General features: G+C 40.3%; 2 protein-coding genes across 2 annotated transcripts in view; one reads left to right on the top strand and one right to left on the bottom strand.

Annotated features, from left to right (window-relative positions):
- Nucleotides 1-42,239: 42,239 nt before the first annotated feature.
- On the bottom strand, nucleotides 42,240-104,069 carry LOC306888471 (neprilysin-like). Its single transcript, XM_079446802.1, has 23 exons — nucleotides 103,750-104,069; nucleotides 90,478-90,648; nucleotides 88,613-88,648; nucleotides 88,290-88,451; nucleotides 77,678-77,758; nucleotides 77,332-77,427; nucleotides 77,118-77,236; nucleotides 76,669-76,734; nucleotides 65,100-65,234; nucleotides 57,153-57,254; nucleotides 56,905-57,041; nucleotides 54,484-54,577; nucleotides 54,245-54,373; nucleotides 52,086-52,184; nucleotides 51,785-51,862; nucleotides 51,566-51,669; nucleotides 51,373-51,431; nucleotides 51,145-51,264; nucleotides 50,923-51,056; nucleotides 50,445-50,510; nucleotides 49,806-49,901; nucleotides 44,051-44,127; nucleotides 42,240-43,929 (listed from the first exon to the last, which is right to left on the bottom strand). The coding sequence occupies exons 1-23, from the start codon at nucleotides 103,808-103,810 to the stop codon at nucleotides 43,830-43,832; spliced, it is 2,322 nt and encodes a 773-aa protein (XP_079302928.1). The 5' UTR covers nucleotides 103,811-104,069; the 3' UTR covers nucleotides 42,240-43,829.
- A 23,792-nt stretch (nucleotides 104,070-127,861) lies between these two features.
- LOC306888166 (putative G-protein coupled receptor 149) overlaps nucleotides 127,862-144,179 on the top strand; it is a gene marked incomplete at both ends in the record, with an annotated part of 26,649 nt that continues 10,331 nt past the window's right edge. The window contains 3 exons of the mRNA XM_079446329.1: nucleotides 127,862-128,806; nucleotides 129,606-129,789; nucleotides 130,035-130,474. Of these exons, the coding sequence (XP_079302455.1) occupies nucleotides 127,862-128,806; nucleotides 129,606-129,789; nucleotides 130,035-130,474 (1,569 nt within the window). The remainder of the gene's footprint in view (nucleotides 128,807-129,605; nucleotides 129,790-130,034; nucleotides 130,475-144,179) is intronic.

Raw genomic sequence — 144,179 nt, 5'->3', positions numbered from 1 at the left:
CTAAGTACGAACAGAAAAATCTGTCAACTCTGTTATAGACAAACAGGGTCAAATATATACAGTTAACAAATGTAACAAAATTTAAAACACTCTCTACACTAAGAGAACTTCTGTCTTTTCATCAATTAATTCAACTTTAAGCCTGATAAATTTTTGACTTTTTATTTTAGAGTAAAAAATATCAACACCTTTAACTGAAACGTTGCCAAGATATTGTGCATTTTCTCTAAAAATAGCTTTAAAAATGACTGAAATTCTACAACATTTCATGTAGTAAGAAAACTATTTAGGCTAATCAGCTTCTAATAATTTTTTTTTAACAATAAAACGCATATAATGATATTTTTAAAGCAAAATCTTAAACAAACAGAGCTGACACTGATGGTAACAGAGTTGATATCAATAACAGAGTTGACCACCCATAGTTATAAGTCCAAAAACAACAACGTTTTCTGTCACACTCTGAAATTTTTGAAACCATTTTAAAATGTAAAAACAACTATTTAATCTTAACAAATACAAATTACAGATCTTTCATGAACTTGAAAATTAACTGCATGTGTCTGGAAAATAAAATTCAACAGCTGCTCTCAATCTGGGCATGCACATCAATTATTGGCAATTTCTGCCCATATGTCTTTGTTTCCCTTTCAGTCGCTCACGTTCGACGTAACGTCGACGTGACGACGTAATTGGGATCACTTCAGAGAGCCCTATCAACTTCGAGTATCTACAGAACAAGCCAATGAACGTTGGCGTGCGTGAACGCGTCACGCGCCCCTGCCCCGCCGCGCGGGTATAAAACGGAAGCGGGCGCACGCACACATTGTCTTTCGCTTCGGAGCCGAGCTTTCACTTCCGAACTCTACAGTAAGACTGCCTTGAGAACAAGAAGAGGACTCTCCTTGTGTTGGTGTGACGGCGCGATCAGCGGTGGCCGCGAGCATTGCAGCTCACAACTGCTGTTTTCACAGCACTATTGTGCTGTGTGTGTGTGTCGGTCCGGTGGGCGTTTCCCCGTGTGTTCATTCACACCGCGGCTACCCCTGGGTGCCTCAGCACTAGAGAGTTATTTTCTATTTTTTGTTTTCACTAAAAGAGCAACACAAGCGTGACGCTGCGTCTTTTTCAAGATGTCATTCCGCTTGTGCGTTTCTGGATGCCATCGTTCCCTGGCGCCAGCAGATGGCCACAGTAGTTGCCTCTCGTGTTTGGGCCTTCAACACGCTGAGGCAGCTTTTGTGGATAGTTCGTGTTCCCATTGCGGGAATATGACTATCTCAGCGCTTAGATCGAGACTCGCTTACCTCAAGGGAGGTGCAGTCCCCTCGCCTATGCCCCGATCTAGTGTTTATTCTGCCCCGCAGTATAGACCTACTTCGGTGCATGACCAGGGTGATCTGAGGATTACCGTGAGGGCTTCCCCGTCGAGTCAACCTCCGCGGGCCCCTCATGCCTCACAAGCGCTGCTGCCAGTGGAGTCCCTTAGCGAACGTCTTGGTCCTTCTCCGGAACGACCAGCCGTTTCCTTTGGGGCTCCTCCTGACGACCAGATGTCGATCGCAGCATCGCAGGGGGAGCTTCAGTCCTCTGGAGATGACGACTCGGCTGCGTTACCCCCTTCGGGGCGTGTGGCGTCCGAGACTGATCCAGAATGGGCGGCTATGCTTTCCCGGGCCGCCGAGAAGGTTGGGCTTGTGTGGAACCCTCCACCACGTCCCGAACCTTCTCGGTTGGACGATTGGTTTCTCGGGGCGGGCCGTGCTGGTTCTCAGTGCGCCGCCCCGGTACCTTTCTTTCCGGAAGTGCATAAGGAGCTTTCTAGGACGTGGAAGGCACCGTATAGTGCCCGAAGCCGTCCTAGTGGCTCCTCCCCCCTCGCCACCCTCGACGGCGGGGCAGCTGAGGGGTATGTGGATATTCCCCCAGTGGAGCGGGCCGTCGCGATGCAACTGTGTCCGGCGTCCGCTTCCTCTTGGCGGGGTAATCCACGCCTCCCGTCCAGAGCCTGTAGGTTCTCGTCCGGTCTAACGGCGAGGGCTTACAAGGCCTGTGGACAGGCTGGTTCTGCCCTCCATGCCATGGCGCTCTTGCAGGTCCACCAGGCCCAGGCGCTCATGGACATGAACGAGGGTGGTTCTGACCCAGAGCTCCTTCGGGAGCTCCGTGTGGCAACCGACCTCGCCCTCCGGGCGACGAAGGAAACCGCACGTTCAGTCGGTCAGGCGATGTCCACCTTGGTGGTCCAGGAGCGTCACCTTTGGCTCAACCTGGCGGATATGAGGGACGCCGATAAATATCGGTTCCTGGATGCCCCTCTTTCCCAGGTTGGGTTGTTCGGCGACGCGGTCGAGAGCTTTGCCCAGCAGTTCTCGGCCGCACAGAAGCAGACGGAGGCCATCCGGCACATCCTGCCCCGGCGGACCGCTGCTGCTTCCTCCTGTCCGCCGGCCGCAGATCCTCCGTCTACTCGTCGCCGAGGTCGGCCTTCTGCGGCGTCCTCCGCTCCCGCTAAGCCCCAGCAGCAGCAACCATCCAGGCCTCAGCGCGGAGCAAGCCGTAGGAAGCTGACCCCGCCCGTCCAGGCCGCTGCCAAACCAGGGGGCAAGCGACGGTGCAAACGACCCTGAGACAGGCGGCCCAGAGGTGGATCAAGTTGCTCTTCAGGAGATGGCGAAGGCGCCACTCCTTCCCCCGGTGGAGGGCCGGGTGGAGAATCTTTTGTTTCCTTTCCTTTTGAACACTTTCCTTTTTGTTCCCACATTTTCAAAGAAAGAGCAATTTCTGAAACCTCTGGGCCCCAAGAGGGCGCGCTTGGCAGTCGACGACGCCACCATGCCTTGTCACTCCCGAGCCCCTCTTTCATCGCCAGCGGGCAGCAGTGGCCGTGTCCTGGACGCACTGACGCCTCCGCACACTCTCTCTGCCCTTCGACGGAAGCAGGTATGTGCTGCACCACACACTCAGACCCCACTTCGGGGCGCTGTGCCCTCCGAGTCGGGTCCCTGCATTCCGCCGCGCTGCCCCACCCCGGGTACGTCTGTGGTGCCCTTGGTCCCGCTTGCTCGGTCCCTGGGAGAGTGGGTAGCGCTTCCCAGCCCGTCTCGCTGGCTCATCCGTACCATCAGACTCGGCTATGCGATTCAGTTCGCCCGGCGCCCCCCTGCTTTCAGGGGCATTCTGTTCACCCGTGTTCTGGCAGACAGTGCCCCTGTGCTCAAGGCAGAGATCGCAGTCCTACTGGCGAAGGACGCGATCGAGCCGGTCCCTCCAGCCGATATGAAGACCGGCTTCTACAGCCCGTACTTCATTGTACCCAAGAAAGGTGGTGGGTTACGGCCAATCTTGGACCTGGGCGTCCTGAACCGGTCCCTGCACAGGCTACCGTTCAAGATGCTTACGCAGAAACGCATTTTCAAATGCATCCGTCCCCAGGATTGGTTTGCAGCGATCGACCTGAAGGAAGCGTACTTTCATGTCTCGATTCTCCCTCGACACAGACCGTTTCTTCGTTTTGCGTTCGAGGGACGGGCATATCCCTTGCCCTGTCGCCCCGCGTCTTCACGAAAGTCGCGGAGGCGGCCATTGCTCCCTTGTGCGAGTGGGGTGTTCGCGTTCTCAACTACCTCGACGACTGGCTTATTCTAGCCCAGTCGAGAGAGAAGTTGTGCGAACACAGGGACATGGTGCTCAGCCACCTCAGCCACCTAGGGCTTCGGGTCAACTGGGAAAAGAGCAAACTCACCCCCGGGCAGAGGATCTCTTTTCTCGGTATGGAGTTGGACTCGGTCAACATGACAGCGCGCCTCACCGAGGCCCGTGTCCAGTCAGTGTTGAGCTGCTTGAGCACGCTCAGACGCAGAACAGCGGCACCACTGAAACTCTTTCAGAGGCTCCTGGGGCATATGGCATCTGTAGCCGCGGTTACGCCGCTCGGATTGCTTCATATGAGGCCGCTCCAACACTGGCTCCACTATCGAGTCCCGAGATGGGCGTGGCAGAGCGGCTCGTGCCGGGTTCCGCACTGTCGCCAAACTCTCAGCTTGTGGTCGGACCCTTCATTCCTGCGGGTAGGTGTTCCCCTGGAACAAGTGTCCAGGCACTCTGTGGTCTCCACGGATGCCTCTGCCACCGGCTGGGGGGCCACGTTCGACGGGCATGCAGCTTCAGGTCTGTGGACGGGACCTCAACTGCATTGGCACATCAACTGCCTCGAGTTGTTAGCAGTACGTCTTGCGCTGAGCCGCTTCAAACCGCTGCTACTAGGCAAGCACGTACTAGTCCGTTCGGACAGCACTGCGACCGTTGCGTACATCAACCGCCAAGGTGGTCTACGCTCCCGCCGCATGTCACAACTCGCCCGCCATCTCCTCCTCTGGAGTCAGAAGCATCTGAGGTCGCTTCGTGCCGTTTTTATTCCGGGCCTGCTCAACCGTGCAGCCGACGAGCTCACGGCAGCAGGTGCTACCGGGAGAATGGCGACTCCATCCCCAGGTGGTCCAGCTGATGTTCAGGCGCTTCGGGACCGCACAGGTAGATCTGTTTGCCACCCCAGACACGTCTCATTGCCAGTTGTTCTATTCTCTGACCGAGGGGACCCTCGGCACGGATGCTCTGGCACACAGCTGGCCCCGGGGCCTACGCAAGTATGCGTTCCCCCCAGTGAGCCTTCTTGCACAGGCCTTGTGCAAAGTCAGGGAGGACGAGGAGCAGGTCTTGCTAGTTGCGCCGTATTGGCCCAACCGGACCTGGTTCCCGGAACTAGTGCTCCTCGCGACAGCCCCTCCCTGGCCCAAGACCTGCTCTCTCAGAGACGGGGCACCCTGTGGCACCCGCGCCCAGACCTCTGGAAACTCCATGTCTGGTCCCTGGACGGGACGCGGAGGTTCTAGATGACCTACCCCCTGCGGTAGTTGACACCATCACTTCCGCTAGAGCCCCCTCTACGAGGCGCCTCTATGCGTTGAAGTGGAACCTGTTCGTTGACTGGTGCTCCTCTCACGAGGAGAACCCCCGATCTTGCTCCATCAGAGCCGTGCTTTCCTTCCTGCAAGAGGGGCTGGAGCGAAGGCTGTCTCCCTCCACCCTTAAAGTGTATGTGGCCGCCATTGCTGCACATCACGATGCGGTTGATGGTAAGTCTCTTGGGAAGCACGACCGGATCGTCAGGTTCCTGAGGGGAGCGAGGAGACTGAATCCTCCTCGCCCACTCTCTATACCCTCTTGGGATTTGTCTCTGGTCCTTTCGGCACTTCAGAGACCACCCTTTGAGCCTCTGCAGTCAGCTGAGTTAAAAATTCTGTCCTGTAAGACAGTACTCCTGGTTGCATTGGCCTCTATCAAGAGGGTAGGGGACCTGCATGCATTTTCGGTCGACGAATCGTGCCTAGAATTCGGCCCGGGTAACTCTCACGTCATCCTGAGACCCCGGCCCGGATACGTGCCCAAGGTTCCTACCACTCCCTTCCGGGACCAGGTAGTGAACCTGCAAGCGCTGCCTTCGGAGGAGGCAGACCCAGCCCTGGCTTTTCTCTGTCCCGTTCGCGCTCTGCATCTGTACGTGGACAGAACGCAAAGCCTCAGGACCTCAGATCAGCTCTTCGTCTGTTACGGAGGCCAGCAGAAAGGGAAGGCTGTCTCCAAGCAGAGGATGGCCCACTGGATACTGGATGCCATCGCCTTGGCTTACGAAGTCCAAGGCGTGCCCTACCCGCCTGGGTTGAAAGCCCACTCCACTAGGGGTGTCGCTTCTTCCTGGGCGCTGGCACACGGCGCCTCGCTGACAGACATCTGTAGAGCTGCGGGCTGGGCGACACCTAACACGTTCGCTAGGTTTTATAGCTTACGTGTTGAGCCGGTTTCTTCCTGTGTACTCGCTTCTTCTAGCCGGTAACATCGAAGCTCCCGCCTTAGTGTCGGCTTGCTGCGCCACTCCCTTCCTAGGAACGGATACGTGCGCTTTGTACTCCAGTCGAGTTCCCCACTTGGCGAACCCTGTGAGTTCCTCCGCACCCCTTCGGCAGTCGGACGTTGCGGAGCGTCCGACGCCAGGCCTAGTGCTCGTATGCTTGTGTAACTTGTGCTAGGCTGGGTTCCATATGTGCGTTCCCTGCGGCGATCCCATATGTGTATTCTTCCACAACCAGCTCCCTGCGGTGAGCCCGTGTCTTCCCTTGGCAGAGTCTGCTCTGCCGTCACTGTCCGGTGTGTCTCCCCCCCCTTCGGGTGGAGCCACCCCAGTGACATTCCATATGTTGCACTGCCCCCTCGGCCAGTCCATATGTGTATTCTCCACATGTTACCTCCCTTCGGGCAGGATGTGGCTCCGCAGCGTCCTTTTCCCTGGAAAGGTACGCTTTCCCAGTGTTATTAAGAGTTCACTGTGTGGGGGGTAATGGAACAGCAGTTGAGCTCCCTCTACGCAGGTCTTCCGCCCCAGCAGTTGGGGGGCTGAGAGTCTTGCGTAGGGCGCTGGATGTGGCAGCAACCGTGGCGTTTTCCATGGGATCCCAATTACGTCGTCACGTCGACGTTACGTCGAACGTGAGCGACTGAAAGGGAACGTCTCGGTTACTGATGTAACCCTCGTTCCCTGAAGGAGGGAACGGGAGACGTAACGTCCCGTCGCCACTGTTGCTGACCATCGCTGCATGGCCGTCACAATCTCGGCTCCTCAGCGAAAAACAATGTGTGCGTGCGCCCGCTTCCGTTTTATACCCGCGCGGCGGGGCAGGGGCGCGTGACGCGTTCACGCACGCCAACGTTCATTGGCTTGTTCTGTAGATACTCGAAGTTGATAGGGCTCTCTGAAGTGATCCCAATTACGTCGTCACGTCGACGTTACGTCTCCCGTTCCCTCCTTCAGGGAACGAGGGTTACATCAGTAACCGAGACGTTATTTCTGCATTATGAAACGAGGGATTTTTGAATCTCTGCAGGGACTTTATGTCTTCCTAACCCCTTCCGTGTTTTTGATCGAGGGGATTCAGACACACACGTCAGTCTCTGGAGGCGTTTCTGGTATTTGCGGACAGTAGTTTTCTTTTTCAGCAAAATCTTACATTTTTCAATTTCTCTGTATAATTTGGAGTTTTCCCGTTTTATTTTTCTTCGTCCTGACTGCCTTTGTCTGAAAAATTTTTAATTCATTAATTAATAAAAATTTTAAGTAGACTATTTCAATTCATATTTTGGTATTTAGCATTTAAATCTGCACTGTTGAACCTAAGAAATAGCAGTTTGCTAGAATTTTAGATTTACTTGTAAGCCATATGTTTACATTTGTATTTATAAACATTAGAACAAAACAGGCTTGTCTTTAAAAGGGATACCCCACCCCAAAATGCAAATTGTGGCATTAATCACTTACCCCCATGTCGTTCCACACCCGTAAAAGCTTTGTTTGTCTTCTGAACACAATTTAAGATATTTTAGATGAAATCCAGGATAGAGTATTCTGACGATGTCTTTACTACTTTTCTGGACCTTGACAGTGTTATTTAACAATGATTTCATCTAAAATATCTTAAACTGTTTTCCGAGAAGCTCCAGCGGGTCTGGAACGACATAGGGGTAAGTGAATAATGACAACATTTTCATTTTGGGGTGGAGTAACCCTTTAAGTAATGGTGGGGTGAGAATTCCTATGCAGTTCCAAAGTTGCACAATTAATTAAAATGTGTAAACAGACCATGCGAAATTATGGCGTATACCTTTAAGACACAACATCTTGGAGGAAACGGTTCAGTTATTATGTTGACAGTCCTATCACAGAACTTAACTTTCCTCAATCTGCATGTGTCTACATAACCTAAATAAAATTCTACTCTTGGACCTAATGTTATCTGGATATCTGTGGTTCAGGGTCTGGTTCAGGACTTTGTGGTGGTGTCATCTCTACAAGTCTCTGCCTTTTTGCTCTGCACCTCTGCTGTGCCTCTCTCCAATACCTGCGCTTCTACCTTTTCTCCCTTTCACACAGATCAGACACTTCATTTGTCTGCCCTGCATTTTTCCTTTTGTGCCATCTTTTTCTGTCCTTTCTCAAATTTTCTGCCTGCCTTAAAGGGTCTTTAATTGCCTTGTATTGCCGCTGCCTTTCTGCTGCTGACAGCTTCATTTACCTATCTTTTTTTTTCCTTAACCTGGAATGATATACAACAACAAATGTATAATTTACAGTAAAATGAATCCATATTTGTAAAATAATACAAAACGCTTAAATGTGATAGGGAACATTTGACTCTGTTAATCATTGTCAACTCTGTTATCATTAAACTTTTTAGACCACTAACAGAGTTGACAATAATAGAGTTGACATTTTCCACCATTTTGTGCTTTAGCTCAAGATGCTAACCTCAAACCAGATACCACATGGCATGTCTAAAACAGAAATTTATGCATTTTCATCATATTATTGTTTTTAAAAAAGTGAATGAGAGATTCACTGAAATATCACAATAACAGATTTGACAAATATTTAATCTACTATTGGTGTATCCTAAACATTTTGTACAAATTAATGAGAGAGGAATAAGGACATACCTCAGTGCCTTTCAGATTTTCCCACGAGAGGAAGTGACATCACTTGGAGCAAGTCACATGCTTTTTCTATCAGTGCTTTAAAGATTGTTATGCCTTTTTATAACAGAGTTAACAGAGTTGACCAGAACGTAGGGACAGACACAAAATGTATTTTTTAATTACTAAAATTACAAATAATACAGAAAATAGATGTATTATGCAACTGTTTACATAAATTAGTAATCACACAAAAAAGAAAAAAATTAGACGTAAAATTAGACGTAATTATTTCATGATAATTGAAGCTGAATGTATGATTCAGGCGGCATAGACAGTCAAAAATAGGTATAGAGGGAATCTTTAATTTAATATTTTCAAGACAAAAAAATGTTCCTAAATACACATAAATATTATTTTTAGTGATAGCTTGATATAATTTGTGTAATTATTCAAAACTGTTTCAATACATTTTTTGTTTTTGAAAAATAATAAAAGGTTTATCTAGGAGACGCAAAATGTACCCCCAATTCTAGAATTGAAGTGAACAAATTAAACGTTTTGAACATTAAAGGCATTAACTTGGACGCTATAGCCCTAAGAGCCTATGGTCATTTTTTTTCTTTTTTGTTTTCTCATGATCTCGCCTGAATTTTCTTTAAGTCATTTAACATTTTCTTCAACATTAAATGAGGTGGAGAACAAGTTATTCTGATAAAACATTATTGGTTTCATATAGTTTATCTATTTAGGAAAACAACAGGTTACATAAAGTAGAAACAGTAAAAAGGTGATGGTAGAAAGGATTTTATTATTATTATTAAATTTGTTACAACAAAATAATACTAACATGTTAATGTCTGACCAAAAAGAGGAGCAATTATAATAGATGTATGAATTCCTGATGCTCAGGAGGAGAACAGCCAATTCTAAAACAGGGGTTGCCAACTATGGTCTTCAAGGTACACTTCATTGCAGAGTTTAGCTCCAACCCTAATCAGTTGAGAAGAACTCCTGGTTTAGAATTTGCTGTTCCCCTCCTGAACTATTATAATTGTATTTTTGGTATTGTAACCATGGCTCTAAACAATCAGTCATTTCAACTGCAACCTGAAGGCTTTGATATTAACCTTTTCCACTAGAGGGAGCCATAGGATAAGGAATAGTTTTAGACTAATATTATTGATTTGTTTTCTATCCCTTTGAATGGAAATAAATGCATTGATTGATCTCATTTATTTGTGTAACTGTTTTGTATTGACAGTATAGTTTTATATAATTCATTTACATGTAAGTTTGTAAAATGTGAATCACTAATATTTGATGATGGATTTTATTTATATATATATATATATATATATATATATATATATATCAAATAATGTTTAATGTTTACAATATATTATTTACATAATTTCTGCACTTTAAATGATTGCTGTTACTAGCTGCTAAGGTGGCTATATGATGCGATGTGTTAACTTACCTGCAGTATTTTTTATTATTTATATTTATTTATTTTTAATTTAGTAAAGTTTTATTTAACGATTCAATTAGTAATTATGATCAACTTAAGCGATTATAGACCACTCCCCACAACATAAAATAAAGCAATGCATATCTATCATTACCATTCACTGTTTTCCTAAAAGTGAGCAAGCAGAGTACGAACAGTGTCTTCAATTAAACAGCAAAATGCTGAGCAAACAAGAAAAAATAATAATAATTAGGAAAAACACAAGAAAACAGATAAATATGTATAGCGGAGCTGTACAGTAAATATTAATGGTTTCAAGTACCCTCTGGTACTGTTCTGTTCAACAGAGTTTGTGGCAAAACCATTTACGGCCCTTGTATTATTTTATTATATGCTTTTTTTTCCGCAATAACTTGCATTTGGCAATGTTGACGAAACTTGTGCTGTTGAAATTATTTGTAGCAACTTAAAAACATACCAACAACACATGAGAATGCATCAATATATTTATAAATATGCAAATAGATGTTTAAGGTTTCAGAAATAAAACTTTAAGCTGTTGGCTGTAGCATTTCTAAGAATAAATATGTGGCCAAACATTACAGATTAAATGCAATTAAACATTAGATAAACAAGTGATGTATAGTGTAAGAACAATCGTCAGGCCGCTGGCGCCCTCTGCTGGCATTTGTTATAATATATAAAATATGTAAGTTTATTGTTTATACATTGCTTAATGTATTTTAATAGTGTTGATCAGTAAAACAATATAACTACTTTCTTTTGATACTTTATTTCAACCAATTATCATTGCCTCATTATTACATGTATTTAATTCATACTAAAAGCTATTGTTCACTTATCTTAATTAGCAAAAATATATAAATAAATAAAATCTTTAGCAGATGATTAACAAAATAATCATTACTGACAGCCCTAGTTAAAACATTTGAAAATGCACCTGCATTGTTTTGAAATTTGTGATGAATACTATTTTCCTGTCATATTTTGTCTTTGATTTCATGAAAATAATAGGCTATTAAAAATGATTTCTTGTTGCCATCTCCTGAAGACAATATTGCCTTGTATAGTCAGCTTAAAATTATTACCACCATCAAAAATAAAAGCTCAGAATGACATATTCCAGAATATTATGTTTGTACTGTAGATTATAATTAATAAATTTGTGTTTATCTTTGAAGTTGTTGTTAATAATTGTGAAAATAACATAAAATTTAGACTTTGATGGTGTATAATTTACACATGGTCCTTAATCTCCAAGTAAAAGTTAATTTATTATTTTATTATTTTATTTGTATTATTATGTTTGTAAACGGTTATGTTTACAAACATAATAATACAAATAAAAATAAGAAAATAATTATGTTTGCTTCCAGAAGTCATAGATCCTCTTTTGGCTATTATTAATTCATCACTGTCATTAGGATATGTCCCCAAAACCTTCAAATTGGCTGTTTTAAGCCTCTCATTAAAAAAACACAACTTGACCCCAAAGATTTAGTTAATCTCAAATCTCCCTTTTCTGTCAAAGATACTAGAAAATGTAGTATCCTCGCAATTATATTCCTTCTTAGAGAAAAATAGTATTTGTGAGGAATTCCAGTCAGGATTTAGACCGTATCATAGTACTGAGACTGCTCTCATTAGAGTTACAAATGACCTGCTTCTATCATCTGATCATGGTTGTATCTCTTTATTAGTTCTACTAGATCTTAGCGCTGCGTTTGACACTATCGACCACAACATTCTTTTAAATAGACTAGAACACTTTGTTGGCATTAGTGGAAGTGCATTAGCATGGTTCAAATCGTACTTATCTGAATGCCATCAGTTCCCAACAATGAATGAAGAGGTATCATATCGATCACAAGTGCAGTACGGAGTACCTTAAGGTTCAGGACTAGGGCCACCAAATTGAGAAACTAACGGAATGCATAGTCTATATAAAAAACTGGATGACGAGTAACTAAATTCTGAAAAAACAGAGGTGTTAATTATCAGACCTAAAAACCCCACATGTAATAACCTAGAACACTATCTAACACTTGATGGCTGCTCTGTCAATTCTTCTTCATCAGTAAGGAACCTAGGTGTGCTGTTTGATAACAATCTCTCATTTGAAAGCCATGTTTCTAGCATCTGTAAAACTGCGTGTTTCCATCTCAAAAACATATCTAAATTGCGACCTATGCTCTCAACGTCAAATGCAGAAATACTAATTCGTTTATGACCTCCTATTGTAATGCTTTATTGGGTGGTTGTTCTGCACACTTGATCAACAAATTACAGTTGGTCCAAAATGCAGCAGCTAGAGTCCTTACTAGAACCAGGAAGTACAACCATATTAGCCCGGTTCTGTCAACACTGCATTGGCTCCCCATCAAACATCGTATAGATTTTAAAATCTTGTTAATTACTTATAAAGCCCTGAATGGCTTAGCTCCTCCGTATTTGAGCAAGCTCTTATCACATTATAGTACCCCACGTCTGCTGCATTCTCAAAACTCTGGCCATTTGATAATACCTAGAATATCAAAATCAACTGCGGGCGGCAGATCCTTTTTCTATTTAGCACCCAAAATCTGGAATAATCTATCTAATACTGTTCGGGAGGCAGACACACTCTGTCAGTTTAAATCTGTATTAAAGACACATTTCTTTAACCTGGCTTACACATAACACACTAATACACTTATATTATTCAAATCCATTAAAGGATTGTTAGGCTGCATTAATTAGATCAACCGGAACCGGGAACACTCCCCATAACACATGATGTACTCGTTACATCATAAGAAGAATGGCATCTACGCTAATATTTGTCTGTTTCTATTCTGTTTCTCAGTCCGTGTCCGGATAAGATGGTGGATCGGCCCTGATCGTCGGTGGAGGCCAGACACCTGGATGAGCCCCGAGGGCATATCCCCAGTCACCGTAGCCACCCGATCCGGTCCGTATCCAGCCCAGATGGTCACTGCAGTCACCAGATCCAGTCCGTATCCAGATCAGATGGTGGATCAGCACCCAGAGACGACCTCTACAGCCCTGAACGTCAGCGGAGACCAGAACACCGAGATGAGCGCCAGAGACAGATCCCCAGTGAGGACCCCACTACTTAGACAGCCATCGGGAAAGACCACTGGAACCAGTTGAGCCATTACAATCTGACTTTGCTGCTGTTGGAATTGAACTGCTGGTTTGTTTCGCCAGAGGAGAACTGGCCCCCGACTGAGCCTGGTTTCTCTCAAGGTTTTTTTTTCCATTCTGTCACAGATGGAGTTTTGGTTCCTTGCCGCTGTCGCCTCTGGCTTGCTTAGTTGGGGACACTTCATTTCCAGCGATATCGTCGACCTGATTGCAAAGACACTATTTAAACTGAACTGTGCTGGATGATGACATCACTGAATTCAATAATGAAATGCCTTTAACGGAAAATCTTTTTTTTTATCTTTTCATTTTACATTATTGACACACTATTTTCCTTTTTTTGATATTGTGCAGTTGCTTTGACACAATTTACATTGTTAAAAGCGCTATATAAATAAAGGTGACTTGACTTTAATGACATTAATGACATACAACTTTGTATGCAATACACAATTTGTATCTAGGATATATTCAGTGTCATCAGAACACAGGAAAGTAAAAGAAAAAAGTTAATGATTGATAATAAAGGTAACAAATTAAATATAAGAAACCTAGAAAAAAAACACATGAGGGTAAATATGAATTCATTGTGGTGGTGACGTACTTCTCTACGGCGTTGGTGTTACGTGTCTGTGTTGCGATGTACTTCTCTACGGCGTTGGTGTCATGCGTCTGTGTTGCGAAGTACCCCTTCTCACATGTAAAAGTACATGACTGTCTCCTTCGGTAGGTAATCCGTGGCACGATCCAATCGCCATACATGTAAACCCGAAGCGTGCAAATTTAAAAGCCTAACAGTGCCTGATTACTCAACTATGTTATCTTTTGAGCTAATACTGTCAAAACACACAAGGTTTACATATAGACATATAGTTGGTTATGTCTAAGATGAAAGTAAACAGTTGAGAGGAAAATGGATGCATGCCTGTATATTAGATGCGTGCAGGTCTTAAAGGGACAGAACGTCTAGGTTACGTATATGTAACCCTCATTCCCTGATGGAGGGAACGGAGACGTTATGTTGTGACGATATTAGGGGATTCACTTGGGAGCCCCAATCATCTCTGGCTTTAAGAGAAAACACCAATGAATATTGGCTAGTGGATTTTGCGTACATGGGTCACTCCCCGTGCATACGGGTATAAATAGGCGACAGGTGCATCCACTCATGAGGTTTTCCGCTGAGGATCTGAGAACTTGTCCTTGGCAAATTCACTGACCTTGGTACCCGCAGGGACCACAGGTGAGTACATCGCTGCTGGAGATAGCCAAGCCGCTGTTCCTTTCACCACAGAATTTAGAAGGGATTTCGACCTTAAACGAAAGATTGCTTCAAGTCTTTCCTATTTGTTGTTACAGCTTGGCAGTAACGAAGAAGGGCGCTATGGAGGCCACATCCTGCCCAAAGGGAGGTGACATGTGGAGATACTGATATGGACTGACCCAGGCCTGGGGCAGTACTACATACGGAATGGGACTCTGAGGCAGGTCCTACCTAGCAGTAGGGAGGAGAGCTGTCAGCAGAGCCTGACAGAGTACTCTGTCAAGGGGAGACACAGGTTTACAGAGAGGGAAACCTTACCATGGAAGAATACACATGTGGTATTGCCCAAAGGGAATCAAGCCACATGGACACCTAGCCCAGTACAGGGGCTGACCGGAGACCCGGGCGAGATAATGCCAGTACTGGGCCTGGCGTCAGACTGCTCCGCCCAGTCTGACTGCTGGGGGTGCTGGAGGAACTAAATCAAGGTTCACTGTCCGGGGAACTTACTGGAGGAGGAAAAAGGCACTTGCATCCCCGGGTGAGGGGGAATGGCGCAGCAAGCGTGACACCGGCCACCTCTTCCAGCCACTTAACTGTTATCCAACACACAACACTGTAAAATCTGTAAAATCTCACAAAGGTGTTCAGTGTCACCCAGCCCGCAGCTTTGCAAATGTCTGCCAGAGAGGCGCTGTGCACCACAGCATAGGAGGAAACACTCCAAGTGGAGTGAGCTCTCACCCCCAGGGGCCACGGCTCGCCTTAAGATTGGTACACCAAGTTCGTTGACATCCTTCCCTTTCTGCTGACCTCCGTGCCAGACAAAGAGCTGCTCAGAGCTTCTAAGCTCCGGGTGTGGTTCACGTATATGCGCAGCGCTGTTACGGGACACAGCAACGCCAAGGCTAGGCCTGCCTCCTCTGAGGGCAGTGCTTGCAGGTTCACCACCTGATCGCGGAAGGGCGTGGTGGGAACCTTGGGCATGTATCCAGGCCGGGGTCTCGGGACAACGTGAGAGTTGTCCGGCCCGAGCACAAGGCACTCTTCGCTCACCGAAAATGCTTGGAAGTGATGGAAGGGAGCGGAGTCAGGAGCGTTGTCCTAGCAGACAGGAACTTCAGCTCGACTCAAACTAACAGCTCAAAGGGACCCCTCTGAAGTCCAGCCAGGACAATAGAGAGATCCCAGGAGGGCACCAGTGGTGGGCCTAGGAGGATTTAGCCTTCTGGCACTCCTCAGGAACCTGACGATGAGATCGTGCTTTCTCAGGGACCGGCCATCCACTGCAACGTGATGTGCTGCGATAGCAGATACATACGTTTTCAAGGTGGAGGGTGACAGCCTATGCTACATCCTTTCCTGCAGGAAAGAAAGCACTACTCCAGTCGTGCATCTTCAGGGGTCTTCTCAGCGAGAAGAACACCAGATCGCGAACAGACTCAACTCTAAGGCAGTGAAAGTGTCTTCCACCGCCAGTGGACAAAACACCCGCGCCCCCGCGATTGGCTCGACGCGCCGGCCTAGGTGACGATTCAGTACGGGGCGGAGCAGGTCTGAAGGAAAGAAGAGGGCGCTCACGGCGACGAGCATACTGGGGCTTGCCCTGCGGCGGACCGGTGGCAGATGGTGCATCACGCCGGGTCAATATGTGTGGATGGACTCGGTCTGCTTCTGTACTGCCGAGAACTGCTGGGCACAGTCCTCGACAGTGTCGCCAAACAGCATTGAGAAAGTGCACTTTGTCGACATCGTTCCTCTCAGCAAGGCTGAGCCATAGATGGCGCTCTTGGACCACAAGTGCGGACATCGCCTTCCTGAGGGACTGCGCTGTGACTTCCGTCGCCCATAGGGCGAAGTCAGTTGCCAAGCGCAGTTCCTGCTTCAACCTTGGGTTGGTACTGCCCTCGTGCATTTTAATGCCTTGGCCTTGTGTACTCGCAGGATAGCCATGGCATGCAGAGCAGAGACGGCTTGGCCCGTGGTGCTGTAAGCTTTGGTCGCGAGAGCAGCCGTCAGCTTATAGGCTTTGGACGGGAGACGAGGACGATTCCTCCAAGTGGCAGCGTTTTGCAGGCACAGGTGCACCGCAACCACACTCTCCACCTGGGGAATGTCAACCTACCCCCTAGCCGCCCCGTCATTGAGAGTAGCGAGGATGGGGGAGGCAGACGATTCGCTTCTGCCTGTAAAAAGGGGCCATCCACGACTTAATCAGCTCTTCGTGCACTTCCGGGAAGAAAGGAACCAGGGCACGGCGTGGTCGCGAGCCACGGCCCGTGCCGAGGAGCCAATTATCTTGCCGAGAGGGCTCGGGACTGGGAGGTGTGCCCGCCTTCAGCCCCATGCTTGCGGCAGCCCGGGAAAGCACGGCCGTCAACTCTGGGTCCGATTCGGCAGCGTCCGCAGCAACCGAGGAGGGCAACCGTGCCGAATCTTCATCCTCAGAGGACGATTGCCCATCCCCCGATGCTGTGATCGACATCTAATCCACATCAGCACACCGAATGAAACACTGGGCACGCCGTAAGACGGCACAGCAGAATCACCGGGGAGCCGCACAGAACAGCTGCTGCGGGAGGAGTGAAAGGTCCGTGGAGACTAGCCTGGCGGAAAGCTCTCACTGTAACCCTCAGATCGCCCAGAGCACTAGCCGATGGTTCTCTGCTCCTGACAGAGGGAGCCGCTCCCATCCCCGTGAGGAGAGAGAGGCGTGATCGCAGCGCTGCCATGTTTACACACTCAAAAACGAATGCACAAACCATCCACGAACGCAGCTTCAGCATGCTGGATGCCCAGACACTGAAGACAACGATCGTGGCTGTCAACGGAGGATAGAAAACGACCGCAACCAAGAGGACACGGCCGGAACGGCGTCTTTAGAAAGACTCGAAAAGACCGTGAATTGCTCTTTTAGGAAATCTGCTCTTTTAGTTGAAGTGCCCAGGGAAATCACTGCATAAAGGGACACCGATGTTCGCACCGTGACGTCAACCACGGTGCTGATAAAAGAGCTGATAAAATGTAAAAATTGTAACTTGAATGCAATGTAAGTCGCTTTGGATAAAAGCGTATGCTAAATAAATAAATGTAAATGTATCCAGAACAGCTTCCACACAGATGATGAATGGCTTTGTGGAGATCAACACGTTCATCCACTCGGCTCTGAAGCAAAAATCTGATGAGTGGATGCACCTGTCGCCTATTTATACCTGTATGCACAAGGATTGGCTCAAGTATGCAAAATCCACTAGCCAATATTCATTGCCGTTTTCTCTTAAAGTCAGAGATGATTGAGGCTCCCAAGTGAATCCCCTAATGTCGTCACAACATAACTTGTAGTGACCGACAGATACACATGCAGCAGACTGTCATTAAAGGAATAGTTCACCCTAAAATTTAATTTCTGTCATTATTTACTCACTCACATGTTGTCGCAAACCTGTATTAATTTCTATCATGTGCTGAACACAAAAGAAGATATTTTGAAGAATGTGGGTAACCAAACACATTGACTTTGATAGTGTCACAGATCTGCCAGGCTCCCCCATCAGGCAATTACAACGATCTGCATCACCTGAATACGGATCACGAGCACCTGCACCTCATCACCACAGTCATCAAACCACCTATTTAAGCACACTCCACATTCACTCCAGCGTCCGATCTCGTACCGACTACGTGGACCCTACTCTGGCAAGACTCTAGCTGAGTATACTCAAGAATTCTACTTACCTGTTATCCTTACCTCCTGTTTCTGCTCCTTGTGTTCTCCTCCTCCTTCAGATCGTCCTTCTCTGTGGTCAGTGTGCTCCAGAAGATCTCTGTGTCTATTCCCGTATCTGTGAATTGAGGAAATAATATCAGTGATCATCATTATCATCCTTTGAATCTTCCATATACCATGAAACTCACCCGCTATCACTCCTGCACTGCACTCCCGATCCAACCTGTTCAATAAACTGTTATATGATTTTACTTACCTCAGTGTCCCGTCTGCATATATTACAGATAGCAGGGGAACAAAAATACTATGGAAGTCACTATGGACCGTCTACTGTTTGGTTTCCACATTCCTCAAAATAGCATTTATGTTCAGCAGAAGAAAGAAACTCATTCAGGTTTAAAACTAATATTGACTGAGTAAATGATGGTATAAATATAAAACACTATGACAGAATCAACAGACAGATAACAATTTTTATTCTTTAATGTTAAAACAACAAAACACAAAGAGAAAAACAAATAACTTGCTACTCTTGACTGAAAAAAATGATAGTCCACTTTAGACATTCTAACAGTAAGTAACTTTGCGACTTTGTCAACTAGCAGTCATTAGAGTATTAGTAGACTGTCTGCTTCATAACTTCTAACACTTTATTTTGATGGGTCCACAACACACAACATACTGACTATGAGAAACTTTTCAAGTATGTCAACTTATTCTACTAACCCTAAACCTAACCTAGTTGACATGTAGTTGACATGTAGTTACAAAGTTACTTATAGTTAGTGGAATGTCTAAAGTGGACTATCAAAATAAAGTAAACAATATGCCTATTGTACCTGAAAATTAAACACTGTTTGTTATATTTGTATATTATGTGTATTTGTAATGTGTATCTCTTCTGCCCTCAGCTATATGTAACTATTTAGCTTATGCAGTGAGCTAACATAAATGGCTTCAGTAAGCACTCAGGAGACGGAGCTCGATTCTTCAAAGCTTTACTAATGTACCATTTGTAGTTTCTTTTGTAAAACTGTAACAAAACAAAATAAAGGTATGTGCATTCAGTCTTGTATTTGTATAATCAACACATCAATAATAAGCATTATCACGTGCTAATTAGCTCCAAACGAGGTTGATAAGTAGCTAACTTAATTTAACCACAAAATCAGCTGCACGGTAACATAAAATAGTAATAATATCTTAACCTAAGACACCAATATGCATAAGATAAACATTCAACTTACAGATTGTGCCTTATCAAGAGCAATAAGCCGAGATATGAGCGGACACACCCGCAAGACCCGTCCACAACGAGTGCTTATACAAAATGGCTGTACACTGTTTTTGCTTTACAAGTCATTTTAACACTTTCACCAAATAACCGCTAGATGTCAGTATTTACAAGAGAACAAACCAAGACTTATCTTCCAAATTCAATGACATGCAAACAGAACACATTACTATCAATTTCCATTTACATGTATTTATAACACATGTTAAGGGACAGAATACTCCCCATCTGACATCTATAAGATGTCACACCTACTGCTTCAGAGGATATACAGCGTCTTACAAGTGTGGTCCCTTGAGACCAACAGAACGACTTCGCTGATAGGTCTCAGATACAGTCTCTGTTCACCTCCACGGATGACCTTGACTTCGATCTTCCTGACCTTGTCGTCTTTGCTTGGAAAAGTCTTCGTGATGAGACCAAGAAGCCAGTCATTTCTTTTCTCTTGTCCATCTTTGAGTAAGATAACATCCCCGACTTGTAGATTAGGTTTCGGTGTGCTCCACTTATGACGATACTGTAGTCCACTGAGATACTCTCTCTTCCATCGTGCCCAGAAGATATTTGCGAGGTACTGTACACGTCTCCATTGTGCTCTGAAAAGGTCATGGTTGTCAAACTGGCCTGGTGGTACTGGGGGGGTTCCCACCTTTTGCGTGAGCAACATGGCAGGAGTAAGAATCTGGGGATGTTCTGGATCAGTGGAAACTGTTGTAAGTGGCCGTGCATTTACCACTGCAGCTACTTCAGCCATAAACGTTACTAACACCTCATGTGTGAGCTTTGCGTTTCCATGCTGCAACAGAATTGTATCCAGAATCCGCCGGCTGACCCCAATCATCCTCTCCCATGAACCTCCCATATGTGAGGCATGCGGTGGATTAAACTGCCACTGACAGCCACTATCTTCCAGAAAGATTTAGTCATTCTGACACCCCCTTTTGTCTATTTGAAGTTCCCGGCAAGCACTCACGAAGTTTGTGCCAAAGTCAGATCTAAGCATCTTAACCGCACCTCGGATGGCGAAGAAGCGACGCAGGGCATTGATGAATGACGAAGTATCCATAGATTCCATGACCTCAATGTGGATGGCGCGAGAACTCATACATGTGAAGATGACTCCCCATTTGATTCTGCTTGACCTCCTCGCGTTCTTCTGACTGTGATGGGCAGGACAAAAGGAGAAAGGAGGATATGTGTGTGTTCTGTCTTCTGGCAGATCTGACATGATTTGTTCTTGCCATTTGCCTCTCAACCTACGGCATGTGACACAGTTAAAGATCACATTACTTACTGCTCTCTTCAAACCCACTATCCAGAAACCTGCAGCCCTAATTGAGCCTTCCATAAAGTGTCTGCCCTGATGGCATACTTGTGCATGATAGTGTCTAATTATGAGCTGATTTACATGATGCTTACTAGGAATAAGCATGGGATGAGTTTCATTTGTTGTCAGCTGAGCATTTGATATCCTGCCTCCAACCCTGAGAATAGTGTCACTGTCTATGAATGGACTTAATTTCGTAAGTGGGCTTTGTTTATGCAAGGACTCACCCTTTTCCATGCTCCTGATGTCATCTGCATACACCTCTCTTTGAACTTCGCGGATAATGGTGACTTTGGCTAGCTGGAGTTGTTCCTGAGATATGCGTTTATTACACTTGTGCCATCCATGACATAAGTCCTCAGATGTGTTCTTAAAGGACTTAACAATGTGTTGCAGTCTGGCAACGGCTTTCAGTAGACGACTCCAATTAGAGAATCTTTCAAACCTTGTAGTTCCGAGTCTGTCCCTTGACAAGGAGGTGACACAAGATTCAATCTCTGCCCGAATTTCACCGTCAACCTCAGGATTAATGAGGTCAAAGGACTTGGCTTGAATTGGACTGTGGTCTGAGTCCGCAAGGAAAGCGGGCCCGCTGAACCATGTGGAGAGGGGCAACTGCTCAGCAGACATTGCTCTTGTGCCATGATCCGCTGGCTTAAGGTGTGAGGGTACGTAATGCCACTGATAGGTCTGAGAAGAATGTCTAATACGCTCCACCCGATTATGGACATACACATAAAAGCATCTCTTTTCGTTGAAAATGTAGCCAAGCACTACTTTATAGTCTGTATAAAAGTTTAACTGATCTATTGAGGTGTCAAGCTCTTCCTGGATTAGATCCGCTACCTCTACAGCCAACACAGCTGCGCAGAGTTCTAGTCTAGGAATAGTGATATCTGGTTTTGGCGCAAGTCTGGCCTTGCGAAAGAGAAAACCCACTTCACTATGTCCATCAGCGGCTATGAGCTTTAGGTAGGCGACAGCCCCAACAGCTTCCTTGCAAATGTACTTCCTTTCTCTGTGCTTCCCCAACAGCTTCCTTGCAAATGTACTTCCTTTCTCTGTGCTTCAGACACTGCGATAGATGTATACACACGAGAAATTTTGAGGGTTTGTAGGTATTTTAGAGAGTCTTTCCATCGTTGCCATTTTTCTTGTTTCTTTTTTTGGCAGTGGAGCATCCCACTCACTGATGTCAGTCGAAATCTCTCTCAGAATGGAACGGCCTTCAATAGTGACTGGCGCAACGAAGCCAAGTGGGTCATACAAGCTGTTGACAACCGCTAACACTCCTCGTTTGGTGAATGGCTTGTTGTTGATCTCAACTTGGCATAACAACTGGTCCGTAGACAGATCCCAACCCAGACCAAGGCTACGTTGCATGGGTGGAAAATGTTGCCCAAGTTCAAGTCCCTGCAGGCCCATAGCTAGATCTTCCTGTGGGAAAGCACTAGTAACAATAGGACTGTTCGAAAAAATTGTGTGGAGACGAATGTTAGACTGCGCCAACATCTTCTGCGTTCCATCAAGCACATCAATGGCCTGAGTCTCTGAGGTGAATGACTTTAGTCCGTCATCAACATAAAAATGGCGCTCAATAAATTCCCTGATATCACTGCCATATTCTTGCTCTCCTTCTATGGCAGCTCTTTTGAGTCCATACATAGCAACTGACGGCGACGGGCAATTTCCAAACACGTGGACAGTCATTCGGAATTCTTCCACTTCTCCATCTAGATCGTGGTCACGGAACCACAGGAAGCGCAGGTAATTGCGATGATCCTCCCTGACTCTAAAGTTGTAGAACATTTGCTCCACATCAGCCATGACGCCATATGTGTCACCTCTGAAATGCAAAAGCACTCCTACAAGACTGCTATTAAGATCAGGGCCTTTGAGCAGCACCTGATTGAGGGACACATTTTGATACTGAGCACTTGAGTCAAAAACTATTCTAATTTTGCCGGGCTTTTGCGGGTGGTAAATGCCAAAATTTGGCAGATACCAGCATTCCTGATGGGGTCTGAGTGGGGGAGCTTTCTCTGCATGTCCTTTGATAAAGAGCTTTTCCATAAACTGTATGTAATGCTCCTTCATCTCAGGTTTCCTCTTCAATGTCTTCTGTAGTGACTTGAGACGATTAAGAGCCTGCTCTCTGTTATTGGGCAAGCGTTGTCGAGGGTAACGAAAAGGCAATGGGGCTACCCAATCATTTGATTCATCTTTGACAAACTCTTTGTGCATAATGTTCAAGAATGCTGCATCTTCAACGGAGAGTGCAACTTTCTCATCATTTGATGTTCGTTTAAAGAAGTATTTCCCCAGATCCTCTTTAACATGTGGACTCCCAAAACACATGTAGCCATTGGGACATTCTGCTGTGAACTTCACCTTAGTATTAATTCTATTCTCACAGGGAGAGAGGAAACTGGGGTATCCATTTTCCAGTATGTTGGTATTGTAAGCGCTCACTGTGGGCCTGTGTGCTCCTGAGAGGCAGACGTCTCCAATAACTACCCAGCCAAGGTCGAGTTATTGAGCGTAAGGTGCTTCGTTGGGGCCGTTTACCTGGCGACGAACTTTGTGAGCCTGAATAACATCTCGGCCCAGGAGGAGGAGGATATCTGCTGATGGATCAAGTGGCAGTATTTTGGTAGCTATGTGAGATAGATGAGGATGAGCAGCAGCAGCTTCTGGGGTAGGTAATTCATTCCTATTGTCAGGAATGTGGTTACATTCAGTAAGAACTGGCAGAGATATCGACACGTTTCAATTAACACCTTGAATGACAAACCCATGAGCTCTACGGCCCCTTTTTTCCACTGTGCCAGAGCATGTCTTCAGCGTGTACGGTAAATCTTCACCGTGCTGATCGAACATGTCAAAGAAGGGTGTGCGGGCCAGTGAAACATTACTTTGATCATCTAAAATTGCGTACATTTTCCGTTTCTGTTCAGGGGCTGAGTTGGGATACACATTTACTAGACAAATTTTAGAACAAGATTTCCCATACAATTCTAGCCCACATACCTCTGTACAGTTGGATGCAGTCACTGTGAGGTTCGGAAATTCTGGCTCCCCACCATGCGCCTCTGATGATGTGTTAAAGTTTGCCAACGTCCAGGGTGGTGGCCCAGCATGCATGGCAGAAATGTGTAAATTGCTATCGCACTCTGCACAATGAATAACTTCTTTACAATCTTTGGCTCTGTGTTCCGTCGATGAAAGACATTTGTAGCAGATGGAGAGCTGCTTCAGAAGACCTTTCCTCTCCTCAAATGTCTTAATTCTAAACCCTCTACATTTGGCAAGAGAATGGGGCTTCCGATGTACAGGACACTGTTTGTCAGGTTCAAGGGGATGAGCCTTCAATTTATTGTATGATGTATCAATCTGCGTTTTGTTTGCTGTCACTGGAGCTCTGAATCGTGCTTGTCTTGCTGATTGATGGCCCTTCACTTTCATTTGTGCACTATTGCAGTTTCGCAGTATGAAACTTGGGTCTGTTCTCATTTCTGCATATTCATTCACAAACTGCACTAAAAAGGAGAAAGGTGGATAGAGAACCTCGTGCTCCTTCTTATACTTGGAGCCTTGATTGACCCACGCCTCCTGTAGACTGTGAGGAAGCTTTTCGACTATGGGGTTTATGCCCCTTGACGTGTCGAGAAAGCTAAGGCCCGGAAGATACCCTTCATTCTTTGCCGCCTGAACCTATAAAAGAAGATCAGCTAGCTCCTGTAGGAGGTGACTACCCTTAGGAGAAACTCTGGGAAACCCCTCTAAACGTCTGAACAGAGAAGCTTCAATGACTTCTGGTGAGCCATAATTTCTGTCTAGCCTTAGCCACAAACGTTGAAGACCCGCTTCGGAATTGTTCACGTGTACAGCCCTGATTCTGAGAGCATGCTGGAGAGATTCACCACTGAGCCATTTAATAATCAAGTCGAGTTCTTCGCTACATTTTAGATTCAAATCTTCAATGGCATTACAAAACAGGCTAAATATGTCTCTGGCCTGTTGTCAAACACAGTGAGTCCTGCTGTTAAAAGGTCACGACATGAGAGGAGCGCAGCGAGGTTCGTTATGTCAGATGGCCTTTGTGGTGAATGTGACAAAACCCTGGTTTGTCCCCTAGGGTGGTGACTGGTCGGGTACTCATGTGAATACACAGCAGCAGATTGCAGGTTTGAATCTATATCATGACTCTTGACAATCTCATCCTCTTCTTTGTAATTTGTCTCCTTTTTTGTATTAGAGTTGTTTTGGAAATGGCTTTTCACATATTCTTCAGTACGATTGATGGATTCAGCCCTAGGAGCAAGATCATCTGGCAGTCCCTGAAGATCTGACTGGTCCAAAACTGCAGCCTCCAGGACCCCTGCAGCAGCAAGCGTTGCTTCAGCCTCTCCCTCTATTTTCAGAGCGTTAAGTTTTGCCTCCATACGAGCCTTTTCGACCTCCATGTCTATTTGGCGTTTGGCGTACTCAGCTCTGGAGCGGGCGGCCTCGGCGTTGGCTCGTGCTTGTGCAACAACTAGGCTGGCTTGTGAGCTATTTGAACGACGTGATATGGCTGACCTGCACTCTGACCTGACTTCCAGGTGAGAAAGCTGTGGGCTGTCTCCACGTTTGGACATGTCAGTTGAAGTGCTGAGTACCATGTTACAGAATCTGGGCGATGCACTTGATGTATAGGCAATCTTTTTACTCTTCTGCCCTCAGCTAAATGTAACTATTTAGCTTATGCAGTGAGCTAACATAAATGGCTTCAGTAAGCACTCAGGAGACAGAGCTCGATTCTTCAAAGCTTTACTAATGTACCATTTGTTGTTTATTTAGTAAAACTGTAACAAAACAAAATAAAGGTATGTACATTCAGTCTTCTTGTATTTGTATAATCAACACATCAATAATAAGCATTATCACGTGCTAATTAGCTCCAAACGAGGTTGATAAGTAGCTAACTTAATTTAACCACAAAATCAGCTGCACAGTAACATAAAAGAATACTAATATCTTAACCTAAGACACCAATATGCAGAAGATAAACATTCAACTTACAGATTGTGCCTTATCAAGAGCAATATGCCGAGATATGAGCGGACACACCCGCAAGACCCGTCCACAACGAGTGCTTATACAAAATGGCTGTACACTGTTTTTGTTTTACAAGTCATTTTAACACTTTCACCAAATAACCGCTAGATGTCAGTATTTACAAGAGAACAAACCAAGACTTATCTTCCAAATTCAATGACATGCAAACAGAACACATTACTATCAATTTCCATTTACATGTATTTATAACACATGTTAAGGGACAGAATAGTATCTTTGTTCTTAATTTTAATAACAAAGATGAAATAATGACAAAGATTTTTTTATCTTCTCCCACTTTGGCCTAAATATCCACCATTCTTTTTTATAGTTTGTTACCTTGAAAGGCTTTGTCTTTATAACAGGGAAATTAGTTTGGCTATACTGGTCAGACAAAATAGTAAAACCAATATGAAAAAGAATCGTGAAATAAAAAAAATAAAAAAAAATGTCATATGATATTTTTGCCATATCGCCCACCCCTACTTGGAACTCACAGGTTTTGTGACCGGACTTGCACAAACTGCATTGAAATAATTTTCCAAAATGTAATTTGTGTGGAAATATTACTAAGTCTGTAAACGGCCATTAACAGAAGCCAGAGACGCTGAAGACGGACACAAAGAAACGAAAATACTGTAGCAGCCTGAGCAAGCTCAACATTCACTATGCGAAATATAGAAAATAAATATTGAATTGGGAGTGGCCTATATGAATGTATTTCTGAGGGGAACTGTCTTGAGAAAAGTTTAAATATCATTTTCTTGTCATCTTGCCTCTGTATATTGCATCATGCATGAATAAAAAACAAAGCACTGCAGCTTAAGGATCAGGTTAAATTTATGAAGCTTTTAACCCTCTGGGGTCTAAGGGTATTTTGGGGGCCTGGAGAAGTTTTGACATGCCCTGACATTTGTGCTTTTTTGTAGTTGTAGTTGGTACTGTGACTGGGTACACAATCATGGGTCAACAGGGTGAAGAGCAGCGGGCTGAGTACGAACCCTTGTGGCGCACCTGCACTCAGCGTGACGGTCTTAGATGTTTTTCTGCCGACTCGTACATTTTGTGGTCTCTCTGATAAGAAGTCTAGCACCCAGTTACAGATAATGGAGTTGAGTCCCAGGTGTCTCAGTTTGTTTATTAGTTGCTGTGGGATGATTGTGTTGAATGCTGAACGAAAGTCCAAGAACAGCATTCGCACATAGGAGTCTTTGGAAGTCCAGGTGTGTAAGAGCTGGAGGGAGGGCGGCTGAGATGGCATCTCCTGTGGACCTGTTGGTTCTGTATGCAAACTGTAACAGGTTGTGGGAGGGACGAAGAATTAATTTTATGTCCTGCATGACCAGTTGCTCGAAGCACTTCATAATGATGTGGGTCAGTGCAACAGGCCGGTAGTCATTGTGGTTGGATGGGTGCGGCTTCTTTTGGACTGGAATTATTGTGGTGGCCTTGAAACACTTGGGGAAGACTGTTTGACTCAACGAGATGTTAAAGATGTCAGTTAGTACGTCCTTGAGTTCTTTAGCACAGTCCTTTAGAACCTGACCAGGTATATTGTCTGGTCCAGCTGCCTTGCGTGGGTTGATCCTCAGGAGGGTCTTTTTCACACTGACTGGGGTCAGACACACAGCCTGCTCATGTGGGAAAGGTGGGATCTTCTGTGCATGTGTCTTGTTTTGGGTCTCAAATAGGCCAAAAAATTTGTTGAGGCTGTTAATCACAGATATGTCATTGTCGCAGGTCTGTGGTAGGGCTTTATAGTTTGTTAGAGTTTGGATCCCTTGTCAGAGACTCTGTGTGTCTTTGTTGTTCCTGAAATGTCAAGATATCTTATTTGCTGTATTGTTGTTTTGCTTCCCTAATTCCACGGGGCAAGTTGGCTCTTGCTGTTGCTAGGCCTGTAGTGTCATCGGCTCTAAACGCTGCGTCCCGAGCCCTCAGAAGCTTGTCCACTTTTCCTGTCAGCCATGGTTTCTGGTTAGCCCGAATAGTAATAATTTGTATGTGTGTGACGTCATCAGTGCACTTTGAGATATAAGCAGTAACAGCCTCAGTATATTCCTCTATACAGTATCTGTGAGATAGTTGTAAGTTGCAGCTTCTTTAAAGATGTCCCAGACTATTGTGCCAAAGCAGTCTTTAAGGGCAGACTGGACCCCCTCTGGCCATACGCATACCTCCCCCTTGGTCGGTCTGGTGACTCTCACCTTTGGTCTGTATGCAGGTCTGATAATGATGGTGATGTGGTCAGAGAGCCCAAGGTGTGGGAGTGGGGAGGCTTTGTATGTTCCTTTGCTGTTTGTGTATGCCAAGTCCAATGTATTATTGCCGCTTGTGGGAAAGTCAATGTGCTGATGAAGTTTTGGTAGAAAAGAGTTTAAATCTCCATGACTACAGTCCCCAGCAGTGAGGAGAAATCCGTCCAGGTGTGCTGTCTGTTACTCGCTGATAGCCTGGTAAAGTTCACTGAGTGCCTCAATTTGGTAAAGTAAGTAAAATCACTGTAAATTCCCTCAGTAGGTAGAAGGGTCTGCATTTAATAATAACAAACTCCACCAGCAGAGAACAATGTTAACGAACAACCGCAGCATTTTGGCACCAAGGAACTATACCTTGCACACTCTGTTCTTTCGCCGTGTTTCCATCTGTCCAATGGCGGTGAATCCAATGGCCGTATCAAATCATGCATACAAAAAACAACCTGCATGACAGGGCAACATTCAATTACTCTTATCAAAATCATTTCAAATTCCTTCACCAGATCTGGAAACAATATTACTCAAAAACCCATACTCATTATTGTACAGCAGTTTGAACAGGTTACATTCTCTCAGTCGCTGCACATGTAAACTCAGACTAGTTTACATAGTAAACACATCGTGTGATACACATAGTATCACATCTCAGATTCGTGTTACTCAAGTTACTCTCCAATTGTTTTTTTACTTGAAAAATACACATCAAGATACTGAGATATCAAGATCACAGCATTACCAACAAAACTGTATCTTGCTAAACTTAGAAAACCTGTGTCTTGGTAGCAACACACATGGTGAACTCGGCAAACTCACCGGAGAAGCAGAAAAGTCCACAAATCCTTGTCAGTACTAAAACGCCTCTTCCTTCGTGATACCGTATAAAATATGATTTCTAAGAAGAAATAGCTCTAAACCTTATGTTTTAAATTTAACTCTGTGTGGTTCTTTCCTTGTTTAAATGCAATGACTTTAAATGCAATAAAACTAAAAATAAAAGAAAATAACTAAAAAATATAATAAAATACCTAACTACATAATACTATTATTGTTAGAAATTGCAACAATATACAATATAAATAAATCAAGCATTCTGCGTTAGTTCAGGCAGGCCTCGTAGTCAAGCTCCTCAATTAGCTGATTGGAGAACTTCAAACCCGGCCTCTATCAGCTGATCCGACTCCCAAGCTCTCAATTGGCAAATCTCAAACAGGGCGCCTTACTTAAACACGGCTTCTGCTTGCAAGAACTTCACTGTATGTTGCCGTACCATGAAATTACACTTGTTTTTGACATTACTCACCCAGCTGGTTATCATGTCTTCTGCTGCCAATGACGAAGATCCGTGGGTCGAATCAATCAAAGAATCTCAACATCAAAGCCAAACAGGGGAAGCTATTCAAGATGAGAACAATGTTTATGTCCGTCTGAGCACTCGTTTGGCAAGTAAATCCTCTTGTCCTCCCGGCATTAGCGATTGGCCTCTGCCTAAGATATTGGAGGTTCTGTTTAAAAGCCATATCCCGGTTCCAACCGGAGCTACTCATGAACTGTTTACCTTGCTTTCTGAAAGTATTGATGTCCCAGCTCCTCAGTCTCCACCTCCTCCTCAAATCTCTGGAAAGAAAAATATGCAGAAAAGGAAAAACCTCGAGCCGGCTTCCACTTCGACCACTGGCGCACCCAAACGGGCATGTGGTATTTCCAGCTCAGCCCGATCAAGCCAAAACAATGATCCAGTGTTGTCAACATTGTCCAATATCCAGTCTTCGATCTCTGACATAAACTCCAGAATCCAGGCTCTGGAGTCTGGATCAACATCCAGGATTTAAAAAAATCTTCTCCTCTCCGGTGCGGCTTCCTCGAACACCGCGTCAACCACGGTCACGGTGCAACTACCCGGAGCCGAGCAACAGGTTGATGACATCATTCCAGCGACAATCCCGCGGAGGACTATGGGAAGTGCAGTTCCCGTGTCCACTGGTTCTACATTCTTTTCCCCAACTGCTGCAATCTCCCATCAGTTGAGAAGCCAAATTATCGCAGGTAATGATGTCAACCTTGTAAAAATATTACTGGGCCCAGAATTAAGTGACGGGCGTGTTGTTGATTGTGGTGATGTGTCCGTCATGCTTAAAGACAATGACCCCCGACTTTCAAAAACTTTTATTGTAGCATTTGGAGTTTTCAGAGATGTTATATGTAAAGTTTTTCCGTCTCGTAGAGCCGAGCTAGACACATATCTGGCTATTTTCGCTGATTTAGCTCTCACATATGGAGGAACTCTCTTTTATGAATACCATAAATCTTTCTCCTCAAAAGCTGCCATGTTCATTCAGCGATTCAATCAGAGACTGGACTGGTCTGTAGTCGACTTAACTCTCATCAGCAGACACTTTACCGGTCATCAAGCTCTCTCCTGCTCCATCTGTGGCTCTCACACTCAAACGCCCAATCTATGCCCAAAAACTGTCGCTCTCCAATCTCCTAAACCTGGCTCAAGCTTGCAATCTGATCCTAAGGTGATGCCATTTGCCACTCCACTGTGTTATAATTTTAATGAAAATGTTTGCAAATTCTATAACTGTAAATATGTTCATGCTTGTAGTTACTGTGGAGACGGCCACCCCAAATCGGTGTGCCCGAGACGAACACGCTTTATGAAAAAGGAGAAAAAGAAATAAATCCATCAACCCCAGTCAACATTTCAAAGCTGGGTCGGGCATTGAGAAATCACCCTAATCGCTGTTTCGTCAATTACTTAATAACTGGTCTTGTTCAAGGTTTTTTTGCAGGGTTGTCTTGGATGCCAGATTATTCTCTAGTATGTAAAAACTTGCTTTCAGCTTTAAAGGAGCCTGAAGTAGTCGATTCTTTGTTAGAGAAAGAGGTTAAGAAAGGATTTATGATTGGGCCATTTGATGATCCTCCCTTTTCAGTCTATTGAATTAATCCGATAGGAATCGCGACTCGTAAATATTCAGGGAAAAAGCTTTTAATCATTGATCTATCTGCCCCTCATAATGATGCAGCTCAAGTGTTAACAGTCTCATTCATCTAGCTCCTTTTTGTCTGTTTTACGCTACCATTGATGATGCAATAAAGTTCATCAAAAAAGCAGGTCGTGGTGCTTGGCTCACAAAAGCAGATATCGGACCATTTTAAAGTCATGCCTTTACATCCATCTCAATGGCATTTATTTGGTGTTAAATGGCGAAATAAGTAGTATTTTTCGGTTAGGCTCACCTTTGGCTGTCGCAGTAGTCCAAAAATATTCGATACTCTGTCAGAGGCGCTGTGTTCGATTCTTGTCAATAACTGCAAATTGCCGTTCGTACTTCATCTCTTAGATGATTTTTTGCTAGTTGACTACCCACATGTTAAGCCGGACTGTTGCATCTCGGCGCTAAAGTGCACCTTCAACGATTTGGGTGTTCCTCTTTCCGAGGAGAAAACACTAGGTCCTCTTAAAGCTATTGGATTTTTAGGCATCACATTAGATTCTAACTTAATGCAAGCTTCCCTGCCGTCAGAGAAATTACTTCGCATTAGAGAAGTTATGAGAAATGCAAAAAAATCGACATCTTTTTCTAAAAGAGATTTGCTCTCTTTACTCGGCCATCTTAATTTCACGATGCGAATAATTCCACAGGGAAGGTCTTTCATAGCCAGGCTCCTTGACCTCTCAAAGTCAGTTAAAGACCTTAATGATATAGTTACCCTAGATGAAGGTTGTAGATCAGATCTCCGATTCTGGTCTTTGCTCCTTATTAACTGGAACGGCATCTCGTTTTTCTATTACGATGAGCTGGAGTCTTCTGCAAACCTGATGCGTATATGTAACCCGATGAATACACAGATGCGTATATGTAACCCGCACCTTCCGTTGGTTTTGGGGGGGTATTTAATGGTCAGTGGTTTGCTAGTGCATGGCCAAATGAACTGCTATCTGTACCTGTTAATACCCTGTCAACTGCTTTGTTGGAGTTGTACCCTATCGTGATAGCTTGTATTTTGTGGGGTAAGCACTGGTCAAGGAAACAAATTATGTTCTTCTGTGACAATGAAGCAACTGTCAATATTATTAATAAGGGTCGCTCCTCCGTACTGTTTATAAACCGTTTTGTTAGGCGCCTTACTTGGTTATCCGTATTGGGTAACTTCAATTTTCGGGCTGCTCACATTCCTGGCTTAAACAAATTGCTGATTCTTTGTCTCGGTTTGAATTTCAGAAATTCCACCTCCTGTGCCCGGAGGCAGCACCATCCAGCCTGGTCTGTCCCTTTTTCAGCCAAACTGTACTAGACTAGACATGACCTTTCAATCATATTTGCACTCTGCCGCTCACTATATGCGTAATGGTCTAGCTAAAACTACATTAAAAATGTACGACTCTGCTTGGTCTCACTTCAGTTCTTTCTGTGCAACTCTCTCTGTAGCTGTACTTCCGGTCAATGTTTCATGTGTTAGTGCTTTTATAGTCCACTGTTATGAATCAAGAAAAATGCAGCCTTCAAGCATCAAAAGTATGGTCGCCGGAATCCAATTCCACCTGCGCTGCTTGGATCCATCTACCACCAGCTTACTAGGAAATCCATTGATTCGTCTCCTGATTAATGGCCTCAAAAAAGAAAAACCTCAAGGCAACGATCAACGTCTCCCCTTAACGCTCCCACTCTTGCTAAAGTTAATATCACATTTAAGATAAGGATGCTTTGGGTCTTATACTTATTTAATGCTAGAATCTGCTTTGCTCACAGCTTTCTATGGTTTTCTCAGAGGTGGTGAGTTTACCAAACACACCGATACTTTTAATCCATCACAAGACCTCACAATTTCTGATGTATCCATTTATTCTCACTACTTCACAGTGTATCTAAAGCATTCTAAAACTGATAAAAACAAGGAAGGCACAGTAATTTTTATTTCTGAATCTAACTCAGTTTTTGTCCTCTGTCTTCCATGTTGGCCTACTTGAGAAGCCGCCCACAAGCTGGTCCGCAGGACCCATTGTTTTCCACAGAGGAGGGAAAACCTATGTCCAGAGCCTGGTTGGCCTCCCGTCTCCGCCTTCTCTGCCAATATTGCGGTCTTTCCCCAGAACGTTACACCGCTCATTCTCTGCGCATAGGGGCTGCTACGACTGCAGCTTCCTCCTCTCCTGTCTCTACCTTGAAGGCCATGGGGCGCTGGTCTTCAGTTGCTTATGAACGTTACCTCCGACCCGACGCTCGAGCCATTCTTGAGGCTCAAAAGCCATGAGTGCAGCTCCGTAATCTGTGGTTTAAAATAAAAAATGCATGGCTTCTGTAGCTGTTGGGTGTGTTATTTAAAAATATTTATTCTATCTTCATTCTTATGCTGACTTCACATAGTTAATTTAGCTATTTTTAAGCAGTAAATTGGCTTCCGGCATGCTCATTTGGTTCCTCTGCTGGCTCTTTAGCAGGAAGAGCCAGGGAGGATCGCCTGGTATGGTTGTTGGGGGATTTTGTGCTACTCTCCTATTCCTAAAATGGGAGGGTTGCCCCTGAAGTGGCTGCTGTTTCCCTGTCTTGGCTTTCATGGAGCTCATGAAAGGGAGAGGGAACTTGGAACAGAGCCATACCGCCAAATGTAAATTTAGTAAATATGCAATAAAAGTTGAATTAAAGGCTTGTCTATGGTATTCTTTTTGACTTAAGAGAGTCCTGACTTAAATACATTTATACATTTAAAATTTTAATTAAGTGATGAGACATACAGCCAAGTATGGTGACCCATACTCGGAATTCTTGCTCTGCATTTATCTCATCCAAAGTGCACACACACAGCAGTGAATACACACACACCGTGAACACACAGAGCAGTGGGCAGCCATTTATGCTGCGGTGCCCGGGGAGCAGTTGGGGGTTCGGTGCCTTGCTCAAGGGCACCTCAGTCGTGGTATTGAGGGTGGAGAGAGCGCTGGACATTCACTCCCCCCACCTACAGTCCCTGCCGGCCTGAGACTTGAACCTGCAACCTTTGGATTACGAGACCAAATCTCTAACCATTAGGCCACGACTTCCCAAAAAGGAGAGCGCGAACGCAGTCCCCCACTACCATAAATTATGCCGTCGAGATTCCTACATTTGGGGAATTCGCAGGGGTCAGCACGACCGGAGTGCAATGGCCGAGCCTCGCCAAACTGCCTTCTTGATCATGGTGTCTCCCCTGCCAGGTAAGTATCATAAAACTTAAAACATTAAGTAAACAATAAATAAACAATTATCTCCTGGCCAGAGGAGAACTGGCCCCCCAACTGAGCCTGGTTTCTCCCAAGGTTTTTTCTCCATTCTGTCACAGAGGGAGTTTTGGTTCCTTGCCGCTGTCGCCTCTGGCTTGCTCAATTGGGGACACTTAATTTCTAGTGATTATCGTCAATTTGATTTCTATTTAAACTAAACTGATCTAGACAATAACATCTCTGAACTCAATAATGAAATGCCTTAACTGAAAATTGAGTGTTTAATCTTATTTTTATACATTACTGACACTCTGTCCTCCAATTTGATACTGTTAAGTGCTTTGACACAATCTGTATTATTAAAAGCGCTATATAAATAAAGGTGACTTGACTTGACTTGACTTGAGCTCAGCTCACTACGTTCTGTTACGTTTTTTCCTCTTCTCGTTACTGAGAAACTGTATTGGTTTCACCTCTCTGCAGCACCACTTCTGCCATCTGCTGGACAATAATGATATGCAGTTAAAACACGTAACTAAAAATAATGTAAATATTAGATAAAGCTAAAAATCTCTTAACTCTGCTTTAGGTTCATTTTAACCTTTGCTTGCAGGTTACATTTGCAAAAAGTGGGAGTCTGAGAATGTGCTTATAGTTGTGCAGATTTGGGCAGAGGTTTTGCTCTTTGAGTGTTATTTATAATAACTTGTAATTGCAATTTGTCTATCATATATTTAAATATGTAAGTGCACATTTACAACAAAGTTGCAATTCAGTACATTTAAAATGTATTTTCTCATTGTTCTGGCAGCAACTGGGGGTTAGGGGAGGGGCTTCTTATCCCCTTTTGGTAAAAAAGGGTCTGTGGCACCTTGATATAGGAAAAAAGGGCACTTTAGCGTTGGTGATTAAAGGAGCAGGCACTTCAAAATGAAGTGACTATCTAATGAAATTCTTAAAATTAATGTTATTTAATTAATTAAAATATTAGGTCTGCCATATAAAATAGATGTTCCATTTAAATGTTGTCTATTATAAATATGTTTAAAAGACTTCACAACACATGACCATTCATTTCCAATGACATTTAAAATGATGCATAACGTTTCAGCTGTTAAAGAACAAGGTGCCTCTATAATAATCTATGACATATATATGGCTGTTTGGTAGCAATTAATGGTAAGAAAGATTAACACACAAACACAAAAGCAACCTCTCACTTTGAAAGAATAATGTTATCTCTCTTCTTCTGGCTGGCTGACTTATTGAGTGCTGTTGAACTTAAGTGATCATGAGAGTGCTTGGGCAGTGCAGAGGTCAAAAGACACATACTAAACATCAGTTGAGATGAGAGGGATGCTGTTGCTATGGTGACACGTGGGACCAGTGAGTTATTTGAACATTTTGTTCTGTAAACATCTGAGTTTTGAGTTGCATTCTGAAAGGCTGGTTACAAATGTTCCATCAAGGACTCTATTAATATTAATGCATGCTTATGTATATGAAACAGTGCTTTTGTTGTTGTTGTTTTTGTTTTTATCCAACTTCAAGTATTTGCATCTGAAAGTAAGGGCTTCCAACACTGTGAATGATTTCTCCGATTCTGCAGTCCAGCATAAGTTAAAATTTGTTTACTTGGGGAAGTCATGGCCTAATGGTTAGGGAGTTGGACTTGTAACCTAAAGGTTGTGGGTTCGAGTCTCAGGTCTGGTGGGGATTGTAGGTGGGGGGAGTGTATGTACAGTGCTCTCTCCACCCTCAAAACCCTGACTGAGGTGCCCTTGAGCAAGGCACTGAACCCCCAAATGCTCCCTGGGTGCTGCTGCATAAATGGCTGCCCACTGATCTGGGTGTGTGTTCATGACACCCAGAGCAGTGTGTGTGTGCACTTTGGATGGGTTAATTGCAGAGCACAAATTCAGAGTATGGGTAGCCACATGTCATGTCATTTTAAATAACCCAGACCACCTCTGGGCCACAATCTTGCTCAACGTCTGGCCCAAATTTGGCTGGGTCCCCGGCCCAAAACTGGCCCACACACTGAAAACGACTCAAACTATTTCCTCTGGCCCAGATGTGGCCCACGCCCTGTAAAATTACTTTTATGTATTAACGTGGCACAGATCTGGCCCGCATACTGTAGAGTGACTTCTATTATTTTATGTGGCCCAGGTCTGGCCCAGGCACTTTAAGGCAGCTCTGGCTTTGACTCGGTTTGGTCCCCGGGCCAAATGTGACCCAGAAACTGCTAAATGTAATTCAGCAGTGAAACACAAATACAACCATTTAAAAACATTAAAAAGGCTTTCATTATTAAATTACCAAATACTTGAATATAAATATGTGACCCTGGACCACAAAACCAGTCTTAAGTTGCTGGGGTATATTTATAGCAATAGCCAAAAATACATTGTATGGGTCAAAATTATTGATTTCTCTGTTTTATACCAAAAATCATTAGGACATTAAGTTGAGATAATGTTCCATGAAGATATTTTGTAAATTTCCTACTGTAAATATATAAAAACTTAATTTTTGATTAGTAATATGCATTGCTAAGAACTTAATTTGGACAACTTTAAAGGCGATTTTCTCAGTATTTAGATTTTTTTGCACCCTCAAATTCCAGATTTTCAAATAGTTGTATCTTGGCCAAATATTGTGCAATCTTAATAAACCATATATCAATGGAAAGCTTATTGCTTAAATCTCAATTTCAAAAAATTCAATTTCAAAATGCACTACAGTATAAACATTAACACACTTTTTAAACCACAAAGTAACAAATAAATTATATTTATTGTATATTACATATACAAAAAACATTAAGTGAGACATTTCAAAATGTTTGCCCATGTTAGCACTGGGTGCAAAGGACATGTGACAGGTTCACTGTTATAAGATGTTTCAAAAGGTATTACACTACTCCTCTTCTTCTGAGGAATGTGTGTTTGGAACTACAGATTGCTTATTAGAGATGGCCGTTCATTAGGCCTATAAAGAATGTTAAGATATCAGTGGCATGTCACCTGTATATGGGAGCATTAATCAATTAGCTTCAAGAATATAAAAATAAAACCTGATGCAATCCATTATTAGCTAGATCAGTATCAATTTACATATCATCCTCCTTTAAAAATTCCCTCACAGACTGCCAATGGCTTTTATAGATTTGTTCAACAAGACGTTAATTTTGAGTAACTTACATTTTAACAGCACACAGTAGTTTCTCCCCTTGGTGGAAACTTCAATGCTGTGTCAGAAGCTGAGTGGGGAACACATCAGTGTGTGAAAGCATCTGAAGCTTGTCATTTCTTTTGTCAGATAAATTGTCTAGAGATGATGGATGTATTTCTCAGCTTGAAATGCTTCCTTCTAGACCAGAGGGGCTACCACATCACTGTCCACACATGTAAGTGTCTTAGTTTCTTATATCGCCAAGGTGGGTTGTTTTATTAACTCCACCCGCATGTGAAGTGAAATTGTTCAACTCAATCGAGTCAAACTATTGTCCTCCCTGACCGGAGATGTGGAAACTTTGGGTTATTCTCCTGATGGGGCCCATTCATAGATCTGGGTCTCCCAACTGATGTTGCTGAGAGCTCCCTCTACTAGGACATTGTACGGTCTGAAGTGTTGACTTTTTGCATTGTGCTGTGAAGAGCGTCATTAAGACCTAGTCCACTGCCCGACTGGAGTTCCTCCATAAGCCACTGGCCACTGTAACATTTAAGGTGTATGTTGCAGCCATTGCTGCAAGGCATGTGCCAATTGATGTCTTGCTTTTTACATGGTGCCAGACGGCTGTGACCTATCTTCCCAACGAGTGTCCCTTCTTGGGTTCTTTTGATATTCCTGGTAGGTGGAAACTCCTTCTTGAACTGCCACCTTAACGTGGTGGAGGGGTTTGAGTACCCGAATGAACCTAGGAGCTATGTTGTCCGGGGCTATATGCCCCTGGTAGGGTCTCCCAAGGCAAACAGGTCCTAGGCGACGGGTCAGACTAAGAGCGGTTCAAAAACCCCCTTATGATGGACAACAATCAGAGGACCGGGACGTCGCCCGGTATGGCGCAGCCGGGGCCCCACCCTGGAGCCAGGCCCGGGGTTGGGGCTCGTATGAGAGCGCCTGGTGGCCGGGCCTCCTCCCATGGGGTCCGGCCGGGCTCAGCCCGAAGGAGCGACGTGGGGCCGCCTTCCCGTGGGCTCACCACCTACAGGAGGGACCGTAAGGGGCCGGTGCAAAGAGGATCGGGCAGCAGTCGAAGGCGGGGGCCTCGACGACCCGATCCCTGGACACAGAAGCTAGCTCTAGGGACGTGGACCTGGACGCCTTCCCGGGAAGGTGTTCCGGGCGCGTCCCACTGGGAGGAGACCCCGGGGAAGACCTAGGACACGCTGGAGAGACTATGTCTCCCGGCTGGCCTGGGAACGCCTCGGTGTCCCCCCAGAAGAGCTGGAGGAAGTGTCTAGGGAGAGGGAAGTCTGGGCATCTCTGCTTAGACTGCTGCCCCCGCGACCCGGCCCCGGATAAGCGGAAGAAGATGGATGGATGGATGGATGGATGGATGGATGGAAGGTGGAAACAGTTTCTTAGAATTTTCTGACTCAAATGTTTCTGTTATTGGCTTTAACATTGCTTCATTCACTACCCTGAAACCGATCGCGGTGTCTCTCTTGATAATTGATAATAGCTCTCTGCTCTCGTCCATGTTAAATTCTTAATGGCTAAAGTAGCGGCAAGCAACCAAGTAATCAATGTGTAGTTTGCAGCCCCTTCTGTTGGTAAAACTGAACACTACATGATTGCTTAGATAACCAGCAGACATTCTGTCTTTTATGCAATAAATTCAGCTTTTTTGAACTTACTGTAAAATGGGGACATTTCCGGGGACAGCTCCAGTTGGGGACGGGACACCAAAAACCGGTCTGTCCCCTGTCTGGTCACCCTATTCTAATATACGGTAGTATATAAATATTCATGTTGTCATAATCATGTTACCTGTCAGTTGTTTTTCTTCATTGCCTTTCACAAATTCTCTCCCATGGTCTCAAAGTCTCAGTTGGGGGCACACTTCGAAATCTTGCCAAAGTACCGGTAGTAAGTTTTCACTATTGTTTCACATGAATTCAGATACACTGAAAACAAAAAAGGTGAACATTATTCTTTTAAATCTCACCTTGCTCTATTCAATTACAGAGTATAATATTTTGACTACACGATCATCTAACATATCTGGTGACAATGTAACTTCCTTTTGCCTCTCTGAATAGTATTGAAATGACACTATATAGCAAATTTAAATGAGCTTGAACCTGTAATGACTTATAACCACAGCGCAGGGGTTAAGAAGCAAGAGAAACCTGTAATGTCTGTGCATGCAGGAAAGTATTGTACTCATCAGCTTTGCTTGTCATCAATAAGACTCTATTTTAGATTAGATTATTTCTTTAGATTAGAAATAATCAAATAAAAGGGAAAGAAACTGCCAGGTATTAAGGTTAAAATCGTTGTTAGAATCATTATATAGTTTTCTCAACAAGAGGAACTTGTTATGGTCGCTAAATGATCTTCTGTGGTGGAGTGGTACGGGCCAAAAAGAGGCAGCGTACAAGCATTTTTTTTAATTCTAAATAATCTTATAAAACTTTTTGGACATGTTTTAGAATCAGTGTTGTGCAAGTTACTTCCAAACTGTAATACATTACAGATTACTTGTTACTGTTATTTATAAGTAATTCCTTACCATACAATATTACTGTCTCAGAATTGTACATGCCTCCTGTATTATTTTTGAGTTACTTTCACCAAAATATCTACAGAAGTAGAACTTAACATTCTAAAATGACAAAATGTACTAGAGCCTTGCCCTAATGGCAAAGTGTTTATATTTCGTTCCGGCTTTTTATAAAGTTAATTTAGAAAAAACATTTGGATAATTTTTTGTTCGTTAAATAAGTTTTTTTCTTTCTTAATGTAACGACCAAGTGGCAGACCGACAGGCTGATCATGGCTTATGTTTGATCAATTTAGCCTTCTCAAATCATCATGACTTGCCTAAAATAAAATCTATATATATACTAAAACAGGTCAAGCATATAACAATGTTTAAACGTTAAACCTAGATAAATGTGCGCTGCATCCAGTTTGTGCGGAGAATGGAAGCTAAAGCGCAGGACATGGAGGCGCCAGCACGATCAATTGCAATTGTTTTTCAATGGAAACAACTTACGCCACAATTTTTGCTCATAAAGATAAGAGTAATACATCATTCGGAACTGTAAAGGGTCTACTTTTATTTGTGTGCACTCACAATATCAACAACGTCGTGCTTTTATCTTGAACAGGATAAATATATCTGAGACATGATAAATATATCTATAGAAAGCTTTAAATGACTACTTAACGAAATAAATAAAAACAAAAAAAAAAACTATTTAATACAATCGTTATCCGTGAAGATGCACTTCTCTCTAAAGGCGCGTCTAATGAGGAGATGGCGAATCCTTACTATTTCCCCCGGACACATTCATGGTAATTACTTTTGCTGGGGCTTTTGCTTTATTGTGTGTATTTGAACGCAGAACTCTTTCAGCTGTGCTGACGGCTCGCTGCTGCTGCAGGACACGCTCTTGACAGTCGTGGCAACACGGATTCATGTTTCCACTAGAGCAGCAATTTTTTTTCATCAATAATTGATGGATGTCTAAAATATAAAGATAAGGAGAAGCCTAAAACAGGACAGAGGACCAGCCCGTGTCTGAACTATGACGTGAATATTGGCCCGAAGCCCGGCCCTAGGGACGTAAAATAGTCGGATCTGACTTTAAATTAAATTAAAAAAAAAAAAATTGGGAGCTAAAAGTGTGTTGTAACGCAAGCGTTACTGAACATGTACTGAGTAAAATATTACTGAAAATTGATTAGTAATGACTTACACTACTGCGCTACATCAAAAAGTAATACGTTACTGTAATGCATTACTTTTGTAACGCTTTACTCCCAACACTGTTTAGAATATTAGGTGGTCATGTTGATGCCCATGCAATCACAAGATGGTAAAATTACAAATAGTGGACTAAACTATTCAACCATACCAAATTGAAAAACAGCTTAAAACAAGACAGCAAACTTATTCTGTTTCAAGACTGGAAACTGAACAACTTTGAAGTAAACTTGAATTTTCTCTTTAAACTGCAATATAAATAAATAAACAAATAATAATAATAAATTAATTCTTATGTGTTAGTGTTTGTGATTTTGTACAATATGTGTGTTGTCAGGTTTTAAAATGTCAATGGCTCTGAAAAAAATGAAAGTCAATGGAAAGTCTTTATAATAAAACTAAATAAACAGATGAATACATTATGTGTTAATATCAAAACACTGAACACACAGTAGGGAGTGAAGAGGATATGGTAGACCTGCAGTTCAAGTTTCAGCTTTCACTGTAACATGTCACCAGTCAGCCAACAAATCTGTTTTTAATCAGATGGGTGGCAGGGTGAGGTATATTTAACTCATCTGCAAAGAGGCAGTAAAGATGGTGGACAGGATCTACAGGACTAATATGAAGTAAAGAGCAGCAAATCCTTAGCTTTAAGGGTCAGAAGATTTGTGAGCATGCACTGCGAAGTGCTGTACACTCCTACTTTTGCAAGGCCCCATATGGGAGTAAGCAAATCTGTCTCAGTGCAGTGTAAAGGCATTACATATGAAAAAATAAAGTGTTTCTTTTCACTGATCTGCTGATATTCTGCATTATAGTCTCCCAGGGCTTGTTTGCCTGCCAAAGAAAACGCCACAGAGGTTTTTGAGGCCTGTTTTTGTTCCTCGTTCAATACTTTTCATGAAAGAAGCAAGAGACCTTGAGAAAACAAAATGCACAACAAAGACATTTTTACATTAACAATTTATTAATAAATAAAAAAAATTCTCTTCTGAATATGCTTATAACAAAGTATCTAAATACAGGCATCTGAGGTATATTTGTCTGTGAAGTGGTTGAGATGGATTTTGGTGAACAGTATTTTATCAGAGAGGGGAAACCAGTGTGCAAAGATGTAAAATAGTAATACTGAGAAGAAAGACGCCTGGGATCAAATGGACAGAATAGAACAAATATGTAAAGAAAAAAACAGCAGCATTTTGATGTTTTTGTTGACAGCACAGAGGAGCTGTTAGACAAAACTCATTTGTTTTTAAACTTACAGTAACCCAATGCCCACAAAAAATAATATATTTTGTAATGCTAATGTAAAATACATGTAAAATTAATATGCCTGATAACTAAAAATATCACAAATATAAGCGTCTACATTTTCAAAAATGTGAAGGAAAAAAAAAAACATTAATTTGGCAGTTTGTGTCATTGCTAATGAAGATGTAATAGACATGCTGGGACCAGCATTTCAGAAACAATTATGTATAAGATATATAGATGTTTGTTTTTTTCTTTAAAAAAGCAAAGAGTAAGGATATGTGTAAAACTCTTTGGTAAAAACACTGTCTGCATTAATTGCTCTCAGTATGATTCATTTAGTCCTCCACATCATATGAAAACATTGACAGATGTTGAAAACAACAGAATTAAAAACATTTTAAGGCTTTAATTCAGTGATGCTTGACAGAATGACATTATTTGTCACATGCACACCCATTCATGCAAACATCAAGAACAGCACAATGAAAGAAAAAATACGCATTTTTATACATCTATCCATCTTGTCATGTTTGGGATTTTCAAATCAAACATTCAGCATCTGATTTATAGAAAACGTATATTGTCCCAGTTAATCTTTAATGATAATAAGCAAATCTTCGAAGAAAAAATTCAATGACACAAATTTCAAATGAATCTACATATTTTAAATTACAATGTGCTGTGTACAAATCAGATAATTTGCTAATGAGATAAATGAATACAGAGTTTAACCATTTTCTTGGAATTCACTTAAATATCTATTAACTCCCAATGGTACTATACATAATATTATTTAGCATGTTTGGGTAGCTTCATAGTTACTTGCTGAATCTAATCAAGTTGACCAGTATAAGCAGTGGATGTATACTAGTATTGTGTTAAATATGTATATACATAATGCTACTAATATCTCCAATTCACAGTTTTACTTGATTAAAATGATGTGATCATTTTTGACAGTATCGCTACATAACCTTTACTTTAGATTTGCTTTTTTTTCAGATTTACTTTACATAGTGTATAAAACAGTAAGAGTCATGAACTGAGTAATGATCTTACAAACTGTAATCAAATAAATTGGCTGATGCTTGAAGGAGTGTTCTGAGACAGCTCCCCCTCTCTATATATGGCTCAAGTGCACTGGTGGAGTTGAGCATTGTGGCCATAGCTTACACCGATGAGAACGTTTATCAGCATCTGCCATAGTGGTATAAATGTCAGCAGAGAGGTGAGAGGGTATACGGACCACGGGCCCTCAATAGAACCCTCATCTTCTGTTCCTCAAATAATCACCACACTCTGCAAATCTTCTCAGGCACCATGTTGGCGTTTTTCTGGCACTGGAAGGCTTTGGCGAATTCTGGGAAGTTCTGTAATGACCCAAGAACTCTGTACAAAGAGAAGTGGCAAAGTAGTGATTAATAATAAAATAATAATTACCACATTCTGACATGAGTCTGAAGGCATAAAACAGAAGTGCATAATTGTCAGTGAAAGAACTTTAACATACCTAAACTTCCCTGGACTGTGGACATCAGTTTTGATCGAGTTGACAGCATGCTCTGGTCTATGTGTTCCACACCAAACCTTGTAAAAAATAAAAAAGGTTGTTCAAAAAGCTTAATTAAAGCATTCCTATTAGTATTCATCACACTGGTCATATGCAGGAGTTCAGTAGAAGGTAAGTCAAGTCAATTCAAGTCAAGTCAAGTCTGCTTTATTGTCAATTCTTCCACATGTACGGTACATACATACAGAGAATTGAAATTGTGTTACTCTCAGACCCTTGGTGCATACAGTTAACATTTAAGACACTGACAGAATCAGAATCAGAATCAGAATGAGCTTTATTGGCCAAGTATGTTTACACATACAAGGAATTTGTTGTAGTGACAGAAGCTCCACAGTGCAACAGAAGGACAGTAACAGGACAGGACACAGGTAATGAAACAAAATAACAGGAAATAGCCAATGACCAATGTACAAAGCAGCAAAAAAAAAAAAAAAAAAAATACACAATATATAATATAGGCGACTATGTATGTACAGGTCAAGTATGTGCAAATTAGAAATGAGAAAATAAAATAAGTGAGTGTGGTGAATGGATAATGTATTAGTTGTGTGTTCTACGTTTATTTATTGAGTGTTCATGAGATGTATTGACTGAGGGAAGAAACTGTTCCTGTGTCTGGTCGTTCTGGTGCTCAGAGCTCTGTAGCGTCGACCAGATGGTAAAAGTTCAAAGAGGTTGTATGCTGGATGTGAGGGGTCCAGAGTGATTTTACCAGCCTTTTTGGTCACTCTGGATAAGTACAGTTCTTGGAGAGTGGGGAGGGTTGTACCAATGATTCGCTCAGCAGTCCGGACTACCCTCCGTAGTCTTCTGAGGTCAGATTTGGTAGCTGAGCTGAACCAGACAGTTATTGAGGTGCAGAGGATGGATTCAATGATGGCAGAGTAGAACTGTTTCAGTAAGTCCTGTGGCAGGTTGAACTTCCTCAGCTGGCGAAGAAAGTAAAACCTATGCTGGGCCTTCCTGACAATGGTGTCAATGTGAATATCCCACTTCAGGTCCTGAGAGATGGTGGTGCCCAGGAATCTGAATGACTCCACTGCAGTCACGGTGCTGTTCATGATGGTGAGTGGGGGGAGAGCAGGGGGGTTTCTCCTGAAGTCCACGATCATCTCCACCGTTTTGAGCGTGTTAAGCTCCAGGTTGTTGAGACTGCACCAGACAGCCAGCTCCTTAACTTCCTGTCTGTAAACAGACTCGTCACCGTCCTGGATGAGGCCGATCAGTGTGGTGTCGTCTGCGAACTTCAGGAGCTTGACAGAGGGGTCTTTAGATGTGCAGTCGTTGGTGTAGAGGGAGAAGAGCAGTGGGGAGAGTACGCAGCCCTGAGGAGCTCCAGTGCTGATGGTTCGAGTGCTGGATGTGAATTTGCCAAGCTTTACTAACTGCTGTCTGTCTGTCAGGAAGCTGTTGATCCACTGGCAGACGGAGGTGGGGACGGAGAGCTGAGTTAGTTTATTTTGAAGGGTTTCCGGGATAATGGTGTTAAAAGCAGAGCTGAAGTCCACAAACAGGATCCTCACATAAGTCCCTGGTCTGTCCAGATGCTGCAGGATGAAGTGCAGTCCCATGTTGACTGCATCATCCACAGACCTGTTTGCTCTGTAGGCAAACTGCAGGGGGTCCAGTAAGGGTCCAGTGATGTCCTTCAGATGAGCCAGAACCAGTCTTTCGAATGATTTCATGGCTACAGACGTTAGTGCCACAGGTCTGTAGTCATTAAGTCCAATAATTTTGTGTTTCTTTGGGACGGGGATGATGGTGGAGCGTTTGAAGCATGAGGGGACTTCACACAGCTCCAGTGATCTATTGAAGATCTGTGTGAAGATGGGGGCCAGCTGCTCAGCACAGATTTTTAGGCAGGCTGGTGACACACCATCTGGACCAGGTGCTTTCCTTCTTTTGTTCTTCCTGAAGACCTGGCACACATCGTCTTCGCTGATTTGAATTGTAGGTGTGGGGGAGAGAGGGGTTGCTGGAGGTGTGAATGGTTGTGTGGAGGGGTGTTCTGGGCGGGTGTGGGGTGATCGTTCAAAACGAGAAAAGAACTCTTTTAAGTCGTCTGCCAGGTGTTGATTCTCCAGAGAGCTGGGGGGTGGTGTTTTGTAGCTGGTGATGTCCTTTAGTCCTAGCCACACTGAAGCTGGATCGCTGGAAGAGAATTTGTTCCTGAGCTTGTCAGAATAATTCCTCTTTGCCACTCTGATCTCCTTTTCCAGTGTGTATTTGGCCTGTTTGTACAAGACTTTATTCCCCCACAGTAGAAGTTCAAATACAGATAAAGATGTACATACAACTATACAGATATACAAATGAGAACATTGTAGAAAAATAAAGAAAGAGATAGATACATGGCAGATAGAGTGCAAACCAGTTAAATAAAACAAAACTGTGCAGATATATGTGTATATGTATAGAGTGTATATATATATAGAGCAGCTTATCAGTCTGAGGACATTGTAGAAAAATAAAAAAGAGATAAATAAAGTGGCATAAGGCACATGGCAGAATAGATAGAGTGCAAACCAGTTAAATAAAACAAAACTGTGCAGATATATGTGTAGTGCAAGAAGAGCTTATCAGTCTGTTAAAGTGACAAAAGAATAGTCTTTTTATCAGACTATCCGAAGAGGTAGTTTGCAGTCAATGCTGGATGAGGTAGTGATCAGTCCAATGCTGCACAAGTGACAGGTGCTGGTCACAATTTTTAAGTGGGTGGGGGGGCCGGAAGGTCCTGGGGATGTGGGGGGCTGGGGGGGGGGGGGGGGGGTCGTAGTATCAGAGTTCAGTGTTGCATGGGGTAAAAGAGGGGAGGGGGGCAAGGACGGGAGGCAGTTCAGCTTCCTGACAGCCTGATGTATGAAGCTGTCCTTCAGTCTGCTGGTCCTCGCCTGGAGACTCCGCAGTCTCCTCCCTAATGGCAGCAGACTGAAGAAGCTGTGTCGGGTGGTTGGGATCACCTGCAATGCGGAGGGCTTTGCGGGTGAGACGGGTGCTGTAAATGTCCTGGAGGGAGGGGAGAGATCCAACGATCTTCTCAGCTGCTCTCACTATGCGTTGAAGTGACTAGCCCCCCATCACAGACGATTCTTGAGATTCGCCTTCGAGGGAGTGGCTTATCAATACACGGTCCTGCCCTTTGGGCTGACTCTGGCTCCCCGCACTTTTACGAAGTGCATAGACGCGGCTCTCTCCCCCCGGTTTGGTTTACAGAAGAAATGTTGTTACGACAGATAACTCCAACACAGGTTCGGGGGCTCTGTGCAATGGCAGACCGACCTTCGGCTCCTGGACGAACGGGGAAGGCCAGCTACACATCAACTGCCTCGAAATGACGGCAGTATGTTGAGCTCTTCAGGTCTTCCTGCCAGTCCTGAAGGGACACCACGTGCTAGTCCGTTCAGACAGCATGACAGTGGTGTCATACATAAATCGCCAGGATGGGCTCACCTCGAAACGCCTTTTCGAGATGGTAGAGCACCTCTTGGTATGGGCACATTTCAACCTGCGTTCACTGAGACCAGCTCATGTGCCCGGCATACTGAACCAAGGAGCAGATATGCTCTCTCGGAACAACGTCCTCTCAGAGGAGTGGATGCTCCACCCACAGACGGTTCAGAAAATCTGGCAGATCTTTGGCAGGGTAGCGGTCGACCTCTTCGCCTCCAAAGACAGCTCTCACTGCCAAACTTACTTTTCGAAGAGCGAGGACGCGTTGGCCCACGAATGACCTAACCTCCTACTGTATGCTTTTCCCCCGATCGCTCTGATTCCCCAAGTAATCAGGTGAATCAGGGAACACAAGCACAGAGTGCTTCTGGTGGCTCCACTCTGGAAGAACCATCACTGGATCTCAGAGCTATCTCAGCTGCTAATAGCGGCTCCGTGGCCCATACCCCTGAGATGGGACCTCCTCTCTCAGGCGAACGAAACGATCTGGCACCCCCAGCCCGAGCTGTGGGCCCTGCATCTATGGGCTCTCGATGGGAATCAATAGATCTCCCCAAGAATGTCTTAAGTACATCCTCAGCACTAGTAATAGGGTATTTATGACCATTGGAACGATGATCTCTGACCTCTAGGAGTTCAGTCCCTTGCCTCCTGCAGGATTCTTCCTGCTCATAATTGGTCCCTCTGAGCCTTATTGCTCAAGGCCAGTTTATATCGGTCGTTCCTCGGTCGCAGGATTGTATTTGTTCCCCATAGCGTCTAGCGACGCAGTACGAGTGAAGTATCGATAGGGAACGTACTCGGTTACTAACATAACCTCGGTTCCCTGAGATATGGGAACGAGTACTGCCATTCAGCTGCACAACTCAGGTCGTCCCTTCAATCGAATTGATCTGATTTCCTATGGCGAAGCGCCCACTTATATAGCCAGATGGCCCTGCCCCTTCTGGCAGGCTCTGGCGGGCTTTGCCTCCATAGGCTCGTGCAGCACCGCTGACGAGCCATTGGTTCGTTTTTATATTACTGCACGAACCAATGGCCGTGCAGCCACACTGCATGATTAAAAAATTATTCAGTCCTCGGAGAAAAAGGAGTTTTCCCCCATAGCGTCTAGCAACGCAGTTCTCGTTCCCGTATCTCAGGGAACCGAGGTTACGTCAGTAACCGAGTACGTTTTCTACCCGTGAAACAAAAAAACAAAAATCGAGCCAAAATATTGTTTTTTTTTTGTTTTTTTTACAAATTAAAAAAACAAAAAAACGACCGTTTTCTCATTTCTGCTTATTTAATTTCAAATTGAAAAACAAACTATCAAAACGTACATGGACCGTTTTTATTAATGCCATTAATGTTTTTGTATAGCACTAGTCAACTAAATGAATATAACAGATCAATGCACTTTTGGAAGTTGAATGCAAAGGAAATGTCATTTTGGAATTTCTGTGGTCTAGTGTGATGTTGTTCATGTTCTTGTTCATGATGAAATTTTATTTTTATTGTTGTAATTCATTTAAAGCATTAACAAGATAACCTGTTGAATTAATTTTGGGGGTGATGACTGATTGAATAGCTATTTTTTGTCCAGTACGTATATAAGATTAGTATTGACCAAGTTCAGAGGCTGTCATATGTGGATCAACTTACTTTGTTGTGTATTTTCAACAGTTTCAATATGAAAATAACTGTTATATTGATTCAATGGATTTATTGCATTTTGAAAAGAAAGAAAAACATGTCATGGATTTATTGCATTTTGGGAAAAAAAATAATAGCGTTTTGGAACCAAACTCTTCACACACACATATATATATATATATATATATATATATATATATATATATATATATATATATATATATATATATATATATATATATATATATATATATATATATATGTATGTGTGTATGAGCACCTAGATTAGTTATTCTGTTAAAACTGTCAAGTATTTGAGCCTAAGGGTTTATTGGTATTATGGGCCAGATTTACCAAACAGGACAACCTAGTGTGAGTGATTTAGGCCCAAAGAGGGTTTGCGGTGGTGCAAGCTGTTAATAAATCTGGCCTCTATGTGTTGTCATGACAATGAAGTTGTAAAATTTAATATAACTTAACATTCAACGTTAAAATAATTTGTGTGGTAATCAACATTATGCCACAAGTTCTGTCAGTTGATCTTAACTTCAGAGGTACTGAACCTGGAATATTCCTGCAAGTTCTCAGTTATAATTAAGTGTTTCACCTGTGCAAAGTTAAGGAAAAAGAGTTGCTCGTGACTGAGGTCAATTCCAGGCAGAGGAGCTTCTTTTCCATGGGTTTTCACATAGTTCTGGTAGGCCTGAAAAAATAAGCACAGTGATTCTGATGAATCTTGGGAAGCACTTACTGAAAACAAACTCTTGTCTCTCAAATGTCAAAACAATAATTAGCATCAGACATCAAGTTTTATCTCACAGCCAAATGCCTTCTGAAGACAGATTTGGGATTATATATTATATACTGTTGACTATATTTGATGGCTCAGTGAGGCCGAGTATTAAACACACTGAACTGTAGTCCATGAGCAATTTTCTCCCCCTTTGGCTTTTCTAAGAATCCAAACTATTAAGCCGATTCCCTCTGTCATCACAGTCTGACAGAAATCCATCCACGTTGGAACAAACTGAGCTGCCCTCTCTGCTAAGCATATGAGTATCTATCATCATGTTTTTTTTTTCTTTTCTTTTGACTGCAAAGACTTGAATTATGATCACATTTCAAAATGGTTGAGATTTTGTCCCCTTTTGGAAGTGAGAAAGCATATTAAACTAAACCATTTATTCTAGCAGGAAAAAGGGATGTCAAAAGAGCTGCAGTGAAGGCTAAGTTGCCCTCTCTTTACTTGATAAGACTGGCGAATGCCCCCGTTGTCAGCAATGTTCTCCCCAAGGGTATTATTCCCATTTAACTGTTCACACAAAGGACAGAAGAGAGGGGGAAAAAAGAAGAAAGGGGATGGAAAATGAGACAGTAATTTAGATGTCTTTCTACATCTCTAAAAAATAACAGCTTATTCTAGTTACAGGAAAACTAATTGTGTAACTAATAAGGTCCAAATTGCTGTCAGAAACTCACAGATACCAATGATATGAAAGTCACATATGGTAAAAAAAAAAAAACAACAACAACAACCTAGCACAGTAGGGTAGATAGAACTATTATTTTCTGTTAAATAATGTTTTCTAAATGGTTTAAGATGGCAAGATTTATTTGACTGCACATCATGTACTACATAACTATCATATTTGTAATAAAAAATATATATATAATGTAAAAGAAATGGAATTTTAAAAATGTTATTTTAGACAGTTATTGGATACATTTTGTCCATTCGCCAAATTCCAAGAGTAGCTTCCATACTGGTCCACAATGCATTTGGAAAGCTCATGGAATTTCTGAGTTGAAGATGGAGTCCACCAGTCTTTGAGGTCACCATCTTTATCAAAATTACGTCCTGAACAAGGAAATAAATGTGAAAAATGAACCTTGCAACACCGTTATGTGAAACAATATGTAACAGAGATCTGTTTGGAGTCTGATACCATTGTCATCAAAACCGTGAGTGATCTCATGCCCAATGACCATCCCAATGCCTCCATAGTTCAGAGACCAGGGCTGGCCTTTACCAAAGAATGGTGGCTGAAGTATACCTGCAGGAAATACTTAGAGAAAGCAGATAATTCAAATGAATACTTCATTAGTTAGACAAAGCAGAATGTAATTATTATTATTTTAGTTACTGCTACATTGTGTAAATCTGATTCAAATACCTATTTGGTTTCTGCTAGATGAGTAGAATGCATTGACAACAGCAGCTCCTGTGATCCACCTTGAATTAAAGATGCATACCACTTTAATATTTAATTAGAGCTCTTTATTCGTTAGGGTTTTATGACAGTTACTAAAAATGGAAACACTATTTTAGAGCACAGTTATACATTTGTATATCTTATGAGTTCTTACTCTTCTTTTTTCACTTTGATTCTCAGTTTCTTTAGGCGTTTCTTCTGACCAAACTCCAAGTTCTTTAGAATGTTCTCAAAATATTCTTCTGCACTGTAACTTAACTAATAAGAAAATTGAAGATTTGCACAACAGATTAATTTTATTATTATTATTTCAGTTAACGTGATCTTTTTGAACTCCTCCTGACTCCTGACCCTTCATCTTGTAGGCACTCACATCTTGGTATTCCTGGTCCAAGCATGTGTTGTTCATGATATTTTCTGAGAAACCAATTCTTTCTCTGATTGCTCGTGCCTGTAGTGAAGAAGAGTAAAGAAATTGTATTTTTAATATGTGTCTTTGGTAGAGCAAAAAGTCGATTAAAAAGCAAACTCTTTATTTCTTTAGTCAAGAAAAGATTTATATGGAATGAACTTTCAAAGATACTTTTAGTCATGTCCTGGCATTTTTGATCAGCAGTGATTGTGCAATATCATTAACCTTTAACTTGAAACACAGATTTAAAAATAAACCTCACCTTCTCCTCTGCAGCTTTCTTAGTTTCAGCATCCATCCAGGCTAGATCGTCCAGATTACTCACAAATACCTCTCTGATGTTAGTGATCATCTCATCCATCTGTAAAAATCACAGAGAAGGACATCATCAGACACCATTTCTCCACAGAAATTCCATACACATTCCGGTTGGGAATTGTTTAGTAGGTTGTGTTCATACTGTTCCTTCTTGGGATGAACAGGCATTATTCAGCAAATCTAGTATAAATTAGCTACTAGAAGATGTTGTGATACAATGAAAATTTGCAAATGGACTAAAGTACTTTTTCATGTTTACATTAAAAATGTAGGCTTTCAAGGACTTTTGTACAAGACCAAGTGTCAGTGTGGTTTAGATATGCAGCTAGTATGCAAGTCAAGATCCACAACAAACATGATTAGAAAGTCTATCGGGGGAAAAAAATTAAAATGTCCTAACCTTTCTAAAAACAATTCTGAATGGTTTTATGTTCTTTATTACCTATTTAAAAACAATGACCTGTGCAAATACCAAAACTGCATCTATTCTGTTTATGCTTGACAATGATAAAGTAATGGAAAATTGGAAAAATAATCAACTGTCTAGAAAGCATGTTCACACACTGCATGATGGATTTGTTTTAACTGGAACTTACAAGATATATTGTTCTCTCATTTATAAAACTGGCAGACTGAGAGACCACTGATTGACCACTGAGATGTTCACTGAATGTTGTTCTCTGACAGATAGACAGTGCTGGATAAGGCTAATTATTGACATATGGCTTGATGTGAATATCTGTAACATTATCCTGGTTACCTCAAACCCACTGGCACGACATTGATGTGAGGAATGATTTATGGGTGGGCCTTGTATGTGTCACCTGATCATGGACAAGCACCCACAATGCTGACACTTGCTGTTATGCATGTGTTTTTGTAGGCGAGTATAGTCGTAAACCCATAAGCTGCTGACATGTGCCAAAAAAAATAATAATAATGTCATCAAGCAATCTGATATTCATCAATCTACACAGCACATCCTGTACATGAAATTATTGTACATGAGGCTATTACATTACATTGTCAATTCAAATATAAAAAATACCAATCTTCCTATCAGGACTCCTTTCAGGAAAATGAAGAGCATTCTACAATTAAAGTGTTTCTTTAGCTACAGCCACTTTTACATAGCAGGGGTGTATAAAAACTTTTATTTTTTAAATGATGTTTTATTAACAAAGTTCGGGAGGAGCACATTCCGATAATTAACTTAATTAACACGAGAGGAGAACACTCAGTAACCAACCCAGTTAACAAGATAAGACGCGTGTATATATACACAGCAGACTTACCTCTGTTCATTGGCAGTTCATTGGCAGTTGGGCCAAAATTCTGAGCTCGGAGCCCTCCCCTCGGACAGCACTCCAAATATGCATAAACTTTATTCTAATTATTATATGTAAGTGTGAACTTGTGAAATGGTTTTTATAAATTTTCAAAAACTTGGCTGAACCATAGTTGTACGTTTTATCAAATTTTAGTGTACTTGTTTAGGGAAGTCACTTAAGAGCAAATGAGATTAAATTCATGCGAAATATGAGGCAAAAATATAAATTGTGAGCAGAATATTTATATTGATTATCATTTCCAGTTAGGTTGTGATTGTAAATATTTTATATTATTTAGGTTACAAATATTGTTACAAAGCATTATTCTAGTGTTTAAAATGTCATTTCCACAAAAACTGTTGAACAGACATAAAACACACAGGTTGAGATGCGATGGAATTGTTAATGTTAGGGTTTTGCAAAAATATATGCATGTATGGTTGCTGTTCGACAATGATAGCAGAAAAATGAAATTATAAAAAAAAAAAAAACATTTTTGAAGAACATATTTGAAGAAACTGTGCAGGGTGCTGCCATGTACATGTGGTGGGCTTGAGGTCAGGAGAGTCCAGTGATTAATGGAGTGTTAGATATTGTGTTTTATGACAGGTGGTACTGGTGCAATGCTCAGCTGTTCTTACATGCATACGAGAAAATGGATCCGATTCAGATCATCCCACACAGGACTCAAGCATATGTACAAACACGCACAAGCACATTTTCAAGAGCCATTATAGGACCCCTACAGGCATATACTGTATACACAACTCACCATGTCTTTGCTATCTCCTGCAAAGGCTTCCTCCACATACAGTCTCCCCACAGCATTCTCCATATTGTTGTTCACATAGATGGCACACTGTCTCCAAACTGCTGGTTCAGACGTGGTCCCATAGATAGCCTGAGAGGGGTGGTAGCAAGATTATAAATGTGTATAAATTATGCCTGTTAATTCACAGTTTGAAGGGAGTTTTTTTTATTATTATTATTATTATTGGTTTTGCTCTTTACCTTTCTGAATGCTTTCCTTGTCTCCCTGTATGTCCTGCTCAAACCAACCACCAGATTCATAATGAAACGCCACACCATGTAGTTCTGAACGTCCCTGCACATACAATCACAGGATGATTTATACTGTATGTACAGTCATGTGAAAAAAAAAGTGCATCCCATGGAAATTGCTTTTTTGACATTTTGTTAAGCAATTTCAAAAGCATTTGACACATTTTGAAACAGTGCATATTAATGAAATTTATACACCCTAACAAATTACACATTAAATTGACATTTTGTAAAAAATTAAAATAAAAAAATAAAAAAAACATTCACAATTTAAATTGAAATTCAGCTTAAATCATGTCAGTCACATGGAAAAAGTAAGTAGACTCAGTAAGTGTAAAAAAATTTCATTAAATAATAATAATAGGTAAATTAGACTCAGATGGCAGTCAAGACTGGGTGTCAGTGATTCAAACCTGCTTAATGCAGGTGGAACCTGTCTTATTTAAACCTCTCATATGTCATATACATATGAGAGGTGTGGTGTTCCCTTTGCTATTGAGTTGTGTGGTGTCATCATGCCACAATCTCAAGAGTTCTGCAAGGTCTTCAGAAAAAATTCCTCGAAAGGGACATTTTCACATTATTTTAAATACATCATTCCACTATAACAAAATAATGTCTAAGTTGCTCACATATTAAAAGTAGAAATATTTATTAACAATAAGTTCAGAAGTTTAGGGTCAGTACTCCCCCCCGCCCTTTTTTTAAAATTAATTAATATTTTTATTCAGCAAGGACATGTAGAATTGATAAAAAGCGATAGTAAAGACTTGGCCTACATTGTTACAAAAGATTTCTATTTTGAATAAATGCTGTTCTTTTTAACTTTTTATTCATCAAAGAATCCTGAAAAATGTATCACAGGTGTCAAACAAGTATTAAGCAGTTGTTTCCAACATTGATAATAAACCAGCATATTAATGATTTTGATAAAAATGTTGTAATGATCTTTTTAACATGATATAATGTTTGTTACCAGGAATTTTTATTTTGTACACATTTTACCTATCTGTGCACTCATAATCCTTTATTAAAAATATCCATGTCCCCTCAACCTCACAACGGCATCTCTGATGATGTGCATGCTGGGCAATAGGGTTTTACAATAGCCAGACGAGTTTCAAAGTTTCCCCTCAAGCAACCTGTCACAAAACTGCATGAATCATGGGCAGTGGTTCTCTAGTTCTTGGCACGTTTTGCAAGGAACTATATTAGAAGAGAAAATTTAGGGATTAAGTATCATTTTATGGCCGTTTCTCAAACGGAAGGCTGCAGCCTCTGGAGGTCGCATTTGTAGACTGCATACGTCATAAAGAAGATCTTATTTTAGAATATTAATAGTTATAAATTTGACCATTATTCTTAGTTAAGAGTAAATTTTTGTAATATGCCTATGACTCGCGAATGTAATGCTCAGTTAACTGAAATAAACCAGGCTTGAAGACGTATACAGCCTACAAATGCGACCTCCAGAGAATGCAGCCTTCTGTTTGAGAAATGGCCTATATTTTTCAGTAAAGGGCTATGGGCACTCGGTTAGAAAAAAGCTATTCTTTATGTCAGTTATGAGTCATTTTTCCTATTTGTTCATTAAAGTGAAGTGACATGTGGCCAAGTATGGTGTTCCATACTCGGAATTTGTGCTCTGCATTTAGCCCATCCAAGTGCACACACACACAGCAGTGAACACACACCCGGAGCAGTGGGCAGCCAATGCTGCGGCATCCAGGGAGCAGTTGGGGGTTCGGTGCCTTGCTCAAGGGTCTCACCTCAGTCGTGGTATTGAAGGTGGAGAGAGCACTGGTTATTCACTCTCCCCACCGACAATTCCTGCCGGACCTAAGACTCGAACCCACAACCTTCATGTTACAAGTCCAATTCTCTATCCATTAGGCCACGACTACTTTATATAGGCCACGACTGATTATATACATTGCGTACTTCAGTACTTCAGTAAAGTAATAAAAAAGATTTAGTCCCACATTAAATAAATAAAAAAAAAGAATTAATTACGTGAAACATATACATTTAATTAATTTGACCTAAACAAACTAAACTGTGTTGACTGAACTGAAAAGATATACATTGAATGAACTAAATTAATTTAATATATTAAAAATTATCTGAATTTCCATTTCATTTTGACTTTTTTCAAGCTAAGGGCATTTCATTCTGGGATCTCACACAGTGTATTCTACACGTTTTTAAAAGGTAGTAGGCCATATACAGTATATACCATGTATACAGAAAATGCGAGCACCTTATGATTATTGTACACTAGAAAAATAATATGAGAATTATGGTAGTGTTCTATAGCAACATTAATAACACATTCTAAAGCACTAGACAGAAGATTGCATGTGAAATCACCTCTTTGTGTACTTGGCAAGGACAAGGTTGAGCCTCTTAAAATAGTTTGGGGCATACACAATAACCTCCTCACTGTCTGTAATGGGAATGCCAACTGTGTCCATGATCTTATTAGTGAAGAGCGTCCAGTTGAACACCTGAATAGGAGCAGTGTAGAACTAAATGAAAATTCATCATTTCATTGCAGTTTTTATGAGGATAAGATAATAATACTCTTCACTGCATGGGAGGTAAGAATTTTTCTTTACCCTGGAATCAAACTCCAGAGTGAAGTTGTTGTTCAGGGTCTCCAGAGGCATCTTGTTGTAAAGTAGAACCGGGTTGTTTCTGTCCTCTGGTGTGTCTGTTGCCTGTAAAGACAAGGAGAGCATGAGACTGCAAAAAGCGTGACACCATTTCATAGGATGTGAGAAGGAGATTAAGCAGCTTTTTGTCCAGTTATTTCAGTCTCTTCAATTTATACGTACAGCAGCCCAATCCCCTAATACTAGGGGTGTAACGGTACATGAATTCATACCGAACCGTTTCGGTATGGGTCTTTAATTTGGTTCGGGTAGCATTTGTACCGAACAAATGCAGTATTTTATTTTCGTTTTTCAGGAAATTCAAATAATGAATAGCTTTTTGACAGTCTTTGATGTGGCATGACAAATCGCTTTATATACGGCTCGGAGAGCCGCTTCTGGGACGGTTCAGAAACCTGCTGGTATAAACCCAACACAAGCACTGACTAGAGCGGCCGTGATCAGCTCCGGATCCCGTGTCTGAGCCGTGACGCGCCGCAGACTTGTGCAGAGCGGACCACGAGTGAACACGATCATTCCTTCCTCAGCAAGTCATCAGTGTCCACAGCTCGTTGGTTACTAGAGAAATTAGGTCTAAAGATGAGCATTTTGCGAAATATTACACCATATACTCATTATATTTTACTAAACCTGTTTTTTTTTGTAATTATTAAATATATAATTTATATAATTATATATTTAATAATTATTATAACTATATAATTATTACTGTCTTAATTATTTAATGTATGTTTAAATTAATCCTTTATGAAACATGCTGTGACAGCCAGTGTGTAATTGAAATTTTATTATTTATAAGATTTCAATTAAAAACTGCATCCTGTGCAATTTACATGTTTGCATACAATTTTTTTTTTTTTAATTGAGTGTTGATCATTTATTTAACAGTAAATAGTAATTCAATTTAAGTTTGGGTTAAGTTGTTAGGCCTAATTGTAACCTTATAATGTAAAAGGGCTTCCTATAGTTTTAAGCATAAGCTGAAGTACATTTTATCACTAAGAATATTGTAATTCAATAACTCAATGTATTTAAAGAAAGAGCAAATTGTTCAGGAACCACTGTTTATTAAAAAAATTAATTTAAAAAAATTTAATTTAAAAAAAGTTTAGTTTTTCCCCCTGCTGTACCGAAATCATACCGAACCGTGACATTAAAACCAAGGTACGTACCGAACTGTCATATTTGTGTACCGTTACACCCCTACCTAATACTGTAATATTCTTTTTGAAATTTTTGAAACTGTTTGAAATGCCATTGCCTCTAGAGTACATAACTTTGCAGTGCAAAGTCCTCTCATCATCAAGGCCTTTCGCAGCGCAAGCGCCGATCTAAACGGTGTCTAACATGCCGTCTTTCTGTGCAAAAGCTGATGTAACCTTGGCATGACAGAGTCGTGCCCTCTGTCAGCGCAGACCGCCAAGCTGCCCTGTCTCCGCAATATGATGCCATTGGTCAGGGTTGATGTTAAAGATATTCATGTCCCGCTTGACAACATCCTTAAAGCGGAGCTTGGGTCGGCCACGAGGGTGGTGTCCAACAGATAATTCCCCATAGAAGATGGACTTTGGGATACGTTCATCCGGCATACGACGCACATGGCCGATCCATCTAAGACGTCTCCTCCAGATTGCGGTGTACATGTCACTGCTGTTAGTGAGCTTCAGCACGGTGGTGTTCGGGACCCGATCCTGCCATGACAGGCCAAGGATCTGTCGTAGACAACGGAAGTGAAAAGCATTAGCTTGTGTTCCTCCCGCCGGTATGTAGGCCACGTTTCGCTTCCATATAGTAAAACAGAGAGCACACAGGATCCATATACGCGCACCTTTACTTTGAGAGAAAGGTGGCTGTTGTTCCAGACACGAGACTGAAGTCGCCCAAAGGTTGTTGAGGCACGACCGATCCTGGTATTCAGTTCAGCATCAAGGCTGTTGTTTGCTGTCAGAGTTGAGCCAAGATAGACAAATTTCTCGACAACCGACAGCACTGTGCCATTGATGGTGACATGAGGGGGAGCAGGAACGTTCTGAGCCATCACCACTGTCTTACTGATGCTTATGGTGAGTCCAAACTCTGTACAGGCAGCGGCAAAAGAATTGCACATCTCCTGAATTTCTTATTCAGTGTGAGCCACGAAGGCAGCGTCGTCTGCGTAGAGCAACTCGCGCACAAGGACGCACTTCACCCTGGTTCTGGCCCTCACACGAGCCAGGCTGAAGAAGTTGCCATCACACCTGGTGTGCAGCAGAACCCCACCTGGATCCGGAAACACCCGTCGCAGCACAGCCGCAGATGCCAAACAAGGTGGGAGCGAGGACACACCCCTGCTTTACTCCACAGCAGACATCAAACTCGTTTGAGCGGGCACTGTTGAACTGTACGGTTGCCCGCATCCGATCATGGAAACCTTGGAGTATTGCCGAAAGAGTTGCCGGACAACCGAGTCGCTGCAGAACGTGGAAGAGACCAGAGCGACTCACATAATTGAAAGCCTTAGTCAGATCGACAAACACCATGTACAATGGGCGTTGCTGTTCCACACACTTACTATGAGCATGAGTATGAGCATTTTTTGTCAAGGGAAAGGTCTCGAAAGCAGTGTGAGTCTGACTCAAGCTCCAACACAAATTACTAGGCCTGTAATCCATACTGTGTAAACTAAACAGGAATGACCTCACTATCATAAAAGGTAAAAACATCACCAACATTGGGGAAAACATAGCAGAGATATTTACCAATGTTAAGCTGTGTAACCACTCTAGCAAACAGTCTCAGTGTGGAGCACGAAAACAATATATGGGTTAAACAAAGAAACATACTGTTTCTTGGCCAATGAATGTACTATAAAGTTTCAACTCCCAAGTATTTTCCATATTTAGCAAAAAAAGATATTAAACATTAAATCCTCTTAATCAGAAACGGATATCCACATACCTTAGGCCATGTAGTGAACAATATAAATATGTTAATACATGTGCATACAATTAAATCAATACAAATCAAGCAATACAAGACTAGAAACAAGACTGAAAAACAACTAAAGAAAATATTACAAGTAAAAATATGCTAGATTACTAAATGATCAAAACAAAACAAAAAACAAAAGGGAAAACAAGAGCAAAAACTTCAGGAAGGATATTGCTATGGGTGTCTGGTATGTAAAGCAAAGAGCATGACGAAGGAGTATAAAAGGAGTTATTTTAATCATTCACGGACTGAGAAGAGCACAACCAAACGTAAATCCAAAATAATAGCAGACAAAGGAACATGGGAGAACACAGGCTTTAAATACTAAACTTAATCATCGGAAAACAGAAACAGGTGAGGAGCTAATTAACTAATCAGGAAAACTAGGTCAACGGAAGACATGGAAAAACACAACTAAAACAGAACAACATGTAAAAGATACACAATCAGCAAATAACAGGACAAGACTGGAATATAGAGCAGCGAGTCAGAAACTATCTCTATGCACAAGAGGAAAAACAGCACAATATAAAGGGAAGAAAGTACATGAGGGCCAGGTGAGCACAATTAAAGGGATAGTTCACCCAAAAATGAAAATTCTGTCATTACTTACTCACCCTGATGTTCCAAACCCGTAAGACCTCCGTTCATCTTCGGAACACAAATTAAGATATTTCTGATGGAATCTGAGAGCTCTCAGACCCTTCATAGACAGCAAGGGTCCTTACACGATCAAGGTCCAGAAACGTTGCAAGGAGATTTTAAAATAATCCATGTGACATCAGGGGTTCAACCGTAATTTTACGAAGCTACAAGAATACTTTTTGTGCGCAGAAGAAAAAAAAAAAGACTTTATTCAAATGTGTCTCCTCCGCATCACCCTAGCGCCATTTTGGAGAATATCCGCTGGAAATAACCAGTAAAGTCACCAAGGTCACAAGACTTTCTGGAGTTTTCTTTGTTCGCTATCTGTTAACCATTTGCTTAAGTAACGCATTGGTGAGAACAGAATAGTAAAAGGACATTGACAGGTGAAGACAACCAAATCACACTGCCATTGTTACATTGCAACGTACAGCTCATCAGAAGCTAGGGAAATATGGAGTCACACAGTGAGAAGAAAGATGTGTCCCAAGCCTTTGAAATTAAATTGCAAGCTTCTAGCTCAAAGTCATCTTGAAGATCAAGTAGGACATTGGCCTGTGTGGCAGCAACTCGGGCGAGAGCTAAAGCAGAAGTAGCGAGAGCTAAAGCATCTTATGCGGAAAGAGAGGCAGCTATGATGCTACAATCTCAAAAAGAAGCAACTGCAGCATCTGCTGAAACAGCGATTTATGAGGCAGCAGTCGACATTGAGGAGGGAAATATAGACAAATTGGTTAGTGAGACACACTCAGTTCGAACCCAGCGTACCAAAGAGAATGTTCAGAAGCATGCAATTGAACAACATCAGCAGCAGTTTGTTGAAATTCCGATTCCACAGTCATCCTTTAGAAGTGCTAAACCCCTTCAGCATAAAGCTACAGGAACTTCTCATCGTAAATATCCATCATATGGGATGGAGGAGTTAAAAATTAAACAGGAGACAATGGATAACCAGAAAGATGAAGTTCATGGATGTCGCTCTGCTTTCCAAGCATCTCCTACTCCCAGCATTAGAGCTCCCACGGTAGGTTTGCCATACACGTCAGATTTAGCTAAATACATGATGAGAAAAGAGATGGTATGTTCTGGTCTCATGAAGTTTGATGATTGTCCTGAGAACTACTGGGCCTGGAAATCCTCTTTTCAAGATGTGACAAAGGACCTTGGTTTAACAAGCCAGAGAAGAGCTTGATCTTCTTACAAAATGGCTTGACCCAGAGTCATCCATTCAAGCCAAACGCATAAGATCTGTTCATGCCCACTATCCAATAGCAGGTGTTCATATGCTTTGGCAGCTCTTGGAAGAGTGTTACGGGAGCCCAGAAGTAATTGAGAATGCACTGTTGAGAAAACTGTAAGAGTTTCCAAGAATTTCTAACAGAGATGGACAGAGACTCAGGGAGCTAGGAGACATGCTTTTGGAATTGGAATTTGCAAAGACAGGTGGACATTTACCTGGGTTGGCAATTCTTGACACAGCAAAGGGAGTCAGTCCCATCATTGAAAAACTTCCCTTTAACTTGCAAGAAAGATGGATCACTCGTGGAGCCAAGTATAAAGAGGATCACCGTGTCTCTCTCCCACCATTTGGCTTCTTTGTGCAATTTGTTTGTGACCAAGCAAGAATAAGAAATGATCCCAGTTTTTCTTTGTCATTGCAGAGTCATCTTAAACAGGAGAAATTTTCACGGCTCAGCAACAAAATACCTGTGTCAGTGAGTAAAACTGAGGTGCTAGCCACTGTTTCAAGTTCCAAAGCCAAGTAACTACCTGAACATAAGATTCTGGATCGTAGTAAGCAATGTCCAATTCACAACAAGCTGCATCCATTGTCGAAATGACGTGGATTTAGAGTAAAGTCCCTGGATGAAAGAAAACCATACCTCAAAGATGTCTATCTGCTTCAGGTGTTGTGGTTCCAATAAACACATGGCAAAAGAGTGTGAGGCAGCTGTTAAATGTCGAGAGTGTAACAGTGATCGCCATGTCTCTGCAATGCACCCAGGGCCTGCTCCACGGGCAGAGGGAGCTCCAGTGACAGAGCAAGAGCAAGGCGGGGCGTCCGAAGGAGATATATCATCCGAAGTTACCTCCAAGTGCACAGAAATTTGTGGTTAAGCTCCTAGACCTAAATCTTGCTTGAAAATCTGTTTGGTTGATGTTTTTCCATCTGATTGTCCTGAGCAAGCTGAGAGAATATATGTAGTTCTGGATGACCAAAGGCACCGGTCCTTAGCAAAGTCTGTCTTTTTAAAGCTGTTTGGTATCAATGGAGATTTGTACCCCTATACTTTACGCGCATGTGCAGGAACAGCAAAGGCAATTGGAAGAAGAGCGAACTATTTCATTGTTAGATCACTTGATGGGCAAACCCAGGTGTCACTTCCAACACTCATAGAATGTAATATGCTGCCTGAAGATCGAGACGAAATTCCAAAACCTGAAAGAGCAAAGTCCTTCTCTCATCTCAACCCAGTGGCTGACAAGTTACCACCCTTTGAGGCAAGTGCTCCCATTCTTCTGCTTTTAGGGAGGTACATTCTAAGTGTGCATAAGTTTCGAGAACAGTACAATGGACCTGGTAATATGCCATATGCTCAGCATCTGGATTTAGGCTGGGTCATTGTGGGAGAAGTGTGTATGGGAGACGTACACAAATCTGAGACAGCAAATGTTTTCAGGACAATCATACTGCAAAATGGACACTATTTTCCCCATCCTGTTCTAAAGGAATTCAGGTCAAAGAACAGTTTGGCGCTCCCATTCGTCAATACCAGTCCACTCTACCTTGCTATCCAGTCACAAGCTCTTGTACAGATCACCTAGGAGACAATATGTTTCAAAAGACTCCCAGTGATGATAAGCTTTGGTGAAGCTAAATGGCTAGTATAGCAAAACCATGTTAATGTGTGGTTAGTTTAACTATTTTATATTTTTTTATTTGCAGTAGTAAACCCATGTTTAATTTTCATAAAGGTACATAGGCCTGGTTTCCCAGACAGGGTTTAGGTTAAGCTAGGATTAGGCAATAGTTCAAATAGGACATTTAAGTAATTTTTGTATTAATGTGCTTAGAAAAAAGGCTTGTCTGTGAAACTGGGGGTATATGTTTTAAACATTTTTAAAAAATTATGTAATTGAGTGCAGAAATGAACGTGAGTAATCTTACCTGACGCTAATATTACAATAGCCAGTCTTAACAGTTTACTTGATCTGGCTCTTGATCTTATTATTGTTATTTTTTATTTATTTTCAGGGAGGCAAATATATCAAACATGCGTGCAGTAAGAGCATCTACGGTAATTTGCGTTGGCCAAAACACACAAGGAAACGCGTTGTGAAAAAAAATCGCTGGCAATCACAGAGATTCGCATTCGGACGGGTTTAGTTTTCTCAGAGGATCACTGAGTTTGCTGAAAAAAAGGATGTAATTTGCTCTGGAATTATTAAAGAGATTGTGTGAGAAAAACATAGACGTGGCAGATTCGGATGGGATTAAAATCACCATGTAGGTCTGTGACACACAAATTTCTCTAATGACCCACTGTAAAACTAGTCCCGTCCAAATAGGGCTAAAGACAACACAGACAAAGCTGCCAGGGCAGAGCCCTGATACGGAGGTGTTCAAATATGGCCACCAAGTGAACAGACTTTCCTTGAAAGAGACTTTGACATCAAGGAGCGCTAAACACTCTCATGCAGCATATGTTTCATTCATACTCGAAGCCGGAGGGTGCTCTCGCACAGAAAGTCAAAATGGACTCATAGAAGTAATAACTTGTGACGTGACAGGAAATCCTAATATGGACAAAGGCATCCAGTGATCCCCTGTTAAGCTGAATGAAAAAAACATGAAGACAATACATGCACGAAAAAAGCATGCAAAAAAAAAAAAAATGAATAATGCAGTGCTAACTGACATAGCATTTACTGTATGTGGTTTATAGTGTATACACACACATATATATGTGTGTGTAAAAAGTAAAGGTTGGTTTAAAGCATTTAATATACATTTGTATAGAGTATATTAATGTATTAACTACAGTAATGATTTCTAAGTACTTTATTACTTATTATAAAGTGTTACCATAAATTCCACCACGTCTTAATATTCGCAACATGCATTACTGAACATCTGGTGACAATCAAATGCTACAGTTAACCTTTCCAATAGGTTGAAAGGTGTTGATTGCTACAGTGTCTCAGGTCTGATAAGACACCAGTTGATTTTATCAGAGAGTTTGTTGATTTAATTTAAAAGTTTCCCATGCTTACATTAGCAATTTCCTTTTCCATCTTCATCACCCGGGCAACCTCTTGCCTGATATTAGTGTCATTGACCTCCAGACCCCGGTTTGTTCGGATAAGCGTCGCCAAGTCAGTCATGAAGTTCTCATATGTCACACAGGCCTGAGAAAAACACACATTGAAAACACATTAGTGCTAAATTCAATACCTGTTAGCATGCATAATTTCTTCGTTCATTTACGTTAGCAGCCAGATTCTGGCCTCCTGGTCGTTTAGGAAGTATTTGGGCACTGTGTGAGAAATTATTCAAGCTAATTCCTTCTTTCCTCTCATTCTCTGCTTTCCTGCAAAAAGTTGCATAATCATAAGTTCAAACTGGAGACAAAAGACAAGATCTTGGTCCAAGTATTTTCATCTGTTTGTCCCTTTCTAACATTTTTATTGCCTTTTTGTATTAAATTAGCCAGTCCTGGAACATAATAAAGGCTGATAGCACTTATATGTCTGACCTGAATAACGGTCATTTGATGATAACTAACACAATGTGTCCACTGAATCTAAGGTACAAGAGTGATGTTTCAAAATAAATTATATGCAAATTGATCAGCCTATTTTAATTTGAGTAGACTGTTGGATCTTTTGGGAGATGGACTGGGCTTATCTTTCACTTATCTTTCACTTCTAGTGTCACGAATCTGGTCCATGCTCTCCCTGTCAACCACCACTAGAGGTCACCCGTTCACCACAGTGACTTTTACATTCACAGCACATTGGACTCCATTTCCCACAATCCATTGCACAGATCACAGCTGTCACCATTCACACATCACACACACCTGATCACCATTTTCCAATCACCACCACACACCATATAAGCCTGGGATTTGCTCTTGCTCAGGGCTGAGTATTGTTAGCATTTATCACTCACCAAGCGATAGCAACTTCACAGAGCCATAATCATTGTCCTAGTCTTAGTCTTGCCTTGTTTTCCTGCCGTGTCTGACCCTGCCTTTGTCTCCTGGATTTACCCCTTTGCCTTGCCGTTTGGACTGTGTTTTTGCACCTCGTTTGGACTATTGCTCTCGTCTCTGGATTATCTCTCTGCCTTGCCCCTTTGGATACCGTTCGTTGATCGTCGACCCACGCTTGCTCCACGGATTGCTGTGTCTTGCCCTTGCCATACCTGTTTGCCACTGTCTGACCCTGCCTGTTTCTGACCATGTTCTATAATAAAGCCTTGCATATGGATTCTCACGTCTCGTCAGCCCCGTAACAGAATACTCGGCCACACAAGGATCCAGCGGCTTTTCAAGAGGACATTGGCCAGGTATGGACTGTGCACGACTGTTATTAACCCTCGAGCAGGGCTCGCGACCGCTCGAGGATTATTCAGGAGTACTTAGACCTCGCCTATTTTTCTGATCTGCCGGACTACGCACTTATTGACTTTTTTTGTGAAGGCATTAATCAGCCGCTCCGGTCAAGGTTAATCCGCGAGGGTCCCCGTTCATCTCAATTTACGGACTATGCTTTACTGTGTGTGGGCTCCTCTTTTACTGTGGGTGTCGCGGAGGAACGCGACACCTCACTCACTCACAAAATGGCGGCAGCAACAGCACCCCTTCACGTCATGCCTGCCAAGCCAGAGTCTGCTCACGTCATGCCTGCCAAGCCAGAGTCTGCTCACGTCGTCGCTGCCAAGCCAGAGTCTGCTCACGTCGTCGCTGCCAAGCCAGAGTCTGCTCACGTCGTCGCTGCCAAGCCAGAGTCTGCTCACGTCGTCGCTGCCAAGCCAGAGTCTGCTCACGTCGTCGCTGCCAAGCCAGAGTCTGCTCACGTCGTCGCTGCCAAGCCAGAGTCTGCTCACGTCGTCGCTGCCAAGCCAGAGTCTGCTCACGTCGTCGCTGCCAAGCCAGAGTCTGTCACACCCAAGGATTTAAGGTCAGTCCTTCAAGTTCCCTGTCTGATATCCAGTGTGATGGACCCACCACTGATGTCAGTGCGAGTAGCTGGCATTCCCAGGGCCTCAACCCTGTCTGTTACAGAGACTGTTCCCCTGACCTCAGTACTTCCCGTTATGGCGGTTGCCATTTTGAGTGTGTGGGCTGCACACTGTGCTCCTGAGGCCTCTCCTGTCCACGAGTCTGCTCCAGTGCCTCCAGATGTGGCGGCTTCCGCTGCAGAACCTCCCGAAGTGGTGGCACCCGTCCCTGAACTCGCTGTCTGCCCTGTCACGGCCACGGAGGCCGTTCCTGACCTCATGGTCTGCCCTGTCACGGCCATGGAGGCCGTTCCTGACGTCACTGTCTACCCTGTCACGGCCACGGAGGCCTTCCCTGAACTCGCTGTTTGCCCTGTCACGGCCACGGAGGCCGTTCCTGTACTCACTGTCTGCCTTGTCACGGCCACGGAGGCCGTTCCTGACCTCATGGTCTGCCCTGTCACGGCCATGGAGGCCGTTCCTGAACTCACGGTCTGCCCTGTCACGGCCACGGAGGCCGTCGCTGAACTCACTGTCTGCCCTGTTATGGCCACGGAGGCTGGTCCTGAACTCACGGTCTGCCTTGTCACGGCCACGGAGGCCGTTCCTGACCTCATGGTCTGCCCAGTCACGGCCAGGAGTGCCGTTCCCGAGCCTCAAGTGTCCGCGCTGCAAGAGCGCCCTCAAGTGTCCGCGCTGCAAGAGCGCCCTCAAGTGCCCGCTCCTCCGGAGCGCCCCAAAGAGGCCGCCTGTGAGCTCACGCCCTGTCCTGTCACGGCCATGGAGGCCGTCCCTGAACTCACTGTCTGTCCTGTCACGGCCAAAGAGGCCGTCTGTGAGCTCACGCCCTGTTCTGTCACGGCTAAAGAGGCCGTCTGTGAACCCTCGCCCTGTCCTGTCACGGCTAAAGAGGCCGTCTGTGAGCTCTCGCTCTGTCCTGTCATGGCTAAAGAGGCCGTCTGTGTACCCTCGCCCTGTCCTGTCACGGCTAAAAACGCCGTCTATGAATCCTCGTCCTGCCCTGCCACGCCCTCTGTGATCATGCATGCTCTCGCTGTATTGTCTGTCTCTGTTTCTCCCAGATCTCAGACTCTGCCATGGTTTCCTGCCCAGTCTGCTTCCTGGCTAGGGTCTTCTGCTCGGGTCTGGTGGTCGTCTGCTCCGCCATGGGGGTCTTCTGCCCGGGTCTGGTGGTCGTCTGCCCCGCCGTGGTGGTCTTCTGCTCGGGTCTGGTGGTCGTCTGCTCCGCCGTGGTGGTCTTCTGCTCGGGTCTGGTGGTCGTCTGCCCCGCCGTGGTGGTCTTCTACTCTGGACTGGTGGTCGTCTGCTCCGCCGTGCTGGTCTTCTGCTCGGGTTTGGTGGTCTTCTGCTCGGGTCTGGTGGGCTCCTGGTCCGTCTGCTCCGCCCTGGTGGGCTCTTGCTCTGTCCTGGTCTCCGGTTCCGGCTGGATGTCTTGCTCTGCCCCAATCCCCGGTCTTCCCACTTCCTCAAGGACCTGGCCCTCCGTCCCTCCCCCTGTTCCGCCTCCGCTCCACCGCCCTCCTGGATTGTGTAGGAGCGTCTGGAAGCCGCTCCTTGGGGGGGGGGCTATGTCACGAATCTGGTCCATGCTCTCCCTGTCAACCACCACTAGAGGTCACCCGTTCACCACAGTGACTTTTACACTCACAGCACATTGGACTCCATTTCCCACAATCCATTGCACAGATCACAGCTGTCACCATTCACACTTCACACACACCTGATCACCATTTTCCAATCACCACCACACACCATATAAACCTGGGACTTGCTCTTGCTCAGGGCCGAGTATTGTTAGCATTTATCACTCACCAAGCGATAGCAACTTTACAGAGCCATAATCATTGTCCTTGTCTTAGTCTTGCCTTGTTTTCCTGCCGTGTCTGACCCTGCCTTTGTCTCCTGGATTTACCCCTTTGCCTTGCCGTTTGGACTGTGTTTGCACCTCGTTTGGACTATTGCTCTCGTCTCTGGATTATCTCTTTGCCTTGCCCCTTTGGATACCGTTCGTTGATCGTCGACCCACGCTTGCTCCACGGATTGCTGTGTCTTGCCCTTGCCATACCTGTTTGCCACTGTCTGACCCTGCCTGTTTCTGACCATGTTCTATAATAAAGCCTTGCATATGGATCCGCACGTCTCACGTCTCGTCAGCCCCGTAACATCTAGCTTGTGTGATCTGGGCAAATCCAAGGTGGGTTGTTTTATCTGTAACTCCTAAATTGTGTCAATTTCATGAATAAGGACTTTTTATTGGATAAATAAAGTAAGAAATAAAATGTGGAAGAGAAAGCCAGACAGCTAGAGACCCTTCTTGTCCATTGGTTAGACTAGCCTGAATCAACATGAAAATTCATTATGGTCTAAGCTCATCTTTTTAGCCAACACGTTCTCACTCCCAGCTCGTCACATATTGAAGCTTGGTCAGGACCACTTGGCGCCGCTTTTTGACGCTCTAAGGTACCCCTTTAGCGTAATTTTTTCGACTTACAGGGTCCTCCGTTGTTTTCAGTTGTCTGTCTTAGTTTAATGGTTTGCATGCATTTGTAAATAATATAAATAATTTTATATAAATTTATACTTTCATTGGAGCACCAATCCCCACCCCTACCCTAAACCTACCCACTTCTGAACAATATAAAACACGTAACAAGCAAATATAACTGCAGTCACAGGTATTTATTGCAAAAATTGACCATAAACAAGCAGTACAAACGAGTCGCGTTGCATTCCAAGACTTCTGGAGCCATATTAAGTCTTTATGCGAAGAAGAGAGTAAAACATAAGGTTTTAATCGCTGAAAATGATTCCACTCCGTTAACGTGCTCACATCACAATAGGTGTGTTCGACTTGAAACGGCGCTGTGCAGAATGATCAGTGTATGTCATCAAAGTACCGCGAGAGCTATTCGAAAGCATAAGGATCCATCTGCTCCCTTATCGCTCTCGCGGTACTTTGATGTCATACGATCATTCTGTGCAGCGCCGCTTCAAGTCGAGCACACCTATTCAAAAGCATACTCCCGTCCCGTGGCATGACGCAATTGGTGACGAGACACAAATAGCATTTCACAACCATGGCTGACGTAAGGCTTCCTCTGGCGGCATTTTTTAATTTGCGCACAGAGACTGCAGTGCACACAGGAAGAGCTTTACTTTCACAAATCAATCATTTTGCCTCGGAAGACTTGGAATATTAACACTTTTTGAATAAATTATGACGGTAGTTGTATCTGCCTGTTATATGTTGTGTTTTATTGACAAATGGTAGGTTTAGGGGCAGTGGGTTACGTGCTCATAAATGTGTAAATAGAGTCACGTGACGTGCTCATGAACCTAGTCGCACTTGAGTAGAGCTCTGTACGTTTGGCCTATTTTTGCAGATTTTTTTTTTATATTTTGTTTTAAGTTTTATTCATTGGTTGTGCTTTACCTGATGGCATGCAGTCGTAAACATCAGGAGTTGTCTCTGTCGGCTTCTCTGATGAAGAAATCCAAGTCACCGAACTCAAGCGATATGATGGACAAGATGGCGAACACTGTTACACACTTTGAGGACATTCTAAGAACCGAGTTGATGTGGAACGAGTTTGCTTCTCATATGTCAGGTGTTCAGTCACTATGCTCTAAACTGGATCTTCTTACAGGGGAGATGAGAGAACAAAAGAAAGTTGTCGCAGATCACGATAGGTGCTTTGTAGCGTTCAAGCTACAGGTTGTGGACTTACAGGATCGCAATAGGCACGTCTGGTTGGATTGACTGAAGGTTCCGAAAAGGACACCCCTATGGGCTTTCTGATAAGATCGCTACCGACGTGGCTCCCATCTCTGGCAGGCAAAGAGATTGAAGTGGAGCAAGCACATCGCGTGTACACAAGGCTCTCCTCAGATCGCGCTAAACCACGGGTTTTCATCTAACTGCTGCGGTACACGGACAGGGAGCTCATTTTGCGAGCCGCCAGACTTCATGCCCCGGTGAAAACGTCCGACGGAGCAACGCTGTCTTTCTTTCCAAATTTTTCTCCGGTCACCGCAAAAAGAAGTGCATTTGTGTCAATTAGGAAGGAGATGAGAGACGCTGGCATCCAGAATTTTCTTCTTTATCCTGCAACGCTGAAGTTCATTCTCAATCAAGGTGAACCTAAAATGCTATATTCCCCAGAGTTTTTCTCAGATCCCTTTCATCCACCAACTCTCAGTGAACTCCAACTGGACATTTGCTGTCTAATCGGAGAAGAGATATTCTAAATGGTTAGGTGACTGTGTCTTTCATTGTTCACTTTAAAGTTAACATCTTAATTCATAGTTCATTGTGCATACAGTATCGCTTACTGATTATGATATTTTATTTGTTTTAGTTGTATTCTTTATCTCTCTTTTCTTTCTATCTTTTATTTAAAAAAATAGAAATACTACCTAGTCAATATGTGACTATGGGGTCAAATGTTGGTGCTACAGTAATGTGCAGGTTTTTGTTGATGCCACGGACCATATTAAGGAGTGCTGGCAAGATCAAGGTTTGTTCTTGTTTTGATCTGCCATAGTCCATGGGAATGTGTTTATGTTTTTCTGAATGGTAACGGGGAGGGTGGGGGTGGTTTAATGGTAGTACTTGTATTTTGTCTTATTATGCAGTAATTCTGTTTGATACCTATGACTGACCTTAATATTCTGAATTGCAATATTAATGGCCTAAATGGCCCTCATAAACGTACAGGTTTTCTGGATTTTTTGCGAAGAAGAAATATTGATATAGTGTTACTTCAAGAATCCCATTTGAAAGAGGAGGATATACGCAGGTGTAATAATACGTTTTATGAAGTGGTATCTCACTCATCTTCGGATATTAAAACCAAGGGTGTCCTAATATTGGTCCGAAGGACTTTAAATATTACTATTTTAGATAAAGGTTGTGATACAGATGGTAGAATAACACATATAAAAACAATAGTGGAGAATAGGAATATTGTATTTTTCCCAGTTTATGCCCCTTGTACTCCTGACCCTACTTTTTTCTCTGTTTTGTCAATCTATCTCTTGAAGTTTTCAGATTTTGAAATCGATTTGGGTGCAGATATGAATTATGTAATGTTGCATATCCTAGATAGATCTGGACTAAAGGAATCACACTCTCAAGCTTTGTGGTCTGACAAATTTCGGCAATGTGTAACCTCATCCTAGTTGGTGGATAGTTGGCGTTTATTAAACCCTTCTGCGAAGTCTTTCACTTTCTTTTCTGATACTCATAAATCCTATTCATGAATTGACTATATTTTAATTTCTACTTCCTTATCTTCAACTGTTTGTGATGCTGATATCTGTTCCTTATCTTTGTCGGATCATGATGGAAATTTGTGCAGATTATCTTTGATCCCTCGGCCATTTCGTATTTAACCCTAAATTGTTACAGGATGAAAATTTTTGCAGTCAATTCAGAAATAAATTTGCTGAGTTTATTGAAATTAACCAGGGTTCAGTGGATGATCCTCGAACACTTTGGAATGCAGTTAAAGGGTTTATAAGGAATAGCTCAATTTCATATGCCTCTTTCCTTCAGAAAAACCGACACAAAAAGGTAGTTGAACTCGAATCACAGCTCCAGAATCTGACTAGAGATATTCAGCGTTGTTTCTAAGACAATACACTCAGTAAAGTCATGGTGGTTAAGTCCAAACTCAATTCATTACTGAGATCCAGGGCAGAATTCCTGATCCAAAGATCCAGGCAGAATTATTATTTTCAAGGGAGTAGACCAAGTCACCTTTTGTCAGATTCAGATTAGGAATACCTGGCTGAACCGATCACTCTTCATGAGCTGGAGTCAGCAATTTGATCTATGAAGAAGGGGAAATCCCCAGGCATAGATGGCATTCCAATCGAATTGTATACTACTTTTTGGTCAGATTTAGGCCCCCTCATGTTAGATATGATAAATGTTTCAGTTACTCAAGGCTCATCTATTAATATAGCTGTTATTTCTCTCTTGTTAAAAAAAGATAGAGATCCGACTTCCTGTTCTAGTTACTGGCCACTTTCTTTGATAGAGACTGATGTTAAATTATATGCTAAAGTACTATCTCGTCGTCTCGTCGATTTTATTTATATAAACCTAAGACATAAACTAATCGAACACATGAACACAATAATTCACACATTCACACGTTGCAGAAAGAGAGAAAGTAAGGAAAGGATGAGTTTAAGAGAATGGAAATGTGAAATCCCAAGTTTGCAGCTGTTCAGTTGCATAGACCTGAACAACCATCAATCACTTATTTAACCCTTGCTTTGAGTTTCTCAGTGAGGCTAAAATTTATATTAAATACACCGATTCAGTTAGAACCTGGAGGTGTTACTTGCTTGCTTTGCCTGTGTTAAGGGGTTTCCTTTGTGTCGTCGTCGTCGTCGTTGCAGACAGGGGGGTTCCCTGAAGTGTCTGATTGGTTGAGAGTTCAGTAGTCTTTGAAGTGAAGTCTTGGGCGTTGGCTGAGGATGTGGAGTTGGTCTGCTTGAAGTTTGAAGCGAGTGTAGTCGGAGATGAACTTTGCAGCAAACTGACATTAAAACTCGAAACTCCACGGAAAGAAAAGAAACTAAAGTAAAAGTAAAAGAAATAAAGGATGTAACGAGACTAGGTTGGTTTTCTTCTCATTGTGGTAGCAGCTGGCACAGCGTCAAAACGCAGTGTCAAAACAGAAAAAGAGGAGAAGGGAGATGACCAAGAGGTTGTAAGAGAGCATTTTTAAGATGAAGAGGATTTTTAAGAAGAAGAGAGAGTTTGATGGTGTCCTGAGTTTTTAAACTCGGCTTTCAGACCGTCCCATCTTGACGTCTTGACCAATTAGATACTGTCCTTGCTCGGGGTATTGCTTTGTTTCTCCACCCCACTAATAAATCAACATGTTATCTGTTCAGAGGTCCGAACTTTACAGGCTCTTGCAAAGTATACTTTTGAACATGATTTCTATAACAAGACTATGATGCATTTGACAAAGAATTGATTGGAAGAAATATTTCAAGCATGATTTTTCAAACTCATACATACCAAACACGCATATGAATCCTTCAGCTATTCAATAATGATTAAAAAGACATACATAATATTTGATTAAAGCAGGATAGTCTAATATGTGGGTTAAAAACATAATATGTGCTTCTGCATAGAAATGTCCATTTAGGATGATTTTATGTGCATATGAAAAAGAAAGTCTTTGTATAGTTCTATGGAGAAAGAAGGCATGTTCTTTAGACAAAGGAATTTTGGTTTGGTCTGTCTTGTGGGGGAGAAGTCAGTCTAAGGAAGCTCGTGAATTCAATCGTGGAACACATGATGGCCATCTCTTTGACCATCAGTCTTTATTATTTGCAACAAATTTGACAGTCTCCTTCCTGAATTGGAATTATCAATAAGTGTTCTTTTGTCTCAAGGTTGTAAGCTGTTTTGTGAAAGAGGCTTGCTGGTTAGTTTGCTTGCTTCAGACTAGTTGGAGCTAGGAATCTGATTTAGGCGTCCTGTTTCCTTGGGGCCTCTCTGAATTCCAGCTCCTCAGGTTTCAATGTTCTGATGCATCTTAAATTTATCTGATTCAGTCTCTGATATTCTACAATAGTTTGTTCTCCCCTTGCGCAGTATTATCTCTAGATGCGTTGAAAGCTTTTGACCAGCTAGAATGGAATTATTTATGGGCGGTTCTACAGAATCTGGGTTTGGGATCGAGTTTCATAAATATGATAAAAGTTCTGTATGCCAATCCACCAGCCACTGTTCTCACAGGTGCTTTTCGCTCTAACCATCTCTATACATCTAGGTACTCGATGTAGATTACACGGAGGTCTTTCTTTCCCTAATTTTAGACTGTATGCTCAAGCCTTTTCCCTCTGCCCTTTAGCAGTTTGGTTTGATCCTGACGCTTCTGTGTCTTGGAGAGCAATTGAGGAATCTATTGTTTATCCATATAAATTTAAGTATCTTGTTTTTTCGGGAGTTCCGCTTAGGCAGTTTAAATATCGGTTTGGTCCCATTGTAATCCATCTCCTCTCCACGTGGAGGGATGTTGAAAGACGTTCACAACTAGTTACAAAATTGCATAAGCATTCGCCTATTTTCCACAATAATAACCTTTTGTCAGGCAGTACTCCATTTCATTGTCCGCGTTGGACTCATAATAAAGTAAACACTCTGGGAGATATCTATGATGATAGTGGTTTAAAATCCTTCCAGAATCTTAAAACTCAATATAATCTGCCAGGCACCTCCTTTTTTATGTATTTGTGTATTAGATCGGCTCTATGGGCATATGGGGGGCCTTGGAACTCTCAACTGCCTGTTCACCCTTTGCGCAAACTAATCCTTCCTTCTGAGGAATCTCCCTCCTCTGCTTCAGTCATCTATCTCTTTCTTCTTGAGCATTCATAAAAACCTTTATCTATTACAACCGTTTGGGCTAAGGATCTTAATGAGGATGTGCATGTTTTATTTTCCGATCAGCTATGGGGTATGTTTAAATTGTCTTCTAAAAACCCTAATCACCAAATGATTCATTGGAAATTGCTGCATAGGGTTTACTTGACTCCAATGAAATGTTTTTATATGAATCTGTCGTCTTCTCCTAAGTGTAATCTCTGTTCTCAAGGAGTTTTAGGCATGTTTTTGCATTTTTTTTGGGAATGCCCCTCTCTTTCACCTTTTTGGACTCTCACAGGCTTATCATATTTGTTGTGTACTGAGATATGTTTGACTCCGCACCATTTTTTCATGAATGACTTTTGGGACTTAACCTTGTCCATTTAGGAAAGACCTTTAATGTAAGCTGCTCTCACAGCAGCAAAAAACTGCTTGTCAACCATTGGAATCCTCCTCACAAAAACAGATGAACCTGGATTGTGTATTTGTTGGACATTATCTCAATGGTACTGTGCTTCTCGTATACATGGATCTAACGTGAAAACTGTAAATTCATGGCATTTATCTTTTAATGTTGTGTCTTCTTTTCTAAAATCTTTGTAAAAATTATTTTATTGTTATTTGTTTATATATTAATATTAATGAATGTGTTTATTATTATTATTTATGTTTTTTTGTTTGTTTGTTTGTTTTTTAAGTCTACCAAAGGTTGGGGTGGGTATTAAATTTGTACAGCTGATTTTTGTTTTTTACTACTGTTCCACAAAATAAAACTCAATAAATAATTAAAAATAAAAAAAATAAAAAATGTGTAAATAATATAAATAAAACTGTTGTTACTGTTTACATTGAACAATCGCACAATAATAATAATATTATTACCCAATATATAATATAATCATGAAGATAAAATTCCCAGTACCTTTCGTGTTGGCATATTGACGCCAAGAGTTTCTTATTTAAAGCAACAGAGGACCCTGCAAGTCGAAAAATTATGCTAAAGGGGTACCTTGAGTGTCAAAAAGGGATGCCAAGTGGTCCTGACCAAGCTTCAATATGTGACGAGTTGGGAGTGAGAACGTGTTGTTTTAGCAGAGAGAAGAGAGGTGGAGGGAAAAAAGAGAGAGGGAGATAGAAGCACAAGGATAAGTTTGACAAAATCCACCTGTTCCTGTTTAAAAGTCTATTCTTACCTCCTCATATGGTCCGGTGCACACATAGTAGTCTCTTGAAGAGAGGCCAAGACTTGACTGGTCAAACTGGCACCGAGAATAAAACCAATAGAAAACCCAATGCGTGCACATGTAGTTAACAACATTAGTAAACATGAACTAAGACTGAACAGCATTTATTAATCTTAGTTAATGTTAATTTCAACATTTACTAATGCATTATTAAAATCACAAGTTGTGTTTGTTAACATTGAATAATGCACTGTGAACTAACACGAATAAACAATAAACAACAGTATTTTCATTAACTAACATTACTAATAAATACATTGTTCATTGTTTGTTCATGTTAGTTAAAGCAATTATGAGACTTAAAAGACCTTTTTTCTGTGGAGAAGTGTGTTCAACTAAAGTGAACATGCATTTGTGTTTGTATGCAAAAGAGATAGTCTGTTGTTGTGCACACCTACATGAATGATGTGCGCATTGGAGTCTCTGTCATCTGTACCAATAAAAAAGCTAATTAGGACTTGCTTTGCATATTTCTCATTCAGTTTGGCTATGGCATCTTCCGCTCTCCAATTCATTCCTGTAGAGGAGATGAGAGAGGAGAAATCGGGATACAAAGTACCTATGAGGTAATTGGGCACATGCAGAAAAATCTACTGAGAAATCTTTTCCTACCGTGGTTGGTGTCCCAGTCATCTGTTGCTATAGGCCACTCAAAGACATCTGGCAGCACTGTAAGCAGAGGCGTCCCACCTCTCTGTTCAATGAGGCCTGTTAGGAAAATATTGAAGTAATGCAACGTTATTTAAGCATCCGGTGAATACTGAAGTTGTTGAAATTTGAATTTCTTTGTTGAGCATCTCTAATGAATCTCATGTTTGGCAGCTCATTTGAAGAACTGCATAATGATTTGATAAAGACATCTTCCATGGACAGAGTTGTAACAGCATCTTTCTGACAATTTATGAAGATATTAAACATGTGCAATATTGCCAGAAGTCTTCAATCAATCGATACTCACTCTCATTAGTGCAGGACCTGTAGAGGACTTTGGCTTTGGTCAGTGAGCTACTGCTTCCACTCTTTTCTCTCTCCAGCACTCCTATATTAAAATAATATAAATTATTATTGCATTTGTTGGACAATATAAACAGACTGTCTTGGAGATGGATTTTAAATGACAGGCTAAACATCATCCCAAATAAAAACATCATACATCATGCTTTTGTGACTACTTTACTCCTGACTACCTCTCCTTCGTTAAATGGCCCAGCTGTTGCTTTAAATCTCTTATATCCTGTTTGCAGTACTTGTGTTCAGATTTTGTTTTAATTAGTGCTTGGGTCCCAGTGTTTCCTGTGAAAGGGCACAGATCATGTGTGAGTGATTGGATTAGAGACCACCTGGTGGCCATGTGGCACGAACCCCTACAGCTTCAAAACTCTGTCACTTCATCTCAGTCACTCTATTTCTCCATCCATCTGACGTGCAGATTACTTGCTTTTTTTCCCTCTTACATCATACTGTATGTAGAGCTAATTTCAAGTCTTGAAACACTTGTATCATTGATCAGCCTATAGAGATATTGTGTCTATATTGTGCCCGGTACTTTAGCTAATTCAATTATTGGGATATTCAATATTTAAATATTTAGAGTCAACTCAGGTAACTGTGGTGATACCTGATAAAAGGGAGTAAGCCAAAGAGAGAGAGAGAGAGAGAGAGAGAGAGAGAGGAGAGAGAGAGAGAGAGAGTCAACTCAGGCAACCCCAAATTTGTGTAATTCCCTATCTTGTGGAATTCTCTCACAACTATTTAGTACCTTTTCCAGATTACTGACTAAATACACCACAGATTTAGTCATTAGTTAGCCCAAAGAGTACTTTAACCAGCAAAAACATTTTTTATATTCTGCTTTTGCAAGCCATAATTTGCGGAACACAAATTATAAATGGAAAAAAAAATCCTAAAAGAGGCACATTTCCAAACACATCCATTGAAGTGGAAATAAATGAAAACAGATGTACCTATCTCTCTCTCTCTCTCTCTCTCTCTCTCTCTCTCTCTCTCTCTCTCTCGGTGAATGCTGGGAAGTTATAGTGTGGGAGGGTGAACATGGTGAGAGGGAAAATTTAAAGTTTTTTCCTAACTACTCTTTTGGGAGTTTTTGGAAGGGGTTCTATGTGTTAATTTTCGCAAGATTGGTTTGATTCGGCAAATTTATAATTTTTTTGTTTGTGTATAATAGGTTAATATTGTCGTGTCGGAGATGGAGATGGCATCGCACGTGAGTGTGCAGGCGTCATCTCTGTCGCTCCGTCATGGCCTCATGGTGTGTCACGAATGCTGGAGAATCTGTAGAAGATGTGCTGTTAGAGGTCACTGAAAAGGTGGGACATGAAAATGTCTCTGCGTCCCGAATGAACAAAGCGGTGGTGATTTTTCTCAAGGATGAACAATTAGTCCACCGTCTGATTGAAAGCGAGATTTTGGTAAGTGGTACTTTGTTCATGTTCAACCATTGGTGACTCCAACAAGTAAAGGGGCAATTTCAAATGTTCCGCCGTTCATTCCCGATGCTGAGATTGAGCGTGAGTTAACGCGTTTCAGGAAACTCGCCAATGGAATCAGAATGGTTCCACTTGGCTGTAAAAATGTGAATTTGAAACATGTGCTGTCGTTTAGGCGCCAAGTGTTTATGTTTTTAAATTCGCAAACGCTTAATGTGTCGTTTCAATGCATGTATGAAGGCAGGTCGTTTATGTTATATGCAAGCACAACAGGTGAGATGCGGTGTTATGAATGTGGTGCTGTTGGGCACGTAAGGTTATCTTGTCCTTTTAGTGCTGTAGCTGGCCTGAGTGGAATTGAAACTGAAGTGCAAGAGAATTCACATAGAAATCAAACGGCAATCAATACTGAGGATGTGGAAAATGATAAAGAGATTCCTACTGAGGAAGTAAGGAATGATGAGGACATTGTTATTGAGAGTGTAAGGAAGGAAAATGAGTTGTCTGATGAGAATGAGCAAAGGATTGAAAGAGATGAAGAACAGATGTCTGATATAAATGAGATGGAAAGGATGGAAGGTCAGATAAGCAGGGAATGTGAATTAACGGATTCTAGAGAAACTGAAAATCAAGGTGATGTTAAGAAGGTAAATTCATGTGAACCTAAAGAAAAGGTACAAAAATTACGCGATGAATGACATTGATGATGAGGAAGGTGTTTTATCTGATTTTTCAGACTTGTCAGATATATCCAAGGTAGGTTGTGATCAGGTCTACTCTTTGGATGAGATAAACTCTTTTTTGGATGAGACTTTTGTAAAGGTTGCTGATGTGAGGATTTTTTTTCCAGATGTAAAGAGATTTGAATCCTCAGTTCTATATTGGCAAAGGAGGGTAGGAGAAGAGAGTCTGAGTAAACGAAAGAGGTTTCGATTAAAGAAGATTCTTACTAAACTTAGAAAGGGGAAAACCCCTGTTAAACCTAAATCAAACTAATGTTGTGAAATTAGATACATGCCAAGGGTGTCTTTGCAATGCTTTTTTTTTCTTTTTCTGTCTCTTTCTTTTCTCTCCTTATCTCTTTTTATGGATATTTTAAGAGTAGGATCCTTAAATATTAATGGAGGGAGAGATAGGAATAAAAGAGCAATAATTACAGAATATGTTTATCTTAAAGATATTAATGTAATGTTTTTGCAGGAAACACATTCAGATAGTCAAAATGAAGTTGAATTGTATAGGTGGTGGGAAGGTGAATGTATTTTGAGTCATGGAACAAATTTGAGTGCAGGGGTGGCAATTATTTTTTCTAAACATTTAGACCTAAACATTTTGTCCACTATTGAATTAGAAAAAGGTAGAATTTTAATGTCTGTAGTACAAATTAAAGAGTTAAAGTTTATTTTTATCAATGTATATGCTCCAAATATAGGTTTACAACGGATTGAATTATTTGGGAAGTTAAACAATGAAATTAGAAAACATGTTGATGAGGGAATATGTGTAATAATGGGAGGTGATTGGAATTGCACCACTAATTTTGTATTGGATAAAAATGGAGAAGAACCTCATCCACAGTCTAGTAAAATGCTCCTTAAGATTACTCAAGAACTAGAATTAATTGATGTATGGAGAAATAGAAATCAATTAATAAAACAATATACATGGGTTAAAATATTAGACTCTACTGTGACTGGAGCAAGACTGGCCAGAATATATGTAAATAAATCGGACAATAATAGAGTTATGAATGTTGGTATATCTCCTTGTGGTTTTTCTGATCACCATGTAGTGACTATTGATTTTAATACTACAAGGGTATTGCATCCAAAATCTTATTGGCATTTCAGTGTCAAACTGTTACATGATAAGTTTTTTTGTGAAAATTTTAAATGTTTTTGGGAAAAATGGAAACTAGAAAAGGACAAATTCAAAAATGTAATTCAGTGGTGGGAGGTAGGAAAAGCTAAAATCAAGATTTTTTGTCAGCAATTTTCTTATAATAATACTGTGATTGTAAAGAGAAATATTGAAAGGTTGGAGAAAGGTATTAATGAGATGGAAAATTTGCTTGATTTGAATGCTTTGGGTGAAACTAATATTTAAAGAAAAAGAGATTAGAGCTGAAAACTCTTTTAGAAGAAAGAGCAAAAGGTGTCTTAGTTCGAGCAAGGATATCTTCCATTAAGGAAATGGATGCTCCAACAAAATTCTTTTTTAATCTAGAACGTAAAGTAGTAAAGCAAAAAAAAAATATGCTTTACCTTCGGAAGGACAATGGCACATTAACTTTGGATCCCATTGAAATGAGAACGTTTTGGGCCTTAAGATTGTGATAATGTGAGTATGGATCAGTTGTTGAAAGGACTACCTAACTTGAAACCATGAGGACAGAGAGAAATTGGATAAAATGGTTTCTTATGAAGAACGTTCAGAGGCTGTTATGCAACTGTCCACAGGACGTGCCCCGGGTGTAGATGGTTTGCCTGCTGGATTGTATAAATAATTTTGGAATGTTCTTTGAGAAGACTTTTACAATGTAACTTGTGAATGTTTTTAAAAAGATATTTTACCCAGCAGCTGTCAAAGGGCAGTATTATCACTTTTGCCTAAAACTGGTGATTTAGGATTGTTGAAAAATTGGTGTCCTGTTTCTTTAATGTGCCAAGATGATAAAATATTGTCTAAATGTTTAACAAATAGATTAAAAACATTTTTAAGTATTGTTGTGAAAATTTAGCAAACATACTGTGCTCCAGGACGCACAATAATGGATAATTTATTTTTAGTAAGAGATGTAATTGACCTCTCTATGAGAAATTATTTTAATATTGGTATATTATCAATTGATCAAGAAAAAGCATTTGATTGTGTGGGCCATAATTACCTTCTAAATGTTTTGAAAGCTTTTGGGTTTTGAGAAACTTTTATCTCATGGATAAAATTATTATACAGGTATAAAGGTGCTTCTGTAATGCTTAAGGTGGGAGTGGGGATTGAGTCAAATGATGTTAATAATTTAACATGATTTTACATGTTAAAAGGGGAATAAGACAGGGTTGTTCACTTTCTGGGCAACTCTATAGCTTAGCTATTGAGCCTTTACTAATTCAGCTAAAACATACACAGTAAAATCCCCAGTGTTAAATCAACACTGCTTCAGAGTGTATTTTAGTCAATCATGAGTGAAGCTGGTGATTCTGTTTGTGGAGTTGTTTAATCCTCTGCTGAGATCTTGAGAGATTTACCTCCAGTTTCACAGGCAAGGCTTAAGCCTAGTCCTAGACTAAAATTTAATTCTGAGCTGTTTCAACTGAAAGAAACTTGTACTGACTGATCTTAAAATACATCAGTGCCTTTGTTTTGTCTCAAGATACACACCAGTAATGTTTTTTTCTAAGGCACATTTATAAAAATTACTAAAATGTCTTAATTGAACTATGGCCTAATCCTGGCTTAGACTAAACCCTGTCTATGAAACCGGGCCTTAATGTCTTTTATTTCAGTTGATTTTATCAAAGGCTGTGGCTGAAGTCAGTTGTAGTTCTTGTGTTTCTCCTTTTCCTCAGTTATTCTGCTTGTTAACAGCAGCTGTTCCTCACTAATGCTCAATCATCACTTAATTAATCACTTAATTATCTCATTAACTTTAACTCTGCTTCAGTGTTACTTTAACACTATTTGGAGTGGGACCATACACTCTGAGCAGTGTTGATTTAACACTGGCGATTTTACTGTGGAAAGGTTTTCATAAACAAGGAGATGTTAATGGTTTAAGTGTCTCTGTTTCAACTTACGCTGATGATGTAACTGTTTTTATTACTGGACAAGAGGATGTTCAGATATTGTGTAGAAGTTTGGCTTTATATGAAAGAGCTTCCTCAGTTAAAGTAAACTGGGCAAAGAGTGAAGGTTTTCTTGTGGGTCCCTGGAAGAATGTTGGGCTTCCTCAGCTCCCAGGGGGATTACAATGGGGCAAGGAGGGTATAAAAATTTTGGGAGTGTTTCTGGGTAAAGAAAGTTATAGACAAAAGAATTGGGAAGGTATGCTGGAGAAGGTGTCAGCTAAATTGTCTAAATGGAATTGGCTATTACCTGAACTATCCTACAGGGGTAGAGTCTTGGTCACAAACAATCTGGCTGCCTCCATGCTTTGGCACAAAGTAAATGTGTTGGAGCCACCAAATGAAATGATAAAAGTTTTACAGAGAAGATTTGTCCATTTTTTTTTTGGTCAGGACAACATTGGCTTCCTGGATCTGTGTTATATCTGCCTTTATGCGAAGGAGGACAAGCTATGATAGATGTAAGAAGCAGAATTAATACTTTCAGGCTACAAACTGCACAGAGAATACTGTATGAAGAGGATTAAGGGTGGACTCACGTTGCTTGTGCTCTTTTAAGGACAGCATCTGATCTCAGTTACGACAAACAATTGTTTTTACTGAGACTAAAGGAACTGGACTTAAGTAATGTATCCCTGTTTTATCAGTCAATGTTAAAAGCTTGGCAAAACAATTTTAATGTCAAAAGAGATCTTTCACAACCGAAGGACTGGATTATGGGAGAACCTTTGTTATATAATCCATTGATACAAACCAGAACTTTGTCATCAGCAAGCTTGATAAATTGCCTGTTGAGAGTTGGACTAACAAAAATAGGCAATCTGAGAGACATTAAAGGGTGGAAGACGGCTGCAGCACTACAGTGTGAAACAGGGATTCGATCTCTACGTCTTCTACAGCAGGTGATAGAAGAGGTGCAAACTGCACTGTCTAGAACCTGCAGGGAGGCACTGGAAATTCAACCGTTTGTGGATTGGGAGAAAAAGTACAAGTTTTAAATCCAGAAGTATCTGCAGCAGCAGAGGAAAATTATGAAGATGCTGACACAATATTATCTTTTTAAGCTCCGGAGATGGGACAGTTTTGTGAAGCAAGTAAGAAAGCCATCTATATTACTTGTGTTAAAGTTACCCATCAGACTGTTTTAAAACGAGTACGAGCAGGGAGGTGGACAGATGTGTTTGGGCCAGACTTTAGAGGATCCTGGAGGTCTCTGTACAAACCTCCTATTGAGAAACGTACAGCAGACCTACAGTGGAGACTTGTTCATGGTATCATATCTATGAACAGACAGCACACCTGAATCCAGCAGTGGGTAAGGAATGTATTTTTTGTGGAACTGAAGACAGTTGACCATTTATGTATAAATTGTATGAGGTTGGACAGTTTTTTTATTATTATTGTTTTAAAGAATTGTTTTGAAGGTTTAAGTGAAGATTCTTTCTAATCAACATTTTATTAGTGGTCCCAAATACACATTTCAGAAGAGAAGGAAGGTATGCTTATTAATTTTTTTGCTGGGTATGGCTAAAATGGCAATTTGGAAGACTCGAAAAAATAAGTTAACGGGTATAGGTTCAGTAGATGTTGAAGATGTTTTTAGAAGCATGGTGAATGCCAGAATTAAAATTGAATACATATATTTTAAATTGATTAATGATATTCAAATGTTTTCTGAAATATGGTCTGTTGGAGGAGTTTTGTGTGAGGTGTTGGAAAATGATATATTGGTTTTAAAGTTGTAAAGTAATGTGTGTTTTTACGAGTATATATAGAACAAATGTATAAATGTGAATATGTTTGAATGTATTATATGTGAATTTTGTTAACTATTATATGGTCAGATAAGAAATCTGGAAAAAAGTTAATGCTTTAATAAAAGTTGTATTAAGCCTCTCTCTCTCTGTCTGTCTGTCTGTCTCTGTCGGAGATGGAATGACCACAGAAGCTTGTATATAGCTCCAAAGTTACTTTTTGATATTGAGATCAGTAGCCTTATCTGACCCACATCTCCTGACAAAGCCCACTCTGTCCCGGCAGGAAACAGCCCTTCCCTCGAGCATCTCCTGCATGTAAATGCATGAGTATTCTGCTGGCCCTGTTCAGAAAGCTTCTCGTATTTATAACCAATTTTCTGTCAACTTGATCTGGATTATGCCTCTCTCAGCCTATCACAGAGGGCGAAGTCTGCTAGAGACATGTTAACATTTAGACATTAAAATCTATAATGTAGTGTATTTATCTTCCATTTTCTGTGATGGCAAAATATCCCTGATTACAGGAATGAATTAAAGCAAAGTGCACTGCCTGCAGAAAAAGGAAAAAAGAAAGATGTAATTGCCTGTGTTTTCTTTTCATGCACGTTCCATCTTTTTCGTTCAATTTCCTCTTCCTTTATCTTCCTATTAGCTGGTTTAAAAAAAATTCTGTGATCTCTCTCACTCTTTGTATTTCCTCCCTGCTTCTTTTTTTTAATCAGCTTTTATACTCTCTATAAGTTTTGTATTACACTGTAACTTTGGCTATTTCCAGCAGTTCTGCTGACTCACACACTGAAGTTTATATTGTGGTTTGCAACTCCTCACACCTGAGCAAAGCACATGCTTCTCAACCAGGAACAGAAAATACCCCCTGGCCAGATAAATCTTTTGAACAGCATCCAGGGTAAACAGCCACATTTACTGTAATAAGGTACTGAATTAATGCCACAAGTATGTGAAGCTTGGTGCTGAAGATGGTAGACTGGTTATTTGTGCCAAAAACTGCTTATATAATATGCTAATAGGTTGCGAAGAATAAAATGGAGTAAATTAAATTCAAAATACTCTTTTGTGGATGTTCTTAGTGGCAGGTTTAATATAGGCTTGCTTTTCTGTGCCAAGCATGAGGATCAATAAATACAAGTCAAATTAAATAGAAGTGATCAAAGTCTGCACCAAGAGTGAAATGGAACATGTTTCTCTGTGGCCCCATCAGATTGAACTGTTGTGAAGGGTCAGTGCTTTCATTATTGAGACGACAGACTCTGGAGTGGCAAAGGTGCAATGTAAGCATTATTAAAGTGTTTTCAACACAGGTTTGTGAGGCTTTTATGGCTAATCTTACTAAACACACAATAGTTATGCAGCAAGTGAACGTGTGTGTAGCTCTTTCTGCTTTTATGCAAATAGAACTTGTATAATCATGTATGTGACAACATATTTACAATTGGCGAAGACCAAATATAATCATTTGACATTGAACTACAAAAAAACGATTATGGCTGAACACTAATGTGAATATTAGAATGAAATGTGTCCCGTAGTGGCTATGGTCCCATGTATAATGATGTATGAGTATTCATAAGCATTTACTCCACAAATAAACCAATCTCTCAAAGTCCCAACAGTTGAAATACAGAAGTGAGGTTGGGAAACCGAAGAATAGGCCCTGAACACTAATTTCATCAACACTGCATTTGCATAAAAGTCTAATCAAATCTCTAAAGAGACTCTTATTTTCCAATCAGCATTCCCTTTCATCCCTCAAACGCTCAGCACACTGAAAAATGCTAATGAGGGCATTTAGATTTCTCTGGGGAAGACACAATCCTCACTACTCCTTGATGATTATTTTTATTTCATCCTCAGTGTTTGCTCATTGATTAGCAATGATTTTCAATTAATTAAACGTTAAATAAGTTGAGAAAATTCATAGAAATTCTCATCAAGGCGATAATAAATGACAAAAGAAGCACGTTCTTGTTGATTTTGCTGTAAATCAAGAACTAATTACCACTCTGAATTAAAAGCTCATAAATAAAAGGCTGATTGTGACAGACCATTAATTTTTAAAAGGTGGCACAGAGAGAAGGGGATGTAAAAAAAAGTGCTGAGCGAGCTATGTTTTGACAAGCACTACCGTCAAGGTTAAATTATAGCTTTAGTAGCATTTGACCCCTGAATCTTGAGCTTCCTCATCTACACCCCCTCTAAAACATCTCTTGACTTCAAGGGGCTGCTCTGAAATTGTCACTGAATATCAGTGCCCATGCTGGAGTTAATAAGCTCCTCGTTCCTGGTCAGACAGCTGAGGTCTCATGGCTCCAGGAGCTGAGGGCCCTTAAAATGAGGCCTCCGATCACCCCAGAGCCATTCCCACATCATCAGTCCACATCCTGTACAACCCCACAGTATAACATCAATGCTTTCTCCATCCCTTAAGACACTCCAGTGCTGTCAGCATTAACAGATGAAATTGTATTTGTCTGACAGGTTCCACTACTGTGTTAAAAGGAACAAGAGGCAAGCTTTACATTTCAATGTCAGAGCCTCAGGCAGAGTCTCACTGAGCTTAAAATAGCTCACATCAGACGCCGCTAAACTGTAGATTGAATGGATTCTACCTGTTTTTAGTTGCTGCTTTTGTGGCCAAGTGGCTCTATCTAAACTCATATCTGAAATATAGTGTGTAATTTAATTGAATACGTTTATTTTATATATTAATTTATTCTATAATATACTGTATAAATAGACTGGATTCAATTAAAAAAATATTTGTGTGTGCTGTTTTTTTTTTTTTGTACAGAGCCCCACACATGGCACACAGGAGGAAAACAAAATATTATAGTGATATAATTAGTAATTTGTTCCCACAACTTATTAATTCATTCACTCAACTTATTTATTTGTTCCACCGTTTTAGGTGAATTGTGGCCATAATTTAAATAAATGAAAACAAAAGAACAAATTACAACATGGCTATGATTTACCTTAATGAGGGAACAAATTAGTACAATGTGGTAAAGATTTACCGAAAACAGGGGAAATACAAATTAATAAACCACAGCCACAAATTAATAAGCCATGGTAACTTAATTGTTCATTTGTGGACACAATATTTTGTGTCCACAATTTTTTTTCCCCTGTATGTCATGGCTGGGGCTCCATATTTTTGTGATCATTAAAGTACATGCTAACGTCATACTCTACAGAAATCAATTGTACTTCACCCAATGAGTTCAGTCCCCATGAGTTGCTGCCTAAGTAAAGCATTCTAAATTGGTTAGTATGCTACCTTAGTAGACAACTGCCTATGTAGGTAGGATACAGCAAGCAGATCACTATCAACAAAGCCACTTTACAATATTGTGTCATCAACTTAGTGGGAGACATGGCTTGGCAGGTATGCCTTTTTTCTTTTAATCAGTCTTATTGCCTTTGGATTGTATGCATACATCTTTTTAGTTGCTGATAACTAGCCCCATACAGCCCATAGTAGTAAGGTGGTGTCATTCTACCTTTGAGTACCACCTCCAGTTCATCTCTGAGAATGTCAAATGTACTGTAACGTGAACTGGTCTCAGGTATGATGTTCTTCTTTAGCCAGCCACCACAGGCATACTGGTAGAAGTTGTCACAGGGGTTCACTGTGGGGTCCATGTTCTCAATGAGGCGGGATGCTACAATGCCAGAAAATATTTTTATGTATGAACTTTATGACAACTAAAATAATAATAATAATAATGTAAAAAAAAAGTAATATGTGTGCAAGAAAAGCTATCAGTTGACTCTCAGACATTACATGATTAATTATTTGCAGTATGTTGTAAAATATCTTTACCTGACTGTGTGCAGTCAGCTGTTATACAGACTCCATCTACAAAGGAAAAAGAAGCACAAGGGATCAGAGTTCAGGAGCAAATTAACACTATTAATAATTTATTTCATAATAAATCAAACTGCTATTTAACAATTCTTTCTCTGTGGTGGGTTCAGTTACATCTCCACAGATAATCTCTGTCCATAGACATACAGTATTATTTATGAGAATCTCTCACTGAACTAATATTCAATAGGCATCCACTCTCTGACCTTAGTCCCTACCGCCCTGCCCTCCTATCCAAACCCCCGTGGCTGAGGGGAAGAGCATGTGGAGATCATCTCTGTATTTCAGCATTCTATCTGCCTTTGCTGTTTAAACATTTATCCAGCTCATTATGGCAGATGATCAGAGTGTGAAAGGGAAGCTGCAGTGAGTCCCTATAAGCTCCATCTGCTGCTCAGAGGCCCAACGAGGGAAAGGGGCTTACATGGGTAACCAACCATAGTACGGAGTAGATATTATTTGGGGAACTGCAGTATGTGCTAGCTTGATTCAATACTGCCCTGGGAAAATTACCACAGAATCTAAATATGTTTTCACTCACCAACAGTTGTCTGGTTAATATAAAACATTATAGTGAGGCATGGCAATGTATTCAATAGTTACAAAACAGGCCTATTCACTATGATTTTATTGGCAATATAAAATTAGCAATATTTGTGAAAATTAAAATTTTTATAATGTACTGTACACTGAAAAAAAGTGAAACATCTGTGTTTTTTTACAAGTAATTTTTTACATTGTTCTAATGGAAAATCATGATTTCCAGTTTAAGCCTGTTTCATTCAGCTGGATAAAATGAAATAATATAGAATGAATGAATGAATGGCATTTTTCACTTAGTGTTGATTTGCAGAACACTGCACTGGCTACTGGCTAACTTTGCTGACTTCACAACTTTTTGGTAGGTTTTATTAATTTTTTTCTTGCTTTATCTTATTTTATTTTAATTATTTCTTAATTTGGTCACACTTTAGAATAGGTAATACTTGTTAACTATTAACTATGACTTTTCCCTCAATAAATTCTTAATTTGCTGCTTGTCAATAGTTAGTAAGGTAGTTGTTAAGTTTAGCTATTGGGTAGGATTAGGGATGTAGAATAAGGCATTAATATGTGCTTAATTAGCACTAATACATGACTAATATTCTAGTAATATGATGCTAATAAGCAACTAATAGATGTAACCGTAAAATAAATGTATTTACCCAATACCTAAACATAACAACTACCTTACTAACTATTAATAAGCAGCAAATTAAGAATTTATTGAGGGAAAAGCCGTAGTTAATTGTTAGCAAGTGTTACCTATTCTAAAGTGTGACCAAATAAAGTGTTACCATTTATTTTTGTTAGAACATAACAGAAAATATGCTGCATACACACACGCTGAATTTATAAATTATGTTGCTTAACTGGTTCATGTGGAACTGATGTACATGATTAAATAATGTAAATCCAACACACGTTTTTTCAGTATATCTTCTTTATAATACATTTTTGGTTTATGTTGTATGAATGTTTCCTTTGGGAAAATAATATCTGTGATTAATAATTAGTGTTATAATCGTTTGTGTTATAACTCCCTGTGTAATATGCTTTGTGTGGAGGTAAATGTTGCTGATTATTTATCTGTACTGTTATTTTGGTATATATAAATATCATTCTTCCTTGTGTTTTCATAGATAAAAGGTTAAAAAAAGAAACTTTAAACTTTAGCTTTTCCGATAATTTCTGAACTGACCACTATGGAAAAGGTAGCTCAAAATCAGCACCGCCAGTATTTCCGTCACACAATGACAAAAATAATCTCATGCACTTACCTTTGCCACTCTGTGTGATGAAGAGGATGATGAGGGCCACAATAATGACAAACAACAGAGAGACAATTGTCAGAAGACCGATCTCCAGTGACGTCCAGTGGGGCTTTTTTTTCTGAGTGTTGTTGTCAGCCATGGTCTGCTGTACCTCTGGGGCAGCCTGTAGAAACTCACCTAATAAGAGTTGAAGAGATTCAGATTCAGTGGAATTCAAGCACAGGTAATTTCACTGTGAGTTTCTTTGAGCGTGGTCTCGCTAAGCAAATACAGCCTGTCCTTGGTCACAGAACTTACCTGTTTTTACAGATTTCAGACATGCACAGTCCACACTTCAAGCTGTTAATTTTTTTGCAACAGGGAATTAATTATTGATCCCTCTACACCACACAAACACACACTCTTGATTCACAGATACTCACTGACTCTAGTCACACATATGATGAAGTGCTCACACTGTAACACACTGAGTTACAAGCTGAGGCAGAGACCTGACTCTGCAGATGGGCAGCTCCTGCTGTGTTCTGGCTGACATGACAGGACCCCGACCTGGGGACAAAGTCTTAAAGTCGTCCTTTGATGGAGGCTGAAACACTCTCACACACATACACAAATACACAACACAGCATTTCAGGCCAAATACACACAAGCCCAGACTCACATTTACACTGCGGCAAAGTCACACAATCGTGTCTCTTTTCATTTCTGTTGTATTCATGGATAATAAAAATAAAGTCTCTTTAACAACAAGGTGCTGTTTTCCCTTTTTTTTTGGGGGGGGGGGGGGGGGGGGTTAATTTGACAAAATAGTCTGGCTACTTCCAGGGGGCAGTGGCTCTTATCTCAGTCACTGTGGACTTTCTGAGGAAATTGTGTGACTGGTGTAACTATTTTCGACAGAGGCATGTTTTATAACTGAGATTTTCATAACACCGCCCAAATGTATACGCAATGAAAGAAGGCGTGGTTTTTATTCTGGCTGTAGTATTGTTGCTGCCGCCGGCGCCATGTCGTGGAGATGCTGTGTTTCGTTGTGAAAGCGAAACTACTTTGTTTGGGCTTCCAAAAGAGGACACGACTAGAAATCAGTGGTTAAGTTGTATTTACAACACTGTTCCAGAGCAGTACAATGCAAATATTCGAGTGTGTGCAGCGCATTTTACAGAGGACTATTTCCTGAACCTGGCAGGAGAGTAGCCTACAATGCTGGCTTACACGAAGGCTGTTTCTATAAAGTGAGACAATTCTAACTTTCCAAGGACAGTCTGGCGCTTCTGACTCGCAGCCTGTAAGTACGTTTCTGCTACTGACGATTCAAACGCGAGTTTTGAGCTGTGTAAAGTATCTCTTGTTGTTTATCATTTCTCCGATCACAAATGCAGACATGGTAATGATTAAGCGGCGCAATGCAACGCGACACGTAAAAAATCAATATTAAAAAGTCAATATAATCAGTAATTATGTCCCCACTGGATACAACAAATGCTTCGTTTCTAATGGGTTTTATTGTTTTAGTCTCGTCGGCGTTAGGAAACACCATCACAATACTGTGAGGGGTGTAACATTTCCATCACACGCTTGAGGTATTCGGCCAATCACAATGCACTGGATAGCTGGCCAAACAGAGCACGCCTCCCGTCTCAGAACGCTGGGCTTTGTAAAAATCGATGCATTTCAGAAAAGCGGGTCCTAGTAGTGTAACAATAAGGTACAGTATGTGGAAAATAATGTGTTTGTTTTTTACTTTAAACCACATAAACACATCGCATTACATCAAATACACAAAATATTGTTATTTTTAGCAACGTCATATGACCCCTTTAAATGTGGTTCTACCATACATACATTTACTTACATTTCTATAGACACTAAAACATACAATACTATTGACATAAATCTCTTTCATTACAGACGTACAACAAATCCTTTATCTAATGAGATTATTTTTTAATTTTGCATTTAATTAAAAGCAGTTGGCTCATTTACTCACATTTTGAAAATCTAACATTTAATTTGGTTCTGGGTAATGTCTGGAGCTAGCTTGGTTCAAAGAATTACATAATTTTATGTTTGAGCTATAATCTTTTTTTTTTTTTTTTCCAGTGTAGAACCTCAGGCTACGTCTACACGAAGCCAGATTTCTCCCTATCCGATCTTTTTTTTTTGCCTCAAATTCCGTAAACACGGAGTCGTCTCAGGAAATATCTGTGTCCACACGGAATCACTGAAAACGACTGAAAACGATGTAGTACACATGCCAGACCAATATGTGGCGCTGTAATTCTGCCACAGAGATACACAAAAAAACAGAGAAGAAGACTTGGACAATGTGCGTAAACCTTGCGCGCTGAATACAAACTAACACACAAAGCAGAAGATTTTGCTTTAATAAAACTAATGAGCTCAGTAGGTTCTGCAGCACGAACACAGGCACGTAGTCTGACATTGTTGTTGTTGTTGTCGCTGTTATGTGATGCAGCGGTGTCTGATTAGGGGCGAGACGTGGGCTGATGACGTCATCGTTTCAGAAAATATACAGATTCGCCGTCCACATGAAAACATGAAAACGGCGTTTTCAAATGTATCCACCCTGGGACCTGGTTTCAAAAATAATCGGTTTCACTCTTCGAAAACGCCGGTTTCGTGTGGATGAAACGCCTATACGGTAAAAAATTTATGCGTATACAGAGAAACGCGTCTTCGTGTGGACGGGGCCTCAGTGATTGTTATTGTATGGTCTATAACAGTTCAAACGTTATTCAAAATATCTTGAAGAAAGAAATATCCATTGAAGAAGGAAAGTCATACAGGTGTGGAGTGACATGAGGGGCGGAAACTATGACAACATTTTTTGGTGAACTATATCCCTTTAAGAGTAGACTAGACTATACTAGACAACCTAGTAACTATATTGAAAGCTTAGAAACCACTGTAAAGGGTAGAGGTGAAGTATTTTGTATTTCAGTAAAGCAAAATTTTGCGCTTTGTAGTGAATGTGACATACATAATTCACCTTTGTTATTAAGCGTAGTTCTACATACTGTTGATTATAAACGCAGCACTTTGTTCTTAGTGTGTTATTCATTACTACAGGGATCGCGGTCCCTTTAAATGGCGTGGTGACATGGGACGCGGTTGAGCGCCATATTTCTCTCCTTTGTTGTACCTAAAAAATAAATGACACACGCATTCATGTGCTCAAAGTGAGAAGTTGTCACTTGCGAATTATTGCAATTTCCACAGCTTCACCTTTAAATGTATAGAACATGACCGTGGCTTAGAATGCTTAGTATATGCTGTCAGACTGTAGTTTCCTCCATATGTGCTGATAATAGGCCATTAAAGAAATAGAGAGTGTTGTACTCTGAGCTGGATAATTGAGAGGCTTTACTGGCCACAGAACCGCTCCAGGGCTTCCCACTAAGTGGCAGTTTTACGTGTTTTCATGTAGAGATCCAGCCTTTATAGCTGATACAGAGAAAGTCTAAATTTCAAAGTCTTTTTTTATAATAACTTCATTTTTTTTTTCTTTTTTGGGGGGGGTTGCATAGAGTAGGGTTTTCCAATAGGCGGTTCTCTTAAAACTGCAGGGAGTTTATGAGATTGTGTCAGAGATCTGTAGTTAAATTAAACGGTGGTAATTTTTTAACTTTAAAATTATGTTCAGCTAAAAACAAGGATGGGCAGTATTTCAAATACATGTATACGTATTTGATACTATTTTGTATTTTGTAAAAAAATCTAATGTATTTTGAAATGTGTTTTGTATTTTAATCATATTACTTTTATATTTTCAAAATACATAAAATACTTTTTGCCAATCAACCTCTTTATTAGACTGCTGATTTCCTGTATCAACTAGTTCAGACATGCCACTTTCATGCATGTGAGCTACAGCTGTATGATGCCATCTAGAATTGGATAATGAAATTTTCTGGATTCCTGTAAGGAAATAAGGAATAATACTTCCTTCGTGTGCTATCAGAATTTCCTATTTCAATTTGAGAAGTCGTGATTACAAGCATGTCACATTCAAGTGCTTTGCTGTTGAAAAGAATAGGAATCGTGGAGGACACCAAGTTTCCTGGGAAAATCTTATTAAAGCCAAAATCGTCGATATTTAAGATATTTAATTTTGAATAAAATGTAGCATCCCATTTGTTGACAACTATATCATCAATCACAGTGCTATCTTTACAGTTAGCTTGTTGATAATTCTGGATTTTCAGTCAAATACATGCTGTTTTGCTGTGTATAAACCATACAAAATTCTTGAAATGGTTATTGCACTACTATGTGCATAATTTTAAAGGGATAGTTCACCCAAAAATTTTAATTCTGTCATCATTTACTCAGCCTCAAGTAGTTCCAAACCTGTATGAATGTCTTTGTTCTGCTGAACACAAAGGAAGATATTCTAGAAAGCTAGATATAGAAACAGACCAGTTCTGGGGTGCCATTGACTTCCATAGTAATTTTGTTTTCCTACTATGGAAGTCAATGGTGCCCCAAAACAGCCTGGTTACAAACTTTCTTCAAACTATCTTCCTTTGTGTTCGGCAGAACAAAGAAATTTGTTTCTTTTTGAGTAAATGATGACAGAATTTTCATTTTTGGGTGAACTATCCCTTTAACATTAAAACAAGGTGATCTTGCTTTTGTGGGAAACAAAAGCATGCCTGTCCCAGCAGGTAAAAAAGAGCACTAGCAAAGGGAACATAGCATTAGCACTAGTCAGTCTTGTTGGTAAGATTTAGGATTTATCAACTAGCTAGTCAAATGTATTCATTAAACTTTAATCATTACTGCTTGCTATGGCGATATGACAATATGTCGGCGATGATATAAAGTGTAAATCGATTGAACTTTTTCTATATCATTTCATTATATATCATTGTGGTATGCAACTATATCTGTGGAGTTTTTAGTGGGCAGGAGCTATTGACAGGTCAGAGTGATAAAGAAACATGGATAAATGAGTAATAAGCAGCTTTTTGTGTGTGTGTACCCCAAGACAAAGATAACTATTATGCTAATAATAAATATATAATTTAAAAAAAAAATGTTCTAAGGGTATACACACACTAGGCACAGTTGCCTTGTACTAAAGCCCAAGTACGATTTCCTTTCGCTAACAGACAGATATCACAGGATTATTATAGAGGCAACAGAGGTTAATGCTGTAATTTGCAGCTTTACTCACAAACAACAATACCTGTTCATCAATAAGATGAGAACCAGGCCCATTGTAAATCTAAATCTACTCGAATTAAATTAATTGAAAAGTGTGATATCCAAGTAGTAATAAAGATTTTGCTGTCATAATGATAACATTAGCACATACATAAATAGTAAATTAACTGTTCTATGCTCCGGCACGGTTAGCGATCACACTGCATGTGTACCGCACACGAGCCACCTCTTCAAGCGGGCCAGGGCATAGTTAAACGAACCTGTCACGAATCTGGTTCATGGCCTTCCGTCCAACTGCCACAAGAGGTCGCCTCTCCATCATATTGACTCTCACACCACACATCACACTGGACTGCATTTCCCATCATCCATTGCACTGATGACACACACAGCTGAATGCACTGATCACACAGCCATTTCACTATCACATGCTCACACCTGAGAATTATCACACAATCACACACCCTACTTAAACCATGGACTTCTTTTCACAGATTGCCGAGTATTGTCTACCGTTTAGCACTCTCCTAGTGTTAGCTACTTACCAAGCCTTTCCGTGTTTAGTCTCTTGGGTTGCTCTGCGTTTATCACTCTCCGAGTGTTAGCTGCCTTACGGAGCCATTCCTAGTTTCCGTTTCTTATTTTAGTTTAAGTCTAGTCTTTTCGTGTTGCCTTGTTGTCTGGTTCCTGATCTTCTGCCTTGTATCTTAGATTAACCCTTTGCCTTCCATTTTGACTCTGTTTGCCCCTGCCTGGACCATTGCTCGTGTACCTGAATTACCTCTCTTTTCAAGGATATTGTTTGCCGATCGAAGACCACGCCTGTTTACTTGAGTACTCATCTGTCTTGCGCTCAATATACCTGTTTGCCATTTGTTCGACCCTACCTGTGTTTTTGACCATGTCTATTAATAAAAGCTTGCACATGGATCCCCACGCCTCAAGTTTCGATCGCCATGTTACAGAACCGCACTGGACACGGTACAGAGCTGTCACACTTGTGAAATGAACTGGATTTTGGGGGTCAATCGCGCTCAAGCATGGATCATATCCCCTAGTGTGAGTGCATCCTAAATCTAATTGAATAGCAGAAAGCACACCACAACTATAGCCATAACAGCAAAAAAATATATGAATGATAAAAACACTGGCAGCCAATCGGAATCATTGTTGCTTTAAAGAGCTTGAGCATTTAAAGTGACCGATAGCACAACTGAACTGTATACTTAGAATACACTAATATAGTTATCTTTATTTAATTATATATTTAAATACATTTCTCCCACACAGCATTTTGTATTTTTATTTTAAATACATTTTGATGTATTTGTGCCCATATCTGGCTATAAATAACAGCATGAATATTTTTCCTTTTGTTTTGCAGCAATATGATGTTTTGCTGCTCCAGGAACCTTTCTTATTATAAACAATTCTGAAAGCAGTTGTATTGCTTAATTTTTTTTTGTGGAAACCGTCATGCAAATATTCAGGGCTCTGTGATAAATTGAAAGTTAAAAACAACAGCATTTATTTGAAGTAGAAATATTTTCTAACATTATAAACATACTTCCTGTCACTGTCACACGTCAATTTAATGCATCGTTGCTGATTAAAGGATTTATTTGTTTAAAAAAACTTGTTTAAAAACCCAACTTTTAAACGGCAGTTTATAATATACTATATATGTGACCCTGGACCACAAAATAGGTGTAAATTTTTCGAAATTGAGATTTATACATCATCTGAAAGCTGAATAAATAAGCTTTCCATTGATGTATGGTTTTTAGGACAGGACAATATTTGGCCGAGATACAACTATTTGAAAATCTGGAATCTGAGGGTGCAAAAAAATCTAAATACTGAGACAATTTAAAGTTTACTTTTAAACGTTTAAACTTTTACTTTTAAATACTTTTAAAGTTGTCCAAATGAAGTTCTTAGCAATGCATATTCTTAATCAGAAGTTAAGTTTTAATATATTTATTGTAGTAAATTTACAAAATATCATAATGGAACATTATGAAAAAAAATCTATAATTTTGACCCATACAATGTATTTTTGGCAATTGCTACAAATATACCCCAGCGACTTAAGACTGGTTTTGTGGTCCAGGGTCACATATATACACTGTATATGGTGGAATGTAATAATCAATAAAGCTCAGTGAGTGTGATGCCAGCAGCAAAACATTTTGTACCATATGTAAGAAGATCGAGGTCGAGCATATTCTTCTATTTTAAAAATTCCTTCATTCACATTTTTAAAAAATTAAAATGTCTTGTGGGCAATATCTTTACTAAATTCTGTTTAGATAAGGTACATCTACAGGGATGAACAAAGTTGTGTATCTCTCCCAGCCCTGGTCTGTGATATTACCCTAAGTGGCTGTGTAACCGCTTATGCATGTCCTCTGACTCCCCACTGTGGACATGATCAGAGCTCATGGCAGAACAGTTTCTCCTTGTTTATCTGCTCGTGACTGCGATAGGTCTGGAGCAAATCAGAACCAAGGGCGTCTTCATCAGCTTTGACTTTCTAAATCCATCTAGGACACTCAGGCAGTGATTTGATTTAGATTTTTGTAAAAGGGGAGGGAGTGTGCAAGAGATAGTGACAGGTGCGTCACTTGCCGCACCAGGCATAATCCTGACATGCATGGAGAGTCCCAGGACCCCCGGATCGGATGTCGTCTGACGTATGTGGATCGGCAGGGAACCAACCCGCCTTAGCGGGGGTACGGCATCTCCCTGAAGGAGTAGGGAACAGGAAGACCTTTCAACCTAAACTCTTCCAGCACATTCATGCTGGTGTGTTCACAAACCCAAATTTAAGAAAATTAATTGTGTTTTCACTCCAGGAAGTTATAGCAGTTAACCACATTGTGTAAAGGATATATTTGTAATTTTAATGTTAAAATACCATCCTGTCCCCTCCCTGTGGACTGAGACGTTGGGATTGGCCTTAGGTTCCCCACCACACTGAAAGATAGGGGGTTTAGAGAAAGGATGTGTGTTAAAATATCTTCTCAATATGCAGAGACTTTATTAAAAATTATTGATGTCCCTGAAGCTAACCAGCCCATTACAGTGAAACTGACTCAGCCAATGACATGAGTTTCAGGGAGAGACTATTTATGTATGTATGTACTGTATGTATTTATTTACTTACGTACTTAAAAATGTATTGTTTGTTTTTCATACACTGACGTCACTGTGGAGTCCAAAACAAAATGCACAATGAATAAAAACCTTCAATATATCTTATTTTGTGTTACACAGAGGAAAGGATTGGAACAGCATGACAGTGAGTAAATGATGATATACGGAATATGACGAGGCCTCGTGTTGAAAGTTCTCAATCTGGAAAAATCGTGTAAATTAATAAAATATCATAAATCTGTGGGCTTTTATTATAATGAATAAGATGTGGAGGATGCCCTCCTTAAGAACAATGTGCATTTACTTATAAATTGTAACATATTTAGATATAATCATGTGCAAGATGATGATGCATAAGCTTATGTGTTGTTAATGGAAATAAATATAAACATTTGCTAATTTAGTTGTTATAGCACAAAATATTAAATATTTAAAGAGCTCCCAGAATCACAGTAAAACAGATATTTCTAAAAGGTTAATGTATGACTTACATACATTAACATGAATATTTACATATTTAATTGCCAATATTTTGGATCACTATGAATGCAAAATGAATGATTAAACTCAATTAGCCTATAGGTTTTAATGAAAAGCGAAGATATCTAAAATGTACAGCTAATTCATGGAATATTGAATAATAACCTGTAGCAATCTGGTTCAGTTCTGTCTTCTCTTTCATGGATTTGTTTGTAATTTGCTGTTCCTGTGTTTAGTCCCTGTTTCCATATTTGCCCAAAGTTTGATTCCAGAGGTAACTGATCAGTCCCAATTGTGCCTTGTTTTAACTCGCATTATTATTCATATCTTGCCTTCAGTTTATTCAGTTCCTTGACTTGGTTTAATTTCGCTTTTTAATGTTTTTCACCTTTCCCCATAGGTCTAATTTAATATTCTTCAAAATGAAAACACACAAAAATGGACAAGAGACACACGCTCACAAAAAAATAAAATAAAAAATAACCTCAAAACTGTTTCAACTGACTAAATCTCACAAATGTTGATATGCAGATGAAATAAATAAATACATACATCCATAAAAAAAATGTTTGAAGAGAGTGTCATCTTGTCCTGGGAGGCATTTTAACCTATACATTTTTCTAGTTATGCCAAGTTCTAAAATATTTTCCCAGGTAGAATCTTAATCTTTATCCTGTAAATCAGAAACAACAGGAAAAGTCATGGGTTTTTTATTATTGTTGTTTACCACTGCTTTAAAAGTAGGCATATATATATACGGACAGTTTTGGAACAATAAGATCTTCATCACTGTCCACTAAACAATTACAAACCAAGCTTATGTTTTGGCAGGAAACACAGATGATGCAGCCACTTGTAATTATCAGCCATCATCAGGAAGAGTGAGTGATTTTTCCATGTTTTTCAGAAATAAAGATCGCAGCATCTTAGTAATTAGTAAATTAGTTCAAATTGCATAGATATTTCACAGTGGCATTTACCTTAAGGGTGGCGGAGACTTTAGAATCTAATTAGCAATCTAATACTTAAGAGAAAGTTGCCTCGCACTTGCTTCAAAGATTCTAGGTCAGAGTATAACTGTGAGGGTCACCCATAATGCAGATGTAGTGCTTCAGTGCAGCTTTTACTGTAAGAGCTTCTGTTTGATTTCTTGTTGGCACTGCCATGGTGAATCACAGACTTGGCTATAATATCTGCCGTCTGCTTCGCTTCTGGCACAGCAATGGTGAATCTGCTAAGCATGTCTGTTAAGACAGACACATCCTCACACCTTCCAGATGACTTCTCCATCAAAATGTTTCCATAACAGCTCTCGGAAACTGTTGTGTTTGTACAGCTCATAGAGAATACATCTGTTCTGTAACTAAACTAAACTAAACTGTTTACATCTCCATCTTAAATGACTTTGATCAGACTTCTGAACTTTTAATGCTGATAAACTCAGCCCCAATGTTTATGCTAGGCTTTAAATACTTTATAGAAACAATAGCAGTATCCACAGACTTTTTTGTTCTTGCAAAAAAAAAAAAAAAAAAAGCATCCCAGAATCTCTGTGGTTTTGCACTCTGGCTGAAGTTTCACAGGAATACATGACAAGGTGTCCACAGTTACATTCTAGTTACAAGTCTCACAGTGTACTTCAAACGCTGCCAGTTGGGACATCAGATTTCTGCATCTGCCATGGTCTTAATTTTTTTCTCTGTCTATGCTGCATTTTCAAACCTTTCCTCACCTCTCATGAACACTGTTTAATAAAATAAGTGTTAAGGATTGGTACAAAATGGTTAGTTCATTGAGTGAGGTGTGAGAAATGCATTTAAGGAATGTCACATTGTTTTCTTATTGCAACAAACCCAAACCACCAGCCCTAACCTCAACAATAAAATCTTTAAAGCAACATCAAAACTACTCTGTTAGTGAATCACTTTCATCACAAGTTTAAGATGATTAAATGTAATTGGAAATAGATTGAGCAAACTGAAAAAAGAGGAACAGAAAATATGAAGATTCATGCTAATTTGGCAACATCCATATCTTTCAAGTGTGCACAAAATGAGGTAATACTCAAAAAAAGCAATAAGCAGACACTGAAGGCATTTGAGGAAAAATGTTACATGTCACATAGTAAGGTGTTAAAACATTTTGAATTTTAAACCCAGTCTCATTGGGAAAATGTGCCGTTATTATGATGGTTGCTGGAAGTTCGGAAATGAAATGCAATAAAAGGTTGATGCTCCCTTGCATTGGAAAATAACACACCAAACACACTAAGCCCTACCCTAAACCTAACCGATCATGTTAACAAAAGCAGAAGTGAGATGAAAATGCATTTGCTGAAACAAACATGCCATTTTATCTTGTCTTTACAAGTGCGTGTGCTCTTTTATTGCTGTAACAGGTGAACTACCCAGCAAGTTTACTATATGTCAGAAAAGCCATACATATAGAGCTAGTTATATGAAAAAAGGAGGTTATAACATAGTAACATAGTGCCAGGAACCATGTGAAAATAAGTCTTGATAGAATAATCTGCCTTATATCATAATTTGTGTAAACGTTAAAGACATTGTTGGTTAAAGAAGAAAGTGTCACACAGTCACAGTGTTTCTTCTTAAAATCAACATGACTTATTCATAGTTGTCTCTGAATATTTATTTGTTAATGCAAAAAAAAAAGTAAAAACTTTTGTGTTGTTTATTAAAATAGATTTAAAATGTACAGAAAACAATGCATAATAGGTACAATATTAATGTATACTACTTCATTTTAGATTTTTATAAATTATCTGATACGTTCATTTACAGTTAAAACACTTAGAAACATATTTTCTTTAAACACAAAACCTATTAATTAATTACTTATAGTATCTAAAAGTATATATATTACAACCACATATTTTTATATTTAGTTGACAACAACATCAGCAACAAGATGTCCAAAGCTGGACTGAGTTTGCCAGGCCTCTTTTAACATCCATCAATTTGTCTGTTGTACTCTGAAACATCTCTAAAACACCTTAGCAGAACTATATTATCTTGTTTTCTAGGGCTTTGTAGACTATAATGAAATGATGAGGACTTCAGGTTTCATTTTAAGAGGAACATCACAGAGAGCAATGTCACTCAGCAACAGGAACATTGCATTCAGAGTTCATTTCACATATCTCAGAACTTAAGATAAATAACAATCTTGTATTAAAACAACTGACAGATGAATATCAGTGCAGATGTTCCAGTCATGGAGATTTGACATGTTCAAAAATGTAAAAGGCATAACAGGCCGGAGACTTAAATGCCTGATTTTTTTTCCATTCTTTGATGTTTTGGAAAATCCGTTCATAAAAGTCTATCAGCAACTGTAGATTGGTTGAGTATGTTGTGCTGACCTGAAATAAAACACTCATGGCCACATGGCTTATCATGTGTTCAGTGAGGAGGTGCCACCACTGTAGCTTACAGGTCCTCTTATGTGCTTTTCTCCATCTCGATGTCCTCACAGACAGTAAGTCACTTTAGAACATTTATCTAGGACGACCTGAGCAGATAACACATCCGTGTCTTATAAGGTTTTCAAATATGCAAAACATGACTGATGCATTTAAATTTACATTTCAGCCCATGATAATTCAGCTGTAGAGAACTGTTCAAGACCAGAGAGTGTTGTAGCATGTGGCGAGTTGTAAAGCCACCACTGTGTTGAATTAGAAATTAGTTACATGTACAAAATCAGCATCATGCATGACCATAACCATCTCATGTCTATGTGTATTTAATATTTATATAAAACTAGAAATATCATGGGCAATCAGATGAAGATCTGTAACACTTTCAATATTCTTCTAAAGACTGCACAAAATGAGACAAAACAAATTGTTTCCCATTCCATTTGCTGTTTTGATTGTCAGTTGTTTCCTATAGGCTATGCATCCTATGTGTTACATTACAAGGGTAGGTTGTAGCCTACTTTATAAACAGCACAGTTTTGGAATGTTATACATTTTTGAACTACTTTTATTTGTAACAAACAAAGATGTGAATATTTGCGAGGAAAAGAAGAAAAAAAAAAACACTTAAGAAAAAAAACTGAAAAAAACACTTTATGTACAGTAAAATGTTTTACACTTGAAAGGTCACAAGCATTAACATAAATGCCACATACATAAAGTCGTTAAATTCCCAAGGAACATGGACATCAGTAGTTCTGAGTTAAGTTAATTAAGCATCGAATTTTAGATAGACTTTTTATTTTATTTTATCTGAGATTCTATTCAAAGCCAGATAAATACCCATACTTTCAGAGCAGTGTGTATCTTAATATATAATAAGGACATATCTACAGATGTTATTAAACAAAACAACTTTTAGCATTTCCCAACCAGTGCCTAAATAAAATCTTGGTCAGCATACCATGTTTCTAAGCCATGTGCAGCATGCGTAACAGACTCACCAGGTGTCTCTAGAAATTTGCGATCGATGATATAAATGGGCATCACCAACCGATCAAACATCCATTAAATCCGTGAGAAAGATATCCAGCTTCCAGATCGATGACTTTTAAGAGTATTCTGGCTTCCCAGGATATCAATAACAAATAATTCAATGCTGTCAGTTCCCTTGGCTACCTGTTAAGGTCGCGATAACGGGCTGTCCTTGTGTCACAGTTATTATTGGTGCGCATAAGAAAACACCTGGAAAACGCTTTAGGATTAATTCAGCGAAACGAACGATGTGAGACAACCGTGAAGTACTTAAGTTCAGCCGGTGTCTAATGTTGCCTCCCACGAAAGGCGGTGTTTAGGAGTGACTGAGGCGCGGAGTCGAGCGCGCAATTGTGCGCTGATCTCGCACCAGTAAATGATCAGCGCGTAACTCTGCGCTCCACTTAGTTACGTACATTTCAGGCACTTCTGCACTTATTCTAGAATCTGTAGGGTTTTCCTTACTGCAAGAGTTATACTATGATGTTAAGGGGTTGCGACCGTAATTTTGGGAGAATAGGTAGGCTATCCTTTATCTTCCTCTCGCGCAAAATGTTCTGTTGACTCCTCTAGAGCAGTTGGCTATAACCGTCAAATGGCTTCAGTACGTTTAAACAAACCATTCAAGTTTTTTTTTTTTTTTTTTTTTTTTTTTTTTTGTGATTGTTTTTATTTATTATATACGAGCGCTCGAATAACGTGCTGGTGCTAGCAACGTCTTCAAACGACATTTGTTCATGTGCAACAATTTAACTTTTGTGTTTTTTTGTTTTTCGAAGACCTTAATTATGGATTAACCCCAACCCATATAATTTAGAAAATTGCATTATTTATAAATGTCTACACTATGTCTACACTGATGATGGCAGACAAATGAAAGCATTTGAAAACAAGACCCTTGGAGCAAGTATTAATCCTAGTCTAGTTTCATTGCCTTCTGATATTTTAAAGGGCAACTGATCATGAAACTTGTTTGTCTTGCTTTACACTTAATGTCTCACTTCTGTCTGAACTTACCAGAGTAATATCCATCACACCTAAAACTATGTGAAAAACATGCTGTTATGTCAATTTCAGACCAGCTTCACCCATATAGCCAGATGGGAGATAAATAGCATTGCATAACGTAGATTATGTCTGAGTTATCAGATCATTGTTTATTTTAATATTGAAAATGTGGAAATGTTTTATAATTGCAGCTGTGTGACAAATAAAACATTATGTTTGCAGTCAGTGTAGAAATAACAAGCTTGATGAGGCTATAAGTACTGTTAAATAGCTAAATTAATAAGTGCTTTGTATTTCTTTGTGTTTTCGCATGTTGGAAAGGACTGTTTGCACTATTCCAGACCCTGCTGTTTCCCCATATTACCATTTAACAGCAGAAGGTCAATACAGCACAAACCTGTGAGGTCAGTGACATGCCACAAGTTTAACATGGTAGTGAAACTATAGGGCAATTTGACACCATGCACAAGGCATACTCTCTATGCAGCAGACTATAGTCACAGTCATTTTAAACATGTTTTAGGCCTATGTGAGATTAAATATGTTTCAATATGATTTGTTACAAGAGTGATCCCCTAAAACACAAATTCTGAAATGGTTACAAGTTTGTATTTAAGTTCTTTTCCAAGTCCTTTGTGTTCTAATTGTTTTTATGTTTCAGTCTAAATCAGTTAGAGCCGATAGAATCGCTGTGTCCACATTTTTATTTTGACAAAGGGACTTTGGAAAACAATCAGTTCCACTGCAGCACAGTTCATATTACCATATGCAGTCACTCTGTTGTATTGTGAAATCAGTTGTATCATGAACCAACTTTTCTTCCACCGTCACTGAGAGCCCAGTGCACTTAATATAATGACGCACACCAGCACAGGATGTCTTTGGTGACTCCAGAGGTTATTTGAGATGTAAAATATTGTAGTGGTGTAATGCATTTATTAGGAGTAATGAGGACCACTCTTATATGGTTTGTTATCTGACTGTCCAAAGGGAGTACAAAAGACCGCAGACCAGTTGGAAAGTGGTAGTTCAGTGAGAAGACCCCCCTCTGTTGAGACTCTGTTGAGATTTCACTTATGCCATCAACAGATTTATTTCCTTTTCTGTAGAATGTTTATTTCCTTTTCTCTTTCACCACATCCACCTTTTGCATTAATTTTATCTGCTCCTTGTTTTCTTTTTTACACAATAAAACTTGCAGTCTCTCTGAGATTCTGTCACTCTGACAGTGCAGACCTTGCTTTAGGGAGTTCTGGGATCAGGTCATCCCCTTGCTTCCTGTGCCTTTATCTAGAATGTCTGTTTGGTATTAGTGTGCTGGCATAAGCCCATCATTTCTCAGCATTTTTCCATTCCCCTGAAATTACTATTGGCATTTACTAAATTTCATGCCAACACCAAATAAATGTTTCCCTTACAGCATCTCAATCTTTCAACCGAAAACCACAATTACATGCATTGGACCACAGATTTAATAGGAATAGACATGACTTTGTTTCCTTTAAAATAGTTTCAGTGAAGACAATTCTTTTTAGGAAGAATTTTTTGCCCTGAGGAAAATAAAATATTTGTTAATTTAGTTCTCATAGCATAAAATGTAAAATGATTCAAAGAGGTCATCTTACCCCCACTACTGGGGTATGAATACATTTAGATTTAATTGCCTTTATTTTAAATGAAGATATGTCATAATAGCAACAATTCAGATCGAATGATTTCACTCAATTAGCCAGCAAAAAAAAGTAACGTGAAAAAAGTGAAAGTAACGTGACATACAGCCACATACAGACATACAGAGCACATGAATTTGTGCTCTGCATTTAACCCATCCTTAGTGCACACACACAGAAGTGAACACACACACACTGTGAACATACACCCGGAGCAGTGGGCAGCCATTTATGCTGCGGCGCCCGGGGAGCAGTTGGGGGTTCGGTGCCTTGCTCAAGGGCACCTCAGTCATGGTATTGAGGGTGGAGAGAGCGCTGTACATTCACTCCCCCCACCTACAATCCCTGCCGGCCCGAGACTCGAACCCGCAACCTTTGGATTATGAGTCCGACTCTAACCATTAGGCCACGACTTCCCTGTACATGTAACTCATGGAATTAGCCTACTGAATAATGTTATTTACACTGTGTATTATTAATTATTCAATTATTCAATGAATGCCACCTTATTGGGACAATAAAGCCCTCCCTAAACCTGCCCTAACCCTACCCGATACTTTATTTTTAACTTTTTATTGAAAAAAAAAGGCTTTCCGATGTGATATGAGACTTGAAAAGGGAAGAAAAAAAAGTTTGGGGGTTCAAACCCGGGTCGATCGCATCAAGAAGACAGCCTTATGCGTTTTACCATCAATGCCACTGGAGCTGTCGCTTTTCATCCGTCTTTTGACATATTGACTAGCCCAATCACACGTTGATGGGCAGAGTTCGTGTAAATAGCCTCTGCCAACAAAGCGGGATATTTGCACTTAGTGTAAATAGACACTCAGAAAAAGGCAGAATAAACAAATAAAATAAAACCACAATATGCAAATAGACACAAAAAACTTCAACATATTCAACATAATGTTGCAGATCACTATATTCCAGCAAAATTAGGGTGATCAAACGTCTCGTTTTCCAGGGACAGTCCCGGTTTTTGGTGTCCTGTCCCTGACTGGAGCTGTCCCGGAAATGTCCCCGTTTTATAGCACGTTCAAAATGCACTGTAAAAGCCTGACAAATATAGCCAGCTGGTAATCGTATGATTGTGATTATTTTCACCAGCAGAGGGTGCTGCGAGCTACTGATTACTTGGTTGCGCACCGCTACTTTAGCCATAAATATCTCGGACAAGCAGAGCGCTATTATCATCAATCAGCCTATCAAAAGAGAAGCCCTTATTGGGTTCAAGGTAGTCACAGCAACTAGAGCGAATCTCAAAATTGTTGATAGTCAGCTAAAATTACAAAAATTAAGAAGTGCATTTATTCATTGAGATTTTTTTTTGCCTTCTATGGAAAAGATAAAAAATTATCTTAATTATCTTAATAACTCTAATTTAATTAGAGTGTGGCAGTCATATCCTCTATATGTAGTAGCTCAAACAGTATATAGATAAAATATATGTATGAACAAATGTCACATTTTACAAACGCTCTCAGCAAATTTCCTCTCTAAAGTGTTTAATGAATAATTGATGTTGTCTGTTTCAGAGCAGTGTGTGTGTGTGTGTGTGTGTGTGTGTGTATGCAGATGCTGATTTATTTATTTATTTTTTTACATTTAGAAACATATTCTATGTTTTTTTATTGCAGGGCTGACTTAGTTTTAAGTGCTTCAAAATGCAAAATAATCACATGAGAGTGAACCCCTCGCTAACACCTCAGTCAAGGAATTCACACATTTCACAAAAACAATTACGCTAATGGACAATAAAATATCACTCTAAGCATTTATTAGCAGAACGTGCAATGTCAGAGGATTCAAAGAAAGTTGTTTAGCTTTAATGAATGTGAACTTTATGGCATATTATTTTAGTTTATAGAATTAATCTCTTTTTATGGTATGTTGCAAGATTTATAAGTCAACACAATGGCAACTATTCAGCATAACAGTCCTAACAATGCTTAAAAAAGTGAAATAAAAATTGCTTGGTTTACTCTACCTGCTGAAGGCTATATTGTTAGCCTATTATGTTGACACTTACAAAAATGGAAGCTATATACTCTATATGTAAAAAATAAATGTAATTATGTGTAAGTGTTTGTTATTGCTTTGTTGGCAGATATACCAGTGACTGTGTAGGCATTATACAGGCCATCATCCATCTGATCTCCCAACACGCACAAACACACACACACAAACACAAACACACACACACACACACACACACACAACTAAAATAAATCTGTCTGGCCGGTCTTTAGTCTGGAGGCCTAGGGGACCGGGTAAACATTTTATTTGCAATTTCCTCAGAATTTACATCTGCATTGTTGCTTTTAAAGACAAATACAAACACATTCCAGCAGGAGACTATAATTAGAAAGTTAGAATTTACCTTTGTTTTGGTCTACTACCCCCTAGCCACACTACTCTGTGATGAAGAGACATGTTATTTTTAGCATACAAACACAGCAGGGTTAGACAAGAATCCAGTGGGTTAGAGGGTTGCTGCATGCGTCACGGTGTCTTGTTGTTGCCCCTAAACTGTCCACTTGATGGCACTCTCCCTTCCCACTGCTTCATGGCCATGTCTCTCTCTATTTAAGCTGTATTTGTGTTTGCATTTGTCATCGAGGTTTTGCTATTGTTACACAGCACGTTCTGAGGTTTGTTCGATCTGTTCATGTCTTGTGGTTGATAGATTTGTTTACCTGTTTTTTTACTACGATTCTGGTATTCCCAATAAAACTGCACTTGGATCTCTACCTTATCTTCGCGCAGTGCATATACAGCTAAGCTTTAGTGTTGCTGTTTTTTTTATGTTTTTTTTTTAGATTTATCACTTTTGCACATGATTCGAATGGGGTTTTTTTTGTTTGTTTGTTTGTTTTTTGCTATGTGGGAGTTTAAGAATTTTATTGATCTATCTCTAGATGGATATTGAGAGAATTTAAGATTTAATTCTCAATATCTAACCTCTGGTTTCTCAAATAAGGCTTAAGCCTAGTCCTATACTAAACTGTAAATCTGAGCTGTTTCAACTGAGAGAAACTTGCACTGACTGATCTTAAAACATGTCAGTGCCTTTGTATTGTCTTAAGATGCACACCAGTAATGCTTTGTTCTAAGGCATGTTTATAAAAATTACTTAAATGTCCTAATTAAACTATGGCCTAATCCTGTTTTAGGCTAAGCCCTGTCTATGAAACTGGGCCTATATGTCTCAATATTTTATGCTGCCACATTTACACAATTAAGCAAGGTGCTTTAGCTCAACAGATGGTACAGCTTCAATTCAAAGAGTTGCCTACTGTCCATATAAATACAAAGATGTACAACCTATTAAAAAAGTAGAGGATAGGTCCTTCAAATTTAAAGTACTATAATATAAGCCTGCTGTGACCATGATACCATATGTGTGGCATCTGTTTCATTATTGTTGTATTCTTCATAGCAATATGGACAACAAAGAAAATAATCATCCCACACATCCCCAGCATTTTACATAATTTATTATAAAGTTCTCCAGCAAAATAAGACTTTGTTTTCCACAAACCCATAAATGACACCTGTAATTCACTTCTCTTGCATTATGCATTTCGCTGCTATTGTGACAGGAGGTGAGTCTGCAGTTTGTTTTGATGGAATATTTTAGTGTGTTTTTATCAGTGTTGGTGTGTCCCAGGGACCCAAGCCACATTAGTGGGTGATCTGTCATCACGGCAGGCATGTTAAGTAGGCAGTAGCTGATGAAAGCTATCTCTCTGCATTCCTGCCCTGGCATTGCCACTCACAGATATCTGCACATATAATGAAGTGCTGATTTGGCCGACAAACCACGGATAGAGATCAGAGATGGAATGAAAGGACTGAGTACACAGATATACTCGTGCAGCAAAACACACATTCGTACACCCGCACAAGCACGTCATTGTGTCTGTTACTTTTGTTTTTTATGGAAAGTTATAAAGTGAAACCAAAACAGAGAGAGAGAGAGAGAGACAACAGAAAAATGACTTACAGAAAGTACAGCAAGCAACTGCTTACAACTGCTGGCTTACAAATGTTACAGATTGTCAAATTAAAATTGTCAAAGAGCAAAAAGCAAATACAGTCAAACCAAAAATTATTCAGACACCAGATATAATTTTTAATATTTTTTATTAGTGGGTGCGGGACACTATAGCTCATTTATGTAAGTGAGGACAGCAAAATAAAGAAAACGGTGACATTTTATACTCAAAAAGTGCACTAAAAGTCAAATTTGGGATCAGAAACTCTCAGCCAATAACTATAAAATAAAATAATATTCAGACACTTTGACCAGACCATGTTTTTCTCTTTAATTGCTAATGCGACTTTTTACACCACAGACTAAACAAAATTAAACATTGCTTGGTAATTGTTATTATCTAATTATGTAGTTAAATTGAACTGCTGAGTAATTTTTGGTTGATTGTAATCATACCTTTTTATCAAAGTTATCTGACATTAAGATGAATTTGTTCTGACAGTTTAACTCTGTGTTCTTCTCATATATATAACAATTTCTAAACTATCATCCCTTGAGACCCTGTGTCCCCATATGAGGACATTATATGTTAGTGAATTTCTCTGAGACTATACATACCACAGTTTTAAGTCTGGATGTCCTGTACAGAGCACATTCAGGGCTTTTCAGAGATACTAAATGTTTGGATGTTTCACCATGAACGCTCCCTCTCCTTGGCCTTAAAAATGGCCGATATTAGTTTAGTGATCATAAGTAACACTATGAAAATATGATAATATTTTGTAATTATCATTTAAATCTGATTAATTTTTAAATTGTGTGTCATAAATCAACTTCTCAGCAAAATGTTATGGGTTTTCAAATTAAAATATGACTTTCTGTTGCGAAACAGGACGTTGATTTCATGCATGTCCTCATATGAGGACACTGGGACTAAAAGAATGCTTATGCATTATAATGAATAAGGAAATAAATTATATTTCAATATTCCTGTGAAATATTAGATATTATTATGAAAATCTTGACTCGTATTACTCCCATTATTACACTTCTTTTTTTTTATTACACATTGCTCCAATAACACATCAATATGCAAATTTTGCATAAAGAAAAATGGTATATCGAATCATTCTGTAATAACATAGTTGAGAAGCATCTTTAAACAAAGTTTGGTATAAAAAAATCCTAAAACCTAAAAATGTATTGGTGATTATTTATTTATTTATTTTTTAAATCAATTGTTTTCGCCTATGCATGTTAATTCATGTCTTTTTATTTATTCATTTATTTTTATTATTTTATTTTTTATTATTATTGAGTCTCGGTGTATAACTTATGACTGAAATATCATTTTTCAAAAAAATATTATTTGTTATGCTCTAAGCAATATAATGACATGAAAAATATAATTTTTTTATTTGACTGTATACAACTAACCAAATCAATTATATTCTCCATGTATATAAAGTCGTGACGTATTGTCAAGTATGGTGACCCATACTCGAAATTGGTGCTCTGCGTTTAACCCATCCAAGTGCACACACACAGCAGTGAGTAGTGAACAAATGCACACACACCGTGAACACACACCCGGAGCAGTGGGCAGCCATGCTGCGCGCCCGGGGAGCAGTTGGGGGTTCGGTGCTTTGCTCAAAGGCACCTCAGTCGTGGTATTGAGGGTGGAGAGAACGCTGTACATTCACTCCCCCCACCTACAATTCCTGCCGGCCGGGGACTCGAACCCGCAACCTTTCGATTACGAGTCCGACTCTAGGACTCCATTAGGCCACGACTTCCCCCCCATATCAATTCATTAATTCTTATATACACTGTACAATTAGTTTTCATTAGTAGTAGTAGACATAGTAGTAGTAGTAGTAGTGGTAGCAGTATGTTAACACTTTTTACCTGCACACAATTACAACAAAAGTAAGTCTGCTGGTTTGAGCATTTTATTTTATTTTATTTTTTCTCCAGTTCAACATTTTTTTCAGTTTCATTACAATAACAGAAACATGTTAAGCTTATCTGGCAAATAATATTTTTCTTTTTATTATATTTTCACTTTAGTTATCTATGGATAGTACATGTGAAAGATATGCTGCTTGGAAACACTTTTCTGGGAGCTAACTCTCTTGTAATTCTTGCATTAAAACCTCATTAGGCCTCTTCAGAAAACAAGCATTTATACTGTGTACATGGCCTGAATTGTCACAGGACTACAAGTCAGATTAAAATGATTTATTTCTGTTTAAACTGCATTACTGATTTATTGAAACTGCTCATTTCTGGCACTGGCACTGTTTTCCAGACAAGCAGCATTTCCCACAAGCAAGGAAACCACAGGCCCACTGACCATTCCACTGATTTACTGCCAGAAAGTGACTATGAGTGTGTGCATTTATTTGTTTATTTCTTTAAGAGCACAATCTCTTTTGAACAACTTCATAATTTTGATCATTATTGTTGTTTTTATTGCTGCATTAAGCGATTATTTTATTTTTTACTTTAGTTTGAATCTGAAAACAGAACTCCATATTTCTCAGTATACATGAATGATAATTGATTAGCTATTATATAAACCATGTAAAACTACTGCCCTCTAGTGTACAAAATGGAATGGAATTTACTATTTTGCAATTTATAAATTTCAACACATGAAATTAACTTTAACATACGACTGAAGAATTCTTGCATGCCATTAAAATTATTTTAAAAATGTTCCAAATAAACCAGTGCATCTTTTTTTAAAGTTTTGTTCTCTCGAGAAGTACTATTGAATACTTATATTTTATCTAGTATATAGCCTATTATTGCTGTCCTGTAGCTCAGTCAGTAGCACAAAACTCTAGTGACTCTGTTGTGAGTTCAATTCCCAGAAAATATGAAATAAATAAATACATAAATAAATATACACATGTAATGCACTGTAAGTTGTTTTAGAATGTTAGCATCTTAAAAATGTGAGTTGTTACTGTTAGCCCTATTCTAATAACAGTAGGAATACAGCAATGGCCTAAGGTGCAAAGTGTTTATATTACACAATACTCCCAGGATATGTATGTTTACACTTATGGAGGTGATATACTCATATACACTTCCTCATTTGCTCAGATGATTGTGGTTGTCAGGAGATCAAAGCACAACTCCCAAATGTGCAGGTGTCGACTAATTAATTGTTTCCAGACTGCTTATTAAAGACTAGCACACATGTACTCTCTCAAACACACACACACACACACACACACACCTCACCAGACCTCTCCACCAGATGGTCTTTTTATTAACTCTGAATGAGATCCCTTTACCTGCATCAAATCACCCATCTGGCTCTCTCTTCTCCACCTTTTCACCTTCTTGTAACGGCTGATGTTTAATCCCTCAGACCTGGGTTGTTTTTGCAGTGATTTGAGCTTTGAAGTGTCCAGATGGATGGGTGTGAAAGATGTGGGAGTGAGCATGTGCACGCATAATCCTGGCCACGTACAACTTGTACTTAACCAGTCCGTTCTTTTGGTGCTTGAAATACAGGTTCTCTTGGAGGTGTCTGACATTCTGAACCATTCCTTTATGTTTGTTGTTGTGGGTTCTTTTTGATAATTACTCAAATTATAATTTTTTATCTTGCTAATTGATTCCATTAAGTGCTGTGCTACAGGAATACATTATCCTGATTTGAGTGGATAGTCATCTGAAATAGAATTCTTATGTGGGTTTATTACTGCTGTAATCGACTGGGGGCCATGTGTCATTATGCAGATGGCCCCATCAATTTCATGTATCACAGACGTTTAATTAGTACAGGTGTGTGTGTGTGTGTGTGTTTGGAATTGCTCTTTACAGTTTTTGCCCGTTGCTTGAACACTATAGACCCATGACTAGACTAAAGTAACACAACTTGAAGCTTTTGTTACCATACCTCAAACACATGTACTCATACCTTAAACAAAAGCGCTGCTTTGCACTCTAGTTGCAATTATGCAACACACTTACTCCTTTATGCAACACACATGGTCCTGCATACTACAGGACCATGTGTGTTGCATAAACACACATGGTGGGAAGTCGTGGCCTAATGGTTAGAGAGTCGGACTCGTAATCGAAAGGTTGCGGGTTTGAGTCCCCGGCCGGCAGGGATGGTAGGTGGGGGGAGTGAATGTACAGCGCTCTCTCCACCCTCAATACCACGACTGAGGTGCCCTTGAGCAAGGCACTGAACCCCCAACTGCTCCCCGGGTGCCGCAGCATAAATGGCTGCCCACTGCTCCGTGTGTGTGTGTGTGTGTGTGCGTGCGTGTGTGTGCGTGCGTGTGTGTGTGTGTGTGTGTGTGTGCGTGTGTGCGTGCGTGCGTGTGCGTGCGTGCGTGCGTGCGTGCGTGCGTGTGTGTGTGTGTGTGTGTGTGTGTGTGTGTGTGTGTGTGTGTGTGTGTGTGTGTGTGTGTGTGTGTGCGCGTGTGCGCGTGTGCGTGTGCGTGTGCATTTGTTCACTACTCACTGCTGTGTGTGCACTTGGATGGGTTAAACGCAGAGCACCAATTTCGAGTATGGGTCACCATACTTGTCAATACGTCACGACTTTACACTCTATTTCATACATAAGACACTTCATTCAAAAATGAAATCTCAGGGTGCCATTTGGAAAACACATGTATCCAAAATACAAAACACATCGGGTAATTGCAACCACTCAAATACACACCTGAAGGCACTTACTTGCAAAACTGAACACCAATTAGCCAACTACAAAAAGCCCTCAGTTTAGCCATTTCAAGAACTTTGCAAGCATGGATGGAGGGAGAGCAAGAGGAAGAGGAAGAAGAGGAAGAGGAAGAAGAGGAAGATGAGGAAGAGGAAGAGGAAGAGGAGGAGGAGGAGGAGGTCGAAGAGGCCATGCACGGACCCATATTTCTGATGATATAAGAGCAACTTTGGTGGACCATGTCATCAACCATGGCCCGACTATGAGGGAAGCTGGGCAGAGAGTCCACCCACATCTAAGCCGCTTCACAGTGGCATCTGTAATAAGAACATTCCGACTAGAATACAGGTATGTCTTCACCTCTCTACCTTCTACTCTACTCAGATGGTTTTTATAGCACTGTTGTACAGTATATCACATTACCATATCAAGTGTACAGGGTATTGCAGGGTGCTAATGCTCCTTTTGCAGCCAAAGTGGTAGTTTTTGTGAAACATACCATGATTACTTATATTGAAGTACAGTGTTGTACAGTGGATGATACAATATATACAGTAAAGTACTGTAAGAAAAATAAGCAAACCGATGACAATATGTGGTTGTATTTCTCTAGAATGACTCGAAGACCTTCTGGGGGAGGACACCAACGCCTGTTCACACAACAGCAGGAACTTGCCGTTGTGGACCTAGTGAGGGCAGACAATGCCATCCGTCTCCACCAGCTACGACAGAAAATACTTGCAGACAGGCAAGTGTTCAACAACATAAACCATGTGAGCATCACCACCATCAGACGCATCTTGGGAAAACACAGCATCACCATGAAGCAGCTCTACAGAGTCCCATTTGAGAGGAACAGTAACCGGGTCAAAGGACTTCGAGCTGAATATGTACGGGTAAGTGTAACTGTCCTTTACATTTACAATACAGTATTGGTGAAATCCAGTAGCAGCTGAATATGTACCATATCAGTACCACATGGATCCATTCTGAGAGCTACACAGGTACCTGTGTGATGGGGTGAGGGTTCTGTATGTGTAGCACTGTAGTACAGTAATATGTTCTCTTTTTTTTTTTTACAGAGAATCTTGGCCATGGATGGAGCTGCACAGCCTCATGAATTCATTTTCATTGATGAAGCTGGATTCGACCTGAGCAAAACAAGACGACGGGGTCATAATGTAATTGGCCAAAGGGCAATTGTGCACGTCCCAGGGCAGCGTGGGGGAAATATCACATTGTGTGCCGCCATAAGCCTTCGAGGGCTTCTGCATCATCATGCAAAACTAGGTCCATACAATAGCCAACATGTACTCACATTTCTAGATGCTCTCCATAATATAGTTGTACAGAACAGACCAGATCAGCCCAGGTTTGTGGTGATATGGGATAATGTCAGTTTCCATCGGGCTGCTCTGGTCCAGGCCTGGTTCACCAACCACAATAAATTTGAAGTGGTATACTTGCCCCCTTACTCACCATTTTTAAACCCTATAGAGGAATTTTTTTCGGCTTGGAGATGGCGTGTATATGACCGCCAACCACATGCCCGCATGCCTCTTCTGCAGGCAATGGAACAGGCCTGCGGCGACATTCAGGTGACAGCAATCCATGGATGGTTTCGACATGCAAGAGGATATTTTCCCCGGTGCCTAGCGGGAGAAGAGATTGCTTGCCATGTCGATGAGGTCCTGTGGCCAGACCCCAACAGACGGCGGGATCCATGAGCCCACGTATGCACAATTGTCATGATTTTTTGTGTTTACAGTATAGTGTTTTTTTTCTATTACTGTATTATTATTTTTTTTTTTTAGCTTTATCTGAATTCATGGTACTGCAATGTACAGTGCTGCAATGTACAATATTGAGTAGGCCTATTTGCTTTTTTGGTTGTTTGAAAATGTGTCTCCTGAAAATATGCCTTCTGAATAAACAATGAAAATCAAAGACTGCAGTGTTTTATATAAAGTAGACTAGTGTGTTCCTCCCTGATCTGAAAGTGTTTGCATATGATGCAAGTATGTGTCATTTTGTCAACAGAGTTACATTTTGACAAAGGAATGTTAGGTTTTGAGAGTAGAGTTTCAATTTGGCACAGATGTGAATGGTATATTTCCCAGTGTTGTGTCATGTTTACTTGTGTTTAGAGTTTTGGCACAATGAGCGAAGTTTTGCAAAATGTGTTCAAGCAACGGGCAAAAACTGTAATTAGCACTGAATTTAGCCATGGCATGTGCTTATGGGGATAGAATTGTTGCATAATTCCAAATAAATAGATTATGATCCACAAATAAATCTTAGAGCTTCACAAACATGAATTAAATTCACAAATGAAATTTGCAAAGAAAAAACATATTCACAAATATATTTTTATGTTACAAACACAACTTTGCCTGGTATTCATTTGTGAATCGCGTACTTTGCATTTGTGCATCGCTGCACGCATTTGTGGATCAGTCACTGTGCATTTGTTAATGGCTTTTTGTTTATTTGTGAATTTTGAAACATTTGTAGCATCAAGACACTGACTATCCACAAATGCATGGACTCCACCCACTGTCTGTTCAAATCAATCAGATAACAGCCTCCCTTCACTGACCAATCATAGAATGTTCTCACTATAACCAATCACATTTCGCTTTACATCAGGCGGGAGCAGATTAATTTGCACTCCTATAAGGAACTGCATTTTATGGTCACTTCATTCAATTCGAACTGATGTGTTGTTTGTGTGGTCCTGTTTCCAAAAAGATTGCTGGAGTGTAAGGCTTCTTTATATTTCCATCAGGATCAGTGAATGAGGATAAACTCAGGATTATACACAATTTATGATCATTTACAGATCCCAAGCATCATCAGTTATACCCTCGCGATGCATCCAAAGAAAATAGAAATCAGTATAATCAGCAATACTGTCTACACTGGACGAGGCGCAACATGATGAAGGACACACGATTTGCACATTTGTTTTGATGCATCCGGTTGCAGTTACAGTTGTTGCAGCGGCATAAGACATGGCCTTTTAAAGCACAATAGCAGTGACAAATATAGGGCATAATAACATGTATAATATCAAATATGGGCCCACATGACCATCTGAGTGCCAGCCTCAGCATCTCCGCAGCATGTACTGGGGATTTGTGAGTGGACGATGTAAATAAAAGCAGTGAATTTACTTTGGATGCTGTTAAGCAAATTTTACAATCAAAACTAGCTAGTCTGATTCATATGCAATATTGTTTGCATGATCAAGTGTTTTAACCAATAAATATCTCGACTCCCAAATGCACAGAAAGCCATTCACAAATGCACAGCGACTGGTCCACAAATGCATGCAGTGATCTACAAATGCACAGGGCACCATTCACACATTAATGCCAGGCAAAGTTGTGTTCGTGACATAAAAATACATTTGTGAATATGTTTTTTATTTACAAATCTCATTTGTATTTTTTTTGTGGATTTAATTCATGTTTGTGAAACTCTAAGATATATTTGTGGATCTCATTCTATTTATTTGTCAAAATGTTTAATTTTTATTAATCTCTTTTCATTTATTTTAATCATAATCAAATTATTTGGAATTATGCAACAATAGTACCCCCATACTATGGCATTAGCTAACTGCAACATTATACCTTCCACTTAAAGTATTTGAAAGTCATTTTATAAAAGTAAGGATGAAGCTGACGTTTAGTCCAACAGGTCCATCTAGTGGCATAACCTTAAGATCTGGTGTCCACACATAGAAATGTGGGGTCTGGCACGTCCTGATTTTGCCGAGTTAGATGTGTTCTTAGGTCAACATATTTTGTTGACACTGGAACAACATTTTAATCCAAAAATTTTGTCTTGACCATATCGCTACACCTAAACCATGAGTTATCCCTAAAATCAGAGGAAATGATAGATGAATGACACTGATGTACAAGCACCAAACACTGATTGTAAGCCTAAACTATAAAGGCTAAACTATAAACTGGTTCTTCAAATCTGATTGCTTAATCACAATGTTGTTCCAGGAACATATCACACTTGGTAAAATCAGGTTCTGCGTGGGGTCTGATCCCGCTGGCATCTTTGACGTCATCGAATGCCTGAGAGAAGTGTCAATATCTGGATCTGGACTGGAAGATGTGTGTTTTTTCTATCTAATAACAGAGCAACCACAAAGGTGTCAGTGTGAATGAGACTGACTGTCAAGGAAATGACAAATCATATAGTACTGAACAGGGGCATAGATACAGAACTGTCAAAAAAAAAAAAAAAAACAATTGTTGTATGTATGTAGGCTATTTATGAGTGTGTGTGTGTGTGTGTGTGTGTGTGTGTATATATATATATTATAGTGCTGGGCAGTCACATCCAAAATAAAAGTTTTTGTGTACATAATATACTGTTTATATTTATTCTTTATGTATATAAATACACACACATTCATGTATATATTTAAGAAAATATGTTATGTTTATATATTAAATGTATTTATATATAATATAAATTATATAAATATAAATTTATACATGTAAATATTTTCAAAATATATACTGTATGTGTGTGTGTCTTTATATATACATAATAAATATTAATAAAATATTAATATAAATATGGATGTGAATTATCACGATTAATCGTTGCCCAGCACTAATATATATATATATATATATATATATATATATATATATATATATATATATATATATATATATAAAAAGGCAAATATACAGTAAATATACTGTATGTAGAAATTATATGATTTTGAGAAAAAGTATCTTACAGTCAACAAGCTGGCATTTATTTGATCAATATTGTGAAACATTATTGCAATATTTTAATAATATTATTCCTGTTTATTATTTTAATAGATTTTGAAATGTAATTCATTCCAGTAATGGCAAAGCTGAATTCTCAGCAGTGACACATGATCCTACTATGGTGATTTGATGCTCAAACACACACACATTCTAGCACATGTTCTTATTTAAATATGATCAGATACAGGAATCAAACCGTTTCTGTGTGTTTTTAACCTCACAGCATAATTAGTCTAGTGAATAACATGCAGTCCATCTGATCTAATCATTAGGGTGAAGACACATGGAAAGTTTAGCGCCTCAAGACAACATTTCACAAGGCTTGGATTCTTGAGCCCTGACCGCTGACAAATCAGTCAAATTCATTAGCAGTTTCTAACACCGACCTTGAAGTGTTAGATAAAATTGATAGTTTCCATGGTAACTGATGGTGTTCCTAAAAACAAGAGTAGGACAGGTTGCAAGTGGACCACTCTTGTTTATAAATGTAGGCTGTGAAAGGTTATACGCCATCGCAGACATCCGTGCTTCAGTATGGTTTTATGATGATGCGTTGACTTCAAAAGTGTGATATGGATAAGCTAGATAAGGCTGTGCCAGATGGCATATTCATTCATTTTTCTTATTAAATGAATGACGTATTACCCATTCCCCACAATCAAACACTCCCATGTTTGCGTTCAGTGACTTCACTGTATCCATAGAAACAAGTCATTGGTGTTAGGCAGGGTGTTAGGAGGCCCTCTTATATCACATATCATTTAGAGTTTCACACTTCTAGAGTACACATACACACAAAAACTATACAGACAAGGTGAGCATGTGGTGAGGGTTTCTAATCACTGAAAACTGTCACTGCTGTTATCCAAATAATGTTTTATACATCATATCATTTACATCTAAAGGCCAGTTAGAATGTGCCTCTTAATCTGCAGTGCTTCAGAGAGACATTTGTTTGAACATACTGTAATATACGGTATGTACCGTTATGTTAAACTACACTGATATTCCTGTTATATATGTGAAAAATGAAAACATGGAGTACAAGAACAGAAAGAGCAGATGGCATTATGGAAGGTAAAAGGAGAGATTATGCCTTGGGACGAAAATCATACAGCGATCATGATGACTGACCTTACATGACGTAAGATTCTCATGATACTCACACCCTTATGAAACGAGAAAGGAAGAGAGATGTCTACAATACCACTCAAATAAGTTTTTTAATGTTTTTGAAAGAAGTCTTATATACTCAACAAGGCTGCAATCATTAGATCAAAAAGTATAGTTAAAAACAGTAATATAGTAAAATAGTATAATTTTTTTTTTAAGTTTTCAATTTTAACATATTTTAAATGAAATTCATTCCTTTCATGGCAAAGCTGAAATTTTAGCGGCCAATTTTAGCTAAAGACTAGATTTTAGAAGTGCTTTATGCTTTTATGCTGATTTGGTGCTCAAGAAGCATTTATTGTTATCACTGTTGAAAACAATTGTGCTGCATACTAATTTGTGGAAACCATTACACATTCTATTCAGGATACTTTGATGAATAGAAAATTCAAAAGAACAGCATTTAAAAATACAAATAAAACCTTTTGTAACATCATAAATGTCTTTACTGTCTTGTTTTATCAATTTAATGCCTTCTTGCTGAATAAATAGATAAATAATCTTAGTAAACCCAAAAATTTATCTTCTTTGAAAGCAACATAAAACTCACAAATATTTCATTGGTATAGTAGATCCTTTTTCTGTTCCAGGTCTCTTGAATGGCTCCTAAAAGTGAGATTATATTTATTAAAATTCATCATGTCATTTGAACATACAGTTCCTTGTGAACATTTAACACGACCCATATATGGTTTCTGTTCTGTGATCTACAGCTAGATGAATGGATGTTTTGCACATAAATTATAGTTTCATATTGCATTGTACAAAGACATAAAACTGAGCACAAAAACAAAACAACAAACGTAACATGTAACATTGTCATAATCTCATATGCTGCATACACTGGAAATTACTTACAACTACATGCATATATTAGACCCAACCCATCTTATTTTTAGCTGACTGGTCTTTTTATAGCACACATTCACACAAATTCACACGTGGGCTGACGTTAAAGTCCCAGTTTATCATGCTGTGCTAGCAGTGATGCACTGTTACCACTCTGGCCGGCCTTAAACTATAACGGCAGATGCAAGTCTGTGTCCATGAACATGTGGTCACTTTAGTTTTCAACTCCGTTTTAGTTTTCAAGTCAGTGTTATTTAGTGCTTCCATTCATTTTCTTCTTTCTTCAGTTCACATTTTCCACCGTCACAATATCTGTTTATTTTTCCTTCGCCTGTATACTTCAATAATGGATCTGCAGGTTCGTCTTACTGGATGCTCCTCTTCAAGCATCACATAATTCAGCTTTTCTTCACAACGGTGTCACAGTTGCACACAGCAGAGGCTCCTTGTGCTCCAAAACCATCTGTTTTGACAGAAATATGTGTGTATGTGGTCTGCAAGACGTCTGCGTGTGAAAGACTGCTGGGATGGTGAATATTTCATGCAGAGGACTGCCCTCTACAAGCTCGTATGAGCCAAATGGACTACCTCTCCCACTGTCTGCATCGTGTGGAATGTCATATATAGTTGCTAGCATGCCAAGCCACCCAGCGGACTGTTGGTTAAACTTAGCTATCCCTCTAGGCCCTCTCTCATATGCACTGCTGTGCCTTATCATGGGGGTCTATGCAGGTGACTAGTTTTCAGATGAGAACCATGGCTCTATTTCAAACTACAGGGCCAGAGCAACAGGAGACCACAAGATGCTTTTTGCCCCGCCGTCTCAAATTGAATTTGAGCACCAGAGGGATTTAGAGGACCCAGGGCATGGTGCTCATCAACCGGTTTTTTCTCACTCAAGCTCCTTTGGTTGACCCACCAACTGTGATCCAGAATTTGATTAAGTAACTCCAGATGCAGCCAGGCAGCACACGCGAATCTGTTTCTTGAGTGATGTTGAGTCTGTCTGTGTGTCAGGTGCAAGTAGAGAGAAAGTGGAGAAATGGCATACAGATGATGAGTGTATAAAGGTACCATTTTTCTGATGCTGTATCTCCCAAATCCCTTTTTTTTCAGAGCCTTGTCCATGACATCACAGGCAGAGAGAGACATGAAATGATGAAATATGATTCTCTGATGAAAGTGTTTCAGACACCTTCACATATTCAGTGGAGCAGTGACAGCTGTATGTACGGCTGCTGAATACATAAAAGAAACATGAAACCACGAGAGAGTGATAGCTAGGGAGAGTCAGAGGTATGATTTCTCCATCAGAGATGCTTAATTCGAAAAGAAATGCTCGTCTGTGAGCATAAAATTGCAGGACTTTTATTATGCTGTCATTTAAGCAGTAGATGTTCTGTAAGCAGATGCACACTGGCACCTTCACACACAGTCTGCAGAGAGAGACACGCTGATGTGCCTTATGTCTAATTTAGACTGCTTTGTTCACATTGACGTTCAAAAGAAGAGAGAATTGTTTTACAGAAACCAGAAAGGAGTAAAACTTGTCTCCTTTTAATACCCACATACACACTGATGTTCCATGTTGGCCTAGTTTTTATCTGACATAATCATTAGCAGATTTGTTATGGTTAATATGGCAGAGAATGCTCCTACATGCTGGGATTCATTTGCTGAAAAAGAGGCTTTCAAAAACAATCCTTCGGCTTACTTAGAAATCTATCTCTTTAGTGCACTTTAATGTGAATTTTTATAGATCTCTCACTCAATATTTACAATCTTCAGGATCTCTTGATTCACACACACTGCATGGAACCTTCAGAATGTTTTCCAGCCACAGGGTCAGTAGGTGTGAATCATGTCTGTGTGTGAGGTGGTGTTTCTATGGCAGGGACAGAGCTGTGCCCCGTTTACCTCCCCCCACAGACTTAACCTTGCCAGAAAATCACTCTTAAGTAAATTACAAAAATCCAAATTCACTTACATGTAAATGAATTCGAATGTACTCTAAGACAAATTCATTTTCCAAATGGACAAGGATAAGAACTAGTCTCCTTAGAGTCCAGCCAACAGAGCACAAAGCGGAGCAGAAAAAAAGAAGCTGACGCTGTGGTAATATTAAACTTTTTTTTCATGTTTTTTTTTTCTTACAGTGAAAAATAAATAATTAATTCATTAAAATGTGTTAACCTAAAAATGTGCATCATGTGGTACCACCCCTGTGAAAAAGTACACTTTAGTAAACTTGCAGAAAGTTTACTTATGGAAATAATATACTTTAAAAGAATATACTTAAGTACAAACTGAATGTAATGCTCTCAGACACTTAACTGAATCTCACAATTAAATGAAAATGAATTATAGTTTAAATTCCAATTAAATGTAACTGAACTTGAACTTAAGAGAGCTTTTTGAGCTACATCAGTACATCTGTATATGTGGTTTCATAATTAATTCTATTGTCTTTGAAATATGGTTACAGTATATTGTTGAATTAACGGTAAACTAAATATATTTTAATGCAGTTTCTATCAAAACTTATATGTATTTGTAAATACTTACTAAATAAATAAATAAAATACAGCCACAGTAGGTTGCACTCTGAAGTAAATGTGACCAAATTTTTCAGGCATTCAAACTTTTCTGAAATGCTGTTCACAAAGTGAAGAAATTATGCACCTAAAATGTAAGACATGTAGGCTAACAAAATATGAAAGGCATATCCTGGCACTAACTTGTGTCTGGTCCTTTTGCATGCTGCATAAGCCAAGAGAAACATGGAAAAAAAATATCTCAATGCATACAAAAAATTAAAGAAAGAGCAATCTAAAATTCTACCAGGAACAGTGAAAAATATCACAAAACAATCAAAACAAATTATCAATGTTTCAAACAATATTAAATGAGTAAAAATAAACTTTCAAATAATATGAAATGATTAAAGTTGTGTCTTACTTGAATGCTGAAAAAACACATTAGTCAAGCTGAAGCCTTGAGCATGTCAGTAACAGAGGACAAGGACACAAACATCACTGTTTACCCTTGAATAAATAACCTGACCAAACACATTACATGTCAATCTGTTTTGATTGAACATATGGAAAAGTCAATAATAATGAACTACTGTAGGCATTTCATGACAACATCTAATTAAGTAAATTTATCTCTCTCTCTTCATTGCTCTCTTTGTACAATAAGAAACAATATTGGCCATTTAGAGAAACTTTCTTTTCCCCATTGTGTTGGCCAAGGTTAGATTACGATCACATCCTGGTACCATCTCATGCAGAATAATTTAAAAATCAGTCCGATCAATGTGTGCAAGCTTTCTAAGTGGATCCGCTGATCAGTTCTGCCCCTTATTCCAGTTGTGCCTGCGGACTGCCTGTAGAGGTCATGAGACTGACTTTAGTACATACTGTTGCACATGCAAACTGCCATTTGCTTCAATTATTGCATTACTTTAATTGCGGATGAAATAACAAAGCATGCAGTGGCTAAATTCAGTTTTAGGAAGGAATATATTATGCCTAGTTCTTTCATTGCCCCTCAAACTGATTAAGGGTGGATATAGGAGTCTGTTTCGAAAACAATGTGATGATTATTTGCTTCAAAGACAAAATGGACGTCTGAGCTTGTATACTGAAGGTGAAGGTTGATCAAAGTTAAATTTATGATATCTGTTTGACTCATAGACAGAAAGTCTGGTTTTATATAAAAATATTTTGGACAAATATGAGTGTTTTTAAAGAACATATAAGCATGTTTTGAGAGTTGTCTCACTAATTTATTAATATTTTATGCTGTTTATCTTGAATTATGTGAGCTTGACAGGCATTAAGTCACTGGGTTTTTTTTAGATCCAATGGCTTTTTTTTTTAAAGATATACAGTATTTGTATTTAATGCTGTGTTCAAGTACAACCCATTTTTTTTTTTTTTTTGAATAAAATGGAAACTAAAAGACTTTCAAATCACATGAGCCAATATTTTATTCATAACAGAACATAGAGAACATAACATGTTTAAACTGAGAAATGTTACACTTTTTTCCACTAAATGAGCTCATTTCAAATTTGATGCCTGCTACAGGTCTCAAAACAGTTGGCATGGAGGCAACAAAGAGCTTAAAAACCAAGACATTTTGAAAAGATTCAGCTGGGAGAACATCTAGCAACTAATTAAGTTAATTGACATCAGGTCTGTAACATGATTAGCTATAAAAGGGATGTCTTAGAGAGGCAGAGTCTCTCAGAAATAAAGATGGGCAGAGGCTCTCTAATCTGTGAAAGAGTGTGTAAAAAGATTGTGGAATACTTTAAAAACAACGTTCCTCAACGTCAAATTGCAAAGGCTTTGCAAATCTCATAATCTACAGTGCATTACATCATCAAAAGATTCAGAGAAACTGGAGAAATCTCTGTACGTAAGGGACAAAGACGAAGACCTTTGTTGGATGCAAAAAAGCTAATTTAAAATGGACTGTTTCTAAGTGGAAAAGTGTTCTATGGTCAGACGAGTCCAAATGTGACATTCTTGTTGGAAATCATGGACACCGTGTCCTCTGGGCTAAAGAGGAGGGAGACCTTCCAGCGTGTTATCAGTGTTCAGTGCAAAAGCCAGCATCTCTAATGGTATGGAGGTGCATAAGTGCATATGGTATGGGCAGCTTGCATGTTTTGGAAGGCACTATGAATGTTGAAAGGTAAATAAAGGTTTTAGAGCAACATATGCTCCCCTCCAGATGACATCTATTTCAGGGAAGGCCTTGTGTATTTCAGCAGGACAATGCAAAACCACATACTGCAGCTATTACAACAGCATGGCTTCGTAGTAGAAGAGTCCGGGTGCTGAATTGGCCTGCCTGCAGTCCAGATCTTTCACCTATAGAGAACATTTGGCGCATCATTAAACGAAAAATACGTCAAAGACGACTACAAACTATTCAGCAGCAGGAAACCTATATCAGGCAAGAATGGGACCAAATTCCAACACCAACACTCCAGAAACTCATAACTCGATGCCCAGACGTCTTCAAATAGTTTTGAAAATAAGAGGAGATGCTATACCATGGTAAACATGCCCCCGTCCCAACTATTTTGAGACCTGTAGCAGGCATCAAATTCAAAATTAGCTCATTTTGGGCATCAAAGTTTTTAATTTCTCAGTTTAAACATTTGTTATGTTATCTATGTTCTATTGTGAATAAAATATTGGCTCATGAGATTTGAAAGTCTTTTAGTTTTCATTTTATTCAAATTTAAAAAAAAACGTTCCAACATTTCCGGAATTCGGGTTGTATAGCTACATATTTATTATTATACTAATGAAATATGTACATCTACTGAACACTAAATCAAACAGCTAATGCATAGCTACCTTTATGTAAACAATACAGCACAAGTCTACTTAGGATGCGAATAATATGTGGTGCAATGATAATTTATTCTGGTACCTAAATTTTTTATTATACAGTGCTAGTCTTTTACACAAAGCGCACGTTCCTTGTCCAGCAGTGACAGATGAAGGATGGTGGCTCCACCCCTCTACTAACATCTTCCATCTGAGAACTCATTCATACTGAAGAAATGCGCTGCACGATCTACGTTCAACCTAAGCGCGCGCGACGCATCTATCCACACATGCTCGGAGAAGAAACCACAATGCCACCGTCGTGCAAGTAGCAGGCTGAATGGGAAATGGTTACATTATCCACTACGTTTGTTGAACACAAGTGCGTAAAGACCAACGGATGGGGAACTTCGTGGCGCGCTGTAGCTGGAGGAAACTTCCATGCGCTCGGTCTGATAAACGGGTCCTCTGAGAGCGAATGAGACGAGTGAAGTCGTGAAAGTTAAACTGAAGGAAAATGTCGGCGACACATGCCTCACCTTTGTCCAACAAAACCAACCAATATGAGGACGAGGACGTGGACGCAGTCGAGGGCAACTGGCAGCTTCTCTTTGGTTTATCCTTCGCCATCGCCACTGTCACTTGCTTGGGAGGTTTGTACTCGCTTATTTCGCTGCTCAGGATGAGAAGCAAGTCTTCCCTCTGTCTGATAGTGGCTTCTTTATCCATAGACGACCTGATCAGCGTCGTGCCGCTCACGCTCTTCATGATTTTGCAATGGAGAAGCGAAGCTGTGAACCGGTCGGGAGCAATGTGCACTCTGTCCGGACTCCTTTACATTTTTCAAGGGTTGTCAAGCAATATGAAAGCCTGTCTCATAGTTGCCTACACTTTTTACGTGACAAAACGCTTTGGAGTGTATCAGACGGCTAACCGACCTCTCGGGGTGTTTGTGGCTGTTGTGGCCGTGTGGACGGTGAGTCTCGCGGTCAGCGTCCTGCCCGTCTGTGGCTGGGGTCGCTTCGCCCCCGCTTCTCTCGGCTGTCTCCCGGAGAACGACAGCCTGTACGTGCTACTGCTCTTCGCCGTTTACTCACTGTGTTTCTGCGGGGTGGTAGTTTGCTCGATTCCTCTTATCTACCAGCTCATGTGCTCCACGGAGGCCATGAGAACATTTTACCCGAGCTATTTTGAAATTGCCGGGTCGGCTCCGCTGTGTGAGATCCCCTCTCTGTCACGGGATAGCTTGGAGAAAAGTTTGGGAGCCTATAATGAATTCAACTCAAACACTGGCAGTTTTAAGAACAAAACGGAGACGTATTCTTTCTCATACTCTCCAGCAACCGGTCATTTCCAGAAAGATGAAGCTCAGAGTGCACGGCATTCCCCTGTGTTTTTCTCTCAGAAGCGCTTCTCGATGATTCTGGCCATGGCTCGAATGGTTCTGTGGATGCCAATGATGGTGAGATCTATAAAAGCAATTACTTTTCGCTTGAAAAATTATTTAATTGTTTCACTGACTTAAGTATTAATTATTGTTACACTGTCATAATGAAAAGTTAGGCTACTTGAGGCCTCATTTTGGGGTTCCTCAGACTATAGAAAGAACATTGCTGATCAATATTGTCAATTTTTTTTCAGTATATTTATAATGCATGTTATACAGTGGAGAAAGTGGAGAAAATAAATATTTAAAAATTGGTCCTTCATATCAGTTACTGGTCAAAAAACAATCATACCATAGTTTGATTTCTACTTTAGACACTGGCAGAATACACTGGTGTTCATCCTATTGTGTAGTCAAGGAACTTAATATTTCAAGTGCCTCAAAGCTCTTGCTGTCCCCTTACAGTGGGTGACTGGGGAAACTGTTGACAGCTTTAAGACTTCAAGCAGGAACTCCAAGATGTAAGTTCCTCAGAGAACTGGCCTTTTTGAAAGAGAGCCTTGTGGTTTTCATAAGCATTTTATTAATTTGGGAATCTGAGAAACCGCAGAAAATGCTTTATTTACAGTGTGTAACAGAAACCGTGCACCAGTCTAAAATGTTGTCTTCAACTGTAATCATAGATAGATTTTCTGTTTGACGTCAGGGAAGGCCTGAAGGCAGTGATACAGGCTGACCTTTAAATATAACCTGTCAATGTAAATGTTTCTTTTCATTTCATTTTTCTTTTTTTATTATTATTTGGTCCTTTTAAATATCCTGAAATGATTGGTGATTCACCTATATTTTTCTCTCGCAAACGTTGCCCTTGCAGACCCAAATCCTGGTGAGTCATGCTGTTCACATGCACAGCTCGTCCTTGGAGACTCTCTGTTTTTTCCTGACCTTGCTCTCCGCAGCGGTCACCCCTCTGTTCGTGCTTTCGGAGCGCTGGATCCATCTGCCATGCGGCTGCTTCATCAACTGCCGTCAAGGCTTAGGGTCGGAGGTTTCCAACGGTTGGTACACTGATTTAAAAAAAAACCCATCAGCCTGATATAGGCCATTTTGTTTTTATGGATTTTTATACAGGTTTATAGAAAGAACCTGGTGGTTTATTTTAAATAATCCATTTAAAATGTCTTAGGTTGTATAAATGGTATATTTTGATATACGTCTTCCATAAATATATCTTATGTGTGTGAGAAATATAATTAAAACAGCTTTCCACATTGCCTCATTATCATTTATGTGTTCTTTGCAGCAAAGAAAAGGAGATTTGAATTCAACCTCTCATTCCAGCAAGGCTATGGCATTTACAAGATCTCCCACATCAAGTCACCCTCCATCGAGAAACCCTCTTTTAACAGTTTATACAGCTGCGATTTCTCTGAGAGCAGAGTGGCGGTGCTGGACAGTGGTCAGATCTGTAAGTTCAGCACCACGGCAGCGGAGGACAGTTACCTCCACAGCGAGCTGCTGCTTGAAGAGAGAGCAGACAGCCAGCCTCAGAGCTCCACAGAAAGGGATGGACCGTGCTGTGTCTCCCCTCATGTTTCTACCTGTGATCATGAGGATATTCACCTTGACAACTCATCTGTATTCGATGGTCCCGAGAGGAGGCTGTCCCACGAGGAGTGTCGTAAAATCGAGCTGACTGACTGGGAGTGGTGCAGGAGTAAATCAGAAAGGACACCCAGACAGGTAAGATCACACCCAACAGACTTAAGAGATTTAAGAGTGAATTCGTTTTGTTGTCAGGTAACAAAAAAACTACAGTAACAGGAAATTATATCATATTGTATGTATATCACTGCAGACTCCCATAAAAAAAAGCTCTTCTCAAGTCTCTTGAAAATATCAGATAATCCCTGCTTCATTTTTATAAAGATGTTGTGTAAGTTTTTCAAAACTATGAATACTTTTCTAAATAATATTGCTTTTTTTTCAGTTTCTTCATTTCTGATATCCCACTTTTTTCAGCTTTGCTCTGAATACATTTAATTTGTATTGTTCTTACTATATTAGCTGCTTACAGTTAAATATGTGTGTCAAATGTGTTACAGGAAGGCTTGCATGAAATGCATATATGCCCTAAATCTATTTTGTCAATGCATGTTATCCACCTTATTTTTAACTTAATAGTGGACACAACCACAACCAGGGGAAGTTGTGGCCTAATGGTTAGAGAGTCGGACTCGTAATCCAAAGGTTGCGGGTTCGAGTCTCGGGCCGGCAGGGATTGTAGGTGGGGGGAGTGAATGTCCAGCACTCTCTCCACCCTCAATACCACGACTGAGGTGCCCTTGAGCAAGGCACCGAACCCCCAACTGCTCCCCGGGCGCCGCAGCATAAATGGCTGCCCACTGCTCCGGGTGTGTGTTCACGGTGTGTGTGTGTGTGTTCACTGCTGTGTGTGTGCACGATGGATGGGTTAAATGCAGAGCACGAATTCCGAGTATGGGTCACCATACTTGGCAGTATGTCATTTCACTTTCACTTTTTCACTTTTCAAGTATGTCACTTCACTTTTACCTTTACTGTTTATTGTAGTGTATTATTCTTCTAGTTATTTACCTAAAGTGGCTAATGAATTAGAAGCACATTCACAGGAATGTGTAGCTTAATTCCACTTTGGAAATTACATAGACATTTATATATACATTTTTGACTTTGTAATTTTTCATAATGTTCAGACAGATACTGTAAGTCTGTTGACATATCTATATTAATTTTTGAGTGTAAAGCAAAAATACATTCTAAATCTCTATTTAACAACCAATGTATAAAACCAAGTCCCTTTACAACATTTTATTTCATTTTATTTAATCTGTCACATAGCCTATGTTGTAATACGGAAGAAAAGATGTGTCTCTACTTCCGTTTCATCACAAGTTTTAGTGTATAGTTGTTTTAGTATGGTTTCTGTTTTGGTTTTCAAAACTAATGTGAGACCAGTGAGGTGCTAATTCGGCGAGAGAAGGTGCCAATAAAAGGTCCGTACACCATACTAATCAAGCAATTACAACTGTTTATTGTTGGTACACACAGCTGATATCAATAATACTAATACTGATTATAAGAAAATGCATAAAATGATGATAATCAAATCATAACACATTCAAGAAAGATAATCATAAAACCAGTGCATAATATAAGAATGATCATGAATAAATGAATAAAACATAATATTGGTGAATTAATAATACACTAACTTGAGCATACACTAAAAACTAAAACCCCAAGCAAAAGTATTATAACCAATATACAACCTCAGAACTGTGCTGTCATCTTCACTCCTCGGTGGACTGGGGAGCTCGTTTCAGTCACAGCGGAAGACCAACACCTGTTCGAGAATGCCGGGCGACGTATACTTAACCCACGGCTGAGCTTCCACTGAAAGTGAAAGAAACCCCATGTTTTATAATTCAAAATTAGGTGGGGGTTAAGAACAACCCTCCAAGTGAGAGAGAAAGCAAGTTGATCAGGCTCGATCCCCCTCTCAGTTGGGTGCACTTTGTGTCAATTTACAAAAGATGAACCATTACTCAGCAATATTTCTGAGGTTTCACAATAACTATATTGTGCCAGAAGTCTGCACCCAGTACATATCAACGTCGAGATGTAACCAAGTCCTAAACGCGTTGTTCTTTCTCAGGAGATAATGATGTTGTTTTGTACCAGTTGCAACCTTGAATGTATGCCCCAATAGACTTTCAGTCTCTAAATGTTCATCCGTTGAGCGTACCACAAAAAACAACCCATCTCTTACATTAGTCTATCACAGACAGCACATTTATGAATTGATCAAACTTTCTTTGCAAGATCTTTTTCTCCCAATGTAGTTCCGGTGCACTCAGTAGTACTGATAATTGGTTTTCTTCTGGCACTTCTGAATTATGCTGATAACATTAAACTAGATATTCACCACCGCATCAACATGAAATGGTTATTATTAAAGATTTGAATCACTTCTAGACATCTGCATTGGCTATATCTCTGATTTATTTAATGTTTACAAGGGTAAATCACAAAGCTTAGATACGCACTACTCTGCAGGAGCTGGACTGTGCTGTGAGTGAAAGGATTATTCATGTTGAGTGTTAATGGAGCTGAAGAGTTTAACAGAAAATAAATTACCTCATGCTATCCAAAACCGATTTATCCAGTTATAATAGAGCCATGCAAAAATAAGCCATTCGATTAACATTACAATAGTGTTAATGAGTAGACAATCCCTCCAACTGAACAAATTAGTATGTAGATTATTTTCATTGCAACACACACAAGCCATTTATCTGTATTTCCACACTGTATGTATTGTGTCAGGAACACAATCCACACTGGGACGGGCAGAGCCTCTTAGTCTGACACATTGACATGATTGACTGCTGTTTTGGACAGGCGTGGTCTCACCACTCACACATCTAGTTCACTGTTCCAGTATTGGGTCAATTCTATCGTAAATGTAAATTGAAAAGGACAGTACATTTAATTAGTGACTGATGCTTTGATGTATATGTTGTGAATAGTGGAATATGAGGACTGGCGTTGATCTGACTTTCTTCCTCCACTAACATCATTTTGATCTATGTATTAGCCTTGGAGGCACCTTGCAGGCACATTCTTATTGTTTCACCTAAATGCATTTTTCATCATGATTCACAATTGTAGGCTAATAATAATCCATATAACTTGTATTACATCAGCTATAAATTTAGCTATGCAACAAGCTGAAACATGATTTCATCTGTTGCTTGGTTGTGTTGTATTATAAACTTCCGCTTTATTTTAAACTTCTTTTAATTCTGGCAAATTTGTCTTTGCTTCTGCCCTACCCTTCTCCCTGTAGCACTTAGGCATCTTACATTACAGGCATTCCAGTTTATTGCTCTGGTCACATCTGCAGTCTGCTGCTGTCAGACTTTGTCTCTCTGTGTCTTGTGTTTCCCCTCCTCTCGTGCCCATATTTGGTCTTCCTGTTCCTGTCCTCGTTCCATGTATTTATCAGTTCATTAGTTCCAAGTGTGTTGTTAATTGTCTAGTTTTGGTTTTACAAGTTGTCTGAGCATTACAGACAAACTAGAAAGACAAAGCCTTTCAAGGTAAAAAAAAAAGAGATATTTAGGCCAAAGTGGAGCGAAGATAAAAATCTTTGTCATTATTTTATCTTTCTTATTAAATAATAAGAACAAAGATACACATTACAAATACACATAATATATAAATAAAACAAACAGTGCCTTATTTTCAGGTACAATAGGTGTATTTATCAGGAGCATTCAATGAAATTAAATGAACAAATATAAAAATAAAACACTACATGGACTGATTGCTAAAGCAAGTTTTTCAGTCAAGAATAGTGAGTGATTTTTCTCTTTGCGTTTTGTTGTTTTGTTAACGTTAAATTAATAGTTCCCCCAAAAATAAATATTCTGTCATCTGTCTGTCAATTCTGTCATAATGTTTTATTTTTATACCATCATTTACTCAAGTTGTTTTAAACCTGAATGCGTTTCTTTCTTCTGCTGAACATAAATGCTATTTTGAAGAAGGTGGAAAACCAAACAGCTGCTGGTCCACAGTGACTTCCATAGGATTTTTCTTTCTTACAATCAAAGTCAATGTGAACCAGCAACTGTTTGGTTACCCTCATTCTTCAAAATATCTTATTTTGGGTTCAGCACAAGAAATTAATAGAGGTTTGGGACAACATGTGAGTGAGTAAATAATGACAGAAATTAAATTTTAGGGTGAACTATCCCTTTAATGACAGTCGACAGCATGTTTAGTGTCCTGTCCCTTTAAGACCTGCAGGCATCTAATATACAGGCACGCAGCGGTTTCTCTCTTAACTATTTACTTTCATTTTAGAGATAACCAGCTGAGTCTGAATGTAAACCTTGTGTGTTTTGACAGTATTAGTGCAAAAGATAACTTGAGTAATCAGGCGCTGTTAGACAGGCTTTTTAGTGTGCGTGCTTCAGGTGTATGCGCTCAGAAAAAGCGCACGTCAGACCAGCACGCAAATTAAACATTTAACCAGCAAGGCTTGTGTGCAAATAATGTACTTTTGCGGTCGCGAATAAGTGCAGTGTCCTGTCAGAGTAACTCTACTGCTGTATGTCGTGTTGTACAGTATATAGAGACGGAGGCGCCAGAACTGTATTTGACAATGTGCGCTGTACCACGATACTATGATATTTCTTCAAAAGCAGATCGTGGCGACATTTTTATCGTCCACGATCAAAAATCGTCATATCGCACACCCCTAGTCTGTCCTTAATAAGCCCTGTGTTTCCCTGCCTCTGTGTCCGGTCTGAACGTCATTGGATTGTCATTTTATGTGTATCTGCATCTCCAGCGAGTCCTAAGTTTGTTATTAAAAGTCTATGTTAGAAAGAAGTTCCTACGTCTCTGCGTTTCCCTGCTCCAGAGTGTGTATTGTGACAGCTGCCTCCCTGCAGCAGGTCTATGGCATGTTCATGAAGGTGAGCAGGGAGCTTGGGCATCTGCTGGGAAAATTAAAAAATTCAAGTATGGTACTGTAATAGGATTCTATCTTTGCAATAAGTCTGTTTCATCATTTCATCTTTGCTAAGTCTCACATCAAGTACAATGCCAATCATCGGATGGATTGGTGTAAAGCAAGGGTCTCCAACCTTTTTTCATTCGAGAGCTACTTTTTCACAATGAAAGTGGACAAGAGTCAAGTCAAGTCACCTTTATTTATATAGCGCTTTTAACAATACAGATTGTGTCAAAGCAACTTTCCAATATCAGAATAGGAAAATAGTGAGAAGGGTCTGGCTGCAGACTTGCACTTGCACTTTCAGACTTGAACTCCCAGACACTTGCGCGAGTGACGTCGCTTGCAGTCTTTTTTTATTTTCTTATTTTGTTCTATTTATTGATTATTTTTTGTTTGAATCTCTCAACATTTTACAACAGTAGCCAGGTGGGTGGTGAAAACAAGAAACTAAATTACAATGTCACTTGCAATCGTCGCTTGCACTTTCTGTTACCTGCGACGTCAATCGTGTGTGTTGCCAATGGAAACATGACGCTGTGGTGGTTAAACGATTAAAACTAATTTAGTACAATAATTTAGTACAATAGGTCCTGCAAGTCATTTGTAGGAGAAAAAGACAAGACCTGCAAATCCGTGGCTACAGAACAGCAGAATATGAACGCAATGCGCAAAGTTTCTCGTTAAGCGTTTTCCTCCCTTGGAAAACCATGAACACTTAATATGGCTTAATGTGTTAAGTGCTATTAAAATATCAAATTCAATATACAGTTTATTAATATCAAGAATAAGTGAATAGTATTTTCCTCCCATACCGCAAAACATGGGATAATGTGGCATAATGGACTAAGATGATAAAGAGCAAACTCAATATGCTCCTCATCATTATTAAAATATACATAACTAATGTACAGGCAGGTGAGCCCAGAATAAATGCAACATGCAAAGATTCACGTTAAGCGTTTTTCCAAATAGAATAAACGGTCTACAGCTCTTTTATATCATTGTCTTTGTCCATTAAGCTATATTAGGTGTTTTATTTAAAATGACTTTCTATGGGAAGAAAATGTTTAACGTCCAATTTAACGCATTGCATCCTTTTAATATCACTTAATGCATTTCATAATGCATGTTCATATCTTTGTGTCAACAAGACTTATAGATTAATGAATTGTCTTTATCAACTTAGTCAAAGACTACAGAATACCCTTAAGTCCCTTATTATTATTATTATATTAAATTTAGTCCATTATGCCACATTAAGCGTTTTGCTGTATGGGAGGACAAGTGAAAGTTTTCTTATTGTGTTAATGGCTGTCTGCTTGCCTTATAGTACATTTAACCCTTAAATGCATAAATGTTTCGCCAACCATTATTACTTATTCGGGTCTTTAGTGACCACTTCCACAGTACATTCAGCATCTGACTCATATTCATGATCTCAACCATATTCTCAAAACGATCATTTTCAATTACTTCATATTCAATATTTTGATCACTGGCAGCTTATTGACCACATCCAGCATCAAATGGCAGTGACATTTATATTTCATTGCGTATAGTAATGCTCTGCAGTAAAGTACATTTTTGCTGATGATATTCGTTTGTTTTATACCTGAGGAAATTGAGTGAAACATCACATCATCATTGTGTATCAAACAGTGCCACCTTGAGGAAAAAAAGATGCATTGCACATATTGAGTCATCAGATATACAAATATAGTTGCGCTGAAAAAAATACTTTTACATTTACATACCTCGGGTCTCTAGCTGTCAGCAGATAGACACAGGACACAGAGGTAAGTGCAATACAATCAGCAGGTTTATTGAGTAGTAGCAGAGGGGAATGAGATGAGCAGAATGTCCAGGTAAGCAGGCGGGGAATGGGAATGTCTCTAGGGGCTTATCTGAGGGTGAATGTCATTTTTCCTTTTCCAGGGAATCCGGAGGTAACAGTGGAGCGTGGAGATGGTGGAGAAGTGGAGCGGTGGAGAACAGGGATAGGAATACTGGAGCAACTGGTAAGTAGACAAAAGATAAGTGGGTCAGGTTAGTCAACCATGAATGTTTGAGACCAGACAGTGAGTGAACGGGAGGAGTGCAGGGATATAATGCTGCTGATTAGTGCTGACAGGTGGTGGTGATCAGAAATCTGGTGAGTGTCGTTGATGGAGACTGCGGTGACGCTCTGACAGTACTCCCTCCTCCAGGGGCGGCTCTTCACACCCTATTACGGCGACAGGGTCGGCCACGGCCTCTGGGTGCTGGACGGTCAGGGTGACGCAGATCCCGGGTGGAGAGCCAGACCTTATCTCCAGGACGATAGACGGCATCTGCATAGGTCTTGTGTCTCCGCACTGCCTGATGTAGTCGAACATGAGCTGAGTCCCAAACTCTCTCGCTCGCTTGGAACCAGTTGTCGACAGCTGGAACGTCGGAGGGCTCTTCTGTCCAGGGAAACAGAGGGGGTTGGTAGCAGAGTATGCACTGGAAAGGGGTGAGGCCGGTGGTGGCTTGCTTGAGGGAATTTTGTGCATACTCGGCCCACACGAGGAAGCGATTCCAGCTGTGCTGGTTGTCATGACAGTAAGCTCGGAGATATCTCCCAATCTCCTGAATCTTCCGCTCAGTCTGGCCGTTAGTCTGGGGGTGATACCCTGAGGAGAGACTGACGGTTACATTAAGGAGTTTGAAGAATGCCTTTCAGACACGGGAGACAAACTGTGGCCCATCTTCCGGGATGCCGAAGGTGCGGAAGAGATTATGGAAGAGGGCCTGTGCTGTTTCAAGGGCTGTGGGTAAACTCCGGAGGGGAATTAACTTGCAGGCTTTGGAGAATCTGTCAACTGCAACGAGTATGCAGGTATAACCTTCTGACTTGGGGAGATCTGTGATGAAGTCGACTCCGACGTGAGACCAGGGGCAACGTGGAATGGGTAATGGGACTAATTTCCCGGTGGGTAAGTGATGTGGAGTCTTGGAGATGGCGCAGACTGAGCATCCACGAACGTACTGGGAGACATCCCGGGCTATACTGGGCCACCAGTACTGAGCTTGGAGGAGCGAGAGAGTACGCTGGCTGCCTGGGTGTCCAGAGCCCGGGGAAGCATGCAGGGAACCCAGAAGGGAAGTCCTCAAGGAGGTGGGCACGTAGGTTTTGCCTACTGGGCCTCCCAGCGGAATGGGTTCAGTGATGAAGGCAATGCGGATCTGTTCATCCAGGGCCCACCGGATGGGGCACACAAGGACGGCTGGAGGGAGTATGGGTTCAGGTGTGGAGGGTTCGTCGGGGTCATGGATACGTGAGAGGGAATCTGCCTTGACATTCTTATCTCCGGGTCAATACGTGATGGAAAACTGGAACCAGGTGAAGAAGAGGGCCCAGCGAGCCTGCCGAGGGTTTAACCTCTTAGCACTTCGGAGATATTCCAGGTTTTTGTGGTCAGTGATGACTGTAAAGGGGTGTTGAGCTCCCTCCAGCCAGTGTCTCCATTCCTCCAGCTCCAGTTTAATGGCGATCAGCTCCCGATTTCCAATATCGTAGTTCTGCTCCGCTGGGTAAAGCTTCATGGAGAAGTAAGCGCAAGGGTGGAGTCGGGGAGGCTCTCCGTGGTATTGAGACAGCACTGCTCCCATGCCGGTGGTAGAGGCATCCACTACATTCAACCGCCTCACCCGAATAGTTTGCAGAGATGGCCATGGGACTGGCAGAGGCAGACTGAGCGTGTGTGACCGCAGAGAGAGCTGTTCGAAGAGCGTTGACCAGCTCTTCGAGGGGATCCGCAGCGGCGGGGTTCGGGAACTCCATCTCCGGTCGTCGGTTCGGGTCTGGTCTTCTTTCAGCAGATAGACACAGGACACGGAGGTAAGTGCAATACAACCAACAGGTTTATTGAGTAGGAGCAGAGGGGAATGAGATGAGCAGAATGTCCAGGTAAGCAGGCGGGGAATGGGAATGTATCTAGGGGCTTATCTGAGGGTCAATGACCTTTTTCCTTTTCCAGGGGATCCGGAGGTAACAGTGGAGCGTGGAGACGGTGGAGAACTGGAGTGGTGGAGAACAGGGATAGGAATACTGGAGCAACTGGTAAGTAAACAAAAGGTAAGTGGGTCAGGTTAGTCAACCAGGAATGTTTGAGACCAGACAGTGAGTGAACGGGAGCAGTGCAGGGATATAGTTCTGCTGATTAGTGCTGACAGGTGGCGGTGATCAGAAATCAGGTGTTTGGGATCTGGTGAGTGTCGTTGGTGGAGTCTGCGGTGACTGTGGTGACTCTCTGACACTAGCGACCCTATACACTTTTTACAAAAAATTAATCAGAAAACAGGCATTCTTTTATATTTTACTGTTTTTGTATTTTTATAATGTTTATAATGACTAGATTGAGGAATGCTAAGAAAGTTGATGTCTAACTTTAAAAAATGAAGGAGGGAGAGGGTGGAGAATAATGTACCGGGTCGCTAAAGACCCGATGTATACATTTAAGGGTTAATAATAACTATACATCAAATTTTATCTTTTAATTGCACTTAATACATAAGTTAGACATCAGCTTTCTAAGTATTCCTCAATCTACGATTGCAAGTGACATTGTAATTTAGTTTCTTTTTTCTTGTCTTCACCACCTGGCTATTGTTGTAAAATGTTGAGAGATTCAAACAAAAAATAATCAATAAATAGAACAAAATAAAAAAGCGCAAGTGTCTGGGAGTGCAAGTCTGTGAATGCAAGTACTGAGAGAGCAAGTGCAAGTCTGCAGCCAGACCCTATTGAAAATTGTGTCAATAATGTAAAATGACAAGATTAAACATTCAATTTTCAGTTAAAGGCATTTCATTATTGAATTCTTCAATGATGTCATCGTCCAGCTCAGTTCAGTTTAAATAGTATCTGTGCAATCAAGTCGACGATATCACTTGAAATTAAGTGTCCCAAACTAAGCAAGCCAGAGGCGACAGCGGCAAGGAATCAAAACTCCATTGGTGACAGAATGGAGAAAAAAACCTTGGAGAACTATCCATGTTATACAATACTTAAATCTCTTAAATAATTTATCAATCCAAACTGTTATACATCGTATAACATGGTATAATCAGGGCTTAATTTGTGCCGGAACAAGCCGGATCCGGATCCGGCACCTCCGAAATCCGATCCGGCACCTCATTTTGTCGGATCCCCCTCCTCAGGCACCAATGAAAGACGTTTGTGCTGACCTATAATGTGCATAATATGAAAAATCCTCTAAAATGACCGCGCTTGCGGTACATCTACATTTGAAATAAAGAACCTGAGCACGCAAAAGACGCAACGTGAACTGCTCTGCTCTCACAAGACATAATGCACGGATCCATAGCCTATACACACTTTCTCAGCTGTTCACATTTACTTAAGAAAAAAACCTGGATACTGGCCAGGACGGCCATTTTTGTGTGTATTTGGCCACTTAAACTCAACAACAAACTACGAAAAATAACTCAATATGATACTCGCTATAGGTGGCTTTGGATGTGACTGTGAGAGCTCAGCCTTGAAATAGCCTCTGGAGCATGCCAGTACCTATTGGCTTAAAAAGACATGCAAATTACACATTTTTGTGACGATGCAACAAAGACCCGATTAAGCAAGTGACAATTTTGACATCTGTCCTGAAATGCAAGCGCAAGTCTTGGATCAGCGACAGCGTGCAGCAGCTCGTATTGCAGACAGATGCGCTGATGTGAAGCCGCTTTGAGAGCGAGAGAGAGAAGATGCGGTCCAGCTGAATCACTCAGGCTGTTTTCAAATGACTGATTTAATCTGCTAGTTTGTGTGGATTTATTTACCCATACAGGGCTCTAGACTCATTCTTCCCACTGGTCGCACTTTTGCGACTAACTTTCTCAGTTTGTCACACAAGCACATAATTTGGTCTCTCTTTTTTTTTTTTTTTTGTTACATTTGATTAATCAATGCATGCTGATGTACTTTTATCAGTTTATATTATAGTTATATGGTAATGAAAGTGTTCAACATTCAACCCGTTCTTTTTCATCAGGAGCCTATATTATTTGTGAATTAAATTTTGTGATCAGGAATTCCTTTTTTTGTGCGCTTTCAATTTCAAATTTGCGATCTTGGTGTCACGTTTTACAAGAAAGGGTATTTGTCTGTTTTTCTTGTATCTATTCACCTTTCACTTTTTAAGACTAAAACAAAAGATGGATTCATTGTTATTCTTAATTAAAAAGCACAACAACAATAAAACAGTAGGTTACAATGACAAACTAGCTTACATAACATTTATCAACAAAAAGGAATAAGACGAGGCACAGGACACATCACATGCTGTATTATTTACCAACAAATAGCCTAAATTACAGAATGTTTAGCAAACACTGAGGAATCAAATAAATAATATAAAAAAATAAGGAAAACCTCTATAGCATAACGTGAGAAAAACAGCAAAGATAACATGCTTTTCAAAACAAAAGCAAAAAGAAAAGTAAAACTAAACAGCTGTCGCTGACAGGACTTGCATGTTTTTTTTTTCTACAAGAATATCAACGTTAACCTTCTCTGGTTTAAGAAGCGGTCTTTTACTTTAGTTTGAAAACCAAGTTCTCCATTGCGCTCAGTCCGCTGCGCGCACCTTTGCAGGCTCTACACCTGAAGCGCTTGCGCTGAAAGCGCCCCTCTTCACGTGATCAGTGAAATCTGACTCCTGCTACAATGTGCCGCGGCTCTGCAGCGCGCGCTGTATGAAGCAGATGCTTTGGAGCAGCGCAGACCATGCACTCGTACAAGTGCGACCACGTCAAATTTTAACTCGCACATTCTCAAAAAATGGTCGCAGTCTAGAGCCCTGCCATACTTGCTATATTGAATAAATGTTTGCAGGAATTTCCCTCATTATAAACTTGAAAGCTGCGGGGATGAGTAAAAGTGTGATATACACACAATCCCCCATGAAATTCTAGACAGGAATAAATCTATTACAGAGATTTGTGAAATAAGATTCCATTATTTTTTAGTAGCCCCCCCGAATGCTCCGTTACCTCTCCCTCCTCTAATCACATGCCGGATCCATCACCCCACTCTGTGTATTGTAAATAATATAATGGATATGTACTTAAAATAATTGTGTTAGTCAAACAATGTAAAACAATATAAACGCAAAAAAAAAAAAAATTAAGTTTAGAAATGTTTTGAGTCCCCCCTTCCTTGCCTCACATTGGTTTGGTCCCCTGCCTGCTTTCCCCTTTACCTAATAAATATATTATTAGGTAAAGGAGATAAGCCTGTGTGTGAACTCATAGGCTAATATTGTAGATCTACTGAGGTGTTGGGTTTTGCTCAATATGGTGTTAAGTGGAAGATCAGTGGGCTTGCTGCGGTTGAATATCTAAATAAGAGACATCCTCTGTCCCTGACGAAACCTAAAATATTATGTGGAGAACGCAAAATAATTTAATAATTATAATATGACCGCGTGGTGAACCTATGAACCAAACTCATATTTAAACACGGTCTCCATGCTATATGTACACACATCTATCCTTACAAGTACAATTTTGGCTGTATTATTTGTGTCCCCTTCAAAAATTGTTCATGAGAAATTGTATGTTTATTGACCCCCCCCCCCCCCCCCCCCCCCACACACACACACACACACACACACACACACACTGTAAGATCAAATTTACACCATTGCGTGGATCAAACATGGGTTTACAAATTGAGATCGAACACAAGTATAATGATAATTCAAATACTAAATGAGATAAATAAAGGTTCCCTGTAGTGAACATCAAGTTTTTTGTTGTTTATTTGTCTATGTGCTGTTTTTAAGTTGCTTTTAGATAAACCATGTGCCAATCCATTAATTAACCCCATTGCTGAATTTTTTCTCCTTAAAACTTTAGTTTCCCAAAGGCAGTCCCAGAAATGCAGTTTGAAACACCCCTCGGTTTGGTACGTCACAAAATTCAATAACCAGTTACGTCAAGAGATAGATTCCTATCATTAGCATATACCTCTCTCCATTTATACAAATGTGGCATGCACAGAGATTGCATGCAAAATATACTAATAGGATTACCAGCTCAAAACTGCATTCGAGTTTTCAGGGCATTTTGATGACAACATCGTCAAGTAAGTAACTTTAATGACTGTTACAATATCCACTGTAGTTGTCCACTTGTAAAAACATTGTTTTATCAATCATTATCCATGGATCAGGAGGCCCTGGCTGGTGTGACTGAGTGGAGGCGGAGCTAATTTGTGTATTCATAGATTCGCGTGTAGTAAAATGTGTAGTGGACAATGCTAAGCTTGCAACTTTGTTGGAAGAGATGGCCCTTTCCTATTCCAGCATGACTGTGCCCCAGCACACAAATCCAGGTCCATAAAGACATGGTTGTATGGGTTTGGTGTAGAAGAATTTGAGCCCTGACCTCAACGCCATCAAATAATGTTATTAGCAAAGTTCGGGAGGAGCATGATCAGATAATCAACTTTATTATCACAATAGTAAATATATAGAGCCAACTGACCTCTGAGATTGCGAGCCAGGCCTTCTTGTTCAACTGTACTGGCTGAATAGGAAAAAATTCCACTCCAAAATCTAGCGAAAACCTTCCCAGGAGAGGGGAGGTTGTTATAGCTTCAAAGGGAGGACCGACCCCGTATTATTGTCAATGTATTTAAAGTGTGTCCCGATATTTGGTCACACGTTATATTAGGTGGCCTAAACTACTATGTACTTACATCAAAAAATAAGTACAATGTACTTATTGTGGTCATATTGTATTGCAACAGACTTTTGCTACCATTGAGGTGGGATATGGGTAAGGTTAGGGACAGGTTTGGTGGTATGGGTAGGTTTAAGGGTGGGTTAAGGT

Source organism: Barbus barbus (genome assembly GCF_936440315.1).
Source record: "Barbus barbus genome assembly, chromosome: 22".
In the NCBI taxonomy this organism is placed as follows: Eukaryota; Metazoa; Chordata; class Actinopteri; order Cypriniformes; family Cyprinidae; genus Barbus; species Barbus barbus.
This window is presented reverse-complemented; position numbering and strand designations above follow the sequence as displayed.

Coding starts and splice junctions, on each gene's coding strand:
- LOC306888471 (XM_079446802.1), bottom strand. CDS start 103,810: ATGTTTGATCGGTTGGTGATGCCCATTTATATCATCGATCGCAAATTT. Junction 76,735..77,117: donor CCAATGCGCACATCATTCAT/GTAGGTGTGCAC, acceptor TCTCGGTGCCAG/TTTGACCAGTCAAGTCTTGG. Junction 57,042..57,152: donor CTCTGGAGTTTGATTCCAGG/GTAAAGAAAAAT, acceptor GCTCCTATTCAG/GTGTTCAACTGGACGCTCTT.